This window comes from Pelecanus crispus, chromosome 18 (assembly GCF_030463565.1).
Source record: "Pelecanus crispus isolate bPelCri1 chromosome 18, bPelCri1.pri, whole genome shotgun sequence".
Lineage (NCBI taxonomy): Eukaryota > Metazoa > Chordata > Aves > Pelecaniformes > Pelecanidae > Pelecanus > Pelecanus crispus.
The window spans coordinates 2,817,104-2,955,077 of NC_134660.1; the positions used below are offsets into that span (position 1 = coordinate 2,817,104).

General features: G+C 40.8%; 12 protein-coding genes across 15 annotated transcripts in view; all 12 read right to left on the bottom strand.

Moving 5' to 3' along the window:
* SMARCE1 (SWI/SNF related BAF chromatin remodeling complex subunit E1) overlaps positions 1–419 on the bottom strand; it is a 17,444-nt gene extending 17,025 nt beyond the window's left edge. For both annotated transcript variants that reach the window (XM_075722711.1, XM_075722710.1), the window contains exon 1: positions 388–419. The gene's annotated coding sequence lies outside the window, so the exon portion shown is untranslated. The remainder of the gene's footprint in view (positions 1–387) is intronic.
* Positions 420–6,026: 5,607 nt separating this feature from the next.
* Positions 6,027–12,373, bottom strand: KRT222 (keratin 222). Of its 2 annotated transcripts, none has more exons than XM_009489358.1 (6): positions 12,278–12,373; positions 10,018–10,146; positions 9,024–9,244; positions 7,890–7,966; positions 7,600–7,705; positions 6,027–6,240 (listed from the first exon to the last, which is right to left on the bottom strand). In XM_009489358.1, the coding sequence occupies exons 1-6, from the start codon at positions 12,371–12,373 to the stop codon at positions 6,027–6,029; spliced, it is 843 nt and encodes a 280-aa protein (XP_009487633.1). The 2 variants fall into 2 exon arrangements, with proteins under 2 accessions (XP_009487633.1, XP_009487626.1); XM_009489351.1 differs by having other exon boundaries at positions 7,600–7,732.
* Positions 12,374–16,555: 4,182 nt separating this feature from the next.
* LOC104035890 (keratin, type I cytoskeletal 12) lies at positions 16,556–20,138 on the bottom strand. The gene is made up of 8 exons (XM_075722828.1): positions 19,494–20,138; positions 18,805–18,887; positions 18,465–18,621; positions 18,012–18,173; positions 17,788–17,913; positions 17,205–17,422; positions 16,865–16,947; positions 16,556–16,653 (listed from the first exon to the last, which is right to left on the bottom strand). Exons 1-8 carry the CDS (start codon positions 20,136–20,138, stop codon positions 16,556–16,558), a joined length of 1,572 nt encoding a protein of 523 aa, XP_075578943.1.
* A 2,502-nt stretch (positions 20,139–22,640) lies between these two features.
* LOC104035908 (keratin, type I cytoskeletal 20) lies at positions 22,641–28,068 on the bottom strand. 2 transcript variants are annotated; one of them, XM_075722831.1, is made up of 8 exons: positions 27,646–28,068; positions 26,696–26,778; positions 26,326–26,482; positions 24,946–25,107; positions 24,738–24,863; positions 24,362–24,582; positions 23,396–23,436; positions 22,641–22,738 (listed from the first exon to the last, which is right to left on the bottom strand). In XM_075722831.1, exons 1-8 carry the CDS (start codon positions 28,066–28,068, stop codon positions 22,641–22,643), a joined length of 1,311 nt encoding a protein of 436 aa, XP_075578946.1. The 2 variants fall into 2 exon arrangements, with proteins under 2 accessions (XP_075578946.1, XP_075578945.1); XM_075722830.1 differs by lacking the exon at positions 23,396–23,436 and adding an exon at positions 24,193–24,269.
* Positions 28,069–39,040: 10,972 nt separating this feature from the next.
* On the bottom strand, positions 39,041–49,655 carry KRT23 (keratin 23). Its single transcript, XM_009489310.2, has 8 exons — positions 49,055–49,655; positions 45,323–45,405; positions 43,724–43,880; positions 41,974–42,135; positions 41,755–41,880; positions 40,782–41,002; positions 39,817–39,848; positions 39,041–39,144 (listed from the first exon to the last, which is right to left on the bottom strand). Exons 1-8 carry the CDS (start codon positions 49,469–49,471, stop codon positions 39,041–39,043), a joined length of 1,302 nt encoding a protein of 433 aa, XP_009487585.2. The 5' UTR covers positions 49,472–49,655.
* Positions 49,656–54,148: 4,493 nt separating this feature from the next.
* On the bottom strand, positions 54,149–59,517 carry LOC104031209 (keratin, type I cytoskeletal 19). Its single transcript, XM_075722829.1, has 8 exons — positions 58,930–59,517; positions 58,148–58,230; positions 57,056–57,212; positions 56,414–56,575; positions 56,142–56,267; positions 55,767–55,987; positions 54,717–54,742; positions 54,149–54,228 (listed from the first exon to the last, which is right to left on the bottom strand). Exons 1-8 carry the CDS (start codon positions 59,515–59,517, stop codon positions 54,149–54,151), a joined length of 1,443 nt encoding a protein of 480 aa, XP_075578944.1.
* A 5,955-nt stretch (positions 59,518–65,472) lies between these two features.
* On the bottom strand, positions 65,473–70,664 carry LOC104031195 (keratin, type I cytoskeletal 19). The gene is made up of 8 exons (XM_009483111.2): positions 70,218–70,664; positions 68,412–68,494; positions 67,912–68,068; positions 67,490–67,651; positions 67,225–67,350; positions 66,876–67,096; positions 66,040–66,068; positions 65,473–65,504 (listed from the first exon to the last, which is right to left on the bottom strand). Exons 1-8 carry the CDS (start codon positions 70,662–70,664, stop codon positions 65,473–65,475), a joined length of 1,257 nt encoding a protein of 418 aa, XP_009481386.1.
* A 9,665-nt stretch (positions 70,665–80,329) lies between these two features.
* Positions 80,330–84,191, bottom strand: LOC142595195 (keratin, type I cytoskeletal 17-like). The gene is made up of 8 exons (XM_075722846.1): positions 83,697–84,191; positions 82,797–82,879; positions 82,488–82,644; positions 82,131–82,292; positions 81,661–81,786; positions 81,339–81,565; positions 80,673–80,764; positions 80,330–80,349 (listed from the first exon to the last, which is right to left on the bottom strand). Exons 1-8 carry the CDS (start codon positions 84,189–84,191, stop codon positions 80,330–80,332), a joined length of 1,362 nt encoding a protein of 453 aa, XP_075578961.1.
* A 5,559-nt stretch (positions 84,192–89,750) lies between these two features.
* LOC142595156 (keratin, type I cytoskeletal 17-like) lies at positions 89,751–93,305 on the bottom strand. The gene is made up of 8 exons (XM_075722670.1): positions 92,811–93,305; positions 91,932–92,014; positions 91,580–91,736; positions 91,223–91,384; positions 90,759–90,884; positions 90,437–90,663; positions 90,187–90,278; positions 89,751–89,770 (listed from the first exon to the last, which is right to left on the bottom strand). The coding sequence occupies exons 1-8, from the start codon at positions 93,303–93,305 to the stop codon at positions 89,751–89,753; spliced, it is 1,362 nt and encodes a 453-aa protein (XP_075578785.1).
* A 5,401-nt stretch (positions 93,306–98,706) lies between these two features.
* Positions 98,707–104,205, bottom strand: LOC104031781 (uncharacterized). Its single transcript, XM_075722669.1, has 8 exons — positions 103,444–104,205; positions 102,592–102,674; positions 101,977–102,133; positions 101,172–101,333; positions 100,684–100,809; positions 100,226–100,452; positions 99,188–99,609; positions 98,707–98,732 (listed from the first exon to the last, which is right to left on the bottom strand). Exons 1-8 carry the CDS (start codon positions 104,203–104,205, stop codon positions 98,707–98,709), a joined length of 1,965 nt encoding a protein of 654 aa, XP_075578784.1.
* A 9,128-nt stretch (positions 104,206–113,333) lies between these two features.
* Positions 113,334–119,295, bottom strand: LOC104031780 (keratin, type I cytoskeletal 19). Its single transcript, XM_075722958.1, has 9 exons — positions 118,633–119,295; positions 117,931–118,013; positions 117,194–117,350; positions 116,630–116,791; positions 116,187–116,312; positions 115,756–115,982; positions 114,859–115,184; positions 114,260–114,361; positions 113,334–113,359 (listed from the first exon to the last, which is right to left on the bottom strand). Exons 1-9 carry the CDS (start codon positions 119,293–119,295, stop codon positions 113,334–113,336), a joined length of 1,872 nt encoding a protein of 623 aa, XP_075579073.1.
* Positions 119,296–128,033: 8,738 nt separating this feature from the next.
* Positions 128,034–133,011, bottom strand: LOC104031778 (keratin, type I cytoskeletal 19). The gene is made up of 8 exons (XM_009483880.2): positions 132,523–133,011; positions 131,544–131,626; positions 130,829–130,985; positions 130,246–130,407; positions 129,659–129,784; positions 129,249–129,475; positions 128,619–128,749; positions 128,034–128,059 (listed from the first exon to the last, which is right to left on the bottom strand). The coding sequence occupies exons 1-8, from the start codon at positions 133,009–133,011 to the stop codon at positions 128,034–128,036; spliced, it is 1,401 nt and encodes a 466-aa protein (XP_009482155.1).
* Positions 133,012–137,974: the final 4,963 nt, after the last annotated feature.

The window sequence follows — 137,974 nt, forward strand, 5'->3', positions numbered from 1 at the left end:
CTCCGGGGGGCCCCACCGAGCCCCTCCCGGGGCTGCACGGCGGGGGCCGAGCGCGCCGCGGAAACGCCGCTGCGCCCGGGCGGAGGGGGGCGGGGGGGGGGGGGGGCGCAGCCCGCCCCGGCAGCCGCCCCAGCTCCGAACCGGCTGCTGCAGACCCCCGCCGTGCGCCGCAGCCCCTCGCCCCCCCGCACCGGTGGAGAGCGCAGCCCCCCCGCCACCGCCGCTAACGGGGAGGGGGCCGGGGCCACGGCCGGGGCCTGCCCCCTCGCCCCCCTCCAGCGAGGCTGCTCCCTGGGCCGCGGCGTGCCCCCGGGCCTGCCCGCCCCGCAGCCGCCAGGCCGGGCCCGGGCCCGGCCACCCCAAACGGGCGCCGCCGCCCCGACTCACCCGCTCCGGCGCCGGCCGCGCTCCCTTTGTTCCCCAGCAGGCCGGGGCGGCGGCGAGCAGGGCGCCTGCGCGCCTGGCTCCGCACTTTCCTCACGGCGCCCGCAGCCTCCCGCAGCCCGCCGGCGGCGGGCCCGCTCCTTACGGGGCGGCGGGCTGCCCGCCCCGCCCGCCCCGCAGCCCCCGCCGGGCCCAGGCACCCCGCGCTCCCCGCCGGCGACAGCGGAGGCCGGGAGGGGTTGTGGCGAATCTGCGGGACGCAGAGGGCACCGGCGGTCCGGGCGCTGCGTGCGGCCCCGCCCCGCCATTACCGGGAAGGAGGCGCCGCCTCGCCCGGCGGGGGGTGTTACCGGCGGTTCCGAGGCAGCGTGCGGGCCGGGCTGTGTCCGCCCCACACCCGCGGTCTGCAGCGCCGGGCTTGCGCCCTTCGCCCCGTGGCAGCAAGGGGAAGGTGCGGGCGGGAAACCGCCCGCCCTCACGTTCCCGTTAGCACTGAACGCCGGGCGGCCAAGGCGCTTCCCGCCCTTCGCCGAGCCCTGCGTTACCGTGCCCGCCGCGGCCGCACCGTCTCCCGGTGGCGAATCCGCGGCGGAGAAGCGGGCGGGGGCGGCCGTTGGCGCCTCGCGCCCGCCGCCCTTTGGCGCCTTTTTCCCCTGAGGGGGAGCGCGCGGCGGCGCCCTGAGGCGCGGCGGCCCCGGGGCTGCGCGGGAGGCGTCTGGGCCCGAATCGGTCCCGCGAAGGCAGGCGGAAAAGTCGGGTGATGAAGTCAGGTGAACAGCCCTGGGGAGCCCTTTCTCTGTACGCGCAGCGCGGAGCTGAGGCGCTGGTTTGGGAATGGCGTGTTCGGAGAGGGTGGCCAGGCGCTGGATGCGGCCCTCAGGCTGGTGCTTCCCGTGCCCTGAGGGCAGCCGGGAAGATGGCGGTGTGTGGATGGAAGGGTGGGCTAGGAGCAAGGCCTAGAGGAAGCGGGTCCGCCGGCAACTGGCGTGAAGGAAGGCTGGTCACACAGGCTACGGCAAAGACCCTAGGTTACAAATCTGTGTAGATTACGATTTTGAACTAAATCAAGCTCAAACACTGTCACAGAGGATTATTAATTGCAGAGTATACTGGGAGCAGTGGAATTGTCTAGAACAATTTCTTGCAAACATTTGTGAAGGTATCTTACACGGAGGTAAAAAGCTTGCAAATGTAAAACCACGGTGCACCGTGTGGTTCTGAGTGTCTGAGGAAGATGAAGAATTTCAGACCTCGCCTTCTCAGTGTAGGAGCCTTTTATACAGTGAAAACTGTTGAAGTGACTGAATTAAAAATGAAAACGTAAAGTTTGGCATTGAAATGCTGTCATATGGCTAATAAGATGAATTTCTAGACACCCATAAAGGAGTATTTTGGTGGATCTGATGAATGTGGCAGCTGAAAGAAAGCCAAACAATGTTCATGACAAGATAGTGGAAATATCTTTGATTTTTTTTTTTTTGAATGGAAAAAGATAGATGATACCTACCTAACCCGGAAGGATGGTAGAAGGGGAAAAGAAGAAAAACTGAGTATGATACCAGGTTGCTGCCGGTTAGACCCATTTCTTCTTGATGCCTACAGTTTGTCTAGCCCAGTTTGCTTTCGTTATTAGATAAGCACATGTTTATGAACAAATGAAGAGACAAGAACTCTTCCCTCATCTGCCCACAGTGTGCTTATCAGTGGCCACAATGGAAATTTGTTGACATGCAGCACAATAATCTGTGACTAAAATTTGATAATTACAAGACTGTAAGAATTGAAAAGATTCCTCAGTCAGCCAGCCAAATACTCCTCTCTAGTCTACAGTTTCACCTGGGCAGAACATTTGTGAAAAAAAGGTGAGAAAATACTTGTTAAGAGGGGAAAATAACCTGTTTTTTTCCCCTGGTTTTGACTGCTTCATGCATTCATCTCTAGTTTATTAACAGAAATGGTTTATCTTGATAGTGTTAAAATGCATTTAATGTTGATAATGTTAAAATAAATCCTAAATTTGCATAGTTTATTGAAATATTTGTTATGGTGTTTGAGTGCGTTTACTGATGCTATATAATAGTTCTGAATCATTATATGCATTTTCAAAGCCAGCAATGTATTCCTTACTTTGTTTTATGAGTGGGTTTTTTCACTTTGCTATTTCCCTAATTTCCATGTTGTGATAGTGAAAGATTTTGCCTGTGGACACTTTTTAATACACTGTATAACATAAGTAGTTTTACTGATTTAATAGGATTGTTTATACCGCATCATGCTAGCCAGGGAGCTCCAAATAGTTGGCTCTTATCCAACTGTTTTAATTAGCAACAGTTTCATAAGCTTTGTAATGAGGACATACATTCATTGGAAAGTGGGTTGAGACAATGAAACTCATTTTTACGTCGGACATTTGCAGATATTAGATGGCAGTAGCTTAGCTGGTCTGAATTTAATTAGCAGCACAGAAGTGAAGAATTCTTTGCCATATTATCAGGCTTCAGTGTTGTATTTTTTAATTCAGCTTAAAGTGACCTAAAAGCAGGGTGAGATGTTATTGCAAATGCTTCTTTTTCCTATGCCCACGTGGAGTTCACGCTGACACTAGTTGAAGTTCCAGTAGTTTATGAACAACAGAGCAAGCGCTTTACATTTGAAGAGATGGAATTTGTGAATAATGAAAAAGATATATATGTACAGTCAGGGGAGAAAACGTAGTTAAAATGAAGATGCACACTTGAACCAGGTCTAGAGTAGCAGCAATTGTTAATGCAGCTAATGAAGTCAGTGTCAGAAGTCCCACAGGAAGAAAATAGCTTTGAACAGGTAAGAGTGGGCTGCCTGCAGAATGTCGTGTGTGAACAAAACCAGCTATTAAAACCGCAGACTTTTTTTTTTTTTTTTTGTCTTAGAGCATCAGGTTTCATGGTCATAAAACACTATAGCTGTTTATGCCAGTTGTTTCAAACTTCATACAGAAGTGGTATATTTATTTCACGAGCAGTTGAGTCCAGGGTTAAACAATGGCAACTTCTGGCGTGGAATAAATTTCTCATCACAGGGCAGCTCAGGATGAACTTGTGCCGTCATTGGGGTCAGGGAGATGGCTTCAGAAACTGTGAGGTCAGGCCATTATAGGGATGAAATAACATGTATGAATAAGGTCAACATTTTTTTTTCTAGTTACTTAGTATTCCAGACAATGTTTACTATAGATACACAGTAATTTCTCTCTTTTAAAATAATTTGGAGGTTGTATTGCAAGGTGAAGTCAGGTATGTGTTCTGTACTATGCCGGACATGGTTTCTACCATTAGGGAAAAAAAACCCCTAGAGTTACACTGGAGAAGATAATATCCCAAGAAGTACCATAGGTCAGAGAATAAGCCAAACACCCCCTGGTTAAAGAAAAAAAAAGTGTCTGTGAGTAAGATTATTCCATTATTGTTTACTGTAGAGATGGCAGTACTTTCCATGTATTTGTGTAGTAGTTTTTACATGCCCGTGCAACGTCTTCCTGCATGAGGAAGTCTGCCTAAGCAGTTTTAAAGGTGTATGTGTTAAGCTAACTTTCTGTTACATATTTGCTTGCTATTTATCTTTGTCTGTCAGCTTATCTTTCAGATTGTAAACTTTGTATGCCAGATGCTGTCTTCTGTTCTTTCTTGTGCGCTATTTGGGACAAAGGACTTTAGATCTGGTCAGGGTTAATGGATTTACCAGAAAAAGAGTAATTTTTGTAGCAGGAGGAGATTCACCTTACGTGTTACGATAAAGATTCTTAGGGAATCTGTCTTTCTAATGGTAGAGGAGCGCTTGGTTGCAGCACTACAGATTTTGTTATCTAAAACTTTTATTTTGTATTTCTATGTCACTTCTTTCCTTTTAAGGTATACACGTTAAAACTCAGAAAATATGCATGGGCAAACTCATTTTTAATAGTTTTTTATTGTAGTACTATCATTTACTTTGGTAAATTCGTATCCCTGTTTAAAGTACCTTAAAGCAATTAAAACTTAGTTTAAATTCAAGTATTGTAAAATGTACAGAGTATAAGCACAAAAAAAAGCTGCATAGTGAAAATGCTAGAGCAGGCTAATACATTCAGGATGCCAAATACTCAAGTATTAACAACACCAGATCAGTATTAAGGTTAATGATAGTTAGCCAGCTTCCTACAGTAGATACAGAACTGTGGGCCATATAAATGCATTGTTCTTACCATTAACAAAAGATAGAAGCATAACTTAACACTGAATTTGTAGTATCAGGTTTTTTTAATACATGCCGTAAATAATAAGGCAAATACTGACACTTAATCTTTTACATGCTGCTGTGAATCCAGCAAATACAGTACGTGGTTTTTCTAGATTCTGAACCCCTGCAGTCCCAGTGATTTCGGTGAGAGTTTGTGACATCCATGCCTCTTAAAAATCCTTATAAACAATCATTCTCGTCTTAGTACAATTTTGTTTGAATTTTTGCTTGAAATATGTCTCATAATGTTATAAAAAGTATGTCTGAGTTTGCATTTCTGTTTTTTCTGTGTACAGATACAAGATCATCTGCTTTGTATTTGTACTTCGTATTTGCCCATAGCTACTTTGAGTAGTGGTGGGGGACACTTAATGGGTATGGTAGAATTTTACTTTAAATATGTAGCCCTTCTTTTGTCCATTTAATTTGAAGCTATAATAGTTGTATCCTGGCGTAACAGTGACTTGTTATGTGTACTAGATCAAGAGCATAACTTACCTAAGATTTGTCAGAAGAGGAATTTGTTGACCACATTTTAATTCACATTGTTATAATACACAAAATCAATTAAATACCAGCATTAAAATGGTTGATCGATTCCTTACATTTGAAAAATTAAAGGTTATAATGCTACTTGCTATGGCTAAGAAAGTTCTGATACAGATACGTGTGGACAAGTAAGAGAATGATTGATTTTCAGTGGAAATTACTGCTTCAAAATCAGTGGAGCAGAATGGCTAAAATACTATTGGTTTGTAACAACACTTTTAAAAATATTGTATAATTATGTAAGGGAAAGACATCTTTGCTCAGTTCTTGTCTAAAAAAAATAATTTAAAAATACCAGCCACTTCTAAAAGAAAATTCTTTGTTAAGTTTATGTATTTTAAGAGCATCTTTGTATGTAATTTTTGCTGTTAGAAAGTGTTATTTTAAAATATATTTCAAGAAGTATGACAGTTGTGATATAAATTATTACAAGGATTCATCAGTCATGTGTATGCAATATTGAATAATTAAGAGAATGAAATACGCAGTTCTCATTTCCAGAAGGAGAAAACGAATTCTCTTCTACAAAGGCAGAATATGTCACAGTATAAAGTTATAGTTTAATTTTTGTAATATTTGGTGACATTCTACAAAACAACAATAATGAGAAAATTGAAGGGCTGCACCCAGAGTATAAAACTAGTAGAAGTTAGGTTTCTTGGAATCTTAACTCCCTTGCTCTTCTCCCTTTCTTTTAAAAGACTTGTATGTTTTCATTGATTTAATCAAAGTACTTAGTAAGATTTCGTAGTTGTAGCAAGATAGGAGGCTGTGTAAGTCCATCTACAGTTTATTTCCAGAGCCCATTGGAGATGAACTTTGGGTTAATTTGCTGTAGGTTAAGGTTTGATAGAAGGAATACTGCAAGATCTCCTCATTACCAGCCTGACTTCAATGTCGGGAAGAGTTTTCTTTTTAGTGTGTAAACAGCCTTCATCTGTTGCTGCTAGGTGGAGATCAAAGCGCAATGAAACTGATTTTTTCCTTAAGCGAGGGTTGTCCTTAAAGAAAGAACCTTCCCATTCTTTAATGACTTCATCCACTTTTTCTGTCCTGAAACAATAAAGCAAATGTATTTATGATCCTTTAGGCAATATGAATTATCTGTCTTCAGGACTGCTTTTAAAATTTAGAGAGAAATTGCATAATAAAGTCTCAAGTTATTTTAGATGAGTGCTGAGACTAGAATTTTTTTTTCACCGGTTTATTCTCCAGAAAAGCTAAATAAAGGGTGTGGGTTCATTATATTCTTGTTTTTGTACTTTTAAGTGGACACGGATATAAAACCACTGCTCCAAACACATCAGGCAATTTGTTTCCAAGGAGAAAGTTTGGAATCCAAGCTCAAAACCTTTGCAAGAAACCTCAGTACTGTAGTGGGCAGAACAGAATTCCTGCATCTGAAAGCCTTCAAAATAGGGAGGAGAAAAATCTAGTTCAGATCCAAACCTCAGAATTTAGATCTACATTAAATTAAAAAATAAAAAAAGGACAGAAGTAAAATACAGAAAATTGAAAACCAGCTGATTCGATAATATTTAGGCATCCAAATCCTACTGATTTAATCCTCTAAGTATGTGTCAGGATCCAGATCTAGAAGTCCGACTCTGGGGGCCTTACTCAGGTGGAGTAAACTGTACCCAGCCGAGTAGCCCCGTGCAAATCTGACTGACTGTGTAGGATGAACAAAGCTCCTGTATGCAAATAAGCTTCAGGTAGGGAGTGTGTATGATGGACCATGTGAAGGCATGAATTTTTAATCCAAATTTCTATATGGTTTCAACAGCTGACTACAGTTAAGTATTAGTGACATGGTACAGTACAGTTTGTTTTAAATGTAATGTTAAATGCTAGTCTACAAAAGAACTTAAAGAGCAACAGAAAAAAGAATGAGGCAATCCAATACTATTAAAGTAATTTAAGGTGAATAATACATGCTAACAGACTTTCACATGCCTGTTTAGGAGCCAAGCTCTCTATTCCCTGTTTGGTAATTGGTGAAACGTAGGGGTTTCCAAATAGCAAGTTAGAGCAGCCAAGCCTGAATTTATGTGCATAAATATGCCCCAGAGGGACTTCACAAACATGGTATGGGCTCTTTTGCTTTCAACCTTAACTAGATGAATTATTCATGGTTTCATTCTTAACAGAAATAGAAATTACAAATCAGAAGCATCATCATGATATTGTTAGCTCATGAGGTAAATGCTAATAAAAGGAACTTTAAAATTTAATGTATTGTTAAAACATGCCATTCGGTATACCTTCAAGAACTATCACTTATTCTGGAGCTTCTTGGCTGTGAGGGCATGATATAACAGATACTAAATAAAGGAAAACTCAAAGCTACTGAAATGTAATGCCTAACATTTACTTTCAATTGTTATTTTGTTAAATTAATGTTTATCTTACTGTACAGTGCCATGAGCTTCAGCGCTTTCCTTCATAATATTTCCATCTAGGATTGCTTGTTTTGTCATCAGTTCCACCTTCTCAGTTTCATGCTTCTTTACACTATCTGTAAAAGAAAATGCAGATATAGTAGGCATGCAGAAGAGTAAGGTCAGGACACAGTACCTGGAGGTATTTTTCCTCCTGCCACATTGGAAGAAGATCCTTTTGTAATATCCAGTAATTTGTCAGTAGTTAGGAACCCTCTTTCGGGCCATAATCCCCTAAGGGGAAAGTGTCTAAAAACTCACCTGAAGGCAGTGTAAAGGCAATCTTGCTAGTGGTAGGCTTTTTGTCATCCTTCTGGTCAGGTATACAGCAACGAAACCTGCAAAAATAAAAATTATTACACTCATCTAATAATATTGAATTACTTTAATCAAAACTTGTCTTATGAACAACTATGAAAAATTTAAAAATATGAGAACCATGAGAAGTTCTGTTTGACTGTAGTAGCTGTTTGTTAAGGTTTCTCATTCTGAGTGTAGGAATGAAGAAAATTACAGAAAGTATCTGTGCAATTTCATCATTATTTTCAGACAGTTTTTAGTCAGCTTGTTGTATGCTAGGAAGTGTTACTGAATTTTATTAGTACTGAATTGTGTGTGTTTTCACAGAGTTAGAAGCATTAAATCTGAAACGGACTCCCGTTTGGAATCTTCTTAGGCAAACATGTGAGGTTCCTGGACTGAAACTCTCGATTTTCTGTAGAGAGAGGCAATGTTCCACTGAAAGATTTCAGAATCGCATGCCTGGTTTTGTCAAGATACCAGTGCTGAGTGCAAGGCATGATATTTTGCCTTTTCCTTATCCTCCTTGTTGTTTACATTTGTATAGCTGCCCCTCTCATGTCCACATTTCGAAACAGTGGTGTTTGTGCGCCAGGGAAAGGGCAGACATGAAGAGTTACAACCAAAGCAGAATGTCACTACAAGGCATATTCTTAAATAGCATCCTAATGTGTGCCTTGCCACACTTTGAATGACACCGAGTAGTATGAACTCCCCATGCAAATGGCCATCTCTCATGCGATGAGATGTGAACTCCTCTCCCAGAACTTCACGCGCGTGGACTTGCTTCGTCAATGGTCTGAGACAAACAGAGTCCACGTCATGCGGCTGACGGGGTACAAAGTCTGCAGCAACGTGCAGTGCCTCGAGTGAGGATGCAGTAAGCGTGCTGTTATCTGCAACACATCGTGGAGATACTGAGCTCCAGAAAGTGCGGAATCAGTGAAGTTAAGTTACAATGAAACCATTTCTAAGGATTTTATACTGTATTTTTTTAACGATTGGTTCATGTATTTACAATTCTGATGATTATTTCAATGAAAAGTTCTGAAACAGAAGATAAATTTGAGTACTTTTTTTCTGAACAACTAGTACCTGTTCTCTTCTTGCTCAAGCAGACTGCGGTATGTTGCTATCTCCTCCTCCAGTTTCATCCTCGTGTTCAGGAGAATTTCATGTTCTTGAAGCTGTTTCTCAATACCTCTTCTCACTTCCAGTAGCTCTTTCTCTAAGCATTCAATCTCAGCTTCTAAATTTTGTAGTTGCATGTGGTACTGCTGCTCTGTGGCACGCAATGAGCGTTCCAAACCCTTTTCCTGTGAAATTTAACTCATATTTTAAGATTTGGAAAAGGTATGTGTAAAGATGTTCTATATACTTTTCATTACCAGTCTCTGTACTTTTACATCGGTTCTTAAAAGGATATTCTTTAGGAGCAGGAGTAAAGCTTTCAAGATAACACTTTTGCTGAGAAAATTTCCAGCCAAATCTGTAATAATTTAAGATTGGATTAAAAAATGTAGCTTTCTGTTGTACCAGCAATCCACTACCATTGATTTTACAGATCTCCGATTTTACCTGTATGGTTAAAATGATATCCAGCTCAGTACTGTATGAAAACTGAGTGGTCTATGTGCTCTTGTAGCTTATCTATATTACTGAAATCAGTAAATTGCTGACATATTTCATCATGAATTAATTGATAAATTTGGACCACACATTCAAAAAAAGTTATAAACCTCAGGTGAATTGGTTAAGGCAGAATGCCCAGGAACTTGATGATGGAGTACCATGCAAATATATATTTGACAGGCGTGAAAACATGAAAACGTGTATTTTGTATGGCAGATCCTGAATCAAAACATATGATACTCCTAAATGTGAGCAAATGACTGGGTTATTGCTTGTTGGTTAGTGCTCTGTGTGACGAGCTGAAAGTCCACCGCAAAGCTATGCATTTCTGTGTTTGTTGTATTTCCGCTGTATAATGGATGTGATTGTTACGTAAACTGAATTGTGCAATAGTTTACATCAATAAAAAGATTTATATTTTTCCAGGAGATTTCAAGTTTCATTTTATGATGCTTACCACAGCGTGGAGAGATTCAATTTCGATCTGCATGTGGTGCCACTGCCGTCTCGCCTCACAGAGTTCTGCTCTGGCTGCCTTTAATGCTTCTGCATCTTTGTCCATTCTTCTAATTGTAGCTTCTTCTAGCTACAGGGGATATAAAAAAGATAACAATACTAAAAAATATTCAAATAATGAAAATAAAATAGATAAAGATCTCTAGTTGGTATTTTTTTAGACTCGCATAAATTTGTTAAAGCTAACAGTGATGAGTTAATATTTTATGTGCCATGTAGACAGGAAGCCCTTATCCTGCTGTGTTTGATGAGTAGTTGGCCACATCTTTATCCCTAACATCTTTATCCCTAACATATTGTTGTGGAGGAATTCCCATACAAATTAACCAGTTGTATTTAGACCTTATTCACCTCTAGTGTAAATGGGCTTAACTTCATGGAAATTGGAGGACTTGCTGTCAGTTCAAACCTCCAGGTTTGAATAAGGTTCTTTGTTTTTAATGTATTTTTGATTTCTAAGAACAGCTTTATAGAGAGGGAGCACTTTTGAGTGGTTGCATGAATATGTCACAGTTGACAATTGCTGTAATTACGTTTTTGCCTGATGTAGTCATTGACTAGATTTCAGATTGTCATTTGCGAGCAAGTACCTCCATTCATTTAAATATGAATAGCGTCTTTATCCAAACCTACAACTTTTCCTTGTCCTCTAAGGACAGCTTATTTAAGATTTACCTATCACAGGAAGGAAGGAATTGGTGTGTTCTCCGAGTATATGCTGTCACCCATGTTAAATGTGACAATTCAGAAGTGAAGTGCCTGTTCTAAGCTTAATCCTGCTCTAAAATATTGAGATAATTTGCCATCCGTAAGACTGAAGCTTCTTATTAGGAAAAAAGTAAATAGTCAGACAAGCACTGTATTGTGTTTGCAAGAAAGTGTGGGTTGTTTTCTTTTTTTTTTATCCTATTAAAAGTAGGTTTTTTAAGCCAACCCTGAGCACTTGTGGGGTCATTTTAGATTTGGGCTCATCTTTGATTTAGTTAATGTGTTCATGTATTTAACTTCCAGAATGATTGTTTTGCTTATGAAAGTTATTTTTCCTTTTTGATTCTGATTTTTACTGCAAGTGGTGAAGATGCCATAAGCACTTGAAACAATACGTGCTCTTCTGCATATTTTACTGCTTTATGTAGGTTCTTATATGATGCCATCAACTCCAAGGAAATAAACTCTTTAATTCAGGTCTTATGAAGCCAGTACAATAAGTATCTTTTTTTCCCCCATAACATACTGACCTATTCTAATTACACCATGCCATCCTTTTGGTGAAAAATCTGGATTTGGCTAATCCACAAGTGAACACTCAATATTCTTTGCTTATCCTTTTTTTGCCTGGGTACTGCAGAATTTATGTGACAAGACTATATCAACATACATTGGCTGCTTTGTGCCAAACACAAATATAAACTTGGCTTAACTGTCTAGTTTATAGCTGCTGTGTGTCATTGGATTACTGTGTAGATCAGCCAGATTGCAGCAGTAGTCTGGCCTGTGGTTAAAAAAAACCTCCAGAATTTCTGCAATGCCTAACAAGTACAACAGGGTGATATAATACCTGATTTTCACCCTGAATTTCTTGACATTTGGTGGCCAAAAATTGTTTTGCCATTTTATTTCAAAGTTCAGTTGGGTTTTAGAGATTTTTTTGTATGTAAATCTAGAATAGTAGCATTGTGTGTTGATAACATTTAATCAATCTGTATGAAAGAAGAAATCATATTTGCTGAAGAGTATGACAGTTTTACTGTGAACAACATAAAATAGTTCTTGAAAAGGCACAGTTTTCTTTAATATAGGTGCTAAAAATGGTAAAGCTTTCTGTATATAAATGGATTCTTTACATTGCCTTAGATTTTCAAGATTCTCTTTTCCTCTGGGATAACTAAATGGTGCTAGAGGTTACCGTGTTACAGCATATGACATCATTTTTTAAATCACAACAATCTCACTGTTGCAGGTACAGAAAAACATCCAGATGAATTACACAGCATTCGTTTAGTGTGAATTTCATACCCTACACAAAATCTATTTCCGTATCTTCTAGTTCACATCTTACTGCAGTAAAATCAAAATCCCTTCCCCAATAATACACTGCATTGAAAAGGAAATACTGTACCTCATAGAGGCTGAGGGAGGAATTGTATAGACAGGGCTTGTCTCCTTACTCTGGAAGGTGTATGTCTGTATGAAGTCATTACCTGGGTCCTTGCTGAGATGCTGGTCTCTATCTGATTTCTGGTGATGAGCGTTTCATACTTTGCCCTGATCTCATTGAGGAGCCGGGACGGATCCATTCCCCTCCCATCCTCCACCTTGGCTAACGGAACCTTATTGATAGGGTGAGCCGGCTGCTGCAGAGCCTTGGCTGCCTGCAGTGAGAGGAGGGAGAGAGAAAGTACGGGCGGATTTTAAAGCTGCAGAGCTTTATTTTTGGGGAAGCACTGGAAGGTCAGAGGCTTCCAATCGTTTCTAAAAGCAAGTTTGATAAAGCAAAGATCTGTCGCTTTTGCAGCGATTAAGATAATGATTCCTAAATTATGTGCTGAAATGAATACATACCATGCCTTTATGTTTTTGTTACACTGTAACTATGGTTTTTTATAACCTCAGAAATGTGAGGTTGAGAGATACAAGGCAAAGGACAAAATTACAACTGCACAGCACGGGAGTGCTGCAGAGGGGAAGGGAACAGCTTCCCAGCAGTACACCTGCACTGGTGGCAGTGCTGCTGGAATGTGCCTTCACCAAGCAGTTGTGCGGCACTGGAGCCGGTTATTTCGGGATGTTACAGAATTTCCATCCTTGAAGGTTTTTAAGACTTGGCGAGGCGAAGCCTCAGGTGGCTGACCTGATCTAGTGTGGAGGACTGTCCCATTTTGAAAAAGAGCTGAGCTCCCGGGCATCCTCTTGCCCAACATTGTGGTGTTTTTATGGACAGGAATGCAAAAAGCGGGAGAGGAGCCAGCACCACTAGTGGTAAAGAATGCTTGTGGATCTTGTGGCAAGGGGTTTGGCTCCTCTTCTGCAGAGTGCAAAGTTCTGGTAAATTAACACTTCAAACATAGGTAACCGCTGTCAGAAAAAGTGCGTGGTTTGTCTCTGAAGGTGTTTACAGTACCTCTGCCGCGTGTCAGTGTGTGCAGTTCACAGAATATGCAGATTATGAGAGATTCTTACACCTTTCCTGACAGCTACCAGGGAGGTAGAAAGTATAGGTTGTCTGCTGTGCTGTATCTTCTGCAAATAATTCCTTATTTCCTGGCTCTCTGTAGCTGCTGTATGATCCCAGTGATCTTGTCTGCTAAGAACGGCTCTTACCTATTTTTCAAAGTCTTTTTGGTAACACGCAATACCAGATATTTAGTAAAAAAATTCAGATTTCAGTAAAAAATAAAAGTTCACTAAGTAGAACGCATTTTTAGGCTCCAAATAAGAATACATCAGTAAAATGAGGAAAAAAAGGCAGTAAACTTTTACAAGACACTTGTCTTTTTAGAAGTGAAAGTATTATACCACTTAAAAGTCTCCTTGTGTGCATAAGGCTTCCTTGTTCTTGGCTCTGTCTGCTGGCACATGTAAAAGGATCCTGTGTTCTGATTTTATTTTTCTTAGCTGGCTGTTTTTCAGCTGACCTGGACTGAGATGAGAATGTTTTGTTGTCTACTATCTTTTCCAGAAGTGTCTTAATTATTCTAGTTTCATGTAGTTCTAAAACCAAAATATTGACAGTGTTTTTCATTGATGGTATGAGAACAGTCACATAATAAAAACATTAGGAATCCATCAAACAATCATAAGATATTATACCTTAGGACAGTATAAGCATTAATAGGAAGAGCCTATGTATTTAAGCAAATAAGAACTTGAAATGTAATTTAAAATCTTCCTTTTTCTTTCCATTGCAATACTGATTGTTTACAGTTTGTTTTCGGTTCCCTGGGACTCAGAACATCTTCTGTTTACATCAGGCAAAGTCAAGGCTGTCTACCATCCAGAAATGAATCCAGAAATGTGTAAAGTTTGAAATACAATATAGAGGTCTGCAGAGATATTGGATTTGGTCCCACAAACCAAACTTTATGCATCGACAAGCATCTATGGATGAATCTTCATATTACCAGGAGCTAAATGTTTACTGGTTGATAAAATTTTTTAAAGATTTTAAAAAATGAATTAGCACTAATGCTTTCTTTTTCCTTCTTTTTTTCAGGTGTAAAGGCTAAGAGATCCCTGAAGGCTAAAGGCTGGTAGGTGCAGGCAATTGTATCTTTACTAGGATTTACGTAATTTTGAATTCTAGCTACTTTCAATGTTCACGTTTTATTACTGATGTTGGATTTTAGTTAACTTTATAGTTGAGACACTGTGTGTCAATTATTTGGATTCTGTGATACAGTATAACAATGCTAGAGTGATTGCAGACTGCTTTGGTTTACCATTGTTGCTTTCTCTCAAGACAATAGCTAGAGTGGTTTCTAGGTTTTACATACATCGAAACTGCACCCTAGGCAATTCTCAGTCATCTTTTAGATCATAATGTTAAATTCAGGATTAATGTGTATGTAGGTAAATTGCATGATTCTTCAGTGGAAATCTACATTGCATGACGTAGGGAATAATGATTTCACAGCAATCACAGTTGCAGTCCTTGAGGTATGTACATTATTTCATATTTCTTTGTATACATTTATACTGAAAGTGTATGTGTCTTTGGAAGACGATGACAAGAGACACATTTTTCTCTTCAAAATCAGGATGATGTCAATAACAGGGAAGATGTTACGGTTTCAGGTTTTCTACATATGAGAAAACACATTATGGATAGGAAAGATAGATGATGAATGCTGTCCTGTCTTAGGAAAAGAAAAAATTTCCTTCAATCTATATTCTTAAAATTTCTCTGTAATGGTACTCTTGGTAATCATACCCAGCTACATAAACAACCTCAGTTCGTCTATTTCTGATATTATTTTGATTTATATCGTAATTATTTAAATTTTAAAAACATAGTCTGCAACAGTAAAAATCTTATTGAAATACATCGCATGTAGTAAGATTCTTTTCGCTTATTTATTAGCACTGTTTTTAAAGGGGGAAAAAAAGAGGTGCATTTGTGTTCCATGCTTTTAGAAAAGAAATTACTTCCTTAAACTGTTGAAGATGGTGCATTTACTGAAGAGGTTTTCAAGTTCTTCCCTCTTTGTACTGGCATATATAGAAAATACATCTATTTCATTCCTTTGGGTTATTTATCACAGTGCCTTTTCTTTTAACTGACTGGATTTTAGATGTTGCGATTCTACCATGCTGGTTTAGTTCTTTGTTTATTGTTTTAATTACCCTGGCTTTTATTGGTTTCAAGCAGGAAGCAGGAAAAATGCTAGTGGTGGGTTTTACAAAAAGCAGAATGGAAGCACAGTATGGAGTCTGTGCTCCCATTAAAATTTTATTTTGGGTCAAATGTTTAAGGGCTGTGATAGAATGTGCAGAACGTTTGTATTCTAGAGACACAGTAATATACATGTAAGAGGTCACAGTAATTTCCTTGTCTTATCTGAGAATCACACAAAAATCATCAACATTTTGACTCAGGAACAAAGGCTTAGATATAAATTGTAAGGGGATTGTATTTTGGTTCATCATTTTGTTTTGGATGAGATTCCTCTAAATAGTTCATTCGAGCTGGACATCCGGAAGCCAAATGCAGGATTCAAAAGATCAGATCGTGCTCCCACCAGGTGGCACTCCGGGAGATGGAACCACCGCTTCATGGCTGGGGTTGCGGGGTGCTTCGAAACCAGGGTATCCCTCCTTTCCCGCTATAGCTGCAGTCGCTGCACTATGTTGTTCTGTTTGCAAAAACTTCTCTCTTAAATTGATAGCTTTGGCAAGTATTCCTTTAATCCCACGTTTAAACAGGTTTTTTACCATGTACGTGTTCTAGCATTAGATTTATTTCTTTAAATTAATGGGGAGTACTGTACCACACACATAGTATATGGTAAAGCAAGATACTCAATAAAATGGCAAATATGAATCAGGAGCAGTGGTCCTAAATGAAGAATAAAGGGAGACTAGTATCTTAAAGCTCATTGAGTCCTTTTTATTAGTCAAGAAAACTGGAAAATGAAGTTAGAATAGCAAAATTATTTTCTCTATTAATTACTAAAAATTATAAAAAAGCGTATCTAATTAAATGCCTAAAGTGTGCACCATATTTCTAATTATTGAACAAAGAATTGATGATATATTTAAAGAGCACCATGAAAATAATACAGGTAATACCAATAGACTGAAGCAGAAAATATATTGCATGACTGCTAAGAATGAAAATGCAGGCTTTGTTTTATGTAAAAGAATCTTAGTAAAAAGCCAATCTATTTTTATCACTTCATACAAAAGAACAAAACTATTTTTCTATTCTGGCTTTGATAAAACATGGAGTGAATGGATCCTTTGCAGTATCAGATTGTGCCTTATATCTTCTCTTCAACTTCCTTGACATGGGATGCAACAACTTTTCCATCTACCACTTCTTCGACAATTGTCTTGATCTTTCTAGTTTTGGTAGGATCTAAACATCATAAACAAAAGAAATATTTATCAAAGTGTTAAAAATTATAAACCAGAGCAGCATGCATACATGAACAGTTACATCCTTTTCCTTTCAAACTGGCTTCTTGTTATAATGAACTCTATGATGTAGTTAAACAGAATAGCATGTATTATTTTATTTATAAGAATGACTTTAGAAACAAAATTTTATGCAATCAAGTTCTACCTACCCTGAGAAGAATCCAGTGATTGTGTTTGTGATTTGGACCCTGTCAAGGATGAGCTTTCAAATGTAACTCCCTGTCCTGCGCTCCTACAAGTGAATCAGAGACACGCAATATTGCAGGATCAGAAGACATTCCCTTTTTATGGTGGCATTGATAGATTATTTTAAATACTGAGCAAATGGTTCATTCTCCTCAGTTAGAGTATATCTGTATTATTTAAGAATCATTGTATCTGCCTTACTTTTCGTGAATGTACCACTTGTTTTTACCTCTTTTTTCCTGGAAAGGATATTGCTACAGAAAATAAAACAAAGGAGATATTTTATGTAAATTAGTTACTTACACAAACTCGCCATCCAGCAAGCGACGATAGGTTTCAATCTCCATTTCCAGGCGAGTCTTGATGTCTAGAAGTTGCTGATACTCTGCATTCTGGCGCTCCATATCAGCCCTGACCTGAAACAGCTGAGACTCCAGATTCCCAATCTGAAGTTGCATTTGTGAAAGCTGAGTACAGTAACCTCCTTCCGTTTCTGCTAAAGTGTCTTCAAGGGATTTTTTCTGTGTAAGAAGGATAATAATCTCTATTGAGGAAAAAAAATTCTTTACAAAGACAAAACCAACTGAAATAGTTTAATGGGAATAAGTATAACCCCATTACTTAGAGATTTTTTTTTTCTTGAAATACCAGTTTGAAAACTGGCCTTTGCTGCTTCACTGAATGTGAACATAAAAGTTGATCTGCTTTATAACATGCTACTTCCAATCCAATTATATACATTACTGCTATTTAGGAACTAAAAGAGTGCAGGCTTTAATAGGAAATAAATGCAAATCTTAAATCCTGTAGAACAGTATAAGATCTGACAACACTTTTGAAGTTGGAAAATTTACTCTGACTAGTTAGCAGCTTCCTTAGAACATACCATGGCAAGCTGAGATTGTAGTTCAATTTCCAGGCTCTGGAGAGTCCGTTTTAAATCGGTGATCTCACTCTTTCCTGACTGAAGCTGCTCAGTATTGGTGGAGATTTCCCTTTTCAGCTCCCCACTCTGAAATGACAAGGAAGAACAGAGTGTAATTTTACTGTTCCAAATACTTAACTCATCCTTACACGCATTTCGCTGAATTTGCTATCTCTGGTTGTTACTTTTTCATTGAACCATGCTTCAGCCTCTTTACGATTTTGCTCAGCAATGACTTCGTACTGTCCCCTCATGTCATTCAAAAGCTTGGTCAGGTCAGTTCCTGGAGCAGCATCCATTTCAACGCTGACTTGGCCCAGTGAACTGCTTCGGATTCCCTGAAGCTCCTGGAGAGATATAAAATAAAGAAAAGTTTCTGTTAATAAAAGGCAAAATAGTTCTACCAAAAATATATGTAAAGAAACGCATGTGATATAAATTCTGTTTCAGCAGGAATCCATAGCTTGTGTATTTCTTTCACTCTTTCACTCTTTCACTTAGTAAACTCAAAAAAGAACAGCAAACAAAACAAATAATGAAACCAAGTAACTTTCACTGGCATAAATAAGGGAATAATTTGATGTTTCACAATTCTATCTGCCTTGTTATGAATTCACAAAGGAAAAAAAAAAAAGTACCTCTTCATGATTCTTCTTGAGATAAGCCAGTTCTTCATTCAGGCTTTCAATCTGCATCTCCAAATCGGCTCTTGCCAAGGTCAGCTCATCAAGAACTCTGCGCAGACCATTGATGTCAGCTTCCACACTCTGGTGAAGAGCCACTTCATTCTCATATCTGTAAATAAAGTAATTAAATATGATTTTTTATGTGGCTGACGAGGTCAAATACAAACTATTACTACATACTTATATAGCTTTTAATATGAAATCTTAATGCACATAATTATTTTAATATTGTTTAATAATTTCTTTCCTTAAAATATAAGTAAGAATTTTTGTGATATTAAGATATACTTACTTCAGTCTGAAATCATCAGCAGCCAGTCTGGCATTATCGACCTGCAGAATGATTCTTGCATTGTCGATAGTCGCATTAATGATCTGGAATACAAACAATGTTCAGAGAATGATTTTATAGCCCAATGGCTTTGCAGCTCCATATAGCTATTTACATAACTGTAATCCGAAATACCATTGTAATATTAAATGTAGTTTGTTAGACTCTTGTATCATTTACTATGAAAAGATACAGGACAGATTTTCAGCTTCTGCAAATCAGCATGCTTCACTTAATGGTAGAATACCGGCTCGCATTGTATGACTAGATAGTTTATAATCTCTGAAGACCTTGCCAGGTAGTCTGTCTATTTCAGGAATTGAATCTGTGATGTAAGAAATATGAAACTTACTAAAATTTAACCTTTGTAATCTACAAGACTTTGTAGAACTGGATTCCATCACTGCCTTCTCCTTTATTGAAATTAGACCGAGTCACGCAGCATTGTGTGCTATAGCTACAGAACTGCCGTTAATATACAAGAAAAAGACAACAGGTGATACCAGTGCAATGTGACAGACATTATTACAAGCGTCGGTACTGTAGAATAAATTTGCTTTTGGTTTCTGAAAGGAATTTGTTATTTTTATCCAAAACATTATTAGGTGAATTACAAAGGTAAAGATACGTTAAGTACATTGCTTTGCTACCTTGTTTCGAAGATCTTCAATTACAGGATAATATTTACTGTAGTCACTTCCAGATGCAGGGATAGCAGTGCCAGGGCCGTTTTTCTCATACCATTCGCGGATTTTGCTCTCCAACTCAGTATTGGCATCCTCCAGAGATCGTACTTTGTCCAGATAAGCAGCCAGACGGTCATTGAGGTTCTGCATAGTTTCTTTTTTTGAGCCAGAAAGAAGGCCACCATCCCCAGCACCAGCACTGCCGAAACCACCTCCAAAACCAGATCCTGAGCCACTACCAAAGCCACCTCCAAAACCAGTGCCTGAGCTGCTGCCAAAAGCACTTCCTAAACCTCCACCAAAAGCACTGCCTAAGCCACTTCCGTAGCTACCACCTAACCCACTACCAAAGCCTCCACCAAAGCCACTACTTAAGCTACTCCCAAAGCCTCCACCTGCGCTACTCCCAAAACCCCCACTGAAGCCAGAGCCAGAACCAAGCACAGAAGTAGCGCCAAAACCTCCGCCAGATCCACCACCAAACCCAAGTCCACCGCCACCAAAGCCTCCTCCGCTGCTGGAACTAGACATTCTCAGAGATCCCCCGCCAAATCCACTCCGAGAAGTGAATTGCCGGGATCCACCACTCATGTGCACAGGAAAGGCCATGGTGCTCAAGGTGCCCTGATCTGTTATGTGAAGCGTACAACACAGAGCAAGGCAGATCAGAAAACAGTTTAACCTTTATATAGGGAAGGCAGCGGGTGTTTCAATAGCAGTCCCCACCCCCTAGGAAGATCTTTAATTCTTTCTCTCTCTCTCTTGTTTGGAGGGGAAGTCAGTTTAGCATGTCCTGACCGAACTAAATGATATGTGCCAATCTAAATTGCTAATGGGACTGGAAATCTGGTGCCCTCCAGGTATTTGCTGTATGAGGGGAAATGGGTGGAGTAGAGCTAAGACATCACAATTATGTTTTGCCATGTGCAGTGGAGCACAAAAATTTCTTTTCGCATTTAAATCCCTCCTAAATAATTTTTTTGTCATTACATATTCATTGCTTTCTTGGTTTGGGGCTATTATTATAGAAGTATGCTTAAGTCAGGGGAGTGATTCCTTTCATATCATACTTCCCAGTGTTCATGTCAAAAATATGTTTCTTTTCATAATACTTTTCTGGCATAAACCTCTGCCAGATTAGTGCTCCTTGTATGTTTAATAAGAAGTAAGAAAAGTGATCAACAGAAGTGTATGAAGAGGCATATGGACATTCAGTGATCTGCAGGTTGATCATTCATAAGAAAACATAAATGTACTTGATTATACTGAATATAATTTGTAATTGTGTTTTCTGCCCTAAACCTTTCATCATTGAAATATTTGTGATATGCATAGCCTATACCAACAGTTTATACTTTTGAGCTGAAAACTGACCATAGTTTCTTCTAAATAGTTTGCTATTATCTCAAAATAAGGATAATGATTTCTGTATTTTGTGTTTTCTATAATATAAATCTAAAGATCAAATATAGCTCTTCTGGTTGCAGGTTTAGACATGGAAGTCCTTCAAAACCAATATACTTTTCTTTTGAAGTTAGTTTGGTGAACAGAAAATTGTTTTTTCTTTGTCCTGGCTTAATTATATCATTGGATTTGTCAACTGAAATGTATTCATTTTTAATTTATCTGCATCCAGGAGCATGGATGCTTTTTTGGGCAGAAATGTATTATAAGCAGTAGATCAAAGGTTCAGGTAAATCATTTCATTTATGTAGAAATGAATTGATAGCCTGGTATCAGTGAGTCATGATAGTGAAAGCAAAGGATTATTTTCTTTGGCAGCTGTTTAGGTACGGTAAATAACACACTGGGCAGGTGAGATTTCAAAAGGAAGAGGTTTTTGTGTTTATGTTGTCAAGAGGAAAACATAAAGTCCCTGTACTGAAGACCTGGGTGTGGCATAGGAAACTTACACTGTGTGGGAAAGGGTACGTGCAGTTATCGGCAGAGAAAGGTTTAATAGAGGCGGTGCTCTTTTTATTTCCGAACTGAAAGGCAAAATATATTCTTATTGATAAGATATCTTTGCTTGCTATAGTCCCTGGTGATATAAACATTCACAGAGAGTGAAAAATAATAAATAGGCTTCTTCAATTTCTTTATTCATTTTAATTTACTATGAAATGCAAATTGACACTTCTTATTTATTTGAAAATCATTTTTTACTGAAGTAAAGCTGCATTACCTTTGAATGGTAGTTTAAGTTCAGAAGAGGTGCACTGAATCAACATTTGAATGCCTTTTTAAAACCAAATCTACTCTAAATGTGCTAGTACATAAAAGCAAAAAATAGATTGCTAAACTTTGCTGGGATTGCTGGGTTGCAATTAAACTAACCTGTTTGATAGAGAGTGTATCATTTGTATCTGGTAAATTCTTTTCTGTAAAGTTTTGATAAGGTGTCCATCAAGGTTTCAGAAATAGCATCTCTCTTCTAAAAACTTTTCATTTATTAGTATGCTGAAAGTGTGAGAAAACTTAAGGCACCAGATGTTGAAGTGAACTGTCTGGAAAAAATGAAGAAAAAATTCTCATAGTGCTTTCAGAAGAGTCCATTTCTATGCAGAGCCTGTTAAGCACATGAGCAAATTTTGTCCCGTGTCTTCATCTAATGACTTTCACCAGCTTAGTGCTTTGAAACTTCAACAGTAAACATTGCTTCAGTATTTTTTCCAAATTTAATTTAGATATTTTAAAAGCTATGGTAAATTCATGCTATAAGTCATTTGACTTTCTAAATTTTACTGAGGAAGGTTTTTAATGTAATTTTAAGACTTTGATGTAAGTAAAAATGAATACTTCAGTTTTTCTCTGTCTTGGAAACAGTTATGCATTTATAACAGGGTGATTTGGGTTTTTTCATCAAGGCATTTAGTCACTATGTAAGTAAACCCAAAATCCTGTACTTTGAAATTACCGATTTTTATTAACACCCCCCCAACACACACACACACACAGAGACAAAGATTGTTTGAGATTTGATAGTTTGGCATATTTTAACCCTTCTGGGTTTTAGGCAGAATTAGACTGGATTCTTTATGAAGTTTAATCTTTTAGTTTTGGCATCAGCTCCAAGAAGCTCAGAGGCTGTCTCTTCTCTGCTGGTGCCATTTACAGCTTCTCTTCAATCTCTTTGACCTCAGAGGAGACAACCTTGCCATCAACCACCTCTTCAACAATTGTCTTGATCTTCTTAATTTTACTTGATTCTGGTAATGAAATTGAACAGAGAATTAATTAAATGCAATGAATATTGACAGAATAATATTACCATAATACTAGCAGCAATTCCACCAATGAGAACATAGATAAAGGCATCTTTTCAATGCATAGTTACTGTGAAGTAAAGTTTTGGGGTGTGGAGGATATGGTTTCTCTTCCTTTGAACATCCTGTGTGTTACCCGTAATACTATAGACATTGTGTTGAATAACTCTCTATCCCTTCAGATAGTTTTGCTTCAGTTTAGCACAAACGTCTAGACCTAAAACCTGGGAGTAATTTTCACTGAAATGGATATTTTTGCTATTAAACTAGGTACTTCATTTAGGAGCCTAGTCTCTCTGTGTAATCACCGGAGAGAAGCAGATGCCTCTGAAGTCCTCCAGAGGGTAATTCGATAATTCTCTGTCATTCTCGTGGCTCTTCAAGGAGTCTGTGGTTTTACTTTGGGCACTTGAATTATATACATAAAGCCAGGTTTTGTGTAATCCCTATAGGTTATCTATTCACACAGTCGCTTGCTTGATGTAAGATTCTGCTGGTTGATTATTTGCTCTGAAACGGTGTTGGTTTATATCAGGCTACTTAGTTCCATAACATTTCAACAGGCAACCATCAAAAAACAAGGAAGTTGGTATGACATACCTTTTTCAGGCTCTGCTGGAGGTACATCCACTTGGAAATGTCTGTTCAAAATATAAATTAAAAAAATATAAATATATGGTGGCTAACATATTGAAGAAACATCCTTGTACATTTCCTGTATATTTAATCAAGACAAGGTAATGCCCTTTCATCAAGACATTTAACCAGGTATTTAAATGAGTTTTCTCTGTTAAAGTAAAACTTGCTATAGGTGAAATTAATCTGCAGACTCATTTCTGCAATGCTACGACTTCAGCTCAGGCAGATCTGCCCGGTCTAGTTCCTGAGCTAGAACAGCTGAACAGGTAGAATCTTGGGGGGAATTACCACTTCTGCTTGCCCCATGTTCACAGATGTCTGCTTTTTTCACTACAGAATATGGGATACTGGACTATCTGACCATTTAGTGTCAGCTCACTTGCTCCTCTTCAAATTTTTAAGTAGCTTGGCTACTAGTGACAGAGGTAGAGCAGAGCATAATCCAGTGCAGGCTGCAAAACTTGCCATGGACTGCAAGAGAAGGTCAGTGTGCTCTTGCCAAGTGCCTGCTCTAGTGTGACTAGGTGCTGTGGTGTCTGAACCAGGTTAAAAAAAATCTAGCCCAGGCCTCCAGAAGCTACAGTCATTACAGTTATGGACAAGTCGATCCAAAATTGAATTACTGATGCTTATAGAGTGTGAACATTTATGCAGCTACTCAGCTCACGAAGAGTAACAGTACATACCTATGCAGAGGCTGAGAGAGACAAACTCAACCAACTTCCACAGCAGCTTCTGAAACTGAGCACGAACTGCACCCTGCTCTGAATCTACAGTTGAGAACTGGGCAACAGACTTTCCCCCACAAACCAGTTGGAAAGTGGCAGATTTTACACTTTCACCCTCTGTGGATATAGACAGTATTTGCAATGTTGTTTGCTGTCGTACGAAAGTAAACCAACAAGCACAGTGCGTGTATGTCCTCACCCGCTGTCCTCTCCTTCCAGCAGACGGCGGTATGTGGCGATCTCCGTTTCCAGGCGAGTCTTGATATCCAGCAATATACTGTATTCGTTACTCTGACCCTCCAGGTCAGCTCGGCGTTGCCTCAGTTGAGCCTCTAAATTAGCAACTGTTCCCTGTATTTGCTGTAGCTGATAATTATAAAGTGCTTCGGTTTCAAGCAGCGTGTGTTCTAAAGACTTTTTCTAGAGCCGATCAAAAGAACAGAGATGTATTATTCAAGAGAATATATTTTTGAGTTAAAATAACTTTTTGACTGAAAAGCCTCTCAGTTTCTATATTTATCCATGTAACTGTCTACTAAACACAGTCCTTATTTCAAGTACTCTTTATTATTTACCATGTTAAGCTGGGACTGTAATTCTAGCTCCAGGCCCTGAGAGCTATGTCTCCGGTCAGTGAGCTCTTTTCTCTGGGCTTGCAGCTCTTCAGTGCTGATCGCTACTTCCTGGTTCAGTTGTTCTGTCTGAAATACAAAAACGGAGGGACTGTAAGCTGCAACTAGACATGACTGAGGTTCTTGCTGATGTTTAAGTAATTGACCTTACCTGCTTTTCAAATTGTTCTTTGGCTTCTTGACGGTTCTTTTCTGCCATTTCTTCGTATTGCTTTCTCATGTTTTCCATAACAATTGCAAGATCAATACTTGGAGCAGCATCCATCTCTACGTTAACTGAGCCGCTCACCTGCTTGCGCCATCTGTCAACATCCTACAGCAACGAGGATTGTATTAGCATCAGCTATAGGGAACTTTCAATCCTGAATATTGGAAGCAAGTTCAAAATCTACAGACATAGAAGTAATTCTTTAATAGCACCTCAGGGCAAGATAACTTAATCACCTTGTAAATACTGTTTAGTGCACCTCATGTTGAACTTGATGATCTTAAAGTCTTTTCCAACCTAAATGATTCTATGATTTTATGATTCCATGTTAGAACTTTTTACTTATTTTGTAGCAATAAATGCTGTATCCTAGGGAAGCCTCTTATAAAAAGATGACTTCCTCAGGACCAGATCTATGGAATGAGTGTAGAAGTCGTGGTTCCCATTTGTATACTTTTGTGGGGTAGCAAATCCTAAACCACAAATTACTCTTAAAGAAAACCTTCACTCTTAGTTTCTGGAGCTGTTCAGCCTTTGATGCCTAATAGCTTGGATATCAGTTAGTGCTGCACGCAGTTATACTGCTTCCAGAAATGATACAAATGCTTCAGTCCTGCATAGCACAGTTTTAAGTGTGTGGCTAGGCTGGCTGTTTTTCTAGGTTGAATCTTTCTAATACAGTGCTTAAAGAACATATTTTCTGCACTGTGACAAGGAATTTACACTTTTGAAGTTGATAGTATGCCACTAAGAGGAAAGCTTGGGCATATGCCATAATTGAGATTTTGTTACCATTTAACAGTCATTTTGAATTTAGGATTTCAGTTTGTGTCTTTACTTGAAAAGGGGAAATAAACAGTGGTTGTCTAACATTCTTAGCTTTGTAGGTCTTTGAAACTATAAATGTAACGCTAAGGGTGAGGTTCAGTTTGAGCTTAGACTCTTAGGAGATACCCAGTACACATATCTGACTTGTAGGTATCGCTGCATGAGCCAGAGCTGCTGTTACAACCCGTAGAGACCAGAGAGTGTCCCAGCTGACCAGGCAATAGGTGTTTGCTCTACAGCGAGATGAATCACTCTCTAGGCTATGTCTGTTTTATTGACTGTCTCTCAGTTGATTAGAATAGAACCGTAGGCGCATTCACGTAGATAATATATGAATAGGTACGTAAATTTTGCTGTGCTAATCTGGAGCTGAATCCCACCATAAGTGTAATATTCTTTCAGATTAACCGTGAAGATTTCATTATTCGTAGTGAGACTGAGTTTATGTATGCCACTTTAAGAAAATCTCTCCCTGACAGTGCTCGCTTCTCTCACCTCCTCATGTTTCTTTTTAAGAAAAGCTTGTTCTTCATTCACACTTTCGATCTGTGACTCTAAATCAGCTTTTGTCAAAGTCAAGTCATCACGAACTTGGAGCAGGCCATTAATGTCATTCTCAACACTTTGCCTGAGCAGGTATTCACTCTCATACCTGTAAAATAAGGCTTGTTTTGTCATTATGAAAATGCAACTGTTTGATGTAAATGTTAGAATCGGTAACTACTACAGCTTTAGTTGTAAAATTTTTCTTTTTATTTAACTTTGCATTAAAAGATGTTTACTTCTCAGCTTTGATACTGATGACTAGAAGCTTTCATGAATAAGAGGAACATGAAAGAATTTATGAAATGATCATGGAACTTACTTCAGTCTAAAATCATCAGCAGCCAGTTTGGCATTGTCAATCTGCAGGACAAGCCTTGCATTTTCCAGCTGTGCAGCACCAATCTAAAAAGGAATGGTTGACGGGTTCAGTCCTTGCTCACTGCAGGGGGGTTGGGCTAGATGATCTCTCAAGGTCCCTTCCAACCCAAAGCATTCTATGATTCTGTGATTCTAAAAGTGATGAATCTTTGCACACAAATGCACACTTGATCCATTCCTGGAAGTTAATACTGCATGTGAGCTTCATCTTGCTTAACTTTAGCTGTCTACTAGTCATCTAGGTTTAAGCTAAGTTCCCTTTGAAGTGCATAGAAGGAATTAGGATCTTTCCAGAGGTAAATTATCCTGTCATAAAATAGGTATATAAAATAGTTGGGATGAACTGCTCTCTGGAAAGGATCTGCTTTTGAAGGATGGGAAATAGAACTGGTGAAAAGTAAGAGGGGAAAGGTTTAAGGAAGTTCACTGGAAACATAATTTGAGAAATTTGTCAGCTGATTGCTGTGGGAATATTTTATTGTTTATAGTGGTAATTTACTATTTCAAGTAGTGATTATTATTTTTTCTGAGCATTTGGCAGTCTGTTCTAAAAAAAACATTTTGAAATCCACAGATGCTAAACTATATTTAAATATGTAAATTACCATCAGTATTTTCACTAATTAAAACTACCTAAGGCAAATAGAATAGAATTAATGAATTTTGATTCAAAGATTTTTCATGTATGAGATTACTCACATCTGCAGACATATATCTAGTATTACAAATTATGTAAAATGTCACTAATTTGTATCTGATCAAAATAAAGCGTTTATTTTTCTTAGCTGAGACAATTGCAATTTGGAAAAGTACATTTTCTGCAATAGATTATTATCTATCTCTCCGATAATTGCAATTCATATATTTATAGATGGCTATACGATACCTTACCTGATTTTGGAGATCTTCAATTGTTTTAAAGTACGAGCTATAGTCATGCCTTACGTCTGTGGTGTTCTTCTCATGCCACTCCTTGATCTGCTTTTCAATCAGGGAGTTTGCCTTTTCCAGAGAACGCACCTTCTCCAGATACAAAGCCAAACGGTCGTTTAGATCTTGCATAGCTGATTTTTCGTTGCCACTGAGCAGCACATCATTACGAGTAATACTAAGCTGGAAGTTCCCACCGAAGCCTTGTCCGTAGTTGGTGCTGGTAGATATGCGGGTGCCATAGCCACCAGCTCCCCCATAGACGCTAGGTGCCTGAATCTTTTGGATGGCCGTTTTCCTGGAGCTTAAACCACTGACACTGGGTGCAGCAGGTTGGAAGCGAGTGCTTGTACCCCACCGAGAGCTTTGGCTAGAGAACGCCATTGTGCTCTTTGGCTTCTAAAATGAAACAGCTAAATCTACACAGACAGAGAGCGCTGAACTGAAGAGCAGTGTGTGCTCTGGAAACCTTTATACCTTTCAAACCTTCCCAAGAGGAAGCACTATAGTTATAAACCCCACCTCTGTTGACACACAATGTGACTGGTTTCAGCACAGATAGCACACAGCATATTGCCCACCCGCTCCGTATCATTAAAGGGATTTTCATCTGTTCATCTGTGTTTGAGAAGAACTCCCCAGGTAGTTTGGCCTCCTTTGTTATTATTTTGAATAAAAGATAAAACACAAATGAACTGTTGAATCATTTATAACAGTATACCTGCAGCCATACACGCTGTAGTCCTTTTGAACAAACAAGTAGATTCTTACCCCCATGTGCAGTGTATGAAATTAAAATGAGAGTTGACTATATGTGACAAGAGATCTAAAATATTTATATTTGCAATCAAGTATATGTTTCTGTTGAGTAAGCAGTAGTTTGGGCCTCAGGACAATCTAGAACAGCGTATAAATTATTAGAAAGGAGGCATCTAACTACAACGTTAATTCATTTTATAATAAGTGCAAAACAATATTCATACTGTAATTGGAAAGTGAATGTTGTTGTAGTTAGCTTGCATTGAATATGCATTCATTTAGTATTAGAAAACTGTTACAAGTTGAACTCTAGCTTTCAATACAGTTGAAATTAAGCAGAAAGAGTATTGCTTTGTCCCTAAATAAAGTAATAGGAACAAGAATATTGGAAATCTTCGTTGCCCACTTTATTTCACGTATGAGATGCTGAGGTCCATAGAGTGACAGGAGGTGTTGAGATTAAGCTTCCAGCATAAGTAGCTTCCAGCCCTCCTGTGCAGCTGAAGTTAAAGCAAAACAAGTATCGCCCCTGCCTCGACAATATTCTAGGTAGACTACCAGCTAACGAGTTCCACCGCTGGGCGTTCTGTCACAAAGCCAGGTGTTAAGTTCATTAACAAGAAATCAGCTGCCTTTGTTCAGAAGAAACCCAACAATCCTACTTCTAATCATACTGAGGTTCCTAAACTGATTATGGTATATACTTTTGATACAGAAAACGCAGAGATAAAATGGAAAGCAAGGGAAGAAACTGATTGCTGAGGGGGTTATTAGTGCTGCAGGAAAGCAGGTAGCAGGTGTGCATTGGGACAGTACGTAGGTGTAGTTCCTTGGGGCATTGCACTGACAGTACTTTAATGTATTATTAATGTACAGCTGGTCAGGTAGAGCAATTAACACATATTGCTTGTATTAGTGAAAACAGCTGCTGTACATACTGATCTTCACCCTTGGGGCAAGGAAATTGGTGAGACACTGTGCTTTGGAGGCTTTAAACTGTATATTCGAAGCATCTTCAGGTTTCTGAGAACACCTAAGCTGGCATACTAGGGAATCAGTACTGCTAAGTTTTTTAAGTTACTATGCTGCAGATTAATCTAAATAGTATTGGATCAAGTTAAACTGTCGTACTTAGCTATTCTGAAAATACGCATCTTCCAAACCAAAGTGATCAGCATTCAGGGCAGAACTTTTTTGCAGGAGGATGCTGTGAATTGTCTTTGGACCTTGAACTTCTTTGGGTGTAACTGGTAATGAAAAACATTTATGACAGCTGAAATCAAAGTACACAGGCCGTATCATTTGCACTGTCACTATGGAAACTCAAGGTGGGTTGTCTTTTGTTCATTAAAAATATTTGGACTGAGTAATAAGAATTGATCGTGGTAGTAGGGCAGAGCTTACACCTGTAAAGCTGTAAGAGGAATACAGCAAGAGATCCTGCTACAGTTACGTCTCTTGGCTGTATATTTCACTGCCTGGATCTCTGACAGTATTTTATGATAGTCTATTTAAGAGTAAACATTCTGCTTTGTCTCCTTAGTATTTATTAAAATTAGTTTCCATGTTACCTTGATGGTATTTTTTCTAAACATCACTTGAATATTCCATTCTTTCTTTTATTGAGCAAATGGCAAAGGTTATTTGTTAGCTTTTGTGTTTGCCTATAAATACAACAAGATGTCATCAAAGGTCTAGATTGGCTTTTGTGGGTCAAATTCCTAATCTTTGTATTCACAACTACCCCACCTCCATATGGAGAAGCAGCTACATAGTTTAAATATCAAAAGCTAATTGTGTGTGTTGTTAATGTCAGGTGTTTGAAATTTACGGAAGTTGGGTACTGTTTAGAAATGTAAGAAATGTAATTCATTTCAGATTGATAGAGAAATAAAATTCACTGATATATAAAAATCTCTAAACTTTTCTCTAACTTCACCTTATACGGTGATCTGAATTAAAGTGGACATCAGGATGAGGTCAGACATTTGCCTTGTGTTCTGGCTCTGCTACTTTAGGTCAAGCTGAACCTTCAACAATTATTTTTCTTCCAGAATCCTCTTGACAGAAGTGTTCAAGGCGTATACAGCTGGAAGCACAGAGCAATAGCATCATGCAGACCTAGTATGAAAAGATGTTGGGCTGAATTTTCTTAGCGTTCTTTTTCTTTCTTCTCCAAATTGTTTCCTAACAATTTCTCTGGTTTTACCATTTTATATGTGCTTCTATTCCAAAAAATAAGCTGGAATATTTGCAAGAATATTTACTAAGATCAGGATAGGTATCGTTCTTACCAGAGGTGGGGTTTGCTCCTGTTTTTTGGTTCAATACTGTTTTTTTTCATGGAATATAGCTTGAATAGTTATATAAATCCCTGGAAACTGCAAGAGTGAATACCAAAGACTATATCTATACCAGTAAATGGAACAAAGGTGAGGCCCATGGACTGGCTGAAGGGCAAGTGGCTTCGTCATGGCTCACATCTACAAATCTGTACAGCTGTCAGCTGGGAGTGGTCATTGACCTCCACTACCTCTTGGACTATGCCCAAGTATTATCAGGGAGAATATGGGCTGCCTTAGTTTTAATTTTCTTTTATGTTATTGGTTGTAACAGTAAGTTATCTAAATAGATGTTGAGCAACCTAAAAATATATTATCCGATATCTGCGTTTTTGGTCAATGTTAAAGACGTGCTGTTAACACTTGCTGATGTTTTAGTTCAGCAGTGCGGTTTCCAGCTCAAGACTCAGTTGTGAATAGTCTGTAGAGGACAGGCTGTGGATTCAGGCGTAACGCTTCTTCAGTGACGTGCTCAGTTGGAATGGTTTGTGTGTAGTCATAATAAAACATTTATAGCAACACTAATAAATTGTTTGATTTCATGAAGAAATCTCACCTGTATGACACAAGTTTGATGTATATTAGAGAGCAGTGAAGATAAGTCATGCAGGGTTATGATAACATGTGCATGCCATTCAGTATTACTCACCTTTACTAACCAGTTGTGGGTAACCAGTCTTGAGAGTTCAAGGAAAAAAGACACACCCAGCTTTGGTTCTGCATTTATGCTGCCTTTAGGTGGAATATATGCTTTTCTTTTGGCTGACTTAAAGATTTAAATAAAGAAAGAATCTTTTAGTTCAGTCTTTAGTGATGATCCATTCTAGGAGTGAAATCCAATGCCTGTTTATTAGTCCCTGTAATTATGTTGCTGATCTCAGTTTGGATTTTGTGTCGTAAGGATTTGAATCTGAAAGATCTCTTGCAATACAGTCCTGAAAGGACTTCCACTGTACAAAGTGCATTCAAGGAAGAGGAATTCCGTGTTCAATCTTCCAGCCATATGCCAGTATTCAATATTTCTGTGTCTGAGAAATTCCCCTCCTTCTGTTCTTAACATACTTGTGAGAAATTACTTCCTGATTTATGCCATACGAGTGGTTTACAACTAAGGGAACAGTTGTAAGATGATGTCATGAATGCACCACCACAGGTGAGCTTTCAGGGGAAAATCAGAGTCAATTTCTAATGTAGATGTGAGCCAATAGCAGATTTTAAATTAAGATTTTTCGGAATGAGTAAAAAAACCACTACTTAGGACAATTCTCCACCCTGAAAACAAACTGTCTTTGCACCATTTGTTAATGCGCATGCTGCACCCTTGAAGACTGCTCTCTCCAAAGAGTGAAGAAAGATGGTTTGTGTTTTGCTGCATGTGATCAGACAAGAGAAAGGTCCAGATGATGTCACTAACTCAACTGGATTCACTTAAGCCCTGAACATTTGCAGCACAAGATCTTATGCTGTCTTCCTCACATATGTATTTTTTCCACATTTCCCTCTCCTTTTTATCTTGTGTTGAATAAAAATATCTTAACCATCAAATCACTACACCTTATTTCTTTCTGCTTTGAGCTTTTGACCAGAGAGGTAAATTTAAAACATTACTTTAAATAGTATGACACTTAAAGAAGTGTTCCAGATCTTGGAGTGGTGGTTACATCCTTCCCCAGCCACAGGTTGAAAATGAAAGTCAGGAGCTGCCTTTCCTGTCTTAGCTGCTCTCCTCGAATAGAATCTGATTTCAGTGCCAACAATAACAGCTCCAGGCCATACAAATGAACCTTTTCTTTTCTCTCCCCTAAAAGTATCATTAATATCAGCTTTAGTATAATCTAAAAGACTACCAGGCAGATCTTTTTTCATTGTAAAAAATACGTGCAACTGAGGTGTCAGTAGAATGAGAAAACCAGTAAGCTGGGGAATATTTCAGCTTACTGATTTTCTCAGTTCCGTAATGGTGGAATAGTTCAGTATCCTTGAGAAAATATTACATATTCATATGATTCAGTAAGCAAATACAATTTTCATGGCCCTGTACAAATATATGCACACACTGATAGTATGCCATAAAAGATATGTACAAACAGACTGTATTGCATTGTATTCACATTTGTGTAGATTTTTTTTGCTAGCTTTTAAAGAAAAAATCCTTGTGGTTTCAGGGACCTGAATTGTATCACGCTTCGAACCCCCAAACCAGGAGAAGAATTTAAGTTTTTTTTCAAGGATATAATTGCACTTATAACTGTCAGGAGTTGCCTGGGCAGTTGCATGACTGCAGCTTTTTGTTTGGGGACCACTCTGGTAAATCATCCTTTCAGTACATTCTAGCGGCCACGTGGCATCCCCTCTCCCACTGTTTGTACGACCAGAAGCAAACGATGGGTTGCTTGCTTTGTAAAGAGAAGGAACCTGAAATACTATCCCAGCTTCAGGATCTGTGTCAGGCAATCAGGTATCCAACAAAAAAAAAAAAAAAAAAGAAAATACATCTCAGTACTCCCCTTGAGAAAGTTGTGCACTTTTAGGAATGTCCATTACACAAATGCTTCAACAGAAATTGCCAGATAAAAATTGTTCAGTAGCCTTAGGAGCCTCACAGAAGGCACAGATACCAAAAGGAGTGGTTCCTGTGGTAATGCTTAGTCACAGCAGTCCCACTTGCATGCCATTTGCAGCAGAACATGATGTGTATAAACCTGTTCGTCACTAGAGGCCACCACATGCCTTCTTAAGAGAGTTACGTGTACGAATCTGCTTATTACTTGCTACAATGGGAGAATCCATGCTGGAACCTGAACATGGTTAAGGAAATTCACATATTACATAACAAAATTTCACATATTACCTACTTTTCTTGTCCTATATCCAGAAGAAAAAGTTTTTGCATAACTCTTGTGGCCAAATGTTTAAAGTAATATTTACCTTCACAGCCACAAGCTGTAATTACAAGAGTTTAGCACTGTGTATGGCAGTGAGTTTGTAAGCAATGGCAACAAGTATTATCTATCTTTCTAAATCTTGAAAGCGGAATTTTTGAGGACAGGAATGTTCATTATGCCTTCCAGTTATGCCCCTTTCTTTATGACTGATGCTTGAGTATCTTAATTTTTAGACAGCAATAAACTCTAGACATTAAAGAAAAGGTTTTGGTTTTATGGTTTTTTTTTTTTTTTTTTTTCTGCATAGTAGCAATGTTATTTCCAGTGGAATGCGTCCATTCACAAAATGTCTTGGTAACTGGCTTGAGACTGTTCTGTGGTGAGATTAACTATGAAACAGAGCCTGGGCACTGAAATGGCTTCCAAAAATTGATAATTTGTCTCACTAATAAGGAATGAAAAGGTGTTTTTTTTCCTGCACTGGTAACTTTAAAATTGCAATTTCTGTCTACTTGCAGCAACATTACAGATTTCCTTCTCTGAAATTGCTCCGGCAAGAGTCGCTTCCAGTATATTTGTTTTATGCATTTTATGCTTTAGTTTCTTGCACGCGTGATCTAGGGGCGTAGATCTGAGCCAAAGCTGGTACTTTTTCTCCAAAAGTGGCAGACTATTAACTTCTATTATAAAGAAGTACTCTGTAGTTTGTCAGCTACTTCAGCTTGTTTGTTTCTCCTTCTTTTCCCTGCCCGCTCCAAATAATTATTCCTCTAAATTGAAATACATTTTTCTCAAATTATCTCCCTCAGTTTTGTTGCTTTCTATAGAGCCTTGTAACAGCCTATCAAATTAACTCCTTTTGACTTGTCCTTAGGATGTTGGAAAGCAAAAAAATTTACCCTTGAAGTCTAGATAGTTATTGAAAGTGTCTTTACCACAGCTGATGTTATGATTTTATGCCTTTAAGCTTCTGATGCATATGCAGACTTTCAAAAGGCAAATGTCCAGAACAAGCAGCCATGCACCTGTTTCACCATTAGGTCATGTCTAGTACTATGAGCTTCTATCATAGGGGCAGTCCAAACTGTAATATATTGATGCTTACGTTTAATGTGATATTTTTGCAAACAATTATTTTACGCCCTAGATGTGTGGCTCAAGTAGGTCATTTCAGTAGTCATACAGTTAAAAATATAAAAATACAACTTGGAAAGAAATGAAAACTTTTACTGAGGAAGGAATTATGAGGGAGCAATATGTAGTAAAAAATTACTTGTGATTTCACAAAGCCAAATGTACAAGTAGAGTCAATAACTAAGATGCTTTTGCTGTATAATTCAGGACGTGGGGAGGACAGGGGGGGTTGCAGGGCTTTCAAGCGTTATTCTTTCCTTGCTTCCCTGTCTATAGATCCTTCCCTTTTCTAAATTATTCATACACAGGAACAGGCATCTCCCAGCAAAACTTTAGAAACATTTATAGGTCAGGGTGTGGACATTGTGAAATGTTTTACCGGCTCTTCTACCTATTCTCTCTGCTTCAATAATTGGATGCAAACAGTGTTTTTAGCAGTGTTATAAATGCCAGATTTTCTTTTCTTCTCTTTCTGAAATGACTTCATTAATTTTGCATCTGTATTAACAAGGCAGGCAGAAAGCAAAAATTTTGCATTCTACAGAAATGTCTTGTTCATAAATAAGAAACAAACCTGCCAATGTGTGGCCACATCACCAGAAAGAATGTGTGATTAATAGCACAAACCATTACTGCATTACCTCATTGCAAACTTCTTCCAGAGGATCAACAATTCACTTACCAAAGCTGCGTATTGTAATATACCTTAATAAGTTTTAACATTTCTACAAGTGAAATGAGAGGTGACTCATGCACATTCTGGAGTGCATTCAAGTCTGTTAGAAATCATGTTGGAGGATTATTTAGTGCAGGACTTCCTTAAATGGCAGGTGAAACTACAAGAAGTGGTTTGTGAATGCTGATGGTTTCAGCCTCCTTTTATAGACTGTGAGTTCCTGTGTCTTGTTAGTTTGCAAAAGTGTTGTTACATCATTCACTTAGACTTAGAAATTACATTATCTCCTACTGATATTTTTTTGCTATCCTCTTCCATTTATGGGAAATAGCATATATTCACTTTGAGTGTGTCATTTTTTATAATACTTCAAATTTTTAAAATTGCAGTTTCTTCGGGCCTGGGTCAAGGCACTTCCTTGACGCTGAAACAATATTTCTGTGTATATTTAATACTGAAGTAGAATAAATACCAGCTAGCAGAGTTCAGTCAGTTTTAATAAAGTGAAGTAATAAAATAATTTTTCAAGCAATACAGTATCACACTCCTGAAGATTTCCTTTCCTTCAAGACACTGATCCGAGACTGGGAGAAAGAAGCACGTATGCCATCTCTTTTTTGAAGTTTCCCAAATACTACAAAATCACCAAAGACACCCAGGCATAGTGTTCTGCACAGGGCTAGTTTTAGTAGGGTTCACATGTAAATTGAAGAACATCATCAAAGTGTGTGCAGGGTCTTGACCGGCAGTACACACTTGAAATGAATCAATCAAATTATCTCCTCAGTGCCATCAGATACAGAAAGGATTGCTGTAACTAGAGAACTGCTCTTCGCGGAAGTTGTATTATCTAATAGCCGGGGTAAGTAGAAGCTGTGAAGTGATGAATTCTAATTTAATCGCTATCAGTGACTTTCTTTGCAGCCTTAAGCAAGTTGTGTCATCGCTTTTTCCAATTTCTCAAGCAATAAAATGGGAATGATAATACTACCCCCATTCATTATCTCCCTAACTTCATCTCTCAGCATGTGGTGAAAATAAAATGTTAACAGTGCATGCAAGTGGTAAATATTAGTATCATTATTTATTATTTAGGGTGCAGACCTACCCTAAATACATTTAGAAATGCATAGCTTATCTACCAGAACATAAATTCAGAAATAATGAATAACCACTAGATATAGGGCAGCATATGGCTGGTGACACAGTATCATAAGCTGTTCAACAAAAAAGAAATCTGCAATTATACATAATATTCTAAAGCCATGAGAAATTCTCCAGAAATAAGCAATTTTTGCCATAGAATACTTGCTTTCATTTAGAGACAGAATATAGTGTAACTAATATTTATATGTTTAAGGACTAATTAGTCCTTAAGCCTTATACCTTAATAGGTTTACTTCACTTATTAAAAGACAGGAACTTGGATGGATGTGTTAGAGCCATCGATGTGTGATGTTAGTAATCGGAGTGAACTGTGAGGTCAGTGTTGTGAGCTGTACTGGTCTGACCATTACAGAATGCAATGCCACAGTTGTAAGAGAAGGTTAAAATCATCAGAGCCGTGGAGTGGAATGGGAATTCTGCTGCGTCTTAGCCAGTACCGTTTGGACCATAGCCGAGCATAACACGAGAATACAGGGAGTGCATCTCTCACCTCTGCATGAGAGGACACTAGGACATGAGTAAAGCCAATGCATTGCTCAAGAATGTGAAATAAAGACAGGCGTGTTCTAGAAAGCACTTCAATTACTCGTTTTTCCTTCTTCTTTCCTTGTAGTTCAGCACAATCAAAACCTAGCGCAAAGCATAGATACTTTCCTTTGATTTAGCAATAAGGGGCTACCTGGAAGTTTTTATAATTATTTGTATCACAGCAATGCGGTTATGCTCTGTAAATTTGATAAATGAATATAGCTTTAAGTAACACAGAAAATTATTCAAGAAAACCTAGGCACATTTTGTCCAGATGCTACAAACACCAGGTCTGGCTTGTTGGATCTGGTAAACCATAAGGAAGGACATTGTTAATTAGCCAAGAGTTACTAATCCTGTATTACAAGTTTTACCCAATTTAAAGAAACCATTAGGTAATCCATTCAATGCTTTTGGGATCTCTTTGTGCAACAAGGGTGGAGAGTTGGGGGTGGGGGGCAAAGGGGAATCGTGAACTGGTCCTAACACGCCAGTAAAAAAACATTGTATCATCGAGGTGGACTTTGTTTATTTTAAATCTGCATTTTCTTTGAAATTTTCCTTTTCTTTTGTGAGCCTTGTTTCAAAGCAAAGCAGGTAACAGGAAGCCTTTATGAAAGTCCCTTACGAGTAGGTATGAAAGAGTACAATGACAATTCCGCTCATGAATATGAGACTGCCCTGAACACACTGTTTTACATGCAGACGTTGACTTTGGAATGCAAATGCGTACAGACACTCATTATGCTTCATTTTGTCTCCATTCTGCTTTACAGTCTTCCTCGTCTAAACAGTCCTAATAATAGGTCTCTTTTTCTTGCTCAGTTTAGTTTTGCATATCACCGGAAATTTTCCCGTTGCTGTTAGGGTGTCCTGCTGAGAAAGGGGAAGCAGCTTGGATTTGGCTAAAGAACTTGGGCCTCTCCCCTTACGTTAGTATGCATTGCCTATACCAGTCTGTCCTGACCACAGAACCCGTCAACAAAAACAATGAACATTAATATGAAAGCAAATAACTGAAATGTTTTTTTGGATTAAATAGGTCACTGAGAAAGAATCAGAGTATCTGGCAAAGTACGTATAATCTTTGAAGGAAAGTGTGTAAAGACAGTTAAAGAAAATTTCTCTAAAGCTGAAGAATAAAGAAGTGTTTCTAGGGTGACTATTTTAGTAACGTGTGCTTTACAACCTCACTAATAATGCTGTTTTAAATGGTGACATTGAAAAGTTGTATATAGGGAAGTCTTAATAGTTTTGCTTATGTAAATATCACCTGTAACCTGTCCCCCCTCTTTTCTTCTTTTTTGTGTCCTTCCAGTTTTATAGCTCCTGAAACAATGAGGCTTTTGCAGTCTTGACCTATGTCAGTAACACTGCCACTTTGGGCTGGTGCATATGTAAGAAAAAGCAAAATTGGAAATTCCAACGACCAGAACAAGTAATGGAAAAGAATTTATTGGCTGCAGTGAGGTATATGATGAGAGACATAAGACCAGGAGAAAAGCTGCGAGATTATTCACTTTAAATTATAGTTAATTTGCAGAGCAATAAATGAATCACAGACAGAGATTCATGCCCCAGTGAGATGTGCATAATATATATATATTAGCAGCTCAGCCAGTCATTTTCATTGAATAGCTTTTCTTTGGCGTTTTGATGACTAAAAGCTCTTTAAACTAACAATATCAGCTATACCTAGCTCTGTATGGCACTTTTCATTATTAGGCTGCAAATCATTTTAGGAGAGTTCCCTATAGTATCCCTGTTTTACACACAGGGAGACCAACATACAGCACGTAGTTGCACAGAAGCGTTGTCAGAGCTTAGCCCGCTAGGAAAGCCAGTAGTTAGCAGAACTTTTGACTTCATGCTTGCTGGTGTATCTCGTTGATGGTGGAGGATACCACCTGCCCATTCACACTGTCATGGACAATTGCTTTGATCTTTCGATTGGTCAGCCTAGCATGTTCTGAAAGAAAAAGAAAGGTTAATTAGACAAAAAGCAATGCTGAGACAAGATGATGCAGGGAAAGCTTCGTTTACAGTAATTTAGCAGCTACCTCCTCAACTGATTTATCTTTACGTTTCCCTTTAAGCCAATACTTGTTATTGCTCTTTCTGAAATGTACTGCCAGAAAGTCACCACGAGTCTCGTCCAGGTCAGGGCAAATGAATAATACAGCTACATCCCAGCCAATGCAAATCTAACTTCAGAGCGGATTAACCTAAGTGTCTGTAGGTCATGTTCATGCCAGAATATGAATTTCCAGACATGCAGATTTTCTGTTTGCTCTCAAGCCCTAGGACTGTTTTAGTCATCAAATGGAGTCTCTATGCCTCCTCCTCTACCATGAAAGCTTTAGTCTTGAGTCTGAGCTTTGGACAGTGTGTTTGACTAACAGAGGTCAGTCTGAAGATAGTCCGCAAGTGGGCAGACACAGCAGAATGTGCTCTGAAGTGCAGCCCTTCACAAGGCCGATGAATCACTGAAATTGCTCTCAAATGTGGCCTACACGAGAATTAACTGCCATGCAAACCTTTCATACTTCATTCATGTAAGGTTAAAATTACCTGAGTAAAATTTGATTGGAAATTACAATAATTGAGAGTCGCTACAGAGAGCAAAATAAGGGACTTTTACCTTTAGCTTTTGATTCAGATTTTCTTGCTATCCTGTAAAGATAACAAAACAGAGGAAAAAAATTATTATACTAATTTCAAGAAGTTATTCATCCCTTTCTTCTCACTGATTCTAAGGAGACCTCATACAACTATAAAAAGAGATGAAATTTTTTAAAAAAAAAAAAAAAAGATGCTTTTATACCACGAGAACTTTTCCTCTTCAGTAGTCTTAGGTACAGATACTCTCACCTGAAACTGTTCCCATGTACATTTGTTTTTGCTCCTACTGTGGACAGTTGCACTGTGTCTCATATGTTCTGAGTTGCTCAAGTTGATCCCATTTTGGCTTCTGACAAATAACCCCGTACTTGGTGCCATACTGTCCTGCCTCCCTGAGATTTTCAGTTATAAAGGCTGCTAATCTTTCTTTTTCTGATTTTGTATAAATAAGACATACTCTGTATGTAAGATGAGAGAATAAAGAATAGAGAGGCCCAAAGATTTCTGAATGCAGAGATTTCACACAAGGCAGAGAGGGGGAAAGAAACAACCCCTCAGCAGAGGGGCATACTGTACAGATTTTGTGTGCTGGCATTTGTAACTGCAGATGGCTGACCAAAAAGGATCTAAACTTGTCTCCAGGCTTCTTTTTGATCTAGAACTTGTTTTGAAGATAGGAAATGACTATGAATTTTACTGAAATTGGCATTTTTTCCTATGCTGCGATAGGCATGCTGTGGGAATGTAGAATTATTATTTTTTAATAAAAATTTATATTAATTTAGGTGATCCAAATTACATGGGTACAAGTTTCTCTGTATTCTAAGTGGCTCAAGCTTTTTATGATCCATCACATTAAATACCAACCCTTGATGTAGTATGGAACTCACAAGCTTTGATTAAGCATAAACAAACAAACAAACAAATAACCCAAATATGAGAACTCTCTTCTCATCTATTCCAGTCAGGGCAGCTTTGCCTTACCCGTCAACATTCCCTTCCAGCAGCAGGCGGTAAGTGGAAATTTCCTTCTCCAGGCGGGTTTTGATCCCAAGAAGAACCTTGTATTGGTTATTTTGCTGCTTAATGTCATGACGAACCTGGCTTAGCTCTTCCTCACATTTGGCGATGATCTGCTGCATGTTTTGAAGTGCAACAGCATAGTAATTCCGAGTGTCAGCCAAGGTGTCTTCCAGCATGTGTTTCTGACAGAGCAGATAATACCAATACTATGATTATTATTTATGTGGTAGATATAATGCAGAAATGCAAGTAAATTTGGGTTCTGGCTAGAAGATTGCAAAATTAAGACTGTGGTAATTTCCATACTTATGCATTTTCATGACTATTCATGTGAAGACAGCAGAATCATGAAGCTGTGTCGTGTGTGCATAATGAGAGGCAAAACCTGAGTCATTTATCCCTGCCATATCCTTTCTGCTCGAAAGCTGTGCTCCTGTAACTGTTGACTCTTTTGCCGGTTTCTGCATTCACTGTCCAGAATTGCTGCAAAGTCTCCAAGTCATGGATATGTGAGCTTTAACCTGTACAAGAGCTGAGTAGTATTTTTGAAGTTTCCCCACCAAGTTTTTTCACAGTTCAAATATTTCACACATTATAATAGGGGTTGTAAATATGAAATTTGTATTACTATCTGTCTTCTTGGACATTTTTTCTTTTTAGATCATGGAGTCAGCTATCCCATCTCTTCTTTTTCTTCTCCCCATATTTTATTCTCAGGAGAGACATAAATTTTTCACTTCTTGGTGTTAGTTGCTGAATCTAGTTTGCATATTCTGGCAAAGTCAGGCATGGTCCAAATTCCAATTTCACTGACACTTTCGTAACTACAATAAAGTTATGCTAGGCTGTGGATTTAAATGAAGAATTGGTCCATGACAATTTCTGAGAATATATGAAGTAACAGTGACCAGCCAGGGATGTCTACAATAGATACCTTACTCATCTGTGCCTGCAGCTCGATGTCCAGCGACTGTAAAGTACGTGTTAGATCCTTGATCTCGTTCTCATTGCACTGTATCTGTTCTGGAGTGGGAGTTGCTGCCAGAGACATAGCTGCGCTCTGTGGAGCAAAAAGCAAGAGAAAAGCTTACTGATTCTGGTCAGTCATGTACAGCAACAGGGATCTTTGAAATGAGCAGAAAATAGCTGTTACCTGCTCTTTGTACCAACTGTCCAGGCTTTGACGATTCTTTTCAATTATGGCTTCATAATCTTCTCTTATTTCTGCTAGAATCTTGGCTAAGTCTTCAGGAGGTGCTGCATTTACTTTTATGTTGACTTTGAAGTCTTGTGATGAGCGATTTGCTTCCATATGCTATTCATATATTAGCAGAGGAAACAAGCAAACTTGTTTATGAAAGTGGAAAGTTTTCATTCCTGTCTTGTCTTCTTCAGTTCATTTTTTTCATTATGGTAGGTTAATTGTTATATATATTCACTTAACACTATTTGGGAAATGTATATATGGATATGGATATATATGATGTGACTTAAACCAGTGACTTATATCTGCTTCGTTGGCAGAACTGTGCTAGAGAACTCAATAGAAAACGTGTGAGAAGATATTTTCATATAATGTTTCTGGAAGATACATACTTAATGAAGAAACGCTGACATTTTTTATTTATTTATCTATTAGAAACCCAAACCCTTTCATAAAAATCTAACAGTAATTTCATCTTTCTTACCCTGTATGTTAATATTTATGGAACTATAACTAAGTTTACAGGAGAGTAATGTAAAAGTTCTATGTAATTGTTAAAGGAATAATTGGATTAAAGCATATAATTACTTTGTAAACAACATAATTACAGGACAAGTCAAGCAGGTATGGTAACATTCCTTTCGGTGTAGCACAACCTTATGTCCTAGCTACCATTTTCAAAAGCGCCCAGGCAAAGTAGCATTTCAGGGTATGACATCATGGCCTCCAAAATGCAGGTCAGCTGGACATACTGATGCCTCTGTTGGTTGCCCTGCTTCCAAGAACTGTTTTATTATAGCTGTTAGGTAGTATCCTTGGCTATAAGGGGATCAGTCAAAGACAGCTTCACCTACTGCTGTGTAACCCTTGTGTTTCTATTCTCTGTTTTAATAATCCACAGATACCGAGTAGGATGTTTGGTTCTGCATTAGGTAATAACTGAAAACAACATCAGATCAAGCAAAATGAAAACAGCATGTTGTCAAGCAGTGGTATTATATATGTGGGAATAACAGAGACCACTGTGGTATAGCTCTGGAAGAATTCAGAGCAGCACATTTTTTGACAATTATTAAGCATTATCTAATTATTGTGCTTAGGATTTTGCAAGAATAAGTAATTTTACTTAACTTCACCAACCATTCTTTTTAATTTTGATCCTTCAAGAATTCAAGGTCTGTTTAGTTCAGGCCAGCCTGCTCTAGGTGACCCTGCTTGAGCTGGGGGGGTGGACAAGGTGACCTCGAGAGGTCCCTTCCAACCTCAGCCACTCCATGCTTCTGTGATTCTGTGAAATGATATATCCAGAGTTGAGGGGAAAGTCTGTGATGAGCAGAACTCAACAGCAACCGGTAACATCTCCTATTTACTTGAAATCTCTGTGTATTTATATCTAAGTATTTCTGAGAACATTTCTGTTGAATACGTGATTTGTTATTAGCTACGTATGACAGAGGGGTAGGTGACTAGAAAAGAGTGGGAGAAAATACAGCAATTTGTTACCCTTTCTGAAATCCCAATTTAATTGGAAAAGTAGTACACAAACTTTGTGCCTCATCTGACTCTTATTGGCTCTTCAGAAACACGATTGGGTTCTGAATCATCAATCCCGTTTATAGATTGTGGATCTTACTCAAAGTTAATTACATGGTAGCCAAGATTTGTGTGATAGGATTTTACCAAGTGGAACTTTTTCTACCTCCTCATGGTCTTTCCTCCTGAGGATGTGCTCTTCTCTCAAGCCTTCAATTTCCATTTCCAGATCTGTTGTAACAATGGTCAGGCCATCGAGCTCCTTACGCAGGTTCTCAACATCAAGCTGCACTCCCTGCCTGCGAGACTTCTCTGCTTCATACCTTTATGAGGAAAAAGAAGATAAAGTGTGCTTGTTGAGAACGGACTGCTTCTAGCCTCTTGTATAAGTAGGATCAAAGAGAAGTAGACTTGCTTAAGTCCTCTATGTAGGGAACTAGGGAGAACAAAAAACCAAGGAAACAAATTCTGTTTCTAAAATATGTTCATTGAATATTCTTGAATAGTCTTAAAAATAAGATGGGTTTCATTATTGTTTTTCTGTCTTCCTCACAACTCCTCCTATATGGTGTGAAATAATTGCTCTTTCTTTCATTTTCCTTTTTGCATTTTAACATTCACTGGGTTGTGAAGGCTTTGAGAACATGATTCTCAGAAATTTACCAATAAAGATGTGAAAACAGTATTAACAATCAATGCTTTCTGTAGCTTTTCCAAAATTATAACTTTTCAGTCCTTCAGAAAACAGGAAAAATGTCATGGAAGCCAGTTATTAACACTCCTCTCTAACCTCTTGCACTTTGCCACCTGTAGTGAGTCAAAGTCAGAAGGACGCTGCCCTATCTTCCCTTGGGCATATGAAGCACTTTTGCTCCTCTGAATCTCTTCCTTTACTTCATTTTTTGTGGGCTGTATTGATGTGTCTACATTCAAGCCATCAGACTCACTCTATGATTCCAGTCTCTCAAAGTGGTTTCACTGTTTCCTTTTTATGACGCTACTGAATGATAAAGAAAGGAAGGCAAGGCTAGATAAGGCCTACGGTGTTCAGAGTCTTTTAAGTTTGTTACAGTATTACCAAAAGCTGGGATGTTTTTTTAATAGCTGATCATCATCTGTTGAAGCTAAGACAAATCTTTGTGATTCCTAAGAAGTCTAACTTACAGAAATATAAACTCCTTTCCTTTGCAAAGATCTGTCTGGAAGTTTTCTGTCCAAACATTTTGGCTCTTTAATTGGTCTGAACTATCTTTCAACAATGTACTGAAAAATCAAACTGTGTACTGGTATCCAAGGAAGCACTGGCCCATTTACTGTGGCAAAACTTAGGAGAATCCAAAGCAGAAGATACCAAAGGACAGGTATTTCCTGCGGAGCTGGACAGAAGAGGTGATAAGTACAGGAAATAGATTTGGGCTGGACTGGGGAAGCATAGTGCAGAGAAGAGTTAATTTGTGTTCCCAGATGAGGGTTTTAAATGCCTTTTGTCACAAGTATCAAGTGTCTGCTGTAAAACCTGTTCTTCAGGACCGGAACTAAGTATCATAAACAGGGTGACTCAAGATTGTTCAGCAATCATTTGTGGTTTTTACATCCTTTTTACCCTTTTTGAGTGTTTTTTTTTCTTTTGTTCTACATTGGTTTTATTTATCCAGTATCACCGTAAAACCTCAGTAAAATCAGTTTCACATTGGATTATCAAGAAAAAGCAGTATTTTGCTTAATTGTCTTTCACACTTAATCAGGAAACCAAAGAAGAGCTTACTTGAGCCTGAAGTCTTCAGATGCCATGTTAGCATTATCAATTTGTAAAAGGATGCTGGCATTGGTGATCTTGCCATCCTCGATCTGGAAAACAGAGAATCCAACAGGAGACTCAGTGTTGCCATACGGCGGTGGTGAATAACCTGTGCTGTTTTAGACTTCCTGCTGCTTGTAGGAAGCATCTACATAGTAGAAGTCCCATGTTAAGGAGAGTACATGAATAAAAGAAGCTTAGTTTTCTGCTTCACTTAGATGTTTCTGCAATTTTTGTCCGTAATCTTACTTTCCTCTGTGTCTTACTTTTCTGGATATGAAGCAGGAGGAGTCATCTTATTCCTAGCCAGGTAGAGGATATGAATATTACACAAGCTTCATGGTATATTACAGAATAACAATCACTGTCTTTCTCTTTTTTTGTGAACTGATTTTGATGCTGTTTAGCATTGCTGGAAAAGTAGCCTTCGTCATCTTTGGGGCAAATTTCAGTAAGAACCATTAAGCTGTGTCTGAGTACAATCAAAATGCTGGAATTAAACAAATGCTAAAAAGTAAGCATGTGTATCAACACCTTCCTGAATCAGTGTTGTGATGCAGAGGCGTAACGATGATGGTCGCAGCAACTCATGAGCAGGACCCCTCAAGCCCACCATGTGCTTCAGTCTGGAGTCACGTGGATTGTAATTTTGAAAATAACACTGGCATCCAGTTGTCATGGTCCATTCAGTTATTCACCTATAACTGTACTGAATCATCCAGCAGCATGGAGTGATTAATTCAGGTTTCTGATTTTGCTTTGGGATGTTGAAAATTGCCCTGAAAGGTGCAGGAGAAAGTGCGCTGCATCATTCATTTGGTGTACTCAGTATGCACTGAAAAGACTTGTAAGTCCCTGTTAACATGAAATGGCTTTGAACTATAGATCTGAATATGAAAAGCTCAGTTTTCCATTCAAAATCTTTGAAAGAATTCTAGTGGGAACTCATACATAATTAGCAGGAACTAATAATTGTGGGACGTCACGTCCTTTTCTAACAAAGAGGAAAGAGAAATATGGTTGCAGTTCCAACAGCTGCCTTCACTCAGCACTTACATAGCAAAACAAGGTGCGTTATGGCTGTACAGAAATCATTAGCCGTTTACAGAGCTCTCAGCACCTTGAAGTAAAACTTTCCACACCTAAATGAATCACAAAGAAAAAAGGAAATGACAAAATTGTCCTGAAGTGTCAAAAGTTTACATCTCATAGTAAAAAAGAAGGTGCCTGTGGAATGTTTTAACTAATCTGTTAACAGACTGTACATTCTTGAGCAATTAGCAGCACACCTTGGATACTGCCCTGGGACATGATCAGGGCCAGCTGAAGAAGTGTAACAATACCCTAAATGCGTCACTGCCTGAAATTTGTTGTCAGAGAAGAGGCAATTCTTGAATCCATTCTTAGAGAATGGTAAATGTTACTATGGAAGGTAGTAAGGCAATGAGAAGGCAACATATGAGCTCTTCGACTTTGTGCCACTTCATAATCATGCAACGCAGCAACACATTTATATAAATGCTTTATGACTCTGTGCAATCTGAAGGAATAAAGAATGCAACAAAGGAATTACAATTGTTGGTGTTTTGCCAGCTGCTGTACGATATTGATTGCTATGCCAGTTAGCAGTGCATTTCAAATGTGGACATTTATCTGTTTATAATTATACAGATTTCTTCACTAGATCCGTCATGAATATGGGTGCCTCACTAATATCAATCTGCAAACTTACAGATAACCGAATTAAGAACTCATACATTATTATATACGAAATCCACTCAAATTCCTTCTCAAACCAGATTTTTTTCAAGAACTGACTGACTTCTTCCTCAGCATGTCTTGTGTCCTTTGTCCAACAGCATTGGTCCTGTCTCCTTGAATGCTCTCTAAATCAGTTTGCTTATTTAGCAGTACAAGATGTTTGAATGAGACGTTTACCTGAAGAACCGGTGCTGTTTTAGTTTGTGTCTGGGTTAGAATGGAGTCAGGCTGGAGCAAGGCAACTTGCTGCTCCATCTGGCATGTTCATCCAGAATTCAGGTATCCAGGGAAGAGCGTGGTCCGAAATGTAGGATCCAAATGATTAAATGCCTCCAAGTTTAGACAGCCAGTACATCATAGACTTTCTGGGCTATTGGATATAGGATCCTAAATTTTGTCTAGATTTCATTTTAGGTGTTATTCAGCTTCACCTTTTTAATTCATGGTTAATTAACTTATTTAACTAATTATGGTTAATAAATAGATGCTATATTTTCACTGATTTTGCTGGCAGTCATGGTGCTAATTGCAATAATTTATAGGGGAAGTAAAAGTTCTGGGTTAAATCACTGAATTGTCGTCTGTAAATAATCCTTTAATAGCCCTTCCTCCCCAGCATGAGCACCACATTCGGTACAGACTGGCTGAGACAGCCATCAGCCTAACAGGTGCCTGTCGCCAGTGATAGCTATTTAAGTGGTGAGTGTTAAAAATAAGCGTTTTGGGTACAACCTATTCAAAAGTGAGGGCTTTACCCCAATCAGCATTATGTTTTTAGTCTTACTGTCTTCCTAAATCTTTCTGATTTATGAATTCCAAATCAATGTGAACACATTTATATTCTTGACGAACAAGTTTTTAGCTCTGGATCAGTTAAGAAAAGTGATAAGTCTGGAGACGGATGACCTTTCTTTATCCTTAAAACAGAAATAGGTGATGACAATTCTGGCTCTCCTTACACATTGTCTGTGGTCAGAGTGCCTCATCTTCTGCCTGGAGGCAATATATTTAACAGTGAGCAGGGAGTTTGATTAAGTCCCTGGCCTCAACCAGCAAAGATGCGGGATAACACCATTTCCAAGCCCTTTTGAAAAAAATTTCTCAGGGTCTTGAGAATGCCAAGTAACCGTATTATAAAAAGTGGAGGGAAAACTACAACATCGCATTTGGAATAGCTTTGTTTTTTGCCCCATATGGCTATGTAAAGTTAATTACGCTGATTAGTCACACAGATGGTTACAGTGCTAAGTATGTTCATTATGAATACAGATTAATATTATGCTTAAATTTGAAGACACGTGAGTTTGGGAGATTGAAAGAGTTACTGTCGAACGTTAATATTAACTACTGGCAGGAACCAGAAATTCTCCTTTTAATTATAGTGAAAACATCCACAAGGAATTTGTCACTGCTGTTTTCTTAATTACAATGAAGTATTTTTCCATCTGATTACATAAGCTCATTGGACCCAAAACTCCTGTAGTTTCATTGTCTGCTACCACAGGAATCAAAGAAATGAAATGCAACAGTACGTCTAAAGACAGCATGCATGAAAGAAGGCAGTCTCTTCAGTTTGCCTGCTTTGTAATTTGCTTGAATACATGTGCAGTCAAAAAGACCAAATTCTGCCAGATGTAGTTACTCAAACCACAGTTTCATGTACAGAAATGAACACTTGGTAGCAGACAAATCTCTTTATACTACCAGTCTGCAGAATCCCCCCTTGTCTCCTTTCAGCCTTTCTTTCTTGCACCCCGTTCTCCTCCTTGTGAACACAAAGAATATTTATGCCCAGGTCCTGTAACTACTTTCATTAGTATTTCTAACATTTAAAAGGTTTTATTTAACTTTCTTTAAAGGAAAGCCATCAGCATAAATGAGTACCCAGATGCCTTAAAAGAGCATAGAATGACATAGTCACTTACAGCTCTGACTTACCTGTCTTTGCATGTCAGTGACGTTTTGCTCGTATTGGTTGAAGTCATGCCTCTTTCCGTGAGACTTTGTCTTGTGCCACTCTAGGATGCAGCTTTCCAGCTGAGCATTAGCTGCTTCTAGGGAACGGACCTTGTCCAGATAGGCAGCCAAACGGTCATTCAGGTTCTGCATGGTCTGTTTCTCATTCCCACCCAGGAAGATGCTTTCCCCATGGTGCTCGCCGAAGCCTCCCCAAGGTGCCCCTCCTCCAGTAGCCAGCCAGAGGGGTCTGGCAGAGGAGAAAGAGGTATGTGTGCTGCTGGCACCACCAGCTGCACTTGAAGGTCTGTAAGAAGTTCCTTGCTGGGCCAAACCACACCCTGAACTACCCCTGAGGGACCCAGAAAAAATTTGCAAAGGGCCTTGGCTGGTACTCATGTTTAGCTCTGTTGTGAATCTAACCCAATGTTTGACTGACTAGCACTGAGCAGCTTCTTAGCCTTCCCTAAGCAGCTTTATGCCTTTTCCTGTGGGAGTTTCCCTTCGATGAATGACTACAGCAACAAGATTGTGTCATCATGAAACGTGCTTCCTCTTGGTCAGTTCTGAAGAATTTATGAGCCTGCACACACTGTTGTTGTTATTTGGAATCACAGCCACACACCGGATTGCTTTCCTTTTGGTTGTTTTGGGGTTGGTTTTTTTTTTCTTTTTCTTTCATATTACAATAGTGAGGTGTGGCTAAAATCAGTAGGTGTGGAACAGGATCAGCTTTGCCTCAGACTTTTTTATAACCCTGTAGTTAATATGTTCTGTTTTCCTGCTTATGAGGGGAAGAGTATTGTCCATTACAGCATAAACGGAGAGCTGGGGCAGGGATGGGTCTCTCAAGATACTTTCTTTCTGTTGTAATTCTCAGGCTTTAGAATTACAGCATTCTGTGAGTCCTGAAACGCAGCATGTCCTATCAAGCGGTCATTAACGTACCGAACAGCTTCAGCCTGTACGAGACATGAGGCTTTAATGAAGTTATACAACCTCTGTCATTGGACTAAAACTCCAGTCCGAAGTGAGTGAGGCCCAGCTATCCCCTTCAGCTGCCCATTTCCAGTTGAAATACATGAGAATTAGGTACTTCACAATCTTTTCTAATGATTTTTTCATTATTCAAGGTGCAGTCATATTTCAGTAGTCTTGTTGAAATAGTTAGTAATGCAGGAATTTCTTGCTGTTACTAGCATTAGTAACAGCAATATTAAATATTAAGATATTCCTATGTTTATCTATAACAAATATTTAGAATACGAGTTTGTAACAACACTCGAAAAATTCAAGCGAGTCTTTAAAGCTACCAGCCCTAAAAATTGACCTGGCAATCATGCAAAAATAGTCTTTCTCAAAAGTTTCAGTAACCTTCTGTCAAACTTCTTCCATCAAGTATAGAGTGGGCAAGTATGGCTTCTGCAAGGGTTTTTCTTTCAAAGATTCCTCATGCGGATACGTAGGTGGTAAATTGTGAAGCATTCCCATGGCAACAGCTGGGGTTATTGGGTTTACCTTGTCTTTCAGAGTAGTTCTAGACTGCGACCGAGGAGTAGGATAGAGGAAGAAGATTTGGGAAGACGTGGAAAGCTGAGTGGGCATGGGCTCTCTCAGAAACGGTGCGGCTGTTTTTCCTTACAGCATTTGAAGGCTCAGCTCTTTAGCAAGATCTTACTTAGCACTGTTACTCATTCTGAATGGTGGGGTCGGAGAGAGTGTACAAACCAGAATTACGCTATCCTGGAAGAAACCTGAAGGAATCTTTTTTTTTCTCTGTTTGTTTCACTTGAAATTTTTCAGTAATAAAGAACTGCTGCGCTTCACCCTTCCCTGGGATGCCTCCTAGGCCTCATTTTCTGGCTAGGGCAGGTTTTGAGCTCCTCCTTGTGGCTCTGTCAGCTCCACTCGGCACCTGTTCATTTTCTTTTTACCAGTTACGTTTCCATTGGGTACGAATTCCTTCTTATTCCTCATACACGTCGCTGTATAGAAAGGCTAGTATTTTTAATTGTTTGGGGAAATTAATCACTGGGGATACAGTTTTCCGGTAAGTACAAGGTATGGCTATCACAAAATATTCTGATAACAGCTACTATTAATAGCTACAGTTTGGTATCCGCCCTGCTGCTTGAGAGTGAGAAGAGGTTGAAGCACCAGACAAAAAATGAAGGCCTAACTTGAAAAAAACCCCAAATTATAATAGAACCAATGATATCCTGCTGTTCAGTTCATCTTACCAGAGATTAACAGACTGAATTTTCTAGCCTGGCCGTTCAGCAAGCTAATGTTCTATGAATATTACATTGAAATATAGATACATGCATATGTACATAATATTACATGAAATAAAATGAATCTTTGTTTCATGTGAAATTGCTTAGTGAGATTCACAGCTTGGCTGGCAGTGAGGCTGGCAGTTTGTGAGACAGAATAGCCTCTGTTTTACTCCCTGATAGTTTCACGGAATGTCATGCTATCATGAAAAACAGAATTGCATTTTTTCTGGCAAGTAATAGAAAACAAAGGTGGTCTGGCACATAGGAAGTTTTTTTCTCTGAAGCTCAACCTTTTCAAACCAGAAAAGATGCCACACAGTTTTCATCAACATATGTTGAGGATCCATGGAAAAGACCAAAAAACTTACTTCAAAACCAGGCACGGCTTGCCTTTGTCAGGCTGGCACTATGGGACTTGTTTTAGTCAACTCTTGAATCCACAGAGTACAGAATGAAAGCAATGATCCAAGTAAGAAAATAAGAAATGTGCCATTGTCGGCAGATGGCACCATTAGATTCTTCTCTTCGTTTCTCTTCATTTCATACACACCGCTCTCCGTAAGCTGGGGAGCTGGTAGGCAGACCCAAGCGAGCGGGAACTGAGGACTCTGTAGTCCCGAGTTGCTTTATTTGGGAATCATACTTGGTTTACTGAATTGGAACATGAAAAGCAATCTGAACTGAATTTATAGGCTGCAGTTTAAGTATAGGCAGAGTGTTTTGACACCTTGTTGTGGATTAACCCGGCAGGCAGCTAAACAGCACACAGCCGTTCGCTCAGTCTCCCCCTCCCCAGTGGGATGGGGGAGAGAATGGGGGGGAGGGAGTAAAATCCGTGGGTGGAGATAAAGACAGTTTCATAGGACAGAAAAGGAAGGGATAATAATAATAATAATAATAATAATAAATAATACAAAACAAGCAATGCACGATGCAATTGCTCACCACCCACTGACCGATGCCCAGCCAGTTCCCGAGCAGCGATCGCTGCCCCCCGGCCAATCCCCCCAGTTTCTATACTGGGCATGATGCCGTATGGTATGGAATGGCCCTTTGGGCAGCTGGGGTCAGCTCTCCTGGCTCTGCCCCCTCCCAGCTTCTTGTGCATCCGGCAGAGCATGGGAAGCTAAAAAGTCCTTGACGAGTATAAACACTGCTTAGCAACAACTGAACCATCAGTGTATTATCAACATTATTCTCATACTAAATCCAAAACACAGCACTATGCCAGCTACTAGGAAGAAAATTAACTCTATCCCAGCTGAAACCAGGACACACCTTCGTTGTACAGGTAAATATCCTCCAGCCATCCCTTGTTGATTCAACTCCTCCATCTGAAATACAAATGGATAGCTGTCTTTGGCCGTAGAATTTCACTCTCTTGCTGTCTGAGTGATACGTATAATAGTCACCGGATTTCTGGATCCGGAAAAACATAATTTGTACTGTTTATTTTTTCTTTTCTAGTAGATTGTGAAGTTTACTGAAGTTTGCAAGAACCTCTTTTAAGTTCTTTCCAGTAAGAATACCAGCAGTATGTATGTTTCCTAACAGTGGTATACCAATGATCCTGCAGCCTCATTTGTGGCTAAACTGTGAGGCTGGTGCCGCTGTGTAGATTTTATTTTTTTAAATGTCAGAAAATAGAAGACAGAAAAATAGTGGCTCTAAGGAGGTTGGAAGGAAAATAAAATACATAATTCTAGAAATTATATCATTTTTGTAGATACATTATGTGGATTGAAATACACAGCGATGAGGCTTACAACAAATTTTCCAAACAGATTATGTTAACAAAATACAGCATTTATGTAAATGTTTTATATGCTTCTCAAGTTGGGATTTACTAGCCTCTTAAATCTTTATAAGCATCTCTCTTCAATTACACTAGTGTAGGTTTGCAGACTAACTTACTGCTGAGAAAAGGCAGTGTCGCTAATACAAGTTACAGGAGTGGCACAGGCTGGTGAGTTTCTTCCTTATGTATGAAAACCAAAATAGTCACAGCAAACTCTGCTTGAACAGTTCATTTCACCTGCACCTTGCCTAGTGCTTCCTCAGGAGCTAAGGGAATTTACCTTTTTGCTGAAGGAAGTGCAGGAACATAAATATATATATATGGAAAAATATTATTTTTTTCAGAGGTCCATTTTATTTGTGCATGAATTGTAGTCATGTTGTGCACTTTGAATTCAGAACAAAGAGCTTAAGGATTTTTTGCATTATCTTCTGTTTTTTACTGATACTAGCTTCAGATTCGTGGGAGAATCTAATGGCACTTTATATCTGTCCACTCATCATCTATTATTGTTATTATTATTATTATCATTATTATTATTATTATTATTATTATTATTATTATTATTATTATTATTAAAAAGTTATTATTGTTGTTGTTGCTGTTATCCACTGAGCATCTATTGTTTTGGGGTTACAGGAAGCACTGAGTTAGGGAGGGTGTATGGTCATGCGTATGGCCATGCCATACTGACTTAAAAAAAACATTAGACTGGACATATTTGCACAAGCAGAACAGAAACTTTATTATGTAGGTTCTTCCATAAGGAATATAGCTACTGACAGAAAACAAGCTTGTCATCTCTGACCCACAGAGCCAAAAGATCATGTAAAAAGGGAGAGCAAATTTAAGGAAAGACATCAAGCTGTTGCACATTCTTGGATTACATTCTTGTGATCTGGCGGAAGTAAAAGGTTATTTCTCTTAGCATTAGCCAATGTGTAGGCTGCACTGGTTTTATATGGTGTCATATGCAAGAGGGGATTCAGTATTTCTTTATTAGAATCTCCTTTCATGGGTAGAAACAGGTTTTCCATTATCTTCAATGCTGGTGCGAACTCTTCCACTGCTCAGAGATGCTGTTGTGGGAGAAAAAAAAAAATTCAACTGTGGAAAAAAAAAACGCACTGCTAACACACTGAAGAGCTGTTCGATGGGGTTGTTTTGTTTATTTCCGCACAAGATCTTTTTCACATATCAAAGGGGGAACTGCCTTTACATCTTATCTTCTCTCCCTACTTGTCCACATCTAGTAAATCTTAAGAGTGCACATCACATGTCAGATTTGGATGTATCTCGTATGTTGTGTGAATCAGCAGAGGAACTTGGGAATCTTTGGGAGATTTTGGTATTTTAGAATCCCATGAGGAGTTCATGCAATCATTTTGGCAAGCTACTGGTTTCAAAAGTGCATGTAAAATAAGATAAAGTATTATATTTTTGTCTCTAAATGATAAAGAATGTGGTCTGTGTTAGTAAGAAGAAATCCTAAGCAAAAAAGGTAGGTTTATTTAATCCTATTTTGTCAATTCATTTCAGCCCCTCTTTAAATCAAAATTTTTCTTACCATCCTTAGGGATCACTCCTGATATCCTGTAGAAAAGAAGAAATAGTTGATTAATGACCATCACCGACCCTGCCCACTGAAACTGTTGATCCATTTAGGAACCACTGCGGGTGAATAGCCATGGTTTCACACTGCCGCTTTCAATGGGTTCTCAGGCATGTTGTTACTACTGTTATTGTTAAGGTGCTTTCTGCTTTGAAGGCCACTCCTATGTACTCAATAGGAAATATGAACAGCACTCAGACTAGTTCTTGGTCCTGATATGTCTCTGTATGGAATCATAGAATCATCGAATCGTTTAGGTTGGAAAAGACCTTTAAGATCATCCAGTCCACCCATTAACCTAACACTGCCAAGTCCACCACTAAACCAATTAAGGGTATAGTAGCAATTTCATGTTTCCATACTTCCCCTTTTCTCAAAATGTCATAATTTAGAAACAATATAAGGAGCTGATTCCTCCTCAGAAATCAAAAGTAATTCCATGTGTAGATCAGATATGAGAAATGGGCCCTAAAATGTAGATTTTACTAAAGTAAAGTAAGCTGTGGTCTGTACCAAGTTCTTTTCTAGTTAGGAGTACTGGTGTATGATGATGAATATTTTCACCTCTGTGCACAAGTGCAGAAAACCAAGAGCTAAAGAACTAATGAGAACAGGTTTTTATAGGTTATTTCAGGCTGAAGGCTATTATTCCAGTGCAACAAGAAGATTATGTAAGACATACATATGGTGCCTGGTGCCTTCTAATAGTTCATCATAGTCAAAATGGTTGCATTTATATTTTCAAATCATCAGCACAATCGATCTGGAGATTTAGCCTGAGTTATAGTAATGCTTGGGATTTTGCCAGGCATCTGTTTTGCCACTACTCAAAAGGCTGCATATGCAGTGAATGTGATTTAGTAATCTGGAGTCAGTTTAGCAACCACAAATTACTGCTTTACAATGTGTCATGTTATTAACCTTAGATTAGATAATCATCATCATGATTAGATAATTGTCATAATGATTAGATAATCATCACAGAATTTTTATATAGTAACGTACTGAGAGTCCTGGCCCTCCAGCAACTGGCGGTACGTGGCGATTTCTTGCTCCAGGCGAGTTTTGATGTCCATGAGCATTCTGTACTCCTGGTTCTGACGCTCCATGTCACTTCGAATTTCACTCAATTGCTCCTCAACACTGGTGATGAGGACCTGAATCTGTGCCAGCTGTGCGCAGTATCGTCCTTCTGTATCCTGCAAGTTGGCTTCCAGTCCAGCTTTCTAAAGCAGAATAATGTCAGAATAGGTTAGCATACAGATTTGTCCCACAGAGGGGGAGTCTAAGGCAACTCTGCGGCAACTCTGCACAAGACAGAGAGGGAGGAAGGGAGAGTGCACTATTAGTGACTTGTGATGTGCTGGGACAGCTCCATACCATGCTGAGCTGCGACTGGAGCTCAATCTCCAGGCCCTGGAGCGTGCGTCTCAGTTCTGTGATCTCCGATTTGCTGGTCTGTATCTCTTGTGTATGGGTGGCTACTTGGCGGTTCAGCTCATCAGTCTGAAAGAAAAAAACAACTGTAAACTCACATACATATTGTATAAAAATGTTTTCAATTATTTTGAGAAAGGGAGGGCCCATCCCATCTGCTGGGGCAGTAATAATGAGGCAGTGCATCAGTGTGCTGTTTACTGGTGTAACTATACCTGAGTGAAGAACCAGGCCTCAGTATCTTTACGGTTCTTCTCAGCCAGAGCTTCATACTGTTGCCTCATCTCAGAGAGAATTCGGGTCAGGTCAATACCAGGAGCTGCATCCATTTCCACGTTGACTGTTCCACTTAGCTGATTTGAATACTCCTTCATTTCCTGCATGGGCAGAAGGCAGAGCACACAAGAAGGTTTAGGCTCTCTCTTCTGATATACTTTCTGCCATCAGCAATTCATGCAATGGTACGCAGTACTTTTATTATCAAGTATCATAGGTGGAACACACATAAAAATGTTTATCAAATTTTATCTCTCATCACACATGCTTTGCTACTCTCTGTATACTCACACATATTTATGTGTAACTCATATGTGCGTTTCTTTTACTCAGCTTAACTATCTCAGTGACCTGTTATGTGCTTATGAATGTCAGACTGAAACTAATAGGTCTGAACAGTTTGGAACCGGAGAAATGGTTCTCAGGACACACTTTGGATTCTTTTAATATTACAGTTTTCTTCTTCTTAAGCTGTAATGTTGTCATTCTGGGTTTTTTTGTTTGGATTTCCCCCTCCCCACCCGAGAAGCATAAATTCCAAAGGGAAGTAATTTCCTCTCTGCACTGTTACGGACTCTCACCTCCTCATGGTTCTTCTTTAGATAAGCCAGCTCCTCCTTCAGTGTTTCAATCTGCATCTCCAGGTCAGTTCTGGACAGAGTCAGCTCATCCAGGACTCTGCGCAGGCCGTTGATGTCGGACTCTACGCTCTGGCGCAGGAACAACTCATTCTCGTATCTGCAGTTTAAAAAAGAAACAAGCACTGGAATGTGTACAGGTTTGTATTCAGTAGAGCTATAAACCAATTAAATTTTATATTGACTGTAGGAGGAACAGTGGACTATAAATGAAAACATATGTGTTGAAAAGAAGTGTAAAGGGAGTAAAGATCTTTTTTTCCAACATGCTACTATGAAAGTACATGCATTGCCATCTGATTTTGTTTTTGAGGACTACATGATATTTCATGTTGCAGAACCTAATAATGATTATCAGCATCAATAGAAAAGTTGTCGCACAGGACAGTCCATTTGCAGTGTCCTCTCAAATTTGGTGTGAAGAAAAGCACAGATTGCCCAGTTCTGCCTAGGACACTAGAGGAGAAAATATAAACCTGCAGGTACATCACTGCAAGATAAATCAGTTGCGCAAGTATCTTTATCATCCTTTCAGCAGTGTCTGATGTACTGCTGAGTCTATGAGACTGAATAAGCCCAAAATTACTCTTTGTCTTCTGAATTTCAGACTCTTTGAGAGAGAGCTACTGCAACCAAACAGTGATCTCTTCATGCCACTCTGTTCCTTTCAAGTGAAAATCCCAACCTATTCCTGTCTTCTTTTCTGCTGTGATTTAGGCTACTAAAAATAGTTAAGAACATCACTAAAAACTTAAGACATGAACTGTAATTTATTATGTAAACAGCTCAGTGATCTGGATGCTGTGTTCTATCAGGTTTATATTCCGAACTGATCCTTCATCACATTGATTCATTTTGCCAGGGCCTTTTTCATCAGAAGTTGTCAAGGAAAAATCCCTATCCATAATTTCAAAATGTGTCCTTCAGTGACTGAAGAACTTTATTTTCTAGATAAAAAGTAATACTAAATTTCAGAAAACTTTTGAGAGAGAGAAACAAAGAGGGAGAAGACAAGTGTGCTCCAGGTAAACTTACTTCAGTCTGAAGTCATCTGCAGCCAGCCTGGCATTGTCAATCTCCAAAATGACTCTGGAATTGTCAATAGTAGCTGCAAGGATCTGGCAATTAAGAAATACAGAAAAAAGTTCCTGTGAATAATGGTGAAATATCACGGTCCTGAGTACATAGTAGGTATTTATTGAAGCTGTAAACCACCAAAGAAGGTAGAACAAAATGGACCTCTGTTGTGATGCCACTGCTTAAACATGCTTTCTGGATTGCAATAGGCATCTCAATTTGTTGTGTTGCTCTTTGGTCACACTGTAGTTCTTACAGCTTTTAAAGAGAAGACCCAAAAATGCTAAGCTCTTTTCCACATACCATATGCAAACCAGAGAGCTGAGATACCTTTGTGTAAAACAGATTGGAAACATAATTAGAAAATACGTTTGTACAACACCTGATCTTATCTGTAGCTAGGAGTATTATTTTTTCAGCCTTTGAGGCCTACCTATCACATTCTTTACTATTTGATTAGTGAATATATATCTTGATAATTCTAAACACATTTTGCCATGTTTTGCTTACTTTTAGTGCAATCATTTTAATTTCAACAAATGTCACATTTTCAGGATAACGTTTTTTAAATTAAGAAAAAGCTACTCTTTTCTGCTAGAATGCTCATAACCACAATATATTTGGGTTTGGGTTTTTCAATATTTATTTTGTAATTATTTTAGTTTATTTTAAAGAAATGGAATATGCAGTTCCACAATTCTAATGCATTCTTATAATTCCTCTATGTATGAATGTCATACCTTGTCTCGGAGATCTTCAATTATCTTGTAATAATTACTGTAGTCCCGGTCTGGGCTGATGGGAGCTTGCTTCTGATACCAGTCTCGGATTTTAACTTCTAAATCTGAATTTGCCTCTTCCAGTGCTCGTACCTTGTCCAGGTACGAAGCCAGACGGTCATTCAGATTCTGCATAGTTATCTTTTCATTTCCAGAGAGAAGGCCATCACTACCACCACCAAAGCCACCAACTTCAAAACCTCCGCCAAAGCCAGCCCCTCCACCAAAGCCAGCTCCTCCACCATAGCCAGCTCCCCCACCATAGCCAGCTCCCCCACCATAGCCAGCTCCCCCACCATAGCCACCATAGCCTCCTCCATAACCACCACCAAAACCAGAACACAAGCTACCACCATATCCACCCCCTACGGAGGAGACATACCTAGCTGAAGAGACAGAGATACCCCTGCCACCAGATCCTCCATGTATGCTTGGAGTTCGGCGGGTTCCTCCTGTTCGGACAGAGGAAAGGCGAGAGCTGCTGCTTCCACCACCCCCAGAGACACTACCATAGGTAGAAGAAGAGCTGTGCAGGAAGGAAGTAGCCATAGCTGCAGCAAAAGAAGGCGCTAATGTCAGTTATTCAGCTTGGTGCAGGAGAGGAAAGTATGTGCCTTCACTGCTCTGGTGCTTCTTTTATATCCTCAAGATGGGGTGTTAGGAGACAAACCCAACCTGCAACCCTCCCTCCAAAAATTCTCCTCCCTAGAGGTGAGGCCAATTATGATGACATTCCTCACAAAGAGAGCTGGCTGTGCATCTCAGGGGCTAGGGCTTGGGTTTTTTTTTTTTTTAATTAAACAAAAGGGATGATTCAGATGAGTGCTTTTTCTTCAGGCTATAGTTCTGAAACTTGGAGTTTGCTTCTCTGACATTTAAGAATGGAAAAACAAAATTAGTTCAACCACACCCACTTACCCATTTACAGCAATCACCGTGGTTATTTTAAGAACATCAACTTTTTCTAAAAATGAAGTTTAAGTAAAATTCTCCTTTCATTGAAAAATGTGCAATCATCTGTTCATCTCACCATTATTTCTTCTTTTCTATCCATGCTTTTTCCCATTAAAAATTTGGAATTGAGTTTGATACGTTCTTATTCCTGTTCTTTGCTTGGAACTAGTTTTTAAGATTTTGGAGTCTGAATTTTTAGTACAGAAAGCATATCATCATAGCGTTGCATGAGGAGCAATTAGCATCCATCAACATACAAGGAAGAGTGGGCATAGTTAATTTATTAATGCTTGTGAAATAGTCAAGAAAGGTAATACAAGATTGAAATAATTCAATTAAAAGAAGAAATGTGGGAGGACTAAGTTCCTGTTTACTGTTGGAAAACGTAAACAAAATACAGTGTGACCAAAGATGAAACTGTTCAGATAGCAATTAATGTGTTTAATTAATGTGTTTAATGCCAATATGCACTATGGTATGAAGTAATTCTTGAAAATAAGATTTGAGAAGCACTTAGAAGAGTGCTTAATCTTAATCCTTCATTTAAAGGAGGAGTCTGAAACACCAGTTTTTTTCAAATCTAATAATTTGCTAGTGAAATTCAAAAGGCAGTAATTCAGTAATACAGCTCTGTTCGGTACCATATAATTATGGGAAACCAGATTTGGGAGATTTTTAAGGAAGTATTAACTGCTTGTTTGCCTTGCTGGGGTGTGCCACTGGGGATAAGGTGTGTGTGGAGAGTGTGGCAACAGTGTGGGGTTTGAGGAGAGCCCCATTCTCTTTGCACAACAAGGTGACATTCTTCAGATGAAAGCCGCAAGTTGCAGTTGAAGAAGTAGGGGTATGGGTGCATAGTGGTTTAAGGAAAACTGAGGGTTGAGAGGAGGGAAAAAAGCAGGCGTGAAGTGAAGATGGGAGGAACTTTCTCTGTCTCTAGTTCAGAACCACTGAAATTATTTTTAAATAAAACTTTGAAATAAAGGAGAAAAATGATAGGTTTGCTAACAGCATGATGAGGAGAGCATTGTTTTTAGCACAGTTTTTGACAGTCCCTAACAACAGAAAATGACCTTAGAATTCAGGATGGGTGATTTATAAACTGAGGCTCATACCAGTTGTTGGAATAAACTGAGACGTTTTCTGAAATTTACCGCTGAGACTTTATTGCAGCCTCAGGGAAACGCGCAGCCTTTTTACTAGAAAAGTTGTGTGCTTGGCAGGAAAGGAACATCAAAAATCTGGCTGTGATACACAGCTTAACAGCCTGGTTCTGAGAACGTCCACTCATTCTTCAGCTGATTAGAAAAGACAGGATGTTTCACAGTTGTGGCAACATGTTTCAAACTGAACCTGGACCCTTGCCACAGCAGTTCAGTTTTGCTGTTGGGCAGATTAATGGTTCTGCGTAGCTTGCCAAATCTGTGTATCTCCAGGAGTTAGTATCTCAGGAAACAAGTTTAGACAAACTCTCCTAAAGATAAAAAAGTTTCTTTAAGACCCCTGTAATGCAAATATCCTGAGGTGTGCATGCTGCTAAGGTCTGTTTAACTCTGAGTGATCCCACAGTAAGCAAGATCAAATTCCATTTAAAAAAAAATCTAGCAAAATCACATCTAGAAAACACCATAAACTTTAACAGGAAACTTTGGGGATTTTTCATTCAGTCTTCTTTCACTCAGTCTTTATAACTTCTTTGGAATCTTGCTGGTGAAATATGTTGTGCTGCTTTTTAAAGTGCCGTGTGCATTATTCTAGATTGTTATCAGATGAACACTTATAAAATCCAGGTAGCAGATACCAAGCTGTTGTTTCCTGTGGAATATTTACCATTGGGAAAAATAAAAAATAAATCGAGCAGCCAATACAGATTATGTCCTATAACATAATTCAGAAAACCATAGTGGTGGGGATTCTGAGGCTTTTTCAATTTTCTGTTAACCATCAAACTCAGATCCTTAGGGTGTGTCCCCAGTGATCAAAAGCTTGTAAATGCAGAGTGCAGCATTTGCAGACCTGAGGCTTATCCCTGGCTTCATCTTCGCTATTTGTTCTTTCATATTGAACAACTACTTCTAAATAGTTCCTAATATTTGACTAGAAATTGTCACTAGTATTTTCAAACCAAAGGAGAATCCAAGGAAAGGTGCCTCAACGAAGCACTGTGCAGTTTGGAGGTGGTCGGTTTTGGATCATTTATTTGCAGCTAGCTTCAGTTGCTGTGCTTCACAGGTATTTTCCTAAAGAGAAAAAAACTTTGCTTTTGAGAGCTTGCTCATGAACATTGGCTCTTCTGGTGAGAGCAAAATGGTAAATATGTCTGTACCTCTACACTGGGAGCAGACTGCTGGCAAGTGCTTGTGTGTATTCAGAATTCACTCACTCACGGTATTTATTTATATAGATATTGCTGGTTTATTACTGTCTCCAGGTTGAAGACTTCTATATCAAAACCTAAATGCATTATATCATTTTATAATAGACTATGTAAGGCAAAGCTTGCTTTGGTGAAAAATTATATACAACTTTGTATTTCATTAATAAAAGTTTAGAAATCAAAAGTGTTTTGATGAATCTAATTTCATATCTGAATTTGAACAAGTAGGTGAAAATCATCTGTCTTTAGCTCAGTTCTAGAACTAGGTATAGTTCTACACACAGTCATATTATTCTTTTCAATTATTATTTCTGCATTTTAGCTATGTTCTATCTGAGATTTAAAAAAAAAAATCAGTTACGTTTCTCTAAATTCATGAGGTTTGGAATGATTCCAGATTCATAACCTCTTAGGACTTTGAAGGAACGTCTCAAATTGGTGCTGTCTCTGTACCAGTAGAGATCTGTGTTGCTCTGTGCATTCTTCATTTAGCTCTTTCCTGCAGCTGGAATGTGAACTTCAATCTACAAAATTTTCTCCTTATAATCTGTACAAGGAAACTGAACCCTGTCACATGATGAAGTTAAAGAAAAAATGCCATTTCAAGTTTATCCTTTATTCTGTTCTCACTATCTTCACTCTAAGATTTCTTATCCAATGCCTTGACACACAGTTTCATCCTTTGCACAGTATTCAGCATTGTCCTTGTGGTGCATAAGCTCCTTGGTTTGTCATGCTCCACAGAGCATTCCTGGAAGACATTCCCTGACATGCCTGTGCTGTGCAAACTGTTTTATTACTTCTGTTATGGCATTAACGGAGTTGACACATTTTAGACTTTCCTTCCAGGAGGACAGAGAGTTCCATTTGAGAAGTAGCTTGTTTATCATCTCAGTCTTTGCTGATAAACCATCACTCAGACATTACATACCTTTAAAACCCACTTTTTTTCTGAACCAAACTCTAAAATTATAGTCTCTGAGTTATTTTATATTAAACATTTCACCAGAAGTCTTCCATTACTCTACAGATATGGGACAAAATCAATAAAATGATAAACTAAAATTCAAATTAGGCTATAAAAAAAAGAATTCTAGCCTTTTCAAGATTCTTTCAAGTCTCTGAAGCCCTCAATTTCTTTAGCAGGGTTTATGAATCATTCAGTTGTTGGCACTTCTAACCTCTTAAACACTTTTAAACTGTTAACCTTTTAAACATCTTTTTTTCTAAACATGCATTTAATTCAGCCTGTGAAAATAAAACTTTTTGGTCAAAATACACATTTGCAAAGTGTCCTTATAACTTACAGTTTGCATTCTTGGAGCACGAGAATTTCTCATCAGACTTTCACATTTGCAGCTATACAACACAAGAAATCTGCACCAGTAATCTCATACTCTGACTGGTTTTGTCACAAGAACTTGCTCTCAGGGAACGGGGTTTGTTAAGATTAAAAAACAGACCTGGAGTTGTTTGTTCTTTCATCTGGGACGGATTCCAGTTCTAACTGTTGCAGGGAATACATTTGGTACAAAGCATTTATTAGAAAGTGTGTCAGCACTCAGGAACAGCCTGTAGTGAAGCATTTAATGCGCAAGAGCTTTCTTCTCCTTGCTCTGCCAAAAGCGGACACCGCATAAATGGGTGAGCTTCTGAAAAACCACTCGCACCTCGTGTATGCCGGTGCTTTTCATGCCACTGCTCCCTTTCGATTCTGCACTTGTTTCCACCGGAACACCTTAGTCCTCCCATTCTTCCCATCTTGTCCTCTTCTCTATACTTCTTTGCTGATTCTTACTTTTTTGACTGTTTTTCTTTCCTGTCACAGTTTTTCCCTGTCACAGTTTTTCCCTGTCACAATGAAGCCACTGCCTCATGCTATCATGCTAGATTTCCAGAGGCTAAGCTGGGATTTTCTGTGTCAGTGCTTGACAGCTCACCTGAGTCACTGCTGAACCAAAACCAAGCATCAGCACCTCTTGCACTGGATTGCCCAACCTTGATAGAGGAGGTCCATGGCTTTGGTATGCTCCTTGCCATGGGAACACTCCATTAATCTGTTATGAACATGCAGTTATGAACAAGGGTGAAATAATTATTCCCTTCTGAGTCCAAGGAGAGAAGTGCTGAAGGATTTGATGGTGTCTCCCTGAAACACAGGCTGCAAGGTGATCCACTCTGCAGGAGTGCAGTATTGGGGTTACTTTTAGTCTGGGCATACCGTCGGTCCAATTTCACCCTCAGTTGACTAGCTAACTGTGTGCCTTCTGTAATAGTAGGAGGTGGGAATGTGATAGTTAGGCTATAGCCATGATTTTCTTTTAGCACAAACCCTGAAAAACTTTCTTGGCTGTAAGCTTGCAGAGGGATGGTTGGAAATGAAATTACTGATTTCTGGGGGCTTGAACTAAAAGTGATTGCCTTTAGAATTTCAGCTACGATAATATCCTTTCAATGGCATGAGAATGAAGGTGGCTAAAATCGGTGCTAAAGGTTTGTTACCTGTATGAACTGGGAAAGTGAGTGAGGAAATCTCACAGCTGTTTCTCATTCCTATTTGTTTCTGTAGGAATTATCTTCAAGCCATTTTAATAGCTTTACAGTTTACCCCAACAAAATGTCTCCCAGCTCTTGCTTCCTACCAGAATCACTTCTCACTGTTACTGCTCTTCAGAGTGCACAGCCAATGTAGTTAGAAACAAAAGTCACTCTTGTATTCCCCACTCTGAGGGGCTGAGGATGCTGTTGTCTCCATATTCAGGGCTCCCGCCAGCAAGAGGAATTAGAAGAAGTCGGAGATGGAGCTCAAGCCACCCACCCACAGACACTGTGAGCATTAACCTGTCGGGGAGGCTATTTCCCGCCTAATTAAAGCCAAACTTCAGTAACAATATCACAATAACCCGAAAGAAGCTAAGATTGCAAGAAGAAAATCATCTTTATTAGATACAGCAATTCAGTACCTGAAAGAACTAGAAATAATTGAAAAGCTAACCCAGTTTGCAAATTGATCAGCACTAAATGGATGAATCTACTTAAACTTTGTGTGGTCAAGAATTTTCTGTGCTTTAAGATAGTAATTTTCAGCAGTTTAGTGATTCCTCTCCGTTTCAGTTCCTGTGTGTTGTCTGCTTTTTCTTACGTTGAAGGTGACATTTGGAGGACTTTCAGTACTATTTTCCATCTGCCAGCTTGTCTCTTTTGTCTACAATAATATGGAGAGAAAGAACAGCAATTACTTAAGCATAACACACATGAGACCATCTGCAGTGGGTGCTGAGCTTAGTTTATGTCTCGTCTCTCATTCCCTTCTCTCAGAAGTTTTCTCCTTCATAGCATTGATTTGACTCATACATCACTTTTACAATACAGCTGACCTTTAAAAGCTCAAGGCAAGTTTTATTTGCATGTTCATACAATTCCCCTGAGCTGGCCAAGCTTAAATTTCTTGTATCCTTTCATCTGGGGGAATGATTAAGCATTTTATGCTTTACTTAGCCTTTCCTGTGGCATAGTCTGAGATTTTTTCCTGATGTTTAACATCTTTTAATGACTGAAATTTGTTAAATGCTAGCCAGAGTCATCATTTGTTACTTATGAGATTCTTTTCTGTGACACAAATAAGTGCAGCAGCCCAGTCTCTAGAATGGCCACAACTACCATAATGTATATATATTTCCTTTTAGAAAAGAAAACTTCTTTGACTCCTAAAGGTTTCCTGAAAGAGAAAGAATTCTTACCGGCAGTTCCGGAAGGGGAGCCAAACATCCTGTAGAACAAAGAGATAACAGTTGAAAAGAGAGGTAACACATCAAATACTGCGTGAGATGAGGATGTATGAAAGCAAATTCTCTATCAGGTACATTTTGTATATAGTCAGAGAGGAGATGGTCATCTCCTTGCTCTCCCACTCAGCTTGGGAGAGGGAATTGTTGTAGGAAATATATTTTTAATCAACTGCTGTGGGAAAAGACAATTATGGAGAAGAAGGAATAGAGGAAATCAAAACCTTTCAATTCCTACCTCATTTTTTTGTTCCAGGCTATGAGATATTTTCCTCCTTGAGGCTATATGTGAAATGACAGAGAGCTGTGCTCCCATGTGGGAGGTCCACTTAATGGCTATCTGAACATAGCTAGCTTGTCTGCCTTCTCTTCAGAATATTTTCTTCTACACTGATTCCTATGAGGCAAGAGCTATTTAACTGGTAAAGGGAAGATTATGGGAATTTAGTGTTAATCCTTACGTTCTATAAAACGTTATTAACTGCAGTATGTTTCCTGAATGTCAAGCAGCTAATGATTAGTTATCACTTTAACTGTTAGTTGCATTTAATCTCTTATACTGCTTGTCAGTTTGCCTTTTTGTTTAGAAACTCTTTCAGGTACTCGCTTAATGTAAATGGGAATAGTAACATTTCTAGCTGGTCCAGAAAAATTAATTTGTTAAAAATTTTAGAACCCCAGGTGTATTTGAAGTTGTGTGTAATGTGGTGCTGTGGCAAATGAGCACCAAGGCATGGTCAAACTTTATGAGGCTAGCAAAAAGGTTTTCTGCGGTGAGCAGAGTTACTTACTGGGACTCCTGGTCTTCCAGGAGTTGTTGGTAAGTAGCGATCTCTTGCTCCAGTCGAGTCTTGATATCCATGAGGATCTTGTATTCGCTGTTCTGGCGCTCCATATCAGCTCGGAGCTCGGCCAGCTGCGCCTCGATGCTGCCAATCAGGCCCTGGATCTGCGCCAGCTGGGCACCGTAACGCCCTTCCGTGTCTGCCAGGGTGCTTTCCAGCGTGGCTTTCTGAGAGCAGAGAGGTAGGAGGGGAAACCACAAAAAGGTTGCTGCCATATGCAGGAGTCCTTGCAGGGCGGGGAATACGTACCCATTTCAGTGGCAGGGGGGTTCATGCAGTGCAAATTTTAACGTACCATGCTGAGCTGGGACTGAAGTTCTATTTCCAGCCCTTGGAGGGTGCGTCTCAGGTCAGTGACTTCGGACTTGCTGCTCTGCAGTTGTTCAGTATTGACAGCTACTTCACGGTTCAGTTCATCCGTCTGAAACAGGGAAAACATTACATGAGAAATATGGGGGTCATAAGACTTTCACAGCAGTTTGCTGTGTGTTTTAATAATTATTTTGTTTCTTTCATGGATTTTTTTGGTTAGTATTTGTATAGTGTGGTTTTATTTCTACCTTGCTGTGGAACCAGGCCTCAGCATCCTTCCTGTTCTTCTCAGCCATGTGTTCATACTGGTCTCTCATATCAGCGAGGATCTTGGACAGGTCAATGCCTGGAGCAGAGTCCAGTTCAACACTGACTTGGCCAGCTACTTGCCCTCCCAGGGAACTCATTTCCTATGTGGACATGGCAGAGGAAGACAAAAGAGGGTACAATCATAAACTGAAAACATTATGAACCTTCCATTCTTTCTTCAAGGGCTAAGGTCTGACTGACTCCCCTTAAATACTTGCAGGGGGTATCTTTAGTTTCCCAGTCTGCACAGAAATCTTTTCTTCACTGTTGGAGAGCCCAGGGCAATCCTGAGGGACTCCACATTTCCACACACTGTTTTTCTAATGTCACTTTCAAATGTGTTTCTTGGGTTTCTTTTTACCTCCTCATGGTTTTTCTTTAGGTAGGCCAGCTCCTCCTTTAAGGTTTCAATCTGCAGCTCCAGGTCTGTTCTAGCCAGGGTGAGCTCATCCAGGACCCTGCGCAGGCCATTGATGTCCGCCTCCACGCTCATGCGAAGAGCTTGCTCTGTTTCAAACCTTAAAAAAGCAAAACAAAACTATTCAGGTTAGCTGTTAAGCCAGCCCACCATGAAACACATTATTTGCTATAAATGTATCTGGTTTTGTAGGATTCGTGATGTAGCAAATGTTGTCCAGCATTAAAATTTTCTCCACATATTTTACGTGATATAAAATTTTCCATGGTGCAGGTGGCGCTTTCAGCAAATACATAAAGGGCTGAACTGCAACCACAGGATCAAACTAGTGTTCATACAGAGATTTTATAGGCATTCCTTTCTTTTTTCACAGCCACTGCCCTTTGGCTCAACAAGGATTTTTGCCTGCTCAAGAGACCTTTTTCCATTCAGAAATTACTCACTTGGTTTTGAAGTCATCAGCAGCCAGCCTGGCATTGTCAATCTGCAAGACAATCTTCGAGTTGTCGATAGTGGCATCAAGGATCTACAAACAATGAGAGTTCATTGCTGAGGCTGAAACAACTATGCTATCTTCTTTCCTGAGCTAAAGATAAAAGAGTCAAGATTCTAGTTCATCTGTAGCTACACCAAATAAGGGTGTATTTTATTTGGTCTCAGTAGGAAAGTATCAATGATCTATAGCAAATAGGTATCACAGATTTATCACAGTACTTTTGCCATGATTGTCAGTTATGGATAGGTCCTCTTACTCTTGTCTGGCATATGAAGTGGCTTTTAGCTAGAAGTCCCACAGTGAGAAAAAACTACATGCTGTCTTGGAGGGAGAGGACTTTGGTGAGCCAGGGGGTAGGTGATGTTGTAGGACTGAGGCAAGAAGCCTATTTCCTGGAGAGATGCAAAGGAAGCAAAGTCTGCAGACCCCTCGTGGCAAAATTTATTCTCATTATGCATTTTCTTAACGATGGGAGGTGATTACAAAGTCTGTGTGATATTAAAAGAAATGACATTTGTGTTTCGTAAACAATATGGGTTCATATTGCATTTGTATAGTTTTTGAACACTTTTTTTTATTTCCTAGAATATCCAGGGTAGTGTTTATTGATTCTTCTAATACATTGTGAAAGCCCCTAAAGGAAATTTTGTTTATTCAGAAGTAATCCCTGTTAATTTTTACCTAGAAAGCATGTCTTTTTTGCCTGCCACTTTTAAAACTCAAAAGGTCATCCACAAAAACAGCTGGAACAACATTTTCTCTCTCCTAACTGAGGGGAGTAAAAGAGAGAAGGGGAAAGAATAGTAAAAGGAGAAAATCTAATTGCCAGTTCTGCCTTTACTGGAGCTCAGTTTCTGAAATCAGTAGAGAATGTGAATGGAGGAAGCAAGGAGAAAGTAACCTGTGTGGGAGCGGTCATGAACTCCAAGCTGAACAGTGAAAACTAAACCTCAAGTTTTCTTTCATTTATTTACATAATTTAATCATCTACTACCTATGTTTTCTGGGGTGTGTATCATCGCAAAGTAATCTGTTATCAGGTACCCATGGGCTGTTGGGGCAAATCCTGCATTTATATATGGGATTGATTGCTTCATGTCTGCTAATTCCTTTTTCCATAAGCCAAATATTTCAGCACTCTTATTTCAATTCCAAGCTCAAGTAACTGAAATGTGAAAGAAAAATAAATGTATGGTGATGAAATCTTGAGCTGTTATCTTCACATTTACAAAATTGTACTTAACCAGTTTTTATTTTTACTGTTAAAGCAGTGTGTATGTGCCTCTGAAGTTTTTCAAGCTATATGGCAGGTAACAGACTACAGGGATAGGCAGGTTGATGTTGTCATTTGAATCTCTTTGTATTTATCAGTATATATATGGTCACATACATGTTAACTGATCATATACGTATATATGACCAGCATGTGTATATATATATATACTTGTGTGTGTGTGTGTGTATATATGCTTTGTTAAAAGCAAGCATTATCAGAGAATTAAGTACTAAGGCATCTCAGACTGACTGTTTGCTACATTCTCTTAGCTAACATTTTAAAAAGTAGATAATTCCATACTGGTAATTTTCTTTATCTGCCCCACCCAATCATTACATATCCATTTCATCTTCCTCTCCTTTTCATAAACTGCAATGCCTTCTGGGTGTTTTCCTAGTGAAGTTTTTCTCTTTGGGCTCTTATGCTTCCTTCTTACGTGCAAATCTAAGATGATTTTTAATAAAAGTTAACACCTACCTTGTCTCGAAGGTCTTCGATAGTCTTGTAATAAGAACTGTAGTCCCGAGCTGGGCCTGGTCCTTGTTTTTGGTACCAGTCTCGGATTTTAGTTTCAAGATCAGAGTTTGCCTCTTCCAGCGCACGCACTTTGTCCAGGTAAGATGCGAGGCGTTCGTTCAGGCTTTGCATAGTTGCCTTTTCATTTCCTGAGAGGAGGCCATCACCGCTAACCAAACCACCACCATAACCACCACTAAAGCTGCTGCTGAAACTTCCATACCCACCACCCAGGCCGCTTCCTAGGCCAGAAGAGACAAATCTAGCAGAAGAGACTGACACACCCCTGCCACCAGATCCCCCATGGATGCTTGGAGCCCTAAAGAAACCTCCACCAAAACCGCCCCTGGAGCCACCAGCTCCCCCTGCCACAGAAGAGGTAGTTCGCCTGAAGCTGTAACTGGCCATGGTAGGAAATACCAAGGACCTGACCCAAGCTGCAGCTCACACCGTTTGTGACCGTGAGGCAGGAGCGTGTGCTCCTTTCCCCCACCCCAGCTCTTTTATGGCCGTAACAATGGGAGTTGTCTCCAGAATGTGTTATCTGAGACCCGTGGAATTTATCAGCCTTAAGCCTTCTGCCAACACGGCAATTCCTCTTATTGGTCAGTTGCTATGGAGTGGGCTGTGTTTCTCTCCTGAATACCTTCACGCACAGGAGCTGATTCCCTCCCCCTGACCGTTGCCTCTTGAAGCAAAAGGTGGGATTCGGAGGAGGCGTCACCCTGCTGAGGGGAGCATTCATAAATCTAGTTATAGTTTACCTATATGGAAACAAAAGGGCTGGGAGTGCACAGCCCTGCTGCAGCCAAGGCTGTGTCCAAAGCGAAGTCACACGACACCTTCCTTCCTGTAATCTCAGGAAAGTGTTTTAATACACAGTGATTAAGTTAGTAATTGGTAGACTGATAACAGAGCTTAAAAGGAGCCCAAATGGTGAACAATATGTGTGGACCTTGACAAAACAGGTTCCCACCCCTCTGTTTTCCTTATTTCCCTTGAGAAAAAATTCTTTCAGAAGTAACATTTTCACTGTTTCTTTGCTCTCAGTTCCTTTTGGGCTGACAGTAGAAGAGAGGGTCTGGCAGAGAACATGTCTTGTCTGAAAGAGTCTGGTTTTCTACAGAAACAAGAATCCTTTGCAAGGAACGATAGCTTTATTTGTAGCAGAGATAAGCATTAAACTTCCCTGAGTACCTGGGGAGTGAGCAACAACGTGCCTGAATATACATTTAGTCCTTTCATTGCTACTGAAAGAGAGAAGTAAACAGAAGAAACAGAATCACTTAGTCTTCTGGTCTTTGAAATTCATTGAAATGTTATTTCTGAAATGTTGAAGTCCTCTGTTATCCAAGATGTATTTTCAAAAGCAATGTTGCTTTTGTTACTGCAAGCTCCTCCATGAGCATCCCTAATGGATATTTACATCTTTTCTTCCATTCTCTTTCTTTCACTTGCCACCCCTCACTCCCTCCAAACTTCTGGGACTCCCCGGGAGAACTGCTTTAAGGAAAGAGGGAGCAAGCCGGCCTGCCGGCATTTGCAGCTTTCAGGGAGCGACCAGGCCTGGGCAGAAATTCTGCCACCTACAAGTGCTCCCACTAAACAGAACCTTTTGGAGCACAAGATGCATGCTGTGATCTTTGAATGAGAAATCCGTTTAATACCAAAATAAACAATTAAAGATAAGCCAAATGAAATGCATACTCTGTCCCAGTCTTTCTATACCAATAAAAATGCATCAGGTATTTTAGGCCACACGTCAGTGCTGTAGCCCCTCTGTACGCAGAGAAATGTCATACTGCAGGGCAAGTATAGGGAGGGTAAAAGAACAAATACACAAACTGGAAGCTGGCCAAGGCACCTGCATCAACAGTCCCATTGGTCTGTATCTAATTATGAGGCTGTATCAGAAAGAGGAATTCTGCAATGACTCAGGCACAGAATATATCACTTGATATATACAGTATAGGTACCATACATTACCTGACTGGGATGCTGTACCCTAGGGGCATCACAGCTGAGTTCTTTTCTCGCTGTAGAGACTGTTGCATTCACACAACTCTCCAACTTGCACAGTAAAACTGTACAGCCTTTCCTTAGAGATATGGAGGACACTTCTGTCTGCCACAGACACGCTGGTCATTCCTGCTGTAGATCTGAATGTCCTGTTCAGCCCTGGGTAGGAAAAACCTGCCCAGCAGGTAACTGTTCCAAGTCCTGTGGTGACAGGTGAAATACTAGTATCAGCAAGTTACCGTCTGCCTGCGGACAAAAGGAAAGTTACAGAATAACAGTTATTTTATTGTTAAATATTAAAGTCCATAGTTAAGACTATAAAGAACATAAGTCCATGTGCTTTTCTTCACTGAACGGAAATGCAAAAAGCTTAAAGGAGAACAGATGCTGGTGTATTCTGATTTGTCTCCTGCTGCAAGGAGAGAGGAACATCCTTCCCTCTAGGTACTCCTTCATCATTCCCTAGACTCCCAGGTCAGGTCCTCAAAGCAGTGTATTTTGGGGTTTAGCAAAATAAAATGCACGTTTATGATGCTGCATAATATTTCATGATCCAATTAATGAAAATTGGGGTCTTGAAGGCCTCTACATTCCCTCTGAAACTCCTTGAGTAAAACCAGCAATCATCATTCATTATACTGTTAGAATATTGATAATGTACCTCAAGCAGGTTAGGTTTGCTTCAGCATACAGGGAAAAATTTCCCAAAGAGTGAATTGCGATTCTTCATGGCAGTTTGGAAGTACATCTGAAAGTGTCAGGAGAGGAAAAGCTTGCGAGACGCTTTCAAATGGAGTAACTATTTAATCTTATTTATACAACTAAATATATCATAAGCTTCTAGTAGCAAATCAGTCCCTTGTGCAGCATTTTTATTAAAACGGCATTCTATGTTTGCAGAAAGCTTTTGATTTTGTTTTAACTTTACATCTCTCTTTTCCCTCAGTGACTGCATGTGTTTGTTTTTGTTGGGACTCCCTTACGGTGATAACATGGATTTAAATGCTTGGAAAAGCCTTTAGCATGGCGAAGTGTTTGCTCAAGGAAGAAGGAGCTTTTATCATTCTGCATAGGTCTTTTTTTCTCCCACTACAATAAACTTAATTTATTGTAGGGTCAGCTTTTTCCTAAAGGAAATATAAGGAATGGTCAGCAAAGGGAATTTCCTTTATCTGCAACTTACCTGAGGGTAAGAGAGGCACATTTATTAAAGTGAAGTCATCCAGTAGACTGGTGGAAACGGTCCACACCCAAGCTCCTGGCTGAGATCTGGTTCTGCTTTACCTTTATCTACTCTGCTTTACTAGTCACTACTGCTTTATAAAATTGTTCACACTGTTTCAGGGTATTTTTATTAATTGTCCTGTAAACCATTTTTTATTGCCCTTGAGTGACACTGGCATATACTTCACTCTTCTCACATCCTGCTAAATTTGCTTCCAGGGATTGCTAATGCAATTACAATTAAATTAACTCTGTGAACATTTTAACCTACATTATTGGTGCCCGCAATTCCGCAGATGCTTCTACGGATGAATGAGGAAAGTCAGGTTATTGTTCTGAATTAACCTTTTAAATCTTTAAGTGTTTGTCCCTTCTGATAATTCTTCCTTTCTACCTCTGCTTCCATCAGTGAAAATGTGCTTCTTGACTCTTTTTTAAGCATATTTTCGGTCTTCATCTCTTCTCTTGCTCATCAAAACTTTGGCCACCCCATCCTACTGATCATGTCATATGCCCTCTTAAAATCACAGCTTTGTATGTTTTTCTCTCCTATTGAAGATCATAGGCATGAAACGTCTGAATCTCTTTAATTCAAACACAAGATTTTCTATTTTTTCTTTAAACTTCCTTGTGGGAAGGACCAGTGATAACAAGAACTGATCTGCAGCTGGTATGGAAATAGCTGTGTTGAATGTCTGCCTAAGATACAATTCTGAGCTTTCTTGCTTTTATACCCCATCATGAATGGTTTTTTTTTTTTAATCCTCATAAACCTTGCATTGCCACATACTCACTGCATGTGCCAACAGATTGAAAGACAAGAATGTTTACGTGCTGAAAAGGCAGGTCCTAGCACATGCACACACAGCTGTTAACAGTTTAAAAAGAGGGTAGGTAAGAGCAGAGAGCAACACTGCTAACTTTCTGAAAACTACCATTTTTGCAAAGTAGAGGGAATGTGATTTGGTGAAGAGAAATGCATGTGGGTGCCCCGATTTCTACATTGAAAGAGATGAGAAATAAGGTCATGTAAGGGTTCAGTTTTAAAAGAAATTACCAGACTAAGATGCAGGACAACTCATTTTTATCTAGGGGTCTAGTTCTTTCATGGCAGAAAAGAAACGATGTTTCAATGATTTGAGCTGAACTTGAAAGATGCGGATTCCTGTTCAGCTACAGGCTTCTTTAGTGATAGTGGGACTTATAATTTAATTTCTCAATGTTTGTCATTTATATAATATTTGAATAGACTAGTATGAGGAAAATACATAAAAGATCATGAAGAACCAAACACTTAAATAACTGGGAGCAATGTAAGTACTTGGCAAATACTTGAAACTGGATGTGGCGTGTACTTTTGAAAATACCTCATTATTGTCTCTGTTTCCCTAGAAACATAAATAGCTTTAAACTCTTGACTTCTCTGTCAATCCAGAACTATAATGATAATGCACATCAGGGAGTAAAGTACCTAAGATAGGAAAATAAAATAGATTTTCTTATAGCATGATTAAAAATTGTATGGGAAGAAAGGATCAGTTACGACACCAAGCCCTGGTGAGTGAAAGGCAAGTTACTGGACATATTTTTGTGCTTCCTTTAACCTGTTATCTGGTTGGTAAATCTCAACAAGGTATGGTGGAGCTGGAAACTATTATTAAGAGTCAAACGTCTAACTGACGAGAGGTCAGGTTTCTGCAGGCAGCATCAATAAGCAACTCAGAGGCCACTGCCAAAACCAAATAGACCTAACCTGTCCCAGGCTTTAGAGGAACCAAGTACATGTTGAATGCTTGCCATGTGAGCTGCAGTTCTGCCATGATTTATGCTGAAGGAGGAGGCGTAGAGCTATTCAGAGAGCATTTTCCCATAGGCCACATGGAAAATTCCTACTCAAAAAAAAAAAATCCCAGACTTGGTAGAAACACAGAGTAGATGGGTTTCATAGCACAGAGAGAGATGAGCTATTTCATTCCGTTCATGTCTGTAAAACATTTGGAGAACATATTTATGTTTATGTGCTCATATATTTATATTTGTATTTATATGCATTTGTTAATATATTTATATTTATAGACTTATTATTTCTTTTGCTAGTTTTATAAGAATATATTCTGATCATAGTGACAAGCCACGACTTCCAGTAAGGATAGAGGTTTTACTGTGGAAGCATTAAACACGTGTTCTTCAGCAAATTAGAAAACAAGGAGCTCTCTTTGTACCCTGCTGATGGATCCTGTCAGCCAGATTTGGGCTTTCCTGATCCTACAGTTGGTTTCATACTGTTTTTTGCTTGAGATAAATTCTCAGAGTCTCTAGATCTCTGTTAGGCTCAGTGAGAAAATCAAACTCTGTATTGCTCTACGAGAGGCAAGTCCTGTGGCCATTAGTTTGAAGAGCTCCTGCTAGGGAGCAGTTTTTAAACCAGCTTGTTCTCGTAACAACTATCAGCGCATGGGGAAACACGTTCTGCAGCCCTGGTTTTGCCTGCCTGGAATGACTGCATACCTTTAGGGAAGGAAAAAGGTATTATTACTCTAACAGTTTGCTCCATTTTCAGTAAGTAGTTTATAGGCAAATTTCACAGTATTTGAGTGTATCAGGTAGGTTACCTTCCTGGACAGTCCTGGCTATTAACTGTAACTGAGAACCGTGGTTTTCTGACACTTGTATTCAGCTTTAAACCTTCTTTTCATTATACACTAAGATCTGCACCAACTGCCTAGATATTTTGGGCAGCCCACCACCACCAAATCAAGCTGACTGAAATACTTGCTGAGTGTCTTTTCATTCTTTTCTAATGGATTCAGCTTTAATAAGTAATAAAAACTGTAGGATTCTGGTGACATGATTTCTAACAGCATTTTCAACAGAGAGGAGTTGTAAACATTTGTTTAAAATCTTTGCGTGTGTGTAATCACTATGAACTTTTTGGTACTGCCGTAATTTTTCACAGTCTGACATCGGGTTGTGGGAAAGAACTGAACTAAGATTAAAATGTTGCAAGAAAATGTTGATTAATAAGGCTGTAAGTGCCTTTGATCCACAGTCGCTCTCCTGCTGCCAGGGCTGTTTAAGCACAGGAGCGCATGCCAGCGGAAAGGTGTTCCCTGCAGCCAGTCTTTGCAATGCATCTCTGAGCGTGGGTTCATAAGTAGTGGGTTATTAGGTGTAATTGCAGCGTGCATAAACTTCTCTTTAGGCAGTAGTAAGTAGGTTATGAAAGCCAGCTCCAGTGCACCTGAAATTGCGTGTTCGCTGTATCAACCATGGGAGAGCATTTGCCATTAACATCTGTCATAGTGTGAAAATAATTCAAGAAATTCAGATGCTTGTTGGGATTATCACTCCAAAATTTCATGTATTACATGAAACTTAATAGAAATACGTTACTTGGAATACAGAAAGAAATGATTTTCCTACAAGAATTTTTGTACTTGCTTAACTTGACTGCTGTTGTTTTTCATGATTATGGTAGGCTGGTAAATGTGAGAAATAGCACAAAAGTAGCTTTCTTTCGTCTGATTTTTTATCAGAGGCACCGTGAGTCACAGATTTTCTTTCTTCATTACTTGAGACAGTGGTGGGGGCCAAGAGGGAAGTCTACCTTGCAAAAGGCTGTCTGAAGTGAAAGGGCTTGGCCAGGCTGCAGGCAGCAGGCGCTGTCTCAGCGATATCATTTCCTTGTAGCCAAGAGTGCAAGAGACTTTGGAAAGAGTGTGCACAAAGCTGCAAGACTTAGAAGCAGCGGGCTGTTGTGCCTGTCCATACCTGGCAGCTGCCTTTGCAAAGACATTTGCTGTGGGTCTAGATCCTGCAGGTACATACGTGGTCGTCCTGATCTGGCATGAAGCCCCTCAGAGAATTCAGTCCACTATTTTCTGGTTCTTGTTTTGGATTCTTCTCTATCCAGCTATTTCCCCCTCTCAACTTCATCTAACCTCCTGAAAATGTTATATTTTGCATATAAATGTTATATATGCAGATGGAGATGATTAATTTCCAGAATTAAGAAACTCAAACACACCCAAAGATTGTAATGCACAATACCTTTGGTTGCCTTTGGAAATAGTAACCGTACAAAACGTCAGTATCTCCACAGTCCCCCCTACAGGCCTGTTTTTTAAACACAGCGCCATTTAATTGAACCTCATTCCTAATAAAATTCTTCTCCTCTTCACTTGGTAATGCCAGGCTCCCTGTCTGTCTGTGGCAGCCACTGTGGCTACTAAATGAGTTGAAAACAGAGACAAAACAACTTCAATGCTGATTAAACACATGCAAGAACAATCCAGGAGGTTTTGACTTAATCTGAATTTGCTGATTTCATATGGAATTACCTCAAAACCTTCAGGCAGAATTATGTGAAACAGATACTTCCTCTCTTTCTCTCCCCTGTCCTTCGTAATGAATTAATTTCTAACATTTTTTACTGTCTGTCTATTAATTTGGTTTATTACCCCCTCTGGCATTACAATGTTACCCCTGTGAAAGATGTATCTATTTTATTATTTTTTAAGCTGTTCTTCCCTTGGCTTAACCATTTCCCAGGTCTGAGGCTTGAAATTTTGAGACTGTATTGAACAGCTTCTGTCACAAATCCTATTGTCTATTTTCTGAATTTGCCACTAGAGGATGCTGTGTGAACCGGCCCGCTGTATGGACTGACATCCTGCATCATCGGCTTCAAAAAAAGCCTGCCCCGTGATCCAGACTGTAGGATCTCTTTCTGCTGTGCAGTTATCCAAAGGAACAGAACCAGACTGAACCACAAAAGAGCAGAGTACAATATTCCCTTGCACTGACATTGCAAATATAGACTGATTTCAGCTCATTCCATCTCGGTTTTGATATTGGGTTTTGATATTACGATGGGCAAATTATGCTCTGGTAAGTCCTGCCTGATAACTCCATCCAGCAAAGTCAAAGGAAAGCCAGAGGCGGGTGTGCTCGGCTCAGCGGCGGGCGCAGCCTCAGTTCATTACTCTTAAAATGCTCTGCAGGGACCGACGGCAGCGCACCCAGCACAGAGGTTTCTCCACTTTCCCACTTAAGAGAGGCAGCAGAAGAGAAGAGGGAGATGCGAGAATGTTGCAGACAGATAGCCCAGAAAAGAATTGGCTCCTTTCTAGGATCATAAACATTCTTTCTATTTAAAATGTGGTCAAATAAGGTATTTCACCCCAAAGTCCATTATAGCTGGCTAATGCTGAGGTTTAGACCTTTTTTTTTTGAGGTAGTCAGCACTGGTTGATAGGAGAAGTAAAATGGAGCATAAGGCAGAACATGGGGCTCTGTTAGCTTGTACAGGAGCATGAGAGTCCTGTTTGACTCAAGGGAGAGGTATTTTTGCTTTGACTTTATAATTGCCTTTGTTTTCTAGGGAAATAGTTTATCTGACTCATCTCTTTTTTCTGCTGTGCTGAGAATTTGGATTTGGATTGTAACATGTAGACAGTTTGGTGCCTTTTTAAGTCATACATTGTTATCCAAAAAGGCGATATTTTACCTGACCTGAATCTTGTTTGCAAACCAAAGTGCAAGTGCAAAGCTATTTGACAGAATAAAAAACGTTAGTGATTTATGCGCTGTTCAGAGAACAATGAAGGCTTGTGAGACCCACCCTGTAGGGCGGCAGCTGAATCACTCCCTTGATATGTGGTAGACCCTGTTCAGCTGCTTTCTCATCTCATTGCAAATCAAAGACTGAAATACAGGTCTGTAAGTTTTAAATGAGTGAGGTATTTCACCATTTTTTCTTCCTCTGTCTAACGTGTGTATATGAAGTGGAGCAGTTTTAGTAAGAAAGATTGAACCTTGCTTCCACCCCTCCATCCTGCCCCCATCCACCCAAGAACGCTGTACAACCATGGAGCTAGGAATACTGTCTTATGGAATAAGAGTACTCCCTTCCTTTATTTTGAACCATTAGATAAGAGACCTGAGCCCAGACCTTCCAACATGTCAGGAGGAATAATCCTAAAAATTGAACTTTGTGTTATAAGGAGAACTTCTTTGCATACTCATCACTCATTTCCTGATCTAATCCTTTGCTTTTATTGAACAAGATTAGATAGAGCCCTCATCTAAAAGTTGGGAGAGAGGGCTGCCTGAATATGATTGATTTCTCATTCAGTGACCCAAAGGCAAGTGGTTTTGATGTGCCAAAATTTTCATGAAATTTTGGGCTTAATTAATCCTGATTGTTTCAGTTCAGCTGCTGAACTGGCAAATCAACTACTTGCACATCCCTTGGAATGTATGCTGTGAAAAAGGGTTTCACTCATCCTTTTTTCTTCCCTATAGGTGTCACTCTTGAGTTTAATGTGACTGCATTCATTCATTCTCCAATATTTTATCCAAACATGGTCTGATTAAGTTAGGATACACAATTTTCTTTGGGGCCATGTTACATAATACACCCAACCTTAATTTCTCTGTGAAGGTATATCTCATTTGTTCTACCTAAATTTAAATAAAATATTAATATGCCGAATAGATTGTTGGACACACAGTTTTCTTTGCATTGCAGAAAAGTAAAGTTTTATTAGGGGCATTGTTATCAGCAGAAAGTAGATCACCAATTGCACTGCAGATAAGTGTATGCAGATACAGTGATTGCAGATGAAGAACAATAAAAAGAGGAAGAAGTAGGTAATTTTAGGACAGTCCTAGAAATTATTCATCTTGACTTCATGAATAGCATTTGTAGTGCAATCTATGCATTGGGTAGGTACACAGTGCATGTGCTGTGTGTATTATTGTGTTGTAGGCCGGGCTGCTCAGACGGAAGTAGGTAGATCAGGGAAGACCAACACATCGGTGGTATCTTAACACACTCTTGACTGCCCTGTGGAATGAAAGAAGAAACCGTTACTCTGATGGGGAAATCAAGATTCTCTTGCAGCACTGACATTTCAGATGTATCCATCATTTAAATGTCCATCTGTGTCAGCAAAAGCATTGGAAAGGAGCTTAGCTTGTTTCTGTAACTGAAGCTAAGACACCTTGAAATTAAGAGATTTGATTGTGAATGGTTAAATCCCTGTTGCAATTGCAAATGTGGAAGCCCTAACACAAGGGATAGTATTAACAGGAAAAGAGGTGAAACACAAAATATGAAAGCCATGGGGACAGGATAAATTAGGATCCTCTTTGGAAGATCTTTCTTACCTGTCTTGTCGCCAGATTGACTGTGAGAGTAGGAAGTAGAAGAATAAGAGTGGGAGGATATTCCCCCTCCTTGGAGAGCTCCTTGAGACGTTCTGTGCAAGGAAAGGAGTTTTAATAAAGGGAATGATAAATACATTCATAAGGAGACATACTATGACATAATGTGCAGCGCCTGTAACAGCTCGGCTTTTCCTGGACCTTGCAAATATTTCTTGATCTTTTTTTATTTCATTCCTTTCTGCTAAATTTTCCTAGAAAAATGTAGAAGCAGAAATAACAAGACTGTAGAAGTATAATTCTTCTACTCTCACATTCCAGCTGTGCTTGCTCATCTGCTGACAGAAGGCAGTATATTACTGCCTATATTATATCAGTTTGGTTTTGCATGGTGATTCCTCTCATGGAATTCACTCTGCACAAACAGGCCAAGAGGAACTGATGAACTGAAAATATGCCAGTAACTATATGCTCTGTGTTTCCCTCTGTGCTTGATGTGCTTATTAAGTTTATGATATATACATTTCAGTGTAGATGCTATGAAAAATATCTGTTGTATTTAGACTTCAACTACAGACTGGTAAAACATTCTACTCTGTCTTCTGTGAGTCCCAATAGACAAAAGACTGCATTAGAATTTATGCCCTTATATGCAAACAGAATACGTACACAATGTCTTGCTGTCCCTCCTGCAGCAGTGCCCGGTACTGAGCAATCTCCTGTTCCAGGCGGGTCTTGATGCCCAGGAGCATCTTGTACTCCTGGTTCTGACTCTCCATCTCACAGCGGATGCTGGCCAGCTCCTCCTCTACAGCGTTAATCTGCCCTTGGATTTGTTGCAGCAGGCAGCCGTAGCGAGATTCGGTTTCTGCCAAGGAGTTTTCCAGCGAGTTTTTCTGGAAGTGGAAATGCAGGAGTTTAGGGCCAGAGCTCTACCCCTCCCTGCCCATTCCGAGGAGGGAAGGGCCCTCAGCGGTCCTGCCCCACGTACCGTGCTGAGCTGCGCCTGCAGTTCGATCTCCAGGTTCTGCATTTCGCGTCTCAATTCAGTGAGCTGGTGGCTGCTTGTCTGGATGTCCTGGCTGCTAGAAGTGACCTGCCGATTGACTTCTTCAATCTGCAGGAGTGAAACCCCAAAGACACTTTCTGAGTGAGAAATTCTCCTCAGGGAGCTAAGATAATTGTGGAGCCTCTCCCTTCCGCCCTGTCCGCATCGAGGACAGCCTAGCCATTGCTCCGTAGGTCCTGACGTTCCACCCACCTTTGCACACCAGGCCTGGCCTGCTCCCCCTCTGCCACTGCAGTCTTTCCCCAGCGGCTCTTTCCTTCCCATTCCCCAGCCGTGCAAGTGAGGTGCAGGTGAGCAGCCTCCCCCTTTTAGCCAGAGCTGTTGCATGCCCAGCACCAGGGTGCCTGGGCATTCCCACAGAAGGAGACTCAACTTTGTGCATTGCTACGTACCTTGACTTCATACCACTGCTCAACCTCTCTGCGGTTCCTCTCAATGATCTGCTCGTATTCGTTTCTCAGGTCGTTCAGCACCTTTGTCAGGTCTTCTCCAGGGGCAGCATTGACCTCCACACTCACATCGCCACCAGTTTGAGACTGCAGCTGTCTCATTTCCTGCAGAGAGTCCGAAGAGAGAAGCAGAGAGCACAGGTCATTTCTTGTGTTGGGGACAGTGGGCAAAGCAGGATCAAGGTACAAAGGAATGGCAATTGCATGACATGAGTCTGCATTGACTTGATACGGAACTTTGGGAACCCTGAAGAATCAAAGGACTGTGTCTTGGCCATGCTATTTATCATTGCATCGTACCTCCTCATGGTTTCTCTTAAGAGCAATCAGCTCGTCCTTCAAGGACTCTAGCTCGGATTCCAGTGCAGACCGAGTGCGAGTGAGGTCATCCAGGATATTTCTCAAGCCATTAATATCAGCCTCCACAGTCTGACGGATGACAAGTTCATTCTCATACCTGTACCAAAGAATAGAGAAGCATTACACATCCATTTCTTTACAATGCCTAGGCTTGGTCATACCACTTGGGACAGGGCGTCATCACCTGCACTCATAAATCTCATAAAATTCATGACATGAAAGATGCAAGGTTCACAGAGAGGCACTCACTTCATTCGGAAGTCATCAGCAGTCATCTTGCTGTTATCGATGTCCAGAACCAGTTTGTTGTTATCCACAGTGGCAGAAATGATCTGGAAAAGGGGAAGTTGGAGATGAGTCTTTCTGTGTTCAAGACACCCAGGACAAGAAGAAAGAAAACCCAAAGCTTTGGTAGGGTATTGTTCCAGGTCTTAGAATTGTTTCCTGCAGTAATGCAGGGTCCACAGAATGTTATTGAAATGCCATGACACAAGAACTGATGTGTGCACGATTTTGGCTTCCCCAAACATTCTGATGAAAGAATATTTTGATAGCAGAAAGAATAGAAGAACATTTATGCTGGGAGATCTCCAACACCTATGGGTTTCTGCACTGTGGGTGTGTAAGAAAGTGTAGTCTTTGTCCCTGATGCTGTAATCATCTTATTATAAAAAAAGCTGATTGTAAGGGAAGGCCTTGGTCCTTCCATGTGGTGTATGCAGGAGTGTGCAGAGACAAAGGGAGTTCAGATCTTGCAGTGCAGGTGCTTTGGCTTTGCACTCCATCCAGCTGAACTGGGTGGGAGCAGAGGGAAGGACTGGAAAGCACACATGCCTGGTTTGGAGCCACCTGTGCAACGTGGGATTCCAGTTAGGTGCACCAGCATGTTTGGGCCTGGTGGAGCACTCCTCGATGCCTCGGGCTGTGCCCCCAGAGCACGTCCCTTTTGCTTGTGGGATGGCGTGGGGTTTTGCTTACCCAAGCGATGGGAGGCGCAGCTCAGCAGGTTTGTGCCTGCGGTACCACCAGCACGGCCGTCCAGTAGGTCCCTCCCACCCCTTTAGAGCCAGTACCAGAGGGAAGGCGGAAGTCCTTCCAAGTGAGAATAGCGTGCGGGAGATGGAGCCACGTTAGTCGGGGTGATCCTACCTGATTTTGGAGTTGTTCGATGGTCTGGTAGTAGGAGGTGTAGTCCTTTGAAACACTGGGAGCTTGTTTCCGGTACCACTCCCGGATGTGGTGCTCGAGCTGGGCATTTTCTTCCTCCAGCCTTCGCACTTTGTCCAGGTAGGCAGCCAGGCGGTCATTGAGGTTCTGCATGGTGACCTTCTCGTTGCCGCTCAGGAGCATGTCCCCCCCAGCACCAAAGCCTCCACCAAAGCCTCCACCAAAACCACCACCAAAGCCACCACCAAAGCCTCCGCCAAAGCCTCCGCCAAAGCCACCAGCAAGGCTGCCAGCGCTCATGCCCCCTCCATAGCCAATGTTGCATGCTCCCCCACCATAGCTTCCACCGCCTATCACAGAGGAGGCATATCGCCTGCAGGAGACGGAGGAACCCCTGCCACTACCGCCACCAGAGATGCCTCCACCTCCACCACTCCTGTAAGATGTACTAGATGTTCTCTTGATGCTGCAGCTCATGGTGGAAGTAATCAGATATCCAGCCCCAAATGCAAAGCCTGCTGCACAGCTTGATACAGAAAATCAAACTGCAGCCTTCTGCCCTTGCTGATGGCTATTTATACCTTGTTGGGTGGGTGTCGCTTCTAAGGAGGGTAGTCCAGCTTCCCATGAAATTTGCCAGCCTTAGTCCTCATGCCAAAAGTGATGTGCTAAGGGGAATTTCTTTTTGGGATTGGGACAGCCCTCCCCATAGGTATTGTGTCTGCATGCTGATTCACACAAAGCATGCACTATAATTTCAGGTGGGTGGCTGTGTGTTAGATTTTGTTTCAGATAGTATGTTGCTGGCTACTTAGTGAGTGAGACTCATTTTAATCGTTCCTCTTTGTTCTTTGTAGTCATTTTTTGTCCTGAAAACAGGTGGTGAAAGCACCACCTAGTTGCTCTGTTTTAATTTCAGAGTTGGAGAAATACGAACTCAGGCACCCTGTGCATGAGTCTTGTTTCATTTTGCCTGCAGAACTGCCAGTAACTGACACTTTTGGAAACAGAATCTGTAAGGTCCTTCACTACAAAGAAACCTCATCATGGGTACCATCTTTCAGAATGCTTAGTGGTAAATCTCAATAGAATAACCTTTGAAGAACAATGATATTTCTGTTTTCACTAAAGTCTGGTAGTATCACTTCTAGGAAATAATCCTATCTCTTGCACAGAGCGATGGACATGCAATGCTGTAATTTTAAAGTTGTGATTTTAAAAATTTTGTGCAAATTTCCAGTCACTCACAGATTATTTTAAACTGAAAGAGATGTGTAGAACCTATAAGGCATCACTGACTCTGTCTTGGGAGAGGAAGGCAGAAAGATTCAGCTTTTCAACTTAGCGAAATGGAGGCTAAGATGGTTATCAGCTTGCTCTCGAGGAAGGAGACACCAGAGCTATTTACAATAAAGGGCAATCCTGTTGTCCAGATAGGAAGGGGCATAATTTGGTTTTGAGTGTATTTGGGCTGGAAATGAAGGGGAGCTTTTAAACTGTGGGAGGCACAAGGGTCTGGAAGGTGCTTCCATTGTGGGAGCTTTGGATGGAAAAAAGAACGAGTTTTGAGACTGACCTTGGTCAGTTGGTGGTAGGGATTTTACCCTCATGTAGTAGAGGCTCAGCTGTGATGACCCCTTACATCCCCTTTGCCTTCTATCTTTTGTCTCTAACACTGCAGAGGTCTCTCACACTGCTGCACAATTGCAGCACTTCTGTAAGAGAACAGGATGTGATGAACCCTTCTTTGGAAATGAAATTTTGCCTTTAAATAACTTTTGAAAAACATAAATTTTAAGCCTGAACAACAAGGGGCCTCTTTTTGTGAGAGTTAAACTTTGATGGAATGCATCTCTATTTGGAAGTTAAAAATTACCTACTACATTTCGTTGTTCGTTTCTTCATTTACGATCTTACTTCTACACAGCTTGCAGTTGTGGCTGGAGCAACATTTTCCCTCTTAGCCACAATGATTATGAGACCCATAAAAGTTACTAATGCATGTTATGGCCGACTGAAGAATCATGGAAAGCCATTTATCCTCTTTCTTGATACCCCACACACATTTTCATAGATATGCTGAAGATAATGTAATACTTTGATCTTCATAATTATGAATGTTCTTTTATTGGAACCTCTCTAATTATCTGCACGTCAGAACCAGTTGCTTTGCATATGTTATTGAAACTGAGTCATCATTATTAAAAAATAAAAATTTTTTTCTCACAGGGTGTGATTCCTTAGTCATATTTTCCTCATTAGATTGTTGAAATGCACCTTTATCCTTCCCTATGAGGTGTTTATTGCTGATTGGCATTAATGCCAGAGGTGTTGATTTTATATCTCCTTCTCGGCGTTGTTGCATCATAACATCTGACCCAACAATTCCAAACATTTCCCAATGCTGTAATTTCATACCATCAACAGACGCCTTTTCCCTGTCTCGCTGTCCCTCTCTTCTTCTTTTTTTTTTCTTTTTTGAATAACTGATCTAACTATGCTTACTGCTGTAACTGTATCACAAAGACTTAAACTTTAGACTTTCTATTCTGTAACCCATGGGTATTTCCATATCTCCTATGCATTTTTGGTCCACCGTCCTGTGGACACAGCTCTTTAGCCTGCAATGGCTGTTGTGAGTCAATTTGGACATACTGATTTACTTCACAGGCCAAAAGAGCCAGGTCTCTCAATTGCCATTAACATTCATAACCCTTGTGATGACAGAAAAAGGTCAGATGTTTTCTGTTGTAGAGGGTAGAGAGGCTCCTCAGCCATTTGAAGAGACTGTTAGAGCTTTGAAATCATATCTTCCCCTGGAAGACTTTTTGCTCATAATGCACCCCATGAACCTCTGTGAATCAGAAAAGTTTGTTTGAAGTAACAATGTTATGAAGCCTTTCCAAGTGCTGGTTACTTGCTGGTGAAATTGAATGCGGAGCCACAAACAGATACTGTGAATTGGGAAAAGAACCTAAAGTAGTCAGTGGTTTTCACAGAAGCTATGATGCTATTACTGGATGTATGTCTTTAGTCACACAAGAGGGAGAGGACAACCTCAGAAACAATTACTGGTAATTAATTGTTCTACAACAAATAAGTCAACTGTGGCCTTGGTAAGAAGAGTGCTGCTCCCATGAGTTTCATCAGTAACTCCATCTGTGCATTCCTCATCCGTCGCCCTTTAGCATCACACACCTCTGAATTTCTTCAGTTTGTTCAGAGACGAACGATTTCCATAGCCCCAGATTCTATTCTTATTTTTCTCTTACGTGACTCCCTGGGATGGACCTTTATACTTTGCACATGTGTAGACCTACAGAAAATCCTATTAAATGTGAGCTATTTTAATTCTACAGCCTAAGTTGTTGGTTCAGTAGCCCTTTCTACCACTGAAAAAGGAAAAGTTTAAAAGTAATTCCCAAGAGAAATTAAGCTCTTCTAGTATAGCAATCCTTTCCTGTTCTCTTTCTCTCTACCTGCTAGAATATGCTGTTATTGTCAATGATGTTAACTAATTGAATTCTAAATTCCTCCCTGCCAAAGCCCTTTTGTTTTTCTTTCCTGTAGATCTTTTCAGAACAATAAGCAACTGTATCGCTTTTTCTAAGAACCATGGATGAAGTGAAGTGTGTGCCAGGAGCAGACAGTGATATCAGGAGACCTGATCGAACATATTACAAGGTTTCTGGAGCATCTGCCAGCCTTAGATGGAGGCAGTGAGGCATGCCATGCTTTTGACATGCCTATGGCATTTCCATGCATTTTTCCCAGGGCAGCAGCCCTTGCCCCATACTTAAGATGGAGGTTAGCGCCTCATGAATCAGTGGCGATATGCAAAAGGCGTTGTACTGGCAGCAGCAGGAGGATTCCACCAGTGATCTAATCCTGCTGCAGTGACTGGTAGTTTTGCAGTGCGTCCACTCCTTTCAGTCTGAAGATTTTGCATAGCTTTGGTTTTGCAGATTTAACTTAAGACTCTTCATAGTGCTGCCTATTTCACAAAGACCTTACACTCTTACAAATTAGTTCAGAAATGGGGAAAGATGTACTGCAGCTCTGGTGTTCCCTTGAGTTCTCTGGATGTGAAAGACTGTGTTTTTGATCATTCTGATACTTCTCTGTGCTTCTGGAAGATTAGAAGGGAGCAAAATAACCTTTCAGCGCTTATTTATATACACTAACTGTAGTTCAAGTTTCCATAATCCTGCCTCAAAAAAGATGTCTTCTTAAGCTGTTTTGGGTATGTTAAGTACAGCTGAGATGTGAATGAATTCCAGCAGCCTTTGGAGATGAAAGTCATGCCTACATTTGCTTTACATCACTTTCTATACTATTAAAACCTGAAATGAGCTTTTTTTTCCTTTGGAGAAGGGCTTTTGTTCATACAAATTCCTGATGCTGGACTGAAAAAAGTCAGTTTGGAAACCCAGGTTTTCAACATGAATAGAAAGTATCTCTTCTTTGTGGATACTTACTGCAGACTGCAATTACGATACTGTGGTGGCAGAGCCAAGCCACATGATTCCTTAAAGAAGACCTAACCTAAATAATACTCTTGTAAGTTGTCTATCATGAGAAAACGTTTCATTTCGTTACCCTGACAGAACAATACCCTCAAGTCTTAGATGAAACAGCAAATACTAGAGACCAGATTTGATAGATGGAGAAAGGGGACAACAGGCACTTGTAATTGAATGAAACCTGGCTCATTTTGTGCATCTGATGCATACAGTTATAGATTGAAAAGAGGCTTCACTGTCATCTTCAGAAAGCAGAATATGTATAAAATAGCTGTTCTAATTTAGTATTGCTTTCTCATCTCCAGTTTTATTGCATATTTTATCTTCTTAAGCAGAAAAATAAAGTCTAGACTTTACTTCAGTGGATTAAACACATCTCTGATTCCCCTTAAGGCATAGTATCAGCCAAGAGTGTATTGACAAAAATTGGGTTCTTGGTATTATATTGGTATTTAAAGTGAAATTTCTATCATAAAACATGGGAATGTTTTTTGTGCATGACACTGAAGGAAACAGGCACATTGCCTTGTTGGCTGTATTTCCTAACAGAAGTTAGCAATACGTAATTCTCTGCATAGTCAAAGGTGTAGAAATACTTGATGTCAGGAAACCCATACGTACTAGAACAACCTATACTGAGTCACACCTTCCCGCAGGAACTCTAGCTATGATGAGCCGAGTAAAGACAAAGATTAATGGACTCAGATGAGTCATAGTAGTGGCATTGAGCACAGTTTAGTACATTAACAGTTAATTAAATAATCTTCAGAGAGTTACCCATCATTGGTATTTTCTTTCTCCTTTCACTCACGTAATTCAGAGTGTCTTTAGTAAAAAGCAGGAAGGCAAGGGGCCAGAAAGCAATACGTTAATGGCCATTAGAAAACAAAATGGTAAATGGTTTGTAATTTCACAGGAAGGAGAAAAATTGTGTCAAGAATGGATTTCTGTTTTCAACCTTGTACCTCTTGCTTTTGAGCAGAGAGTTCTGACACTCTTACCTGACAGACAGTTCCCACAGGCAGAGCTTGGAAGATGTCACAGCCTTCATACAACCGTGCTCAGAATTAGTGACATTTCCCCTTGCTCAGTGATAGTATCTCTGCATGATGCTCGTTTTCTTAGTGCAAAGTAGATTGTTCTGAGACTATGTTACAAAAGTATGATAGGACAGCCTGTATTTGATTGGTTAGCTTGATAAATACCCGTTCAAAGTTTGTTAAATTAAATTTCTCAGACACATTGTTTTTATTTGCATTGCAGAAGTAAAGTTTTATTCGAGGCAGTGTTATCAGCAGAATTGAAGCCTTTAAACGAAGAACCAGTTGACAAAGACAAGTTTAGTAAGACAAGTATTGCAGAATGGAAGAAGGGATGATGAAGCTGGTGACCGCACACTCCTTCCAAATTGTTCCAGTTGCATCAGCTGTGCTGCAGAAGCGCTTGGTTCAGTCTCTAGGTGTCCATGTTCAACGTGTCTTAGTTGGGAGGATGCCAGTGTCGCTGCTGTTGTCTAGCACACTCTTGACTGTCCTGTGTAAAGACAGAGCAAATGATTGCTTTAAAGGGGAATGTGATCTTTCCTGATGAACTGAATTCTTTCACTTAACATGCTGTGTTAGCAGGAGAGCAGTGGGAGAAGCTCAGAGGTTCCAAGCCCAGCAATACCCTAGGCACTTTCTCAGAGCTGTGTTTTTTTTATTCCAATGAGCAAAAAAATATATTCCATCATGTAAAGTTTATCATCTGTAAAGGGAAGGGCAAGACTTACTGTATTTTAACCCCTGATTCCTGTGTGACAGAGTCAATGAGGTTCTCTTAGTCCTGGGCTACTGGACCTGGGAATCTCAGCCAGCCCAAAATACAAAACTTTTTTCTGACGGTATATATTGTAGTCATTGGGGTAGATGTAACCCACTAATAAACATCTTTACAAAGTGCTGTCTTACCTGTCATGTCACCACTCTGGGAATGAGAGTAGGAAGTAGAAGAATATGAATGGGAAGATTTTCCACCTCCTTGGAAAGCTCCTTGGGAGGCACTGTAAAAGGAGAGTAATTAATGCACCAAAAACCCCCAAACCACCAGATGTTCAGTCAAAAAAGATGTTGATGTAGCTCAATAGACAGGAAGTCTCTATTAGCAATTAAGTACAGAAGGATTTCTTTTTATTCCCTTGCTCTAATATGGAATACGTACACAATGTCTTGCTGTCCCTCCTGCAGCAGTGCCCGGTACTGAGCAATCTCCTGTTCCAGGCGGGTCTTGATGCCCAGGAGCATCTTGTACTCCTGGTTCTGACTCTCCATCTCACAGCGGATGCTGGCCAGCTCCTCCTCTACAGCGTTAATCTGCCCTTGGATTTGTTGCAGCAGGCAGCCGTAGCGAGATTCGGTTTCTGCCAAGGAGTTTTCCAGCGAGTTTTTCTGGAAGTGGAAATGCAGGAGTTTAGGACCAGAGCTCTACCCCTCCCTGCCCATTCCGAGGAGGGAAGGGCCCTCAGCGGTCCTGCCCCACGTACCGTGCTGAGCTGCGCCTGCAGTTCGATCTCCAGGTTCTGCATTTCGCGTCTCAATTCAGTGAGCTGGTGGCTGCTTGTCTGGATGTCCTGGCTGCTAGAAGTGACCTGCCGATTGACTTCTTCAATCTGCAGGAGTGAAACCCCAAAGACACTTTCTGAGTGAGAAATTCTCCTCAGGGAGCTAAGATAATTGTGGAGCCTCTCCCTTCCGCCCTGTCCGCATCGAGGACAGCCTAGCCATTGCTCCGTAGGTCCTGACGTTCCACCCACCTTTGCACACCAGGCCTGGCCTGCTCCCCCTCTGCCACTGCAGTCTTTCCCCAGCGGCTCTTTCCTTCCCATTCCCCAGCCGTGCAAGTGAGGTGCAGGTGAGCAGCCTCCCCCTTTTAGCCAGAGCTGTTGCATGCCCAGCACCAGGGTGCCTGGGCATTCCCACAGAAAGAGACTTGTGCACTGCTATGTACCTTGACTTCATACCACTGCTCAACCTCTCTGCGGTTCCTCTCAATGATCTGCTCGTATTCGTTTCTCAGGTCGTTCAGCACCTTTGTCAGGTCTTCTCCAGGGGCAGCATTGACCTCCACGCTCACATCGCCACCAGTTTGAGACTGCAGCTGTCTCATTTCCTGCAGAGAGTCCGAAGAGAGAAGCAGAGAGCACAGGTCATTTCTTGTGTTGGGGACAGTGGGCAAAGCAGGATCAAGGTACAAAGGAATGGCAATTGCATGACATGAGTCTGCATTGACTTGATACGGAACTTTGGGAACCCTGAAGAATCAAAGGACTGTGTCTTGGCCATGCTATTTATCATTGCATCGTACCTCCTCATGGTTTCTCTTAAGAGCAATCAGCTCGTCCTTCAAGGACTCTAGCTCGGATTCCAGTGAAGATCTAACCAGAGTAAGGTCATCCAGGATATTTCTCAAGCCATTAATATCAGCCTCCACAGTCTGACGGATGACCAGTTCATTCTCATACCTTTAACACAGACAAGAAAGACAGAGAAATGGATAAATGAGATGATGACAGTCAATATCAAACATCTTTCCAAGGTCAGTGTCCCAATAAAACATGAAGACTCAGTAACACCAATCGGGGCAGTGCTGCCTTGTCTCCTGAAATTATGAGCAGGATTTGAAAAGCATGTAAGGTTCACAGAGAGGCGGCACTCACTTCATTCGGAAGTCATCAGCAGTCATCTTGCTGTTATCGATGTCCAGAAGCAGTTTATTATTGTCCACAGTGGCAGAAATGATCTGGAAAAGGGGAAGTTGGAGATGAATCTTTCTGTGTTCAAGACACCCAGGACAAGAAGAAAGAAAACCCAAAGCTTTGGTAGGGCATTGTTGTGGTTTTTGGAATTATTTCCTGCAGTAATGCAGGGGCCATGTGAGAGGGTAACACTCCAAATTTACTTTTCAAGGAAACTCGGGCTGTCTCAGACCGTCCTCCCTACTTTTTGATTCTCTTTCTCAAGTTAGAGAGAGTTCCACATGTGTCCCAAGGAATCTCTTCAGCCCTTTTCCTGCAATGTACTTTTTCACGGTGCGTTTACTCTATTTTCTTGGTACGAATGTAAGCTGATTGTAAGGGAAGGCCTTGGTCCTTCTGTCTGGTGTATGCAGGAGTGTGCAGGGACAAAGGGAGTTCAGATCTTGCAGTGCAGGTGCTTTGGCTTTGCACTCCATCCAGCTGAACTGGGTGGGAGCAGAGGGAAGGACTGGAAAGCACACATGCCTGGTTTGGAGCCACCTGTGCAACGTGGGATTCCAGTTAGGTGCACCAGCATGTTTGGGCCTGGTGGAGCACTCCTCGATGCCTCGGGCTGTGCCCCCAGAGCACGTCCCTTTTGCTTGTGGGATGGCGTGGGGTTTTGCTTACCCAAGCGATGGGAGGCGCAGCTCAGCAGGTTTGTGCCTGCGGTACCACCAGCACGGCCGTCCAGTAGGTCCCTCCCACCCCTTTAGAGCCAGTACCAGAGGGAAGGCGGAAGTCCTTCCAAGTGAGAATAGCGTGCGGGAGATGGAGCCACGTTAGTCGGGGTGATCCTACCTGATTTTGGAGTTGTTCGATGGTCTGGTAGTAGGAGGTGTAGTCCTTTGAAACACTGGGAGCTTGTTTCCGGTACCACTCCCGGATGTGGTGCTCGAGCTGGGCATTTTCTTCCTCCAGCCTTCGCACTTTGTCCAGGTAGGCAGCCAGGCGGTCATTGAGGTTCTGCATGGTGACCTTCTCGTTGCCGCTCAGGAGCATGTCCCCCCCAGCACCAAAGCCTCCACCAAAGCCTCCACCAAAGCCACCACCAAAGCCACCACCAAAGCTACCACCAAAGCCTCCGCCAAAGCCACCAGCAAGGCTGCCAGCGCTCATGCCCCCTCCATAGCCAATGTTGCATGCTCCCCCACCATAGCTTCCACCGCCTATCACAGAGGAGGCATATCGCCTGCAGGAGACGGAGGAACCCCTGCCACTACCGCCACCAGAGATGCCTCCACCTCCACCACTCCTGTAAGATGTACTAGATGTTCTCTTGATGCTGCAGCTCATGGTGGAAGTAATCAGATATCCAGCCCCAAATGCAAAGCCTGCTGCACAGCTTGATACAGAAAATCAAACTGCAGCCTTCTGCCCTCGCTGATGGCTATTTATACCTTGTTGGGTGGGTGTCGCTTCTAAGGAGGGTAGTCCAGCTTCCCATGAAGTTTGCCAACCTGAGTGCTCATGCCAAAAGTGATGTGCTAAGGAAATTTCGTCTGAGGTAAGTAAAACGCATTACCGTTCTGTTCAAGTATGTCTGTGTTGATTCACACAAAGCATGCACTATAATTTTATGTGGGTGGCTCTTTGTTGGTTATTTTGTTGGATAATACAATATCTCATAGCTTCTATTAATCTGGCAATATATCGCTAGTAATGGGAGTTAATGACGGCTCCGCCTTGGTTGTCTGTCTCCTCCAGTCTTCCGTGTGGCGAAATTCAGTATTTCAGCTTTTGTCTTCCTCCTGTGATCACAGACAATGATTCGTAAGACTAGCATCCTCCAAGGGAGTCTTCATCATTAGTTTATTTGAAAGTTACATTAGCTATTTAGAAATTTACTTTAATTTACTGAAATAAATTATTAATTTTTGAAACTGCATTTTCATGTCTGTTATAAAAGGGAGCTTTACACTGAATTTTTTACTCTGTTGTCACTGCTTATATTGAGGAAGGTCCTGTTGGTATTTAACTTTTTCTGAAAGTGCAGGATGGTGATTTCAGTCATTTTTCTTGTTGAAGAAAACCGGATGACAGCCACAAAAGTGGTGTTTTGCAAGGGAAAGCATATTAAATCTTTTCCTGTCAAACAGCCATTAATTTTATGGTAGCTGTTTTAAATGGACTCAGAGGAAATTGAGAGGAGAAATTTCTGATACATCATATTAAAAATAGCCATTTCTCAGAATATGTCTCAGAATATGTATAATGATATAATGCAGTAAAAAAATTTTGATGAAAAGATATACTGCCAAAGATTAGATCTGAAAAAATATGATCATTATCTGAACTTGTTACAGTGAATTGTGTTTGCCAATGGTGAGAGAATATCTCGCAACATGAAACACAGAGTAAGAAACAGCTGTGTATTTTTTTCCACTGCCTATGCAATATGGGATGTTCAGTGAGTTGCTTTTTCCAACTTTACTAATCAAGCTTCTATGAAACTGAGAAGAGCTTTGAACAGAAAGAAGTTCTTGGGTTTCCAGCCGTGCATTAAATATTGGCACTATAACTCCTACAGAAGAGTCATTTGGCTAGTACGAAGGAAGCACAAGGAGCTGGTGGAACCTCCTATGAGTTACCATCTCAAAATCAGCTTATCCACAGTGAGGGAGGATGAATTCAACCTAGAAGTATTTTAGGAAGAGATTCCATATTATGGAAGAAGAAATAAACTTATTAAAATTAGCAAAAGAAGAGTGAGAAGGGATTGAGGCACCTTACACATGAAGGTACGCATCAGAGGAGGGAGTAGGACTGTTTGAGTTTGAAGACGGTGTGCCTGTATGTGCCCCGTGGATGTAAGAAGAGCTGGGGCTGAAGTCCTGGACAGGAGCACCTTTCACTTCTGCTTTGCTCTTGGCACGTAGCTGCTGCCATTCAGCTTCTCAAGCACCCCGTGAAACAGCACTCCTACCTGCCTGCCTCCCGGAGCAGCACAGGCGCCAAGGAAACTGCTTACAAGCCAGATTCCTGCTCCCACCATGCCTCTGAGAACCGACAGACAACTGCTTGCAAACAGTACAGCTTCACCCTGGGTGCAGCCATATTCTTGTAGAGTCTTTTGTTTTGGGGGGTTTTAATAGGTTTATGATTTTACAATAAGCTTTTGTATATCCATATATCTAATTTTCTTCTTTTATCATAAGAATTATATAGAAAGGCTCATCAACAAAATATTGTTGAGTTGGAAGGGGAGGGGTATGAACTGTTACCGCTAGAATGTTATCTGCTATCTGTGGAAGTGCTTAGTCTTTAAAGGCTTAATATGCGATGAGAAATAAACTTGAGGTGCTGAATCCCAGAGCTTGAATTCAGCTGCCTAAAGGCATGTCCTTGTAGATACTGCCACTGGCTTCCAAAGAACCTAGAGGTGTTAGCTCTGACTCCAGATGGAAAGGGACTTCAATATGTGGGAAATACTCCTTAAGAGAGAAACAAAATTTTGAACTGACTCGTGAAAAAATCTACAAAATTATGACTTAACTTTTTGTCAACTAACTTTCATTAGAAACACCTTCATGTCAGTTGTGATTTTGCATACTGCTGTGTTTAGAGACAATGCTGTCATATCCTTGGTCATGATGTGCCTCCTCCTTCTGATGCTGAAACTCTCTAGGATACTGTCCAGTGCACATGCAGAAGTCTTTTCTATACTTTTTCCACCATTCCCTGAATCTTTTCCAGCTCTGTTGTGTTATTTTTGAGACAGGGTCACCGAAGTTACAGCACTCAAAATACAGCCCAGGGTATCCAATTGCCCTAGACTGATACAGTGGAATTAATTAATCCTTCATTTTGATCTTCTGTATGTTGAATGGAGAATTATCTCTGTGGCCACAACCTTCAGGGGGACATATCCCCAAATTTCATAGATCTCTATGGAAGACCCCAGCTGTATTCCATTCATCCAAACATTCTCACTGTCTAGATCCACAGGGTTTTCTTCAGTCCTTGTTTAAGATACAGTGAGATTACCTATTCCTCTCTCATACTCTCTTTTAATTTCCTTAGCCACACCAGTGACTTTCTCCTGAAGATCCTTCATTCTCTCAAACCAGGTGTCTTCCTAGGTGCTGTCTCCATTCTGCCTGTTTTAACCCCTTCTGAACGTCATCATGTGATGTGTAGCACTTAGTGCCTGTTGGGCAGCAACAATTAATTACATGACAGGAAAAGAAATACTCTTTAAAGGTTAATTTAAAGCGTAGATTGACATCTGTGGAGGTAGTTGTAACATCTAAGGTGCAAGAGGTAACAATATAGTACCCTCTAGAGGGCTCTGGCTTAAGCACAGTTGATTACTTTCAAATAATCCACGTACCATTTACAATGAACGTCACATCTCTTTCTAGATGATGTGTGTAGTCCAAGTATCTAAAAAAAAAAGAAATAGAAACCAGCATTACTAGAATCTCTTTCTTTCTGTTGTGTGTCACTGGAAGTATTTGTGTAGCACAAAGTCTGTTTAACAAGTCTGCAAAACCTGGTTCATGCAGGCACAACACAAACAAATACGGACTTCGGTTTGGTGTAGGTCAAGTATTTCTATTTCCCTGCATAGTTTCCAAGTGTTGAGAAAGTTTGCATGACAATGTGACCTGTATTTCTGGAAATTAATTTTGCATCTATTCTCTCAATCCACACCCTTATGCATCCACCTGTTTTACCTTTAATCAATGGTGCTAGCTCCTGTTCCACACAAACCACATTTTCTTTGACTCTTTATTCACCACTAGAGGCCACTCCCTGAGCACCCAGCTCTGCATCAGCAGTTAAGCCAGCAAGTTCATGTCCAAGTGAAATACACCCTTCACTTGTGCAGCCTCAGGGTAATTTTGGCCCCTCGTTTGCCCAGGGTACTCTGCTAGCCTTGGGAGCTTGGACCGCTGCGTGCCTTTTTTTAAAACTTGGCTTCACTGTAGACATCCTGTCTTGGCCGGGGTTAGGACAGAGCCTTCTGCAAACAGCTGTGAGCTGAACCTGCCTCGGGGCAGCTACAGGGAGACTGGCATGCTGGGCAGGCACTAGTATTTTACGTTCCTTTCCAGGTTTTCCATTGCTGGGTTTACTTGCGAGCTGCACAGCCTATAGTTGACGTCTATTCTGTGTTGTCTAGGTGGTAGCTGTACAATGGACTAAGGCTTTCAAATGAGTCTGAGGAATTCAGATGCTAACTTCTCATTAAAATTAATAAAGCTGTGGTTTATGATCTGTCTACTTTGGCAGCCCTCTCTCCTCCAAAATATCATGCAGAAGTTCCTGAGTTTCCTCAAACGTACACGAGAGACTGCTTTGAAAGGCCTAGGACAATACATTTCATTTCCTTTGATCTCTGAATTTGTTAGTCTCCAATATTTTTTTCAACTAAGTCTCTGGAAATTGATTTTATCCATGGAGGTGGGTTGCAATGAAACAAGCTACTGTTTGTTTTCATGAACAAAGCTGTCCCAATCACTGGAGAAAGCTATACTATAATTTCTTTGACATAATGACTATAAAAAAGCACATAAAAAAGCTGGACAAAGCAAATGCAACTCCCAAAAGATAGCTAATAACAAGAGAGTGCTTTCTGATTATTTGTTTGTTGAGTTGCTCCGAGCTGTTGCAGCGTCCAAGCAATCAAATTTTTTGCAAACCGTAGTCAGGAATGTTTTTAAGCAACAGTTGGATGTGGCTGAAAGAGTTTATGTTCATTTTCTTCACAGTACGCATCTTCCTATATCCAAAAGTAAACATTCCAGGTACTTTCACATGTACTTCATTTGTCACAGGTAGAAGGCAAATATTGCTGTTAGTATTAACATTTTATGGAGAACTTTGTAAAGAACCTTTAAATTGTATTTTCTTTTAACTTCTTTTTCATGTCTGTTCAAAAACAGGTCCCTAGTTTGTGCATTTCCATTTTAAACTGATGACCGTCAGATAGGTTTTTGTGAATCACAAATTGAAACATTCCTTTCATTTTACAACCATGGTTCTGTAATCATTCATGGTTTTTTGTGTCAGGCCTGGGTGGGCACTCATTTGATGCCAACTTTATTAGCATTCATATAGTGCTGAGATTCTGCAGTCTGTTCTGAGCTGATATTCAACTGATACTGAGTCTTAGGGCTCAGTTCCACGAGAGTATCTGGCATGTTATTAAAAAACAAAGGCACGGCACAGGATGCTCCAGGAAGATTATGATCTGCCCTGAATGCTCAGAAATTGTGCTTGAACTCTAAATTTCATTATCAACTATAGTAGTGTATCATCAACTTTTCTACCTGGAGACATGTGTTGGCATGGCTTTGTGTTTTCTTTTTAAGTGTTTACACCTACAGAATGGAAGAAAACCTACACACAGGGTTCTGGTTGCATCAGACAGAAATGAAGTTTTATTAGCGACATTTTCCTGATACAGAACAACCCAAGTAACAAACAGGTTAAATCTATAAAGCAAGTAGCTCAAGTGCCAATGATTGAAGCCACAAAGCATTCCGGGCAGAAGGGGCACATAGCACGCATGGCAGGTGGGCAGGGCCCATCTGAGTAGCTCTGATGGGCCTTATTGGAGAGAAGGCATCAGCAACGTTGAGGAACCATTAAGAGCATCTGTCTTTCCTCAGGCGCATGGGGAATGTAGAGGATTTGGGCCAATTTCTGTTTGAAAGGTCTTGCGTTGTAGGATCCTCAATGTATGTTCTTAGTCAAAAGATTTTCTTCCATACCCTATTTAGAAATAAAGAAAACATTAATTTCCTCAGTACTGGCACTGAATCTCTGAGGCACCAGTATTTACCAGACAGAAAAGAAGCTTGATTATGTGATAGGTGACCATAAGCATTCCAAAAGCATAAAGGAAAAACTTCAGCATGGTACAAAAGCAGCGGTGTTTATGAGGTTCTGCAAAGAATGAGAGAGATGAAGAAAAACAGCTGGGGTTTCAACTACATGATTAGCTGATGTCACCCACAAGACTGAATAGAAATTGTGTGTGTTTCTTAAGCAGAGTTGCTCCTTTGCACACAAGGAGGAAAGGATTTTTAATAAAAGTAAATCTAACGCTTTCCAGAAATTTTAGTTTCTCTTTGGTATTGTTTACCTCCAGAAGAGTATGTTGATACAGTGTATAAGCTAGTAAGGATGGCACTGAGAGAACAGTGTGACCATACAACAGTTCTCACCTTGACTTTCACCACCACTTCTGCAGGACTGAGACTGGGAAGATGAAGAGTAGGAGTGGGAACTGCTGATGCCTCCTGAGATCCTTCCTCCTCCTCCTCCTCCTCCAACCATACTACTGCCTCCACTTCCACTTCCCCCTCCTATTCCTCCACTTCCTCCTCCCATTCCTCCTCCGCCACTTCCTCCTCCTATTCCTCCTCCCATTCCTCCACCACTTCCTCCTCCCATTCCTCCTCCCATTCCTCCTCCCATTCCTCCTCCCATTCCGCTGCTACTGGAAATGCCACCACCTCCATATCCACCACTCATGCTACCACCTCCTCCTCCTCCTCTTCCTCCTCCAGAAGAATAGCCACCACCTCCTATTCTACCACCTCCCATTCCTCCTCCCATTCCTCCTCCCATTCCTCCTGCTGGGATTCTGCAAAGAGAGAGAAAGAAGGAGACAATGTTAATGAAATGCATTTTTGATCTCAGAAGGAAATCTATCTACAGATACTGCATGGAAGCCTGCACTTCTTTTGTCTGTACTTCTCATTTTTAGAACCTAGCACAGATCAGCAAGACAACTGATGCAGTGCCAAAAATCAACCTCCCGTTCAATTTCAGCTTGAATGCAAGAGTTTTTGCTTTTCCCACATTCTGCTCAGATATTTCTTGAAAGATTTAGCATTGCCGCTTTAGCAGTGTATGGTGTCACTGCACTCCAGATTGGAAAGGCAGGAAAGAACAGCTTTAGGTGTTCTTTCAGGCGCCACGTACAAGCAGAAGTAGGCTCAGTGCATAAAGGAAACTGAAGCCCCAAATCAGTAGTTCAGAATTTCTGCATTAATTTTTCCTCACATGATTTATATTCTGAACAGCTTTGCCAAGAAATGCATAGTACCTCAAACCTGGCAAGCGATTGGTCAAGATAGCTGAATTAGCCTCATTTCAGTACAAAATTTTGCAAATCCAGACTTAATTTCCTGTCTTTGTGACTAATCTAGCAACCCTGGATTTCACGTAATGGTGTGTTCTTTTGTCAGTTTACATACACAAGGTCTTGCTGTCCTTCCTCAAGCAGTGCCCGGTACTGAGCAATCTCCTGTTCCAGGCGGGTCTTGATGCCCAGCAGCATCTTGTACTCTTCATTCTGACTCTCAATCTCACAGCGGATGCTGGCCAGCTCCTCCTCCAAGGGGCCGATCATACCCTGGATCTGCTGCAGCTGCATGTTGTAACGACGTTCTGTGTCTTCCAAGTTGGACTGCAGAGAGTCTATCTGCAAATGGAAAACAAAATGCAGTATTTATGGGAATGTGGCAACTTTAACGCATTTTTGTGGAAAAATTGGAGATCTTGTCAAATGAGAAACAAGCATATCTTTGAAGAGAAGTAATCCAGTATCCCATTCTCTACAGATGGAGTACTTTCTAGGTGTAACCATTCTTTCATTGTAGTGACACACAGCGCCTGCATCTGAGCAAATATCTGAGCAAATACCTTTACTTACCATGCTGATTTGCGACTGAAGTTCAATTTCCAGGCTTTGATATTCACGTCTCAGCTCAGAGATCTGTTGGTTGCTTGATTGTATCTCCTGGCCACTTGAGTGGACTTGCTGATTAACTTCTTCCATCTGAAAAATTCACATACAAAATTGAGGCATTTTTGGTAATAAGAAAACTTTGTGGGGCTATCATAAAAGCATCGAGAAAGCAATTAATAAGAATGAAGACAGATGTGATGTAGACTGACTACGTATATTTCCCACATGCCACTCTGCTAACTCGCTCTGTGTCGTTCACCTTGCTGCTGGAACACAGAGATTCTACATGCTTTACCACATAACCTTAATACTCCAGAACTGACTTGTTACAGTAAACTGCTTAAAGTAATTTAAAGTTAATGTCCCTTAAATAATAAGTGTCCTCTGCCGGATATAAATAGGTCCAAGTTCCTTGTGAAAGATTTAGTAACCGAAAAAACCCTGTGCTTTACCTTGGTTTCATACCAGCTTTCCACCTCTCTCCGGTTGTTCTCAATAAGCCGTTCATATTCACAACGCATTTCATTTAATTTTTCCATCAAATTAATGCCAGGAGTAGCATTGACCTCCACATTGACATCACCACCAGATTGTGTTTGCAGTCCTTTCATTTCCTGGAAAAAAAGCACAAAAAAACCCCACCAGGTTCTCAGAGGGTGAAGGTAAGGAGAAATGTCATAGTTTCAAATGAAGAAAGGGACACAAATCCTCACAGCCATATCGCTCCTGCAGAGGGGGCCTCATCTGCCCTCGTTGTGAAAGGGAACAATTCTCCCATTCCTAAGCCAAACTTTACAGTGAACAGTAGCCAGGTGCCACATACACATTGACCCGGACATTTTCTCCTCAGGGTCATAAGGAATTCTATGCAGCGTGCTCTTTGTGAAAATCCTTTTATGTATTTTTCTTCTCAATGGAAAAAATCATTTGAGATAGTATAAATATGTTCTTTTAACTCCTCCCTATATTCTATCCAATTTTCCTTCCATGAGTTCAGCAACAAAATTGTATTCTGTACTGAAAGCCATTCATTTCCCTGATGTCATTTTGCCACATGTTGACCTAGGTGTCTTTTTACATCACTTGCAGGTAGCTGTGGATGCTACATACCCCTGAAAATCAAAGCCAGATTGTGTCAGGTTGGATGATCAAAGCCAGCGGCCAAAATCTGTTTACTGCTAGTGGAAGAAATCCACAGGAAATTCTCTGAGTGTTGAGTTTTCATTAGTTATTATTTTAAAGTGTTGAGAAACTTACCTCTTCATGGTTCTTCTTAAGATAGATCAATTCCTCTTTTAGAGATTCAAACTGTGTCTCCAAGTCAGATCTGGCTAGAGTCAGCTGATCCAAAAGTGGACGTAATCCATTAATATCACTTGCCACACTCTGGTGGAGAGTACATTCAGTTTCATATCTAAATGGCAAAAAAGATAGTAAAAGTACTGCCAGGTCTCTTCATGATCTTGATTATGAACAGTTCCCATCAGTACATTTTTGGTCTTTAATCCCATTGCTCAGTTCTTAAAAGAAAGGACCTAATTCTCTTTCCATCTCCAATAGGTTTGCTCGATTACAGTAGAATTTCTGTTTGTGAGATTTATGTGATGAGGATTACGCTTCTAAATCTACATGCAAGGATGGAGAAACTTAGAATGTAGTCCTTTAAATGGCACTCTTCAGTAACTTGTCTGGAGAAAAATAATAATGAAAGACTAACACAAAATCATTCTCAGAATGCTTTTCCCAATAATTATATATTCTGTCATTGGAGCCAAGAGGCTATAGCATCTACAAAGATTAATTGGCAATATGAACTCATAAAGGGAGGTAAAGGGAGGCAGGATGGAATGAGCCAGGAAGGGAAAAACTCACTTCAATCTGAAGTCATCCACAGTCATTCTGGTGTTGTCGATGTCAAGAAGGATCTTGTTAAGATCCACGGTTGCACCAACAATCTGAAAGGGAGAGGGCAGATGTTATTCAGTCACTTGTCTTTTCAGTCTGACACACAGATAGAGGGAAAAAATACCTGTGCAGAAACACATTTCAGAATATTGTTATGGTAATGTCAAGCCTGTCTAGTGCTGCAGGAGCTATATATAGGGAGAAGAGTTTATTGCTTCCAGTTAAAAGAAAGTGCCTTTGCTGTCAATTTTGGTTTACAAATATCCATTAAAAACGCAGTATCATGTTGGAAAGAATAACTAAATAAACTCATGTTCCAAAAGCAGTGGGAAAACATAATTGCCATTGCATTTGGCAACAACCATATTCATGTAGGAGATATGGGACTATTCAATGGCTGAGGGCTAGAATTAGACTAAATGCACATGTTGGATCATCCTTCACAAAAGGATGCAGTTAACATGGCCGCTAGTAGCACAACATAAGCAAGCGATGATTATATCTCCTGTTCAAGAGTGAGGAACTAACAAGCAAAAGCACAGCTTTGAAGGGAGGGCTGGACAGGCCCCATAATGGGTGCACTAGTAATGATCTCCCATTGCACTAAGCAATGCTACCTGCGCCAAATACGAGCGTGCCAGAATGCGCATATCACTCACAACAGAGAAAAACTGCTAGTCAGGCTTTGTCACCACACCAGTCTGCTTCCTGGCTAAAACAAAGGAGGGAATATATCACCCCAAATAGGGAGATTGTGCTGCAGGAGGCAAGTGCCGTTCTAATGAGAATCTGTTCAAAGATAGTCACATTACATCATACCTGGTTTTGCAGTTCTTCAATTGTTCTGTAATATTGGCTGTAGTCCCTGGTACAAGTGGGACCTTGATTTTTATACCATTCCCTGATCAGGTGTTCAAGTTGAGCATTTTCATCCTCCAAGCGTCGCACTTTATCCAAGTAAGAAGCCAGGCGATCGTTAAGGTTCTGCATGGTCAGCTTCTCATTTGTGGAGAGCAAGCCGGCATCTTCACCAAATCCCACTCCACCAAAACTACCTCCACCATAGCCGCCACCACCAAAACCACCACCACCAAAGCCACTACCACCACCAAAGCCACTACCACCACCAAAGCCACTAAATCCACCTCCACTATATCCACCACCGGCAAGACTACCTCCACCAAAGCCAGCTCCGTAACCACCTCCCATTCCCCCCAGACCACCCCCCATTGATCCAAATCCTCCTCCCATACTTCCACAGCCCATTCCTCCTCCATAACTGCCACCACTCATTCTCCCACCATAGCTACTGCGGCTAATCCTTCCACAACTGCCACCGCTAAAGCCCCCTCCATAGCTGCTCCTGGAAACTCCTCCACCAAAGCTTCTCCCAGAAAAGCCTCCGCTTCCTCCAGAAGAGGTGTATTTTCTAGAGGACATTGAGGAGTATCCACCAGACCTACGTACTCCACAGCTGCTACCCCCTCCACCACCTCCACCACTACTACATCCTCCACCACTACCACCACCTCCACTGCTAATTCTAGTGGTACTAGTCGAAGACTTAGTGCCGCAGCTCATAGTGACAGCAGGTAAGAATCTAACCGCAATCCCAAATTTAGGTGCACAGCCTGATAAGAGTCAGGACTGCAAATTTTCATCCCCAGCTCTCTCTATTTATACTTTTGACAATGGGTGTCACCATCAGGGTGTTTCCTTCTCCCAGGGCATTTACCAGCCTTGTTGTTTGTGCCAAGAATAATTTGCTGAATGATATTTTTGTGCCGATATCTCAGGCAATCTAGCCCACTGCTGGGTTTATGGAATTTGTTTAAGACCAAACGTTTAGTTTCTTTTGGGTGGCATTCTTTTCATTTAGCTTTTTCTGGAATAGGTACTCTTTTGCCTCACACAGCCTGGATCTGCTTTGCAACGGAAAAGCTACTTTATACAGGATCCTGTTGAAGCTAATGTTGACATAATGGGTACCTGATGGAACTATAGAGAATTTTTGTTCTCAGTTCTTCACTAAAAGAAAGAAGATGAAGCCCAAGTCTCTCGTTAGACTGTGCATTTATTTCTTTGATGATTAATCTACTTTCTTTGCTAAGATTTTTGTAGCTGCTCCTGTCAAAGACTATTGTTCTCTTTTGCTCTTTCATATTTTGTGCATTTAGGATCTTCTACACTGCTTATATTCTTTTTCTCACTCTACATGATAGTGCAAGAGTTTTATTAATAGGACTGTATAACTTGTCTATTTAGATTGCCCAACTTGTGTATCCCTGCCATCACTTAGAGAATATATTTATTTATATGAGAAGTCTATTTCAAGAACGCAGTGGGATTCTTATTTAAAAATCAAAATCCTTCCTTTGTGAAGAAAGTGATAGCTAAGTCCTAGAAATCAAAGAGAAAAAAAAATGGATTTTTTTTCACCAAAGACCTGTTGATCTAAAATAGTAGGAAGATTAAGGATACTTTAATTGTACTATAAAGTCAATTGTAGCACAATTAGAAGCCGTATTAATGCAGACAATGACCTATAAACTAATGTGTGGGAAGACTTTTTATGGTTTAATATAAGACTGCTCATTCTCTCTATTGTTACTGTGTCATATATTACAGGTGATATATGACATATATATCATAGATATATATTCTATATACTGCTCTTAATGCAGAGATCCTTGAGACTCTAAAATAGTATCCTGAGAGAAAAGTTGAAAGACTTTTTACACAAATCAGTTGAAATCAGACTGTTGAGACCACAAAAGAAATTACACCATACTTCAGTCTTGCACCGATCCCCAGAAGTTTACCCAGGATGGACTTGTAAATGGTTTTCATCCTCAGTTGTTAAATTTGATGCTAAAGCAGGGTATCTGAAGACAGAATTGCATGTTTCTGAAAAATCTGTAAGAAGAGTCTGAGTTTGGGCAAACAGTGCTGACTGACGCTTTGATTCCAGATGACTATAATCTACAAAAATACACTCGTGTTATAATGTTTCATCTTTGACCTGGGTGAAAACTAAATATTCTGGTTCAAATGCAGAATCTCATTTCCTCAGCATCCATTTAACTCTGTTCTTACACTGCAAGCTTTTATGAGAAATTTACATCTTATTTTTTAATACAGTAGAGACTTCATTCATGCTAACAGCCAGTCCCTACCACTTAATTGCAAACAACAGCAAAACCGTCAGCATTTGTGGCCTTGCTGTAGATGGACCCCAGACTGTTACAGTTTCCTTAGAAGAAAGTGTAGGTTTTTCCAGTGACAGCTGTGTTCTGTGTTACTGAAATGTCTTCATTGCCTTTCTTCCTTTCTGTTTGGTCACTGGTCCTGTAATGACTGTAAGGTATTGATGAAATTTAGCAATCTCCCCCTAAGCCTCAGGTGCAGGGAACAAAGAAGGGCACATCTGAGGAACTCTCATTTGTTCTCTGCTGTCCTTTTCTCAGCATCTTCAAAAAGACCTCTTGTAGGTCTTGTAGGTCAATGCAGCACAGTCCTTGCTTTCCAAAGGTCACCTTGATTTGGGAGTTGATCGTATGTTGCTGCTGTTTTTGACACTGCTGTCAGTCTCCATGTGCATGATTCTTTTACAAACTGTATTTCTGCCTCTTAACTTCTGATCTTTTTTATGTTAAATTAAGGATTATTTAACATTTTCTGACTGAATCCATTGTCCCATCCTTTGCACTGTGCTTTTGCCAGCATTGCTTTATTGCTGCTTATGCAATCTCTTTCAAAAGCTCTCTGATTTTATCTTGCTATTTGATATACTCAGTGGCTTGAAGATGATGAAAGATTTCAAGTAGCTTGATGATGTGATAATTTCTCCTTGATTCACAGCTGGAGGATGGTAGTGTCACCTCCACGGCATAGACACAGTTTCTGGGCTTCTGCATGTTCTGTTATTGGTGCTGAAAGATGTAGTTTACTATATGCAAAATGTTTTTTCTTTTTAGTGTTGTTTTGCCTTTGTGTCTGGGTAATGTCATTTTGGTCAATGGGGGCCCTTTTTCACTACGGTAAGTAAAATTGATTATCACATTCAAACTTCCGTCAGTGATTCTGGTATATTCCTTATAGATGCTTTTCATAGACAAGCTAGAACAATCTATGACTTTGTTAGTGATAGTGAGCAAAAAATTCTCAGGAATTATTAAAACAAGTGGAAAAATGTTTGCCAAAAGAGTCTCTTAATCTGTTTGTGTACTTTCTGAGAACCTACTTTGTTTCCTATTTTATTTATTGTTTGTCTTTTTCTATATGTACTTGTTCACAGCAGGGACTTGTCCATCCTGGAAGGTTCTTCTGATAGGGGCATATCTTATTGTATGCTTGGAAAATACTTTAAAAAATGAAAGCAATGAAAGAAAAGAGTCAAGCCACTGAGGGTGGAGAACTTCAGATAGCCTCAAAATTTCATTTTAGTTCTGTATGATCACCACTACTTATATATAAAGGAGGAACACAAATAAAAGATTTTGCCTTTAGATCTTTGGGAACTTTTAAGTCGTACACTCATAGGATGTTCCTTTTTTGTCTTTAGTGTGCTATTACTTCATTTTTGTTACTAGTTCAGTCTTAGTGCTTTTTTATAGAAATCCTCCTGGCTATTAGGGTATGCTGTATTCTTAACAGCTGAAAATTTTCCCTTGTGATATCTGTTTCTTTCGCAGTCACTGTGTTCTCAAAAATGTAGTATGTATCTTTGGACTGTAGCACTAAGATACCTGGAAAATACAGGTGAACTATGAGTACTTCATCCTCTTGTAAGCTGCATACATTGAACTCCCTCCTGGCATATTTTAATTTATTGTTTATTAAATATTTAACGTGCAAATTTTTACAAACCAGAGAAGATCTATTCTGTGGACAGGATGAATTTGTCCTTTCTGAGCACATTTAAAGAGCCTTCAAAAATGTTTGTTCTCTGATGCTTTCTGCTAATGTGTTATATGGATGATGTAAAGTTTATAATTTATGGAATTACCTAAAAGGAACTGGCAATTTTAGGACCTTTTCTTATCTCTTTTCTATATATGATGCACAGTTTAATCATGAATGGTTTTGTATTGATACAGCATCCAGTGCGCTATATAACATTGCTGTTCCCAAGTCAGACCAGAATAAGGACATTTGTTCCCACAGCCAGCAGCTTTACTCAGCCTGCAGAGTATCTGAATGTTTTGACACTGCGTACTGCTGCTTGTTAAGCTCAGCACATGCCATATTTCAAGTACAGCCGACATTCTTGCACTCTCTCTCTGTTATTGTTTTCCTTTTAATCAGGCCTCCGAGATACATATCAAAGAAGTGACTGCCTAGCATCAGAATGAAGACAAACTCTGTAAGCAGCCCATGCTGCTGTATATTTTAGCAAAACTGGGAGACTTTTACAACAGGCTAGAGCTGCTGCATTCAAAAAAGACCTGGAGAAAATGTATGCTTGCTTTTGTGTCTGTGCACTGAGAAATTAAAACCTTTCCTCTTAATTCGTTGCCATTCTGATGCCATGCCTCAGGCGAGTGCTACAGTTTATTCTCTTGATCTATTTAATAATCTCTTCCCATCACTCTTACCAGAACTTTTTGTGAGAAGAGAGGATCTGTTTTCACCTAGGAGCCTGTGCTCGCTTGCTGTTCATTCCTACTTCATCTCATAATATTCTAGTGAAATCACAATAATTTCTGAAGAAATTTAGACCCAGCAAAGGAAACAGGGACTATTAAGGCAGCAGTGAACTTGCCGGTGAAGTTTAAAACCTCTAGCACTCTCCAAGGGAACACTTTTGTGCAGGATAACTTGGGTCTTCCATGCAAGTAGGTTGATGGGAAGAATGCCTGTTGCTCAGATCCTGAAAATGTACGCACCATTTTTGTCATTTGGATATGGCAGCCATGGGTCAAGGCTGTTGTGCCCTACAGCTGGCAGGCAGTTTAGAGGCTGCTAATTACTGCCTGTCAGCTGCCAGTTATCATTTCTATCACTTTCTGAGCCAGAATCAGAGAGTTGTCCCTCTGCGAATGCCCCAGTCTCCTGCAGAGTGAAGTCAATTTGATTTGAATAGGTTTTTTTGTTGGTACCAAAACAGAACAGTGTTTTTCATCTCGCCTATAACAGCTGGAGGGCACAATAAGAGCATCTGCCAACAAGGTCTCTTGCCTCTCTCTAGAGTTTAGGTGCCTCAGTCCATTTGGGATAAGCAGCCTCAGCTCCCCTCCAGGCTGTGGGCACCTACAACTTAACGTCACCTTAACGGCTTTGATTACTGCAGTATGCGGTGAGATGGGACATAAAGATTTGAATCCCAGCCTGCAAAAGCACTAATCCACACATTGTACTTTCTGTTGCTACCACTGGTGTGTTGTATGAAAGAAAGGCATCCACTCTTCTTGAAGTGTTTTACAGGGAGGAAGGTCCTGCTGGCCTGCGAGGCGCGCTGCTGGGCTGAGTCTGCGGAGCATTTACACGCGTCAGGGGCAACCTGCGTGGTCTCTGCTTGCCAGTGGGGAGTGGGAAGGGGCTGGTACTTGCTCCCCTTAGCCTCGGCCTGGTCTGAGCAAGTGCAGAAGCAGCCTAGAGAACTTGTTAGTCAGAAAGCAAGATTTAGTGAAGGTAATAATTCAAGGTGGTTAAATACCCACTGAGCCAGGACTGGGGAATCAGAGCTAAATCCTGTTTATGCCTACTGCCTTTGGGGATCTGGCCCCTGCTTGATTGTCCATATAGAGAATTATTATCACAAAAAAACCCCAACACTTTAAGCAAATGACTGCCTAAGCAACCTGTGTTAAAAGTGAAGAAAACCCACTAGGACATTAATGTAGAGATGGGCAGGCTCTAGAAAAACCTAGAAAAAGCTCGTTTCTTCCTTCCTCCCCAATGGTGCAGCGAAATGGCATACTTTGCTGTGCTAATTCTGTAGCCCATGAATATAGCCCATGTAGCATTTGACAATTAATAGGGCTGACAATGCTAACCAAAAGAGAGATCAGCAGAATATATGCATAGGCAATTTTGAAATTATATCTATGCCTTCAAATGGACAGATGAATTGCTCTGGGAGTACTGAAGCCAAACATACAGGAGTGTGTGTGCACATTTGTTTTTGCCTAAGGTTGTTCTGAAGATCTTGTTCCAACACGTACTACAATTTTCTTCTCAAAGCACTAATAGGAACACCAGATAAGTATCCGAATTGCAACATTTTGTGCTCATAAAATTAAAGCTTATTATGCTGATTAATGCCTAACAAAATGCATGTAAATAAGAAGTGCAAGGTTCTCCTCACTACTCTTAATATCGCTGGAGTCCCAGTTTAAGCATGCCCTAAGCTTTGACACCTGCCACTACAATATTTCTGTTTCTTATTCCTGCTTTGCAATAGTTTTGGTTTTCTAGCTCTGTTCCTCCACATAAGTTTTTTTGCATCATTGTTATTATTACAAACCTGTTCTCTCAGTAAGCAAAGGCTAGTGATAACCTAGATGCAGATTTTGTATATACAAAATGGAAAAAGGAAAGACTACTTAAACTGGCACTTTCTTCCAGGGTATGGTAAGAAACCATCTAAATTCAGTCTCCTTTTTGTCTGTAATGAGCACTAATGCCATAATTAAGTAGGGTTTTTTTTAAGTTTATTGGTGGTTTGTATTTCCTTTGCCACATACTGTAATGTGTAGCAAATAAACTATATTATGAAGCTTATTGCATTATAGATGCAGACTCATTACATGCAAGGAACATTACAAGAACACCTTGTTAAGAAAGGCACAGATTTTAGGTAAGGAAAAAGACAGTCCGACCAGTGCTGAGAAGTAAAAGTAGCAATAGTAATGTTAGTGTTAGGCTAATGGTTGGACTTGATGATCTTAAAGGTCTTTTCCAACTTCAACGATTCTATGATTTTAGGATTATATTATGTATCCTAATTGCTCAGAAATTTTTACTTATTTCTGTGTGTGATTATAACATATCAATATAAGCATTTCAATCAGCAGCAGAATTGCATAGCATATTACCACGCATTGCATTCTAATGTTTGCACGTTTGTACTGCAGTACTGGTTTCTCAGGTACAGTATTGAACTGCCTCATGGCCGTCTGGATTCTCTTTCCAGCACTTTAAAATCTTCAAGTTTCGTTCTGCTTTGCTCTCACAAGGACTTGTTTCGGTGGAATTTCTTCTGCCAGGTTAGATGCATAGATGCTAGATAATTAGATAACTGGCAGTAAAAATACTAAAAGTAAGCTATATTTTTGGAAGGAAGGACAGGATCAAGATGTATCAGTAGTCCTCAGAGCTGCTACGACGGTGCAGAGCAGCAAGCTCCAGCACAGACTACTCCAAGTAAATTGTATCTAACCTCCTCAGTAGCCTCCCAGGTGTTGCTATAAGGCCAGAGGTCAGGCGATGGCCTGTAAATCAGCCTATAAAAGGCAGGAAGCATGCACTCAGCACAAACATTTTTGATATTAACTTGGCAGGCTCTTAGAGGAGGCATGAGAAGCAGGGCTGCTCTACTGGGAGTATTCTTTAATTTGGGCTGTTAGTTTAGTATCCTGAATAGACAGGTCTAAGAAAGAATTGTCACAGCCCGCAAGAGGTATAAAAGTAGCAGAGCAGAGAAAGTAGGTTTAGGGGACAGCTAGCAATATAGAGACAAGTATGATTTGATGCTGCAAGGGTTTTAAAAATGAAATAGGCGATTTTGCAATAGGAGGGCGATGGGGGTATCCTTGCAAACGTAATCAACGCTGCCTCTTTGCATGTCAGGTCAGGGATATCAGTGCCTGCTTATGTATAAAGTAGTCCTTCATGAAGATTAGCCAGTTTCTCAGGCCCCCATAGAGGCACTGGTCAGAAAAAAAAAATTATTCTTAGGTTTTTTTTCTTTTCAAACACTAACCACATTGGCTGAGAGCCTGGCATAAGGCAACGCAGTGAATCACTGGCACAGATCTGCCTAGAACTCGGGCGTTCAGGATTCCTGTTCCCACGGTCTCCCACTCAATCTGAGTTTCTCAACATTCTCCAGTGGGTGATGCCTTCCTCAGAGTGAAAAAACAAAACTCATGACTGTAAAACTGAGAGAGAAAAACTTACCGCAGTGATACTCCTATCTGGTTCCCTTTGTTTGTGTTTAAGGAGATGAGTTGAGAAATGCAAGGGATGAAGAATGCATTAGTGAACAGGTGTCATGTGAGAAGGCCTCTGAATTATTTTCAAGTGAAATTCCCCATATAGTTCATTTCAGCAATTCAGCCCATAGAACTTCTGTTCATGCAGACCCCACGCTCTCATTACCCTCAACAGGAATGAAAAGCACTGTAAGGGATACAGCATGGGGGAGTGGGCAGAGAACCCTCTGGCCAGTTAGCACCCATCCAGGGCATAAAGCAGTGAAACATGGCTATAATTAAAGAGAAAAACTTCAATCTCTGTCTTTTAGGGCATTTGCCCCTTATCGCTGTGAGCAGTCCTTCTGCTGTCTGGTCTGTAGGCAACCCTTAAAATTGGTTTGGGAATCTTTTCTCTTGGATATCTTTTTTTTTCCTCTCAACCTACCACTGGGTTTTGTAAAATCACATCCTACATAGGAATAATTTGCCAGTCTTCTTTGTAAAATGTATACCCGCCCATACTTGGACATGAGAAATACCCTGAAGTGGAAATACATAGAAGAGGCCAGGTATTGTACAGCTACCAGACAGCAAGGTATGGTTATGATCAGTAAAATTAGCCTGTGAATTCCTTCTTCTGTAAGGCCATATGCGTGCAGTTTGATTCGTACTCCAGCTTTATGAATTTATTTTACAGTACAGATAACTCCTGTCACAAAGTAGGAATATCCTTTTACTGAACTTTTATCCACTTGTTATCCGACATGTACCCAAGCAGGTAGCACTCGAAATATGTTTATTTTGGACAATTAATTGTACATGATTTGAGTTCTGCACTCAGGGGTGTTTTGGTACTGGGAGCTGAAAATTTCCATCTTTAAATTCCATGATAAAAAAGTTTCATAATGCATTTTAGTGACTCCTTAGGAAGATCTTTTTTAAGAGGCTTTCTAGGGAACAGTCAGTTCCTTAAACACACCCTCCCTTTCCCTGATAGAAGTTAATGGCAGAAGCAAGTAGGTTTTTTGACTGTTAGTTTTCCCATTGCAGAGACTACCAAAGCATTGTACCTGGTGGTGTATTCTTCAAAGTTTTGCCCAGTTAGTCTTAAATGGTGAATAAGTTGTGGCAAACTTTTGGGTTTTGCACAGTCTGACATGTTATTGTGTATTCCACAGGTAGGGCTTGATATTTGTAACTGATTCAAACAAAAATGTCTGCTAAAGGAAATTCTCCCAGACATGGCTTTCTGGTTGCATCAGAGATAAGCAAAGATTTATTAGCATTAATTTTTTTGGGTATTTTTTTTTCTTCCCCCCCCCCCAAGAATACCAATCATGGTACAGATTAACTCAGGTAACAGTGATTAGGCACAGAAATTCAGATGGAAGAAGCAGGTAGGCCATTCAGAGGGTTCTGATGAGCCCCTGGAGTAAGAGTGTTGAGTAACTTGGACAAGTGTTTGCTCTTGCTCTTCGCAGAGGCGTGACTGGACATGCTCGGTATATTCTTGCTTGGTCCAAAGGCCCACTGGTAAGGTCCTGCAGTGGAGGGTGCTGGTTTTGCTAATCAGTCCTCAGACTTTCTAAAACTCCCTGTTGAAAGATGAAGGGAAGCAAGAATTTCTTTGAAGAAGTGTTATCTCATTCAGCATTTTTAATCTTTTTGTTACTTCATAATTATAGACTGTGCAGTTCTCAGTGGAATAGGTTTTTTCCCCAGCATTCTGGAAAGGTTAGAACAGTGTCAGACTTAATATTTGTACAAGCATGTGTCTTTGCAGCTTTATCACATTAAATACATGGACCTGCTTCTATTCTCAACTGAGTAAGTGCAAATCGCTCTTTAAATTTAGAGTGACTGTAGCAGTATAAATCAAATACAGATGAACTTAGAATCTGTATTTATGTGTGTATGGGTATTTACAACAAATTTTTGAAAGTTAAAGTAGGCTGGCACATGATATATTTTAATCTTGCCTACCAAACATTAGTATATGTAGGACTGTTGCAGGTCAGATAGGATGTTTGATCAAAGGAGTAAATTTTTACGGAGGAGTTTGCAAAGCCTATTAATCTTTAAAAACGAGATCTCATCTACACCAAATCTTTCCAAAAAATCTTACTCATTACCCAAAGGCCTTCTGAATTCACTGCCTTTGTTTTCAGCATCAAGGGACTCTGTGTACAGTATTCTTACTTTCTATATTAATGGCTTCAGGCCTTCTGGTCTACAGCCAATACTTCCATGCCCAACTGTCAGTCTGTGATGGAAAACAGCATGCTTGTGAGATAGACTGCATTTTTAAGTAAGATTAATATCCCTGTTACTTCCCTGATAAGAATGAATAAATGGAAGCCTCAAAGCAGGATCATTTTCCATCTTTTTTAAAAAATCAGAACTGGAAAAGAATCTTTCTAAAAGTTGTAACTTCCTGTTCATTTTCAACATTTTCAGTCATTTGTTTGAGATGCTGTCGGGACCTGGAGCCTTACCCAGTCTCATTGTTTTTATGGCTTCGGACACTTCCTCCATTGTTGCTCCTCTCTCCAAAGTTTTATTCCCTTCCAAGCAGAGCTTCAGGTTTCCAGCACCTCCTGGAATCACAGCCATGAAATCAGACATGGAAAAGACCTTTTGGTCACTCCCCATCTTTTGCTACCTCAGGATTTTGCAGCTAATACCCTTTATATTTTAAATGTCATGAGTGTTCCAGCCATTTTACCCTGCTTTAACCATTTTGCCCCCTTAATACCAGCTACATTTCTAACATTTGGCTTCATTCTGAAACTACTGACTTCTCTGGTTCCCTGCGTGCTTTGGATTGGGTGTTATTTTCCCTTTTCTTTCATTTCCTCTTTCTACACACCCTCTGATACAACTCTTCATAACATCCCTGTCATTCGAGGCACGTGTGAAAATGCTACCATGTTGATATAAGAAAAAATGTCAGAGTGGACTTAAAACACAATTGGGGAAAAAATAGCAAAAATATCTCCAGATTTCCAAATAAGGAAGGAAGTTGTCATATCCTTTCCTGCTATTCAGAGAAAAAAGTTAATGGGAGGATGTACTCTTTTGTTCCAGTTTTTACCTCGGCTTTCACAAGAGTTGCCAGACTGGGAATGGGAAGATGAAGAGTGGGAGAGGCAGGATTTGCCGCCTCCTCCTCCACCACTGCCACCTCCTCCACCTGAAGTTTTACCACAGGCTCCACCTCCTGTTCTTCCTCCGCTCCCTCCTCCTCCACCTCCGGAAGAGGAAGTGCTTCCATAGGATCCTCCAAATCTTCCTCCACTGCTTCCTCCACCCGAGGACCAGCTAATTCCTCCTCCACTACTTCCTCTTCCAGAAGACCAGCTAGTTCCTCCACGACCTCCTCCTCCTGAAGATCCACCACCAGCTCCTCCCTGTGAGATGCTGTAAGGAGGAAAGGACATGTATGTATAAGATTTATAGCAACGTGGCCAGTGTCTGGCATCCTATCAGCTGTATCGAGGCCACTTTCTGACTCCCTCTGAGCTCCTCGTAGGACTGAGAAAGAACTATTGTGTGAAACGTGCTAGAGAACTGGTTTTAAACTGTCCTAATTAAGGACAAATTAACTGATCTGCACAGAAGAGGAAAAAGAAAGATAACCAATGGCTTTAGATGACTTTCAAAATACGTACCTTGAGTATTTATAAAAGACAGTTATTTTCTTGCTTACCTTTCATTTTCATATATAACTGTACTTTCTGATTGTACTTAGGAGAAGAAATGGCATATTGCAGTTCTAAATACTTTTCGAAATGTTTTTGTCCAGTTCATAAGTATAGAATAATACAGCTTTGTACGCTGCCGGCTAAGATTTAGATTCCATATGAATCCTTGTGATCGTATTATATATGTTGGTGATGAATCAATTGCACTAGTTCCTAATATAAATATTGCTACTTTCATCTTCACCTGTTTGCGTAGATGACATGTTAATTAATCTGAATGTATGTACCTAATATCATGCTGTCCTTCCTCAAGCAGTGCCCGGTACTGAGCAATCTCCTGTTCCAGGCGGGTCTTGATGCCCAGCAGCATCTTGTACTCTTCATTCTGACTCTGCATCTCACAGCGGATGCTGGCCAGCTCCTCCTCCAAGGGGCCAATCATACCCTGGATCTGCTGCAGCTGCATGCTATAGCGACGTTCTGTGTCTTCCAAGTTGGATTGCAAAGACTGTAACTGAGAATGAAGGAAAAAATACAGTATTTATGGGAATGTAGCAGGATTAAATCATTCTTATGCCCAAAATGAGAAAATCTTACATGGTGTCAGATGCACCAAGCATCTTCATTAAATGGAGTGCTAGTTATAGCTGATCTCCTGTCATTCCAGCAACTCACGGATTCTTTGCGTATCAGAGGATCAGTAGCAATCGTTACCTACCATGCTGATTTGTGACTGCAGCTCAATTTCCAGGCTCTGATATTCACGTCTCAGCATAGAGATCTGTTGGTTGCTTGATTGTATCTCCTGGCCACTTGAGTGGACTTGTTGACTCACTTCCTCCATCTGAAAAATAAATACACAGGATTGGAGTTTCTGAGTTTTACTAACAATGTCAGCATGGTAGTTTATCATGGAAGCATCTGGCAACACAAGTTGAAGCAGGACTGCTTGTAATATGTTTAAACTTGCTTATATGGCTCTGCCAGTGCAGTTCAAGCCCGCTTGTGATTGTCTTTATTTTAATCAAAGGTATTCTACCATTATATCCTAAAAACAATGGATGTTGCTGTTTAAAGTGTCGTCCATCTACAGGAAGTTCTTACCAAAAGTTGGTATTGTTTTTCTTTTGTAATGTGAACGTTCAAATTGTAACCATTTACCTTGCTTTCATACCAACTCTCAACCTCTTCACGGTTTTTCTGAATAATATTTTCGTATTCTTGTCTCATATCATTCAGTTTTTTCAGCAGATCCTCTCCTGGAGCAGCATTCACCTCCACATTCACATCACCACTGGACTGTGTTTGCAACGATTTCATTTCCTGCGGAGAAAACCCAGCCCCAAGGCAAATAAACAAAAATGGGGAAATTACTTTGCAAAAGAGTTTTGAAGCCAGTTAACTTGGTCTGAAGTCATAAACCATCCTGGATCCTTTCAACAAGATACATATGTATGATGGGGTTTTTTTCTTGTTGCAATTATTTGGCCTTGACTGCCCAGTCATTGCTTGTTGAGAGGGACTGTGCTCAGAGATGCCCTGGAGCAGCCTGGGCCTGGCACTCAGCCTGTCTCAGGAGGCCCCTTGCTGAGCTGCCGCACATTAGGAGAGCAGGGAAAACTACGTAGTGCAGAGGGTGTTAGCCGCGAAACCTGCCCACATTTCCGATTTTGTAAGTGTTCTTGTTTTCCTCTGCAGTCTGTATTTCAAGGAGCTGGCTCTTACCTCCTCATGGTTCTTCTTGAGGTCAATCATCTGCTCCTTTAGAGACTCAAATTGCATTTCCAGGTCAGACCTGCTCAGAGTCAGATTATCCAGCAAGGGTCGCAAGCTATTGATGTCAGCCTCCACATTCTGCCGGAGACCACATTCCGTCTCGTACCTGTGCCAAGGACAGTGCAGAAAGGTCAGCCCTGGTCTTCAGTCCTTCTCCTACTGACTTTATTTAGGAAAAAGTTCACATATTCCAGTATCTCAGTGTCTGCTTTTATTTCTATACTTTGTAGCACATTGTAGCACATAGCATCTCTCAATCAGCAGAATTATATCAGCAGCCACTACTTAAAGTTTAATATTAATATTAATTAATTAATAGTAACATTAATATTACACTTTAATATTAAAATGTATTCTGTGGCCTTTTTCACTGTCTCTTCTTACTGTAGACTTTGTGCAGGTTTCATCTATCTGTTTCATCTGACTTTCAGTGAGAGAAAATCACAATTTTTCTTTCCTTAAAAGTAAAGCTTTTTTTAAGCTTTGACTCCACAGCCATAGGGCGTATTCCCATTGAAGATCATTATAGAAATAATGAAGAATTTTGAAGTCTTACAAATTATTTCAGTTGTGCTGCCGTGGAACCAGGAGGATTGATACTTCTTTATGGAATGAATTTATGAAACTAAGTTGAGGAAAGTAGGAGAAAGGAAGTCAGTGCCTGGAAAAGAGGAATATATATTTACTTTATCCTGAAGTCTTCTGCAGTCATCCTTGTGTTATCCAGGTCCAAAAGTACCTTGTTGGCTTCCACAGCCGCAGTCACAAGCTAGAAGAGAAGACAATATGCTGAGGAAAATTTTCCCTGTGAATCTCTCAGGTTTGTGCAAGGGACAGAAATATGAATGTGACCTTCTTGTTATAATTCCCAGGTGTCTGAGGGGAACAGCATTTCCTACAAACAGAGGCCTGGAAAGGTCATCTACAGTGCAAAACAAAGAGGTACCTGTGTGCAAATAACATCGGAACTGCAAAAACTGTTTTGTGAGTACAAGAGTCCTGTCAAGAGGCTTGGCGTCACTGCCTTAGCTCTATCTCACCTTCCATGCCTGCAGGCCAAGGGCCGTACTCAAATGTCAGACACTGCACATCACAGAGGGTAATTGTTACCATTTCCCCCATGCTCTAAAATCCACTACAGGCATTCTGAGAGTCTGCAGTCACTGCCAATGAGCGGTCTGTGGGGTGTGCTATAGGGGGTGTGCATAATTTCTCCACGTCTAGTTGAAGACGGTTGGATGCATGCACAGAAGGCAGAATTTCAAGCACAAGAGGCACTTTCAGAGAGGCGCTTAGTTTAGAAGTATGCATGCTGGGTGCGTCAAAGATTTTACTCAATCACAAAAAGTCTGTCAATGCTTAAACTTCTCTGACAAAGAACATCCTACCTGATTTTGAAGGTCTTCAATTTTTCCATAATAGTGGCTGTAGTCCTTTGTACCAGTAGGACCTTGCTTCTGGTACCACTCCCTGATTAATTGTTCAAGCTGAGCATTTTCCATTTCCAAATTTCTGACCGTGTCCAGGTAAGAAGCCAGGCGTTCATTAAGGCTCTGCATGGTCAGCTTTTCATCGTTGGAGAGAATTCCCACATTCCCTCCACGAAAGCCACCACTGCCAAAGCTGCCACCACCTCCACCAAAGCTTCCTCCATAACCACCACTAAACCCACTCCCGCCTGATCCAAAGCCTACTCCCATGCTGCCACAGCCCATTCCCCCTCCATAACCACCACAGCCCATTCCCCCTCCATAATAGCCACCACTCATTCCTCCTCCGTAACTGCTGCCGCTCATTCCTCCTCCATAACTACAGCGCCTTATCTTTCTGTAACTACCACCGCTAGCTCCCCCACCATAGCTGCTCCTGGAACTTCCTCCACCACAACTGCTGCCAGAAATCCTGCCACCACCACTTGTCCTAGAAGTGATTCTTCTTGAGGAGACAGAGGAATACCTACTGCCCCGTCCACCACCACCACCACTGCTAGCACTGCCACCACCGCTCCCTCGCAGGCAGCTTTTAGAGGTCTGCTTGGAGCCACAGCTCATAGTGGCAGCAACGAATGACTCCGGGTAAAATTCAAAGCTGGTCTTACAGTTGTTTTGGAATCATAGCTCCAAATTCCACCTTGCCTGGTCTGCATTTATACCTGAGATAGTGGGTGTCACCGTCAAAGGGAGTACCTTCTTTCCATGTTCATTTGCAAGCCATAGTTTTTCTGCCAAGGGTAATTTGCCAAAGGGAGATGTTTGACAGTGTCAGGAAGCTTAACGCATACTCAAAGTGTTAATGACCATTTGTTTATTAATACAAACCATGTAATTTCTATTGGGTGGCTCTGAATTAGGTAGATCTTTTCTGTGATCTAGTCCACTGACTTACAGTCATCTGAATTAAACTCATCCCACTCACCTCATCCTGTTCACCTCTCTTTCAGCACAACAATAAACTGTGATAATATGGGACAGTAATGAGGAATTGTCAAGGAATCCCAGCTGATTTTTTTATACTTAAGTGATATTTTAATAGGTTCTGGCTTATGGTTATCTTATGTTGTATGCTACTTATTTTTAGTCCTCTGTTGCTTTATGCCTTTTGAAAACATATCACAGGCTGTATTTTGTAGGTACACCGAACCACTCTGACATCTTTGCAATTTCTCGTAAAAACTTAGTGAACATTGGCAAGTATCATACATGTCAGCAATTTATTTCAAACATACATCTACAATTATGTTTTATAAATAACAATTTAATTATGAAAAATTGTATGACAACAACTGGAAAATAGCTCTGTGTAAGACTGTAGGGGAAGGAAGCGTGACAGGTTGTTGCAAGGAGTAGCTCCTCATGTGCTCAGACCAAATGCAGTTACCGTATGGTCGAGAGACCTGGGAAAGCATCCTGGCTCTGGGCTAGTCTCTTTTGACGTGTCTGTGAATATGAGAGGTAATGTTCTCACTCCTGAAGGGATTTCAAAATTTCAGTCAGGATGTTTTCCTTCCACAGTGCAAATACAAGCATACTTACTTGGAGGAGAAAGGTTAAGTTCCTGTTTTGGGAATTAAGTCAATAAGCTGTACATCAAAATAGCATTTTTCCTTCAGTTTTGTTTTCCATTTCTGTACACAGCATGACCAAAAGTAGGAAGTATTTGCTATCTTGCATCTTCTTCTTTTAAGATTGTGTCTTTTTCAAATACATAGCAGTAGATAGTTCAGCTGAGCATCCGTCTTCTGAGCTCTTACAGCAACCTGAGCCTCAAACGTTTGAAATTTCTTTCCTGACTGCCTCTCATGTCTGTCCTCCTTCCCAGGCACATAATCTTTAACAAAATGCAGTCTGTTAGCTGTCATTCTTTGTAGGTTGACCTAGTTGTGTGATACCCAACTTCCTGTATTGATTTGCTCTATTATTCTTTTCTCTCTCAGCCTTTGTGATGTTGGTTGTTGCTAATTTAGAGGGTTGTTTGTTATTGCTTATAGCAACTGTTTGTGGAAACATCTTTTTATAAATGCCCCTCCCAGCACACCCTCACCCACACAGTAGGACACACCTAAAGTTTCATCTTCTGCTAGACTTCATTTCTGAAATGTCTGAGGAAGCAAGGCCTTCTAAGGCTTGTAGAAAGTTTAAACCGCTCACTACAAAACTTAGTGGAGTCTAAGTCATAATTTTACCTTGTTCCTGTGAGAAATCCTTTTCTCTTGAAGTGCATGAAATTTTCTTCTGTACTAACAGCTACTTTGGCTCATGAAACTGTTGGGTTCTGTTCTGTTTAACTGTTGGCTTCCAGTTGCTGCCACTGTGTTATAAGGACATGGATACATTTCTGTATTGTTCTGTATAATTCTGCAGAAGGGTAAGGGTTTGGGGTTTTTTTTGTCTGGAAAGATGTTTATTACATCTTTTGTATGAGTCATTTCTTTCAGGTGGACTAAGCTTCATGTCTTCCATTCACAAAAAGAACATGTTTGGATAGTTTGACTATCAGTGAGGTTGCTTGTGTGCAACATACTTCACGGCTTCATGTTTGATACATGAAAGGAAGATTTAATGTCATTTTTTCCCTAGAATTCATGCAGGCGACATACCTCAAGAGTGAAGATTAGCTCCTTAAAAATGAAGAAGCCTGATGGATTCAGTGTATCTGGAAATAACTGGCCAGGATCAGGGATAGAAGTTATGGAACAAATGGTTCCTGAATGGAATGTTTTCTTTCAAAGTCTGCTGTAAGATGGAAGCTGTTCTGTGAAATGGTAGTTTTCTCTGCAGTTATGTCTCAGAGGATTGTCCAGACATCTACAAGCATACTGGACTAACTAGATGATCTTAGATAATGTTTCCAGGAACATCTAGAGATAAGTGCTGCAGAAGAGAACCTGGTGTGTTGGAAAAACCTTAACAGAAGAGAGATTTCAATAAACTCTGTGGTAACTGCAAGGAACCCCAGTAGTACCTGTGAAATGGGACAGTGAAACGTTAAGAAATCTCGGGCTGGTGCTGCTTATTGCAGCATCAAGCTGCTGCTCCACAAACACATCAAGGTACGTCCAGCCTAAGTCGGTGTGCCCTTTGCTCTCACACCCTGCGGTGCAGTGAGTACAGCACAAGGAGCCATGAAAGCTTCCTCTGGCATTGCCCAGACTCACAACTGCCTGGCATCACTCCGTGACACGATGCTCATAACCAGCTGAGCATCTCAATTCACTTTTCTCTACTTGCCCGCATCAGTGGGCTTGCCAATGCTGGAAACAGGCACTGACATATCTTTTGACCACGCTAAGGACGGTTCTCAGTCATGGGCAGATGAAGAAAGCTGAGAAAACTTCAGGTGCTGCAACATGCAGGGACTGAGAGGCAGCTATGGCTGTGCTTGGGGAGAGGCTGAACAGTGTGACAAGGCAGGAGTCTTCATTTATCACCAGTGAATGTCTTTTACAGACTCTGTGTTGTGCATCCTCGGCCCTGGCTGCTCGCAGGTATTCAGGTAGAGTCTCAGGTGTGTTGGTTATGAGTATTAAAGAGCTCTTTTGGATTCTTTTCTGCTTGAGAGACCTCTGAAAGGCTGCTCCAGAGAGGCCTCTGTGCCTCTCACACTGGTACAAAAAAAGAAGTGTGAATTGAACTGCAAGGTGAGATTTAAAACACGGGACTTGTTTTGAAACAGATTTTTTTTTTTTTCCCCACTGGGTATAGCTAATGGAGAGAACATACTGTCACAATGTACCCTCAAAGCTGAGAGTTTAACAGCATTCAGGAACACCTGCCCTTGCATGGCTGACATGCTTCAGGTCACAGCCAAGATAGAAGGGAGTGGAGGAGGAGGAGGAAGATGCCTTGGGCACGGATGACACCATAGTTGTTTGCAATGGGGCCTCTTCCCTTTTCCTGTGATGAAACTGTTACGAGCTCCTGCCCAGGAGAGGATGGTGGACTATTTAAGCCTGAAAGGCTCACCCAGTGTGGGCATGAATTCACCCGGTGCACTTAAATGCAGGATTATCATGTGCTCTGCAGTAACACAGACGTGCGTTGGCTGAAAGCAGAGGCTGGGAGAGAATGCAGCCTTTTCCCTTTGGGGTGTGTGTGGCAGCAGTAAGGGGTGAGGCTGAACCGGCCTCCGTGGTGGGCTGGGGTGATGGCATGGTGATGGGTGCGTGGGCTGAACACACGCAAGCTCCTATCAGCTCCCATGGCACCACCTTTTCTGACCTCTGCATTTACAGCCTCCTTTGGACCGATGTGTTTGGGAGAAACTGCTGAGGCTGCTGAGCACATTTGTGGGGGTACGACTGGACTATTACCCACCCTTTTTGGTGCTTCAGTGGTCATGAATCCTCTTCCATCCTTCCTACCTCTGGTCAGTTCTTGTCAGGAAAATTCAGTTTGCTTCTGTTGCTACACAGAGAAAAAACTGTGGAAGATCTATCTGGGGAATATGACTCATTCTCATAATTACACATCATAAACTAACTACCATTATATAATCATCAAGCAATTTTATTAACACCAGATAATCCATGGAACAATATTTCTCCATAGTAAAGAAGAAACCCAGTCCCTGAAGCATGACTGTGTTGGAGGGAGAATATTGTTCTTGTTCTGAGGACATATGCTGCTCTTCCTTCCACTGAGGTTCAGCTGCCTAACACTTCGCATGAAACTGTTCTCCTCTCCACTAAAACTTAAATGATGAGGGGTTTTTTCTTATCCTCATAAAAAGCTGGATGTTTGAAAACTGAAAAATCTAAGAAAATTTGATTCAGATTCGTTGCAACATATTAGGGCTCAATCATGTTTATTATTTTAATAGTGCATTAACTGAGAGTTCTAACCAAAAAGTAATTCCCACCTAACGATTCCCAACTGTTTACTCTGTAATGAACCCAATGTGCTTTGGAGTCTTTTTTCCCCACCAACTCAGCTGTTGGTGCCTGGCAGCAGCTCCATCCAGAAATATTTGGGGTTAAAAATGTTGTCAGTACCAAGTATTTCCAGTCAAAAGCATGATTTTCTCTAAATGCATTTTTGTAATTAGAAATAGTTGTGTCAAAAGAACTTTGCCCCATTCTTCTCCTAGCAGTGGGACACTCAAGCAGCGGACTTCGGTTTGTTCCCACAGCAGTTTGTACGACTGTCATGAACCCCCGGTGTGCCCAGCAGGAGCATCTTCAAATATCTTTAGCATTACTTAGTGGAACAGTACACAGGATGTGTTGTTCATTCTCTTTCTTCCTATGTATATTTATGGCCACACTGATAAAATAAAGCAGTGCGTTTTTAGAGCTCAGTGAAATTCTGTGTAAACCACCTGCATATGATCGTTGCCTGCATGCCAAAACATACTTAGGCTTTTTAAGTGAAGGTTTTTGAAATATCTGTTTTGAACTGAGAGTAAGTTCCCACCTCTCCTGCTCTCTTCTGCAAGACACGGTGCAAGTCGTGGCATCTGCCCACACCCCGAGATATGCGGTCACAGGGAATACCCCTGGAACGTATCCTTGTTGCATCTGATGGTCCTAACACAGCGCATTCACCCACCTGCCAGCTAAAACTGGACTGCAGCACTGGGGCATGATCTGCTGCCCTCCATGTAAGGCCAGTCAGTAGTATCCAATCCAGCAAACATCTCTCCTTTAGGAAAAAAAATAGTTCTTGCATACATTATACTTGATCTGTTACTCATTTGTTATTGCAGAAACTAGTACTGATGAAACATTAAAGGGCACCTTCAAAAGATCCACCACCCAATGGAACGATGGTGATTATGATAGGAACAGTAATTAGGTGAGTCAGAGCTGTAAGAGGCTTATACAGTACAAACCCTTTGGTTGGGAACTTTGTCATTTTGGGTCGAAACAGCCCTTTGCACAGCTGACTCTCTGGGGTCTCAGCTAATGCAAATTCATTGGCAAGACCTTCAGCAGCAAAGGGTCATTGTAACACAATCACAACCCCTACAGAGAGCCTGGGTTTCACTGTGCTCCTGCCTAACGACATGATGCAAAATATTCCAGTGCCATTTGAAAAACATAAACGGGTATTGGCAAATTGGTGCAGCGAGTTTCAGCCTGGCATCCGTTCTGTGCACTTATACACAGGAGAATGCAGCTGGGGGCTTCGAAGAAGCAGGGAGGAAGCCTGTGTTGTCTCCTGCAATAGTCACACGCACAGAATCGGGTCACGTCAGCCTCACTACAAATGTGACCATTAAATACAGGTGAGAGAGCTGGAGCAAGATGTCAGGGCTGATAGCTTGTTCCGTGTCTTCAGCTAGCAGGATCTCCCCAGCACATACTGCAGACACTACTTCGTCTGTTTAGCTGCGTATTTCTGTTAGAAGAAAATTAGCCAAGCAAATCAGAGCTGGGTTTGCCGCACGCCGCTCCCCTGGGCACCCTTCGGCAGTCTCGGTGAGAGCCGAGTGCCCTCTAGAGAGCGGGCTGCAGACTGTGGCGCAGGGCCTGTGATGTCCGTCTCCTCCTGCATCTCCAAACATCCCATGTAGTGAAAGGCAAAATGCGTCTGAAACGCAAAATGTGTCTGAATCGCTCAGCACCGTGGGCGCAGGGATCGGCAGCGGCAGGAGGGAATGCTTCCCTGCGCCACTGCAGTGCAGTAATTGCATCTTCCCGTGTGTTAGAGGGCTGTCCAGTGCAGGTGGCCCTGGCCAGTACTGAAATTACTGTATATTATGTATCATTACATTTTTCTATAATACTATTTTAATTACATATCATTGTACTTTTGTTGTATAGATTAACAGCAACTGCCATTAAGCCACGGGTAGTATTAGCCAAACTTATCTGCATCTCCTGGCCTCGTAGTAAAATACAAGCCCCACTTTAAGCAGAGTGTCTGATCGCAGTCTCACGTACTGCGATAATGCACTGTTTACCCTCCTTGGGCAGGCGGAACAAGAACAGGAGACTGTGCCAGACCGGGCACTTGGGACCAGAAGACTGGCAGGTCGGCATTTCGTTTGGATCTGCCAGTTAAGAACAGCTGACACCTTATGGAGAGATCGGGAAAGTACCAAGATGTCTGGTCTGCTGGTATTTACCAGGCATTTTCTCCATTTCCTTGTTCTTTGGCACAAGCAGCATTTGCATGTAATGATAATCTTTTATTCCAGCTCCTAAGTTTTTATCTGAAGTCAAATACAGTGCTAGTGAAAAACTTGAGTCTTAGTATGAGCTGGATAGGCTACCAGTTTTGCCCTTTGTTCTGAAAAAAGAAAAACCCAAACAAAAACAGTATAAATATTTTCACAAGTGCTTCAGGTCAATATTTCCTTATGTGGTGGCAAGAGCAAAATGCCAGTGCAATGGCAGTTAGAAAGTGAATACTCAGATGCCAAATTCAGAGGATTTTAGTTTCGATGAGAAACCATCTCTCACTTCAGGGAGGATTTGATTCATGCTCTTGAGCCGAGATCCTCAGCTGGGAGGAGCGAGCAGCAGGTGGCACGTCCGCAGAACCCGAGTGGTTTGCACAAGCGTTTGTACGGTGGTGGCAGCTGCCGGGGAGAAATCGCAGTCTGGGAAGAGCGACATGGCAAACCTGGCACAGTCCCAGAGAAGGTGTGTGTGCTGCTGGCATTAACCTCTTCCGCCCCTGCTGCACATCAGCCAGAAAGCCGGTGTCAGCCCTTTCTGCTGGCATTTCTTTTCCAGGCACTGGCTGAAGCCACGAGAGGCCGCCCTGGGAGCGCTGCGGCAGCAGCTCTGGGCGAGGGCTGGGGAGTCAGCTCTGCCTTCTCTGCGACCCTGCTGCTTCTCGCAGCCCTGTCTGCCAGGGATCAGCCTTCTTGCTTCTCGGCTTCAAAGCCAAAATACTCCCTTTGCCCCCTGTCCCCATCTCCCTACTTATCGTGGTGCATAAACGGACCGTGAGCAGAGGCAGAAATGCTGTTCCTCCAGGTGTGTGGCATATTCAGGAAGGGGATTTGGGGAAACGCACTTGATTTATGCTTTAAATATTTTTTAGTTTCTCAGCAAAGGACTCAAAGATATTTTACGTGTGTTTAGGTGTGAGAAATGTTTGTGTCATGTTATATAGGCAATAAAAAGAGCTTTCAAGACATCTGCTTTTTCCACCCTGTGGGTGTCTCTGCACAGCTACGGATGTCCAACCACCGCTTTGCTATCTCAAGAGAAGAGGAGTTTCATGATAAAATTTGAATGCTGTCATCTCAGCACCTGCTCTCAGCTCTGCGTGCAGTCACCCAAGAGAATAGGCACGTGCGTTGCACAGTCCCTCTCCCCGGGCAGATGTCTGACACAAAAGAGGTGGGATTTGCTCTGCAGAGAGGGAGACTCACTCGGACATGCTTACATTACAGAAGTCCGGAAGACAGGTGAGGTCAGAAGACACCTCCCTCCCCCCAGATGACTGCAGTGCAGATCTGTTAAGACATGTATTACTGCCATGGCACTCCCCAGCAGCCAACACGTCTCACAGTTTAATGGCTGACACATCTGGAGAGCAGCTGGAGATGTGCACCAGGGATGGCTGCTAAGCCGATAACCGTATATGGATATACACCATCTTGAGCTTGCTTTTTCATGGAAATTGCTGTCACTGATCTCTCTGTTCTCCTTTCATTGATGAGCTCCAGCTCCACTTCCTCCTTTGTTGTTCTGCAATGAATTTAAGCACAATGTTCTGTGGGAAGCACACAGGCATCTGCCTGATGAGGCTGTCTGCGTAGACCATGGAGGATGTCATGCAGGAACGGGCAACGTATGCTACAGGCTTTGACAGGGAGGAGGTGGACAAGACCTGCAAGGTCAGCGAGGCCATTCTCTGGCTCCCACTGGCAAAGCAGCTTTGTTCCCAGTGGAGTGTGATCCTGACCAGTTTAGGTGACCTTTGTGCATGGGTTTCCAGCTTTTCCTGCTGGGGCCATTGCAGAGGCTAGCTAGCTTGGCTGAGGTTGTGGTTTGCACCTGGACCAGCACCTGGTTTTCTAAAGGAACTCAGTTTCCAGACACAGGTTTCTTGATTGCATCAGGCAGAAGCAAAGTTTTATTAAAGAAATTTTTTACCAGCAGGTACATTAGTGATCCTGACTAACACAAGTAACTTCTAGAGATTACAGCATTACAGAACAGAAGTAGCAGAACAGAGAAGATGGTGGCCCCCAACAGGCCCCTTTAGATACATGGCAAAGCATCACTGAGTTACTTCTACTTTCTCTGCATAGAGGCGTGCAGTGAACATGGAGTGTTCTTGTTTTGTCTATGGGTTTCTCTGTATGTCATCTTCTAGTCCATTCCTCCTTAATCACAAATTCTCCTGCAGGTCACTGGACAAAAAAAATGTAGCAGCATTATTTGATTGGAACAGAGACAAAATCCTTCAAATAACAAAAATTTGATCTATGTAGTGCCCTTATTTCAAGAATACACTGTGTTAAACAAGAGCAGTTGGCAGACAACCCAGGAAACCCCAGAAATTCCTTAAATAATTGCGTTTTAATTGGAATTTGCACTTGTAAAGTTCTTTTCACTCCTTCCAGACCCTTTTGCTAAGCTCTGTTTGGCTGTCTTCTTCTTTACTTCTACTTCCAGATCTTTTCTTTATGCCTCATTTCCCCAGCTTTCTCCTTTTAGTCCTACTGCTCCCTCTTGTCTCTCATTTGCTTTCTGCTACTCCATATTCAGTCAGAGCTCTCTTTAAATGTATTTCTTAGCTACACAGCCGATTTTGCACTGTTGTCGGATCCATTGTAACAGATCATACCTGTAGCATAGTAACTAAGATACAAATAACGTGTCCTAGGAGAGTGTGTTGTCTCCTTGCCTTATTACAAAGAAACAAACTGAAAAAAACCAATTTTTGTTTTGTGGAAACACGGCTCTTACCTTGTATATCTCCAGTCTTGCAAGGTGGGACTTGGGGCTGGCAATGGGAAGATGAAGTTGTAGTATAGGTGTGGCTTGTCCTAATGACTCCTCCTCCTACACCAGTTCCTACCCCGATTCCTCCTCCATGACTAGTGGGATAAATTTGGTGAGAAAAATAGGGAATTTTAGAACTTGACATGACACTGCTGACTGACAACATGACACAAAGTCTCAACCTATGTCTTTTATAGTGGTTAGGGTATTTTACGTTGCATTCTTTTTTCATTTTCAGAGTTGCTTTGCATTTGTGCCCTCCTTTGGTGTGAAAATGCAATGCAGAGCTTTGCAATTAATTCTTATTTTGACAGTTCTTGCCCATCTCACTATAGACAAGAGATTGTTATGACTGCTGATAGTAGTAGTTGCAATGTTGTAACTAGCACTTAACAGATTTCCAGATTCTCTGCTTTGGAAATCCCAAGGATTGACATTTAGTTCAGATTTGAATGTTCATTACAGTAAAGTTGCTCATGAGACAACTTTTTCATCTCAGTGAAAGCATTAAGATGGACTAAAGATTATCTCAGATTCCCAATCCATAATGCAGATCCTTGATACTTTCATTTATTCATTTAGAGATCTACATACATAAGGTCCTGCTGTCCTCCTTCCAACAAGCACCGGTAGGTCTGAATCTCCTGCTCCAAACGGCACTTGACGTCCAATAAGGTCTTGTATTCTTGGTTCTGGCACTCTATTTCCGCCCTTATTTCAGCCAATTGCTGCTCCACGCATGTGATCTGGTTCTGTAGCTCACCAAGGAGGGTGTTGTACTGGCACTCAGTCTCAGCCAGAGAGGATTCCAAATTATTTCTCTGTTAAACAAGACAACCAACCAAGGAAACAACATTCATTTAAGTGTCACCCTGGAAGTTATTATTTCCAATGCAAAAATGAAAGAGCTATTCACCACCGTCATGCTGATGGTAGGTTTGGCTGTTCCTGCTAAGAGATCCAGCAGTAGCCACGCCGCAGCTGTAAGTAAGCTCACCACCCACCTGGCTGAGCTGAGCTTGGAGATCGATTTCCAGAGCTTGCAATTGGCGTCTCAATTCAGTAACCTGGTTGTTGCACGTCTCTACCTCCTGACCGCTTGTAATAACCTCCCGATTCACCTCCTCAATCTGAAAATTACAAATCCAGAATAAAGAGCTTCAGAAAATGTCTGTGTAAATTGGACTTGCTTTTACAGAAGCAGAATACAGTGAGTAGCTAGCAAAAAGAAAAGGGAGCAGGGCAAGTTCTCTGTGTACTGGGCATTAACTGCCGGCCTCAACTGCTTGCTCTTTTTTACAAATCGCATTAACCTTGTGGCTATTAAGTCTCTTTAATCCAAATGTGGAATATCTCAGTTCCAACAACACACCACAAGGCCTTGCGGCAAATGCTGCTGTTCCAGATGGGACATAACAAACTGGTCAGACAGGCCTGTGTCTCCTGTGGAACCGAGGGTATAATGAGTGCTGAGCTCGGGCTTCACTGTAATTGAAGAACTGCTTATTGTCTCCATGTCTGTTTTCTGAAACCCTTCTGTGCCCTGAAATGTGCATGTCAGTTTGTTTCGCAGCGGGCGTGTGTCGCTCACCTTGCACTCGTACCAATCCTCAACTTCCTTGCGGTTGCGCGCTATCAGTGTTTCATACTGGCATCTCAAATCCTCCAAGATTTGCCTCAGATCTGGTCCAGGGCAGGCATTGACTTCCACACTCACATCTCCAGTTGATTGTTTTCTCAGGCAATTCATTTCCTGGAAATATAACCCAGATCAGAGGCATACTGGCTTTTGAAAGACAACATAGAAGAGCAGAGCTTGGTGGCTAGGAACAGCGCTCCCTGCGAGCTGTGGCTGTAAAGTACTGGAAGACAGTGCAAGTGTTTTCCCCAACAAATCTGTTGGATAATTTCTTTTCCCATCTGCTGGAGTCAGCAGCAACTTTCACCCCGCTCTGGCACTCCCAGTGCCAGCAGAGCCCCGAGAGCAGCAGCCGCCTCTCTGCCAGAGCTCTTGCAACCACCCACGAGGCAGGCAGGTCTGAACCCAAAAGCGTTTGATGGGAAAGCTGTGGCGTGAAAGTGGTTGATCTTTACTTTTAAATTTAGAGCACGTTTGTGTAGGCAAAATTTTATGTCAGGGCCACGGTGCTCCTAGGGACAGGGCAGGACCCTACCTCCTCGTGGTTCTTCTTCAGGCAGCAGAGCTCCTCCCGCAGCGACTCCAGCTGTGCCTCCAGGTCAGACCTGCAGAGAGTCAGCTGATCCAGGACTTGGCGTAAGCCGTTAATGTCAGCCTCCACGCTCTGGCGCAGGGCCAGCTCCGTCTCGTACCTGGTTTGTGCAAGAAAGCAGAAATTCAGAACGGTAACGTCTCACATGTGCTCAGTTTATGCAAAGATCTCCTTTCCCACCGACCTGCTCTAAACTGTATTTTGTTGTCTAAGCTGAATGAACTGTGCATTAGATTTCTGCACTGCAGTTGGTGTCTGTTATGTGAAAGCTTTTCTTCCTCATCTTATTTTTTTCCTGCTCCTGATGACCGTATGTTTGATATCACTTATTCAGCTGCATTTCTGGTTCGCTGATCCCGATCTGCACTGGTCTGTGATGCAAATGTGCTAACTATACCACTAAGGAGCCCTCCCTCCAATGTCAGTCCGCAGCTCTCACCAGCAAACACTGTTGCCAAATGTTTTACCCGAGAATACTAATTAAGCGAGGGCTGGTGACCAAAAGCAACATGCGTTTCATTACTCCATCCTGTCCTAATGTGGTGTTGTAGTGAGACTTCTGTGAAGTCTCTATAATTAGTGCACTGAGACTCCACAAGTAAGATGTAAAGGAGCGGGGAGGACACAAAGGGGTTCATCTACACAGAGGGGCACTCACTTCACACGGAAGTCATCAGCAGCCATCCTGCTGTTATCAATGTCCAGAATGATCTTGTTGTTATCAATGGTTGCGCAGACAATCTGGAAAAGAGCAGACCATGAGAGATGTCTCATTTCTCTCTGCTGTTATAGTCTATAGGTGTATCTAGATTGCAGTTAGGCGGCACGTCTTCACATTTTCCTTTTTCTGTTACCTTCTTACTTAAGTAACCTTGTTCCTTGAGCAGAGTAGTTGCACAAGGTAGCTATGCCTCCTTAACTCACAGTCAGTAAACAGGTTGACTGCAGAGGTTGAGAGTTAAAGAGTTGTGAGATGGGACTTGCCAGTTTCAAGGTCTGAAGGCAAGTTCTAAAGATGCTTCACAAAGAAGTGAACCTAAAGAACCTTCCTTGAGACATTAAGTCTCAGCTGACATTCAGGCTGGCGTGTTCTTGGCTTCAAGCTTAAGGATCTTCAGAGAAAATAGTTGGAAGGTATCTTTAAGCCTTAGGATTAGCCATAACTTTCATTGTGGACATACTGGTATCAGGCTCTTTGTGCCACTGCAGCAACCAATTTTAACTATTCAACTTTTCTCACCTAGAATTTATAATGCTTCATTTGATACAGCATTTGATATGTATGTTTTGCTCTTGTTCTATAGTTCTCTTTGCTTTGCTCTTCCTACTGGGCTGACACCACTACATTTCCTCAGAGCACACTTGCCAATATCGTATTTATAATTGTATAGTCAAAACCACAATGTAACAAAGCATCCTTTTCCTTTTTAAGAGTATTATCCCAAGTATATCACCTTGCAGCACGCATCTTTAACATGCACCCACAGTCAACAATGTCATAGGAGAACTTGCCAAAATTTACATTTGCAAAGACATTTAACAGCACCAAAGTTACCTTGAACAATTGCAGTAGGTTCTAAACACAAATTCAGAAATAAGCTTTAAATAGAGGAGGAACAACTGAAAAAGGGGATTACCTGATTTTGAAGATCTTCAATTTCTTTGTAATAGCAGCTGTAGTCCCGGGGCTCACAGGAGAGGCCCTGTGTTGCATACCACTCTCTGATTCTGCATTCCAGTTCAGCATTTTCCTTCTCCAAGCACTTCACCTTGTCCAGATAGGAAGCCAGGCGGTCATTGAGATTTTGCATGGTGACCTTCTCATCGCAGGATGAAAGCAAACAGTCGCCACCAAGACCACCAACAACCACACCGCCTCCAAGGCCAAAACCAAGGCCATTGCCATAGCAGTTGCCACCTCCATAGCTCCCACCAGCCAAGCTACCAACACTCAGTCCCCCTCCATAATTCACTCCACCGCAGTAACTCCTTCCAGAAAAACCTCTGCCACTGCCTATCCCATAGGAAGAAATCCGTGCTCCACCACCACCACCAATGATACAGCTGCCACCACTGCTCCTGCCTTTGCTAGACACAGTAATAGTCTCCTTAATGTTGCAACTCATGGCGACAGCAGTTGGAAATGCAAGCAGAAGCCCAAAGCAAGATGCACAGCTTGATATTAAATCAGACTGCGAGTTGTCCGTTGCCGCGAAACTCTATTTATACCTTCCACAGTGGGTGTCACCACTGTTTCTTCTTCCCATAAGGCTGGCTACTCTAGCCATTGGTGCCAAGAATAATTTCTCAAAGGGAAGTTTCCTTTCAAGAATCCTGGTAGACAAGGAAGATACTTTACATGTCTCTTGCTAATTTAAAAATGCATTAGCAATAATGTTTTATGAATCATCAGCTTTTTGTTTATGATGCAAACTTTACAACATTAAGCCAGGAAAAACACTGTCCTAAATTATATACCAGGAAGAAATCATTAAAGGTTATTGCATCAAAGGGCTCTTTATCTCTCATTAATTTATTTTCATTTTATTTTGAGTTGAATAAGCAGTTTTCATGCAAGGTGCTGATGTTGGAATATGTAAGATGAAAAAGAAAGAATAAATACGAAGTTTGACTCTCGAATGATGTATGAGGAATGATGTAAGAACTTTGTGGAAAGATCAGAGACACAGAGATTAACCTTTAAGTCTCACCATTGGCAAAATGACAACTCCAGAGCACTGCTACGAGACCATGGAGTGATCTCGTAATGGACATGGATGAAAAGCTCTTCATATATGATTGTGGCTCTCCAGTAATTCACAAAGGATTTGTGTCTTTATGTGGAGAGTGTAAAGTAAGGTAAAAGTACTTTAAATATTTCCTGTTGTTCTGTGAAAGGTATTTCTGCAGTTTTCATCATTATGGATAGCAATTGTTGCTGGGGAAGGGTGGGTGTTCTGAAACAGTGAATGGGAGTGGAAACATCTTATGGGCAATTTCTCTGTCAGTATGTGCTGCATTCTAATAAGAGCTTTGGGACTCCTGTTCTAGGAAATATAAAGAAAGAATTGCACATAAAGCTGGCAGAGCAATTGTTGCCCGATACAGTTCTACACTGGCTTGGAGAAGATGGATTAAGTACAAACTAGAGGTTCTTCTCTATCACTAATGTCTCCAAATCTTAACTAGGCAGAGAAATTAAAAAGTAAGAATCCTTTCATGCTTCTGACATCAAAATCCAGGCTAAGCTCATTTTCTTGAGATGTTTTGCTAAGACTCAAGAGCAATGGCCTTCCCTCTGGGACAACCTGTTTCTGCTGGCCATTGAGCAAGACAGGCGTTCCACAGCTTTCTCAAACTAACCATTCACTGTAAGAAATTCTCCAAGCCTGCTTCACTAGGGAACAAATGAGATGAAACTCTTGCTCAAATCCTCACTCTGTGTCAGGATTGTGGATTGGGATAGCTATTATTACGGCAATTAAATAACATCATTTACTGAAGGACTGAATTATCCCAGTATTCATGGATTTGCCCATCATTTTATTGCTCTTATCCTCCTTATTTCTGTTGAAGAGATGCCTCCCCTTATCTCTGCATCCTTGGATGTTACTTATGAAAGCCAGCAGCATTCCTGTAATATCTCCAGCAGGCTGGAGACAGAGGTGTGGAGAGACTTGCTCAAAGTGACTTACTCTGGCAGTCTGCAGCTGAACCTAGGTCTCCTGTGTCAGACTGCAGTGCCTGAATGTCAGCCTGCCCTTCCTTCCAAGTTGTGCTCCACTCAGTCCCTAAATACAAAGGAGCAAAGCTCAGAATAGGTAAAAACTCAAAGTTTTTTTATATAGGAAGGAATACCTGGATTTCATTACTAGGACTGGAGAACATAATTGGAGTCAGGGTGTGGTGGTAAGAATGAACCGAAACTGATGTAATATTGCATGGCTTGAAGCTTTGCCTGTCCTGCATATGATTCTTCAGGAGTTTCCCAATAGCTGTCTGCAGCAAGCATCTTTTTTAGTGAGCATGCATTCCTTCCTCTGCTCCACAGTTATCATTTTAGCACATCAGAATAATGCAGGCAGAAACATGGAATCACTTACTCCTTTGTGGGAGTGGAGGATGTCTACATGCCTACTACAGTAATTATCGCGGAGAGCAGAGAGGATGGCTCCTGCTCTTCTGAGATACATTGGTCCCTGGTGGGCCTCTTTCTGCTGCGGGTCTTCAGCAGGCCCCTTTGCCCAGGATCCTTGCATGGCACACGCTTGCTCTCTTTCTTGCTATTTTTCCTTTTTGTCTTCAGGAAATGGGTGCACTAGTTAAGCTAAGATAAAATTAAATGATTGTGCTGAAGACCTCAAAAAATAAATTAAGCTTTCCCTGCTGTTTTCATTCAGTTATTTGAACTCATAAGTTTCCTGGGTCTGTCTCATTAGCACAAAGAAATATGGAAATCTCATGGAAATGTAGTTTCCAGCCCAAGGTTTGCAGCTCCATAATTTGCAGCTCCTTAATATATGGGTTGTTTCCAGGGTGTTTTCTGCTGAAGAACTGTTTATCACAAGCTACCTTCTCATGAGCTGCTTTCCAGACGCATCCCAACTTGTACGTCCACAAACAACATCACAGTGTCTTAGGAGCTGAGTCTGTACACCCCCGGGGGCTTTCCAGAGGCATATTCATAAAGTCTGGATCATTAGAGTCCTTCTGGCCATGTCATTAGGTCTCTCTCACCTCTCAGGAATTTAGGACAGCTCCTTTGTGAAAGTGCACGCTTTCTACCTGCGGACCTGGTGGGAAGGAAGGCCTTTGATATGAATACAGGGAATCAGGTGGAGCAGCTAGATGTCAGTAGCAGTTCGCAAGAGAGGGAGACTAGCCCAGACCTGGTGGGAATCAGCTGGGGCTTCCAGAAGAAAGCGGCAAGCTTTTATATATTGTAGGTAGCCTAGAGTTTCCAGAAGACTGAAAACTGGAAGAGCTTCAGTACAGTATCTTTATATTTTTAGAAAGGAGAGTGTGAGGACTGGTGGATTGGGACAGATTGAGGCCAGAAAGGGCAGCAGTGGGTTATCTTGCTGTCTTTCTTTGCACTGAACAGGCAGGAGAAGACAATGGAAAGGAAAAGGGAAAGATTTGCTTTCCGACTTCTCAGCCAGAGCTCTGAGAACAACTGACACATACACAGAGGAGTCCAACCAATGGAAATTTGCCATTATAACCATGATAAGTATCTCTTTTGTTCTCTTGTGAACTGCTGGCTTTACATGTCTACTGAGAGATTTCTGCATCAAGTCTGGGACTTTCTGTAGGGCTGGAGCTGATCTTTAAAGAAGACTTGATTTAGACTCTTGGTTTAAAAACTTCTACCTATGGCCACTCTTCTGAGTCATTATTGCAGTTGTTCCAGTGCTGCATTTTCTTATTTTGCTCTAACCCCTGGATACTATTGGGTTCAGTGTCTGGTAGATGAAATAAAAGAAATACCACTGAGACATCTTCTCTCCGTGGTCTTTTACAGCGGGAGAAAGACACCTTTCACCTGCTCCCTGATACATTGACGACTGAGCTTCTTCAGACACTTGCTACCTATGGGCCTTGGAGATGCTGCTTTCCTGGAAGGTTTCGGGTTGTGTTAAGTCTATTTCTCTAGCAACAGAGAAATTGGTGTTTATATAAAAGAACTGACACTAGAAAAGTGTGCCACACTGTACTGTATATATGGTCCTGAAATGTTTTTGTCTTTGTACCCTTTCTCCTCCTCCCCTGAGGCTGGCTGTTCCATAACCTCCAGCTTTTGACAGAAAAGGATTAACCAGGAGCTTTGCTTTGCCAGGTCATCTCATAAGTGACTATGACTCTTTCTGTAACAGCCACATCAGAGTGTACCAGAAATAACAGCAGCCATATCCAGTGCTGCTGTTTTAGCTGTGAACCTGCAGGGTGGAGTGGACATGTAAAACCGATCACTACTTGCTTTTCTGGACCAACAGACAACTTAATCCTCAAAACACCCTCCAGCTCATAATGGCTTTTGACTGAAAACTCTTCAAACCCAGAATGATTCTGCAAGCTCACCGTGGCCAGTTCCCATGGCTGCACCCACCAGAAGTGCTCAAGGGCCCTGAGTTACGAAACTGCTGCCCTCGCTTCCCTAGGCAGGTCAGCGTCAGGACGCATGCATGCTGCCATACCAGTCCACACTCACGCAGCATCAGCTACATGGCTGCTGTTCGAGGCCCAAAGGAGGGAGAGATCTTTGCCTTGCTTGTGAGGTTTAAGATGTAATGGCTCTGTGTATCCAAAGGCCCTAGCTGGCTTTTTTCTCCATTGTTTTCTCTGTTGAGCTGCACTTTTTCAGCTCCCATCCTTCCCACTCCAGTTTTCCAAAGAAGGTATGTTCAATGTAAAGATGATTTTTCAACAGTTCCTGATGTTCAGGTTGAAACTCTTTGAAATAGAAGGATGACCAGTAAATGACTCAGTCACTATGTGAAAATAGATGGGAAATAAACCTTTTCCCTTCAGTCCTTTTCCCAATGGGAGGATTCCTATAAAATGAAAGGGATAGGTCGGAATATAAGCCATGTCAGCAGAAATTGAATCGGTTGTTCAGACCAAGATTTCCCCTTCAACCTAATCACAGTCCCCAGGCTGGATGATGGAGTGTGAGAGGGCCCAGCCCCGATGTGTCAGCACTAGACTGGGGCCGAGGCAATCTGTCTCCAGATGTTGCATCACTGACTTTCAAAATTTTTCTAAATTTGTGTTTTAGCACAATGTTCTGTGGGAAGCACACAGGCATCTGCCTGATGAGGCTGTCTGCGTAGACCATGGAGGATGTCATGCAGGAACGGGCAACGTATGCTACTGGCTTTGACAGGGAGGAGGTGGACAAGACCTGCAAGGTCAGCGAGGCCATTCTCTGGCTCCCACTGGCAAAGCAGCTTTGTTCCCAGTGGAGTGTGATCCTGACCAGTTTAGGTGACCCTTGTGCATCGATCAGCACCTGATTTTCTAAAGGAACTCAGTTTCCAGACACAGGTTTCTTGATTGCATCAGGCAGAAGCAAAGTTTTATTAGAGA

What these genes read in the sequence shown, in the direction of transcription:
- KRT222 (XM_009489351.1), bottom strand. Translation starts at nt 12,373, where the DNA reads ATGGATCCGTCCCGGCTCCTCAATGAGATCAGGGCAAAGTATGAAACG. An exon ending in CTTGAGCAAGAAGAGAACAG is followed by an intron (nt 7,967 to 9,023) that starts GTACTAGTTGTT and finishes TTATTTTTGCAG; the next exon opens with GTTTCGTTGCTGTATACCTG. An exon ending in GAAGCTCATGGCACTGTACA is followed by an intron (nt 6,241 to 7,599) that starts GTAAGATAAACA and finishes TTATTGTTTCAG; the next exon opens with GACAGAAAAAGTGGATGAAG.
- LOC104035890 (XM_075722828.1), bottom strand. Translation starts at nt 20,138, where the DNA reads ATGGCCTTTCCTGTGCACATGAGTGGTGGATCCCGGCAATTCACTTCT. An exon ending in TCAAGAAGAATCATGAAGAG is followed by an intron (nt 18,174 to 18,464) that starts GTACTTTTTTTT and finishes ATATCTCTCCAG; the next exon opens with GAGCTTCAGGGAATCCGAAG. An exon ending in TACAATCTCAGCTTGCCATG is followed by an intron (nt 17,423 to 17,787) that starts GTATGTTCTAAG and finishes CTTCTTACACAG; the next exon opens with AAAAAATCCCTTGAAGACAC.
- LOC104035908 (XM_075722830.1), bottom strand. Translation starts at nt 28,068, where the DNA reads ATGGCGTTCTCTAGCCAAAGCTCTCGGTGGGGTACAAGCACTCGCTTC. An exon ending in CTGGAAGGAGAGGACAGCGG is followed by an intron (nt 24,270 to 24,361) that starts GTGAGGACATAC and finishes AGAGGGTGAAAG; the next exon opens with TGTAAAATCTGCCACTTTCC. An exon ending in AACTGTAGATTCAGAGCAGG is followed by an intron (nt 22,739 to 24,192) that starts GTGCAGTTCGTG and finishes TTTCATTACCAG; the next exon opens with AATCAAGTAAAATTAAGAAG.
- KRT23 (XM_009489310.2), bottom strand. Translation starts at nt 49,471, where the DNA reads ATGAGTACCAGCCAAGGCCCTTTGCAAATTTTTTCTGGGTCCCTCAGG. An exon ending in TCACTGACATGCAAAGACAG is followed by an intron (nt 45,406 to 49,054) that starts GTAAGTCAGAGC and finishes TCTGTTTTCCAG; the next exon opens with ATCGAGGATGGCAAGATCAC. An exon ending in TCTGAAGACTTCAGGCTCAA is followed by an intron (nt 43,881 to 45,322) that starts GTAAGCTCTTCT and finishes TTCCTCATAAAG; the next exon opens with GTATGAAGCAGAGAAGTCTC.
- LOC104031209 (XM_075722829.1), bottom strand. Translation starts at nt 59,517, where the DNA reads ATGGCTACTTCCTTCCTGCACAGCTCTTCTTCTACCTATGGTAGTGTC. An exon ending in TTGAAGATCTCCGAGACAAG is followed by an intron (nt 58,231 to 58,929) that starts GTATGACATTCA and finishes CTTAATTGCCAG; the next exon opens with ATCCTTGCAGCTACTATTGA. An exon ending in TCCAGTCGCAGCTCAGCATG is followed by an intron (nt 55,988 to 56,141) that starts GTATGGAGCTGT and finishes ATTCTGCTTTAG; the next exon opens with AAAGCTGGACTGGAAGCCAA.
- LOC104031195 (XM_009483111.2), bottom strand. Translation starts at nt 70,664, where the DNA reads ATGGCCAGTTACAGCTTCAGGCGAACTACCTCTTCTGTGGCAGGGGGA. An exon ending in GCTGATGACTTCAAAACCAA is followed by an intron (nt 68,069 to 68,411) that starts GTGAGTAATTTC and finishes TGCTTTTTTAAG; the next exon opens with GTTTGAAACAGAGCAAGCTC. An exon ending in AGGCCTGGTTCCACAGCAAG is followed by an intron (nt 67,351 to 67,489) that starts GTAGAAATAAAA and finishes TCCCTGTTTCAG; the next exon opens with ACGGATGAACTGAACCGTGA.
- LOC142595195 (XM_075722846.1), bottom strand. Translation starts at nt 84,191, where the DNA reads ATGAGCTGCAGCATCAAGAGAACATCTAGTACATCTTACAGGAGTGGT. An exon ending in TCGAACAACTCCAAAATCAG is followed by an intron (nt 82,880 to 83,696) that starts GTAGGATCACCC and finishes CCCCTTTTCCAG; the next exon opens with ATCATTTCTGCCACTGTGGA. An exon ending in GAGGGACAGCAAGACATTGT is followed by an intron (nt 80,765 to 81,338) that starts GTACGTATTCTG and finishes TTCCTTGCACAG; the next exon opens with AACGTCTCAAGGAGCTCTCC.
- LOC142595156 (XM_075722670.1), bottom strand. Translation starts at nt 93,305, where the DNA reads ATGAGCTGCAGCATCAAGAGAACATCTAGTACATCTTACAGGAGTGGT. An exon ending in TGCAGGCGCAGCTCAGCACG is followed by an intron (nt 90,664 to 90,758) that starts GTACGTGGGGCA and finishes TTCCACTTCCAG; the next exon opens with AAAAACTCGCTGGAAAACTC. An exon ending in GAGGGACAGCAAGACATTGT is followed by an intron (nt 90,279 to 90,436) that starts GTACGTATTCCA and finishes CTCCTTTTACAG; the next exon opens with TGCCTCCCAAGGAGCTTTCC.
- LOC104031781 (XM_075722669.1), bottom strand. Translation starts at nt 104,205, where the DNA reads ATGAGCTGCGGCACTAAGTCTTCGACTAGTACCACTAGAATTAGCAGT. An exon ending in GTGGATGACTTCAGATTGAA is followed by an intron (nt 102,134 to 102,591) that starts GTGAGTTTTTCC and finishes TTTGCCATTTAG; the next exon opens with ATATGAAACTGAATGTACTC. An exon ending in AAAGCTGGTATGAAACCAAG is followed by an intron (nt 100,810 to 101,171) that starts GTAAAGCACAGG and finishes TGAATTTTTCAG; the next exon opens with ATGGAAGAAGTTAATCAGCA.
- LOC104031780 (XM_075722958.1), bottom strand. Translation starts at nt 119,295, where the DNA reads ATGAGCTGTGGCTCCAAGCAGACCTCTAAAAGCTGCCTGCGAGGGAGC. An exon ending in TCAAGAAGAACCATGAGGAG is followed by an intron (nt 116,792 to 117,193) that starts GTAAGAGCCAGC and finishes TTTTCTCCGCAG; the next exon opens with GAAATGAAATCGTTGCAAAC. An exon ending in CATAAAAACAATGAGACTGG is followed by an intron (nt 113,360 to 114,259) that starts GTAAGGCTCCAG and finishes ATCTTTCAACAG; the next exon opens with GGAGTTTTAGAAAGTCTGAG.
- LOC104031778 (XM_009483880.2), bottom strand. Translation starts at nt 133,011, where the DNA reads ATGAGTTGCAACATTAAGGAGACTATTACTGTGTCTAGCAAAGGCAGG. An exon ending in TGAAGAAGAACCACGAGGAG is followed by an intron (nt 130,408 to 130,828) that starts GTAGGGTCCTGC and finishes TTATATTTCCAG; the next exon opens with GAAATGAATTGCCTGAGAAA. An exon ending in CAAGACTGGAGATATACAAG is followed by an intron (nt 128,060 to 128,618) that starts GTAAGAGCCGTG and finishes TTTTTTGTCCAG; the next exon opens with TGACCTGCAGGAGAATTTGT.